A 132029-nucleotide genomic window follows, 5' to 3' on the forward strand; every position below is an offset into this window, starting at 1 on the left:
AGTCCGCAACTATTCAATTCGTGAATAACCTTACATATAACTTAAATCATTCTCTCTCCATAATTCAAATACTTTCAAAATATTCAAGTTTTTACTCGAAACCCAAATTTTGATTGGCATACATAACGGAGTTTTTTCTTATTTTCGTATAAAAAATGTGTACCCAGATATATGTACATATAAATATTCCGTCCGTTTAATGGCGCATGTTTGTAGTTTCATTTGGCTACAAAAGCAGGGTTTGCCCCAATTATGTAAGTACATAAGTTTTAATTAAGCCGACTGCGATTCGAGTTACAGTAAAGACTAATTACACACTTACATATGCACATTGTTAAAAGAAGTTGATCTGAGAGCGGCAAGAAGTGAAGCTTCTGTCGTCTGCATACAAAAATATGTGCATCAAATGTGAAATTTTTAATGAATTATAAAACACTAAAAATAACCACACCCATTGAAAATATTTAATTTTAATTTTTCGTTAAACTTCATTCTATGACAACTAACTCTAATTTGAGTAGGCTTCATAAATTCCCCATTGCTGCCTCAAATCGGAAGAGCTGCAAAATGTGGCACAAGCCACCTTATTGGCACTAATTTAAATACGAATGAAAACAATTAGTTTCGCAATTCACACAAAATTGTGTCTAAGCGTGACGAATGCATACCCATTATTGGACAAGCATCGGCCAGACATCTTATTCTTTATGGTGTAAGTCGATCCAGTGATATGAATTGCAACCCAGCATTGATTAATTCCTCCGTTTTCACCCTAAAATATTTATGTATCAAACTTTAGTAAACCTGACAATTTCCTCCTAGAAATTATAAATAAGTACGTAATGTAATAATGTACCCAAATATTTACACCGGCGTTTGACTGGTCTTCGTCCATCATCTTAACATTTCCACCAGTTTGACCCCAAGTCCAAAGTTGGGAACCAAGGGATTGATCCGTGAATGCAGCTACCATGTAAAAATTTCATATTCTCCAATTTTATCGAGCTTACGAACTTTCAGAGTTTGTACATAATTCGCACGTGTTTCTATAAAATTTATGGTGTTTCTAACTTACACCAGTCGACGGTCCACTTTTGGTTGTCGTTGTTCGCCCATTCCCAAATAGCAATGTCTTGGCCCTCGTTAATTAGAAACTCCTGTCCTCACGCCGAGGTACTAACAATAAGATAAGGATGTAAATTCATGCGTAAAATTGTATCAGTTCATAATTATTAATACGTGTATATTTTACAGTCTCACCTTCCCGGTAAATTCGCTCTTTAGAATTACTCCTTGTGTTCCTTGACAATACATATTGTTAATTTTCTTAATATCCGAATTACTCATGGTCTCCCTTTCTCCGATGATAGCGCCACTTTGCTTCGGAGTGATGATATCGAGACCGTTTTTACTGAAGTATGTGCTACCATAGTGCATAATACTTGAGTAGTCGTACTCCTCCCCGAACGGGGAGACGTACGAAGCGTCGTAACTTTGAAAATTGTGTTCCTTTCCTGAATTAGTCGGAAACTATAATTTTAATTAGGCAGAAATTAAATGTATGCATGGCTTACCCACCTGGCTGAATATTGCCCCAATTAATGGTGACATAATCGTCTCTGTCCGTCCTGCTCTGTTCGTGCCAGAAGCCGAGAGCGTGGATCATCTCGTGCACAATTGTCCCCAAATGGTCACACCGATTCGCTAAGGATAGCCCTTGACGTCCCCCCATCCGCCCGACCCCCGAACTGCATCCGCTGTCTTGATTCACTTCGATAAAGTCTACTTCGGCCTGTCTGGTTTTGAAGCGGATGCATGTTCGTCCAACGATATGGTTTATCGCGGATTGGAAAACGGAACGGTAACCGAATGCTAAATAGAATATAATTTAAAGTAAAATTAAATTAAAAGATTACGCTCAAATTTTGGAAATACGAAGCAAAAAAATTGAACGTTACGAAATGTTAAAGTAAACTGGTATGGAATTGTTGCAGATGGCCATCGTGCTATAGGATTTATGATACCGGCTCGACTAACGGTTGGGAGGGGGCCTTGAATATCACCTTCGAAAAGGGCACCCTCGTCAGGATATTGAACGGGTTCCCCTTAACGGAAAATCAAAATTTTAATTGATTTGATTTTATGAAAATAAATATGCAAGCATATTTACTAACTCATCGGTGTTGCTGTCACTCGTGTAGTGATGGCAATGAGAAAACACAATTTCAGAACTGTACTCATATTTCTTTTGAAGACTTTTTCAAATTCGGAAATGAATGGATAATATATGTATTGCTACGATACCTAGTAGGTATGTATAACCAATTGACTGAATTTAAGGTTGCATGGTTTGATTTTATACTTTTTTAGCGACAAGTATTCATGCGTCAGTTGCATTACTATTAGTTTACTTTTATCGTTATGATGTAAATATTTAATAACAAAAACATTTTATTAAGGATCCCGGAAGCCATGTATTTCAGAGAACGTTTTAAGTGAATTTCTTGCTTGGATCACTTTTGAAAAACAAATTAATTATGGATTTCATTCAGTTAATTAAAATTTTGATGAATTATCGAATATAGCGCATATGTAAATAAATGTTTGCAACCGAATTATGGGGCGTAAGTAATTTATTGACTTATTACATATTCACGTCTGATTTGGGGATTGATTTCCATCTGCATAAAAATATTTCCGGGGCATTTATGTAAAGTTTTACAACATACATATTACTGCGCATTTACATGTATATTTTCAGTTCCAATAATTGTCAGGTGGGTGTATGCACTTAAATACATATGTACATGCTTACAGTTATAATAAACTTTTACTATTAAATACTTTAAAGTTTATCTAAGTTAGTTTCTATATTTAAATATTTGTATATGGCCACGTAATTCACGGAGATAAAACCGTTTGATCTTTCTGAAATTTGCTAGTTTGCATACATACAAATACGCATCACAGATACTTGCACATATGTACCTAATTCGTTCATAACGTACGTACATATCATATCATACGTATGCACATGAACCCTGTCAAATCATGCTCAATTATTACAGTTAGGAGTTAAGAAATAGATATATAGCAAAACTGTATTAAGATCACATCAACATGGAAGTTTGGGATATGGTTCTAGTTTTTCTCGTTTCCTTTTTTCCGTCTTCTAGTTTTTATCGCCGTTTAAATAACAATAGAAAACTTTTCCGTGAATATGTTGATACAAATGTTGATATATATGTATGTATATACCTATGTGCATATGTATGAATGCATTTAATACTGGTCGCATGAACACATTATTTATTCCTCAGTACCTGTAAAAGGTGAATGGAAGTAAAATATAATATCCCTACCGTTACAACGCAAATAATCACATAGTGAAACTTTATAAACATTCATGAAAAAATGATATGTGTTATTGGACAAACTGACAAACAGACGGACGGGCATTGTGATCTTGTAACAGAGTTTCGCTCTCTTATAATGGGACTATTGGACCAATCGGATTGGTTCAGCTATCTATTTATTCCAATTTTTAATATGCAAAACCAAGGTATCTAATTCATTGATGAACAACAAAACATTTTTCAGAATGGCTAAACTTTGTATGAACAGTTTTCTGCATTAATAAAATACTAAAAGTGTCAATTATTTAAACATGTTACCTTAAGTTTGTCAAAACGCAAAACTTGTACGATAAATAAATAAATCGTCAGCATACATTTTGCATTGTTGCTTATTTGTTTGTGAATGAATTTTAAGTAGTTTGGGCGAAAACACACATTTGAACAATGGCAACGTCCAATGTCAAACGCATCATTTTTTACACAAATCTATTTTTGATCATGGCAAAGATTTGGTGTCTTCAAGAATTGGAAAATAAATCAAAACCTGTCCACGCAAATCTGCTCGACTTTCTCCAACTTCTCGATAAGTGTACAGTTCAAGTTTTTACGGTAAATTCATATTTTGACAAAGCTAATCCCGCAGAGGATCTCGTTGTTCACCAGTTCCAAAATCCAGTCCTGTTGGAAATCATGTCCCCCATAAATCGATACCGTATCGTGCACAAACTAGGAAAACGCGGGAAGCTTAATATCACCAAATTCCCAACAAATTGGCTAACCGAAAAATCGTACTCTTCAAAAACAAAATGTCACATCGTCGTCGTGGACATTGTCCAGTTGACGACGTCACACTACTCAAAGAAAACCGAAAAGAATGAAGTCCTCGTAGAAATCCTGGCAGGAATGAGCCGATTGCGAGAAGATCCAAACTATGTCGTCCTTCTCGACACAAATTTACAGTGGGAGGATAATTTGTCCCAGTTTAATGCAACACATTGGAACTTATTCTTCCATTACTACCCCGATTTGACGATAACGTCTGTCCTTCTTGTTTCTATGGGGCAGACCAAGAACTTATCGATTTTATGCTACTCCTGCACCAGGAATGTTTTCGTAAATCGTGCCGAAATGCTCTTCCCGATAGATTTCGTCGGCATGGACACCGTGTCGAAAATCTATCGAACTTTGGCTCAAAACTTAAACGGACTTTCCATCTTACACGATTCGTTACCATACGGTTCAAAATCGGTGGAACGTTTTCTTTCTCCGGGATGCAGTATGTTGAAAAATGGCGTTTTTACATATGAAGATCGCTGCGTCGCGGGTGTTCTCTCTGGCAAATTTAATTACACAGTAATCATCTCGACGAGACGTCACCACTTTGTGGGATCGGCATCCTCACACCTTCTTGCGAATCAGTATATCGTAAGCCAATACTTTTTCGGAGAAGCGACGACTTTCCGGATGGCTTGGGTGGGAGTTGGCACGGTGTATACGGACTTCAAATTTCAGGTTTTTGCCACCTACGCTAATACCGCGTGGGTCGCGTTGATTGCCCCGTTTAACGGGGTAACTTGGATAGTGATTGGTGCGACGGGATTCGTTACGGTGGGTGTGATCTGGTGGGCGGGTAGGTTTAAAAGAAAGGGCGATATCTTTATAGTTTTGTTTTGGACGATCGTTTCCCTATTGGAAGAATCTTCCGCAGTTATGAAGGCACTGAGGAGAATTGTTGTGAAGAAATATTTCCCAGGTTTTGCAATAATCACAGGAATTTGGCTACTTTTCGGAAACTTATTCGGCATTTTGTACAAAGGCGATATGTTTACCTCACTGGCGACAAAAGTGCTTCCAACTGTTCCGGAAACGTGGAACGATTTGTTACTCGGACGTGAAAGAGTACCAATTGTTACTTCGTCAACGATCGACTTTCACGAGCTGGATACCAACATACGAGACAAGCAGGCAAGCACAATGGAGCGTTTGGTCGTCTTCGAAATGCTTAAAATATTTCCGAGGGAATCTAAAATGTTTAAAATGGTGACTTCCTTAAAGAAAAGGTTACTTTTCTTTGCCCACTCACAACTTGAAATTGCGCTGAATTCTACAAATTCGCAATATCTGGAAAGAAAGGGAAATACTTCCTGGATCAAATTACCCCAGATTTTTGCTGTGATTGACGAACATGCTGATCTCTCCATTTTACGGAGGGGTTTCCACGTGCTGGGAAAATATAGCGGGATTCCAAATTTGGAAATGAGCTTGTACACTGGCAGAAAACCGTGGTTTGTGAAGAGGAACTTTTTTCTGAAAACGTTTTCCAGGGGGTTAACCGCTTTAGTGGAGTCGGGAATATATTACGGATGGATTGAGAGTTACAGACATTACGGGTTGTTACATCAGGTCAGGTGGTACGTTCAGAATAGGGAGTACCTGAGGGGCGAATTGAGAAATTTGCCATATTTATGAATCGTATCGCAAACTGGGAGGAAGACACGGACAGAGGAGTTTAATCCAGCTTCGTTAAATTTGATGGAGGCACCCTTTATAATTTTTGGCATGTTGGGTTTAGTATGCTGGATTGTTTTATTGATAGAGATTTGTGGAGGGTTTTTTACTCGGGTATATCGAAGTAGAAGAGTGGATATTGGCAAAAATTGTTATGTTATAAAGTCCCATTGAATTTGATTTCCGAGTAAATGGTGAGTTTAAATTTGTCTGAAAACAGTTTCCAGAGTTTGGAAAATTTGTGACATTGAATAAAACGCTTTAACTCATTATTAATATAAATAATATTTATTAATTGTCGTTATTTACACGTAAATTCAATACTGCAGAATTGAACAATTCCCGAGGGAGGTGATTAAATTGGTTTTCAATTGTTTAAAATTAACTTAATTGTGACACATTTTGAAAGAACGAGAGTTAACAAACCGAATTATTTCATAGATGTGCGATTTTTTTGTTGAAAATATAATTATTTATGTATCTTCATACGTACGATACTGATTTGGATTTTGTTGTTGCTGCCAATTGTCAACTTTTTTGAATAGCAGGCATACATAAAGTTTGAAAAGACAGAAAATTATACAATTCGAGAAAATTGAACAACACAATGTTTACCAAGTGGTACACTTTCTTACATATATAGAAACGTAGTCAATTAGGAACTTTCTACAGGGTGTTAATAAAGTCCGATCCCATTTTTCCTGTAAAAAAGTGAAGGCTAGTATAAAAAAAAACTACCCGTGATACTTACAAAAAATGTTCGACATATTTACCTTAGTATTTGGTCTTGTTACCATTTACTTTAACCATGCCCTCAACTCTTTGTTTAAGGCTCTGTGCTAATTTTTCCAATGTGCCTCTGGAAATCGAATTCCATACATCTTGAACTTTTTTTTACTAGCTCTTCCCTCGTCCGGGGTTGTGGCTCTTTGTATACATTTTCCTTAAGTATGGACCACTGGTTCTTCAGGGGATTCAAATCTGGGCCGTTAGCGGCCCACACCCCCTTGCTCCAGACCGTTGAAACTTGCGTCTTGATGAGACTCAAACTCGCTTTTGCTGTATGGGCTATAGCACCATCCTGCATGAAAACTATTTTTCTTTCATTCGGAAATATTTCCTTGTTCCCCATGCTATCGAAATAGATAGGTAATATTTTTTCCATATAATGCTTTGCATTGACTGATTTGCCTTTTGGTATGATATGTAGAGGGGTCACGCAACGTGCACAAAATCCACCCGCTACCATAACTTTAAGCCCGAATTTTGGGATCGCTCTTGATGGTACATCCGATTTGTTTTCTGTCCTGTAACGAACATTTTGTTGGTTCAATTTTGGATATAGTTCAATAATAGATTCGTCAGTCCAAAGGATGTGACTGCGCAATTCTTCACCAAGTCTTTTTTCACTCAAATGGGCACTTTTCTGAAGGAGTTCTTCAAATTTCAGACGGTCATCGATATATTTTTGTGACATGAGAGGTTTTTTTGGTTAGTTTGTAAGCTGTGTGACCCCACTTCGTAGTTTTCACAAATTTTTGCACGGTCACACAGTTAATTTGCTTCTTCTTCTCTTTATAGCGTTTTGAGTCATTTAACTCCCTTGCTCAATTACGTAATGAACTACCGGTTTTCTTGCAAAGTCTGTTTTTAATCATTCTTTTTGTGGTAGGTGACACCTTTCTGGGTCGCCCTGGTCGCTTTTTGTCGTGGACAAAATTTTTATTCTTCCATTTCCAAACAGTTCTGCGGCTGCAGCCCAATTTTTGCACAATTTCTGTAGGTTTAAGCCCCTGCTGATGCAATGTTTGTATCTCAACTCTAAGATGCTCATGACTTACACGTTTAGTTGTTCCTCCCATGGTAAAAATTTGAAATAAATAACTTCACTGGTTCAAAAGTTCCAGCTGAATTTGTAACAACCACGCTCCAAAAAATGCATGGGATCGGACTTTATTAACACCCTTTAGTATGTAAAATTAACGGACAATAATTTCAGGGTATTGATAGAAATTATGCAATTATATCGAAACATGTACTTACATACATACATCTGCACATATTGTCAGAGGCTCCTAAATACAGTCTACAAATTTTAGTCACGAATGTATCCTTATTCCAACCATGTTTTCTCCACGCGTATTCAAAATTATTGCGGAGTCCATAAAATATCTCGAAATTTTGAAATTGTTTCCATTTTCCTGGGACAGAAAATACTACGAATTGTCTTTCACAAGTTCTAGAATTACACTTTTCTACACAATTTTCTACAATCTCAACTTTCCTGCACAGCTTGTTTTCTGTGTGTATCAATTATGGCGAGCGTTTCACGACGTAACGGCAGATTTTCATGTAATGGATATTTTTTGGTTGCAATTTTTCGCTGCAACATACACCTTGGGTCTTCATCTGTATGTAAATTTGCATATGAAGAAGGTCGAGATGGTGACAGTTTTTAGAGACATGGTGGAATTGGATGAAATATTTCAGCGTAAGTATAAATTGATTTTTAGTAAAAATTTCCCCTATAGTATAGAGCCTATACTTTGTTGTATTTACGTAAAAAGATACAGATCTGTACATATTTACTTTGGCTAACTTTCTCACAGTTTTTTGAAAATTTTAGCATTCAAAAACTGCCAATTTTGAAAATCCCTACTTACTTACTTACTATACTAGTTATGGCTTGAGTTCTTACAAGGGGCACTAACGACCTGTCGTTTGAGTCCAGGGTACCCACCATGCTTTTTATTGCAGAATAACTGGCTGAATAGGATAAAAATTCTTCCGCTCTACTCGAGCTGCTGATCACGTGACAGAGCCGAGAAACCAGCGCCGTAATGAGCCGAATTCTCCTATTATTTTACACTTGTTTATTTTATTTTGGCGTGAAAATCATTCAACTATCCAAATTCTTGACACGAATTGAATAATTTGAACGCCAAAATAAAATAAACAAGTGTAAAATAATAGGAGAATTCGGCTCACTCGGCTAATATAACGGCGATGAGGCCCATGTCTGGCCGACGTTTAATAAATTTTATTTGTGATAACGTATGCTACGGCGCTGCTCTGAAAATCTCATACTCACCCGTAATAAAGTTGAAAGCGGTCAGATTTTAAATTTAAGTCTATCCTATCCAGCCAGTTACTTTACAATAGAATCTACTAGGACCCCAGATGAAGGATTCATTCATATTTCCGTGTAAAACTCATATTTGGCGCCGTGCCGTGGCGCCAAACTTAAAAATTTGCATTTTCGACCAATTTAAAACCCCGATAACTTTTGCAGATTATGTCGGATTTTCAAAATTTTATGCTTAAAATGATCACACAAGTCCAAATTTATGAGAAAAAAATAAAAATAAAAAATTTCGAATTTTTGAAATATTTTTAGCATTTTTCTGACGAACGAATTTTTTCCATTTCTAAGAAAATTACGAAATTTTGCGAAAATTTAAAAGCGAAAATTTTGGAAAAAATTTCATGGGATACGTAAGTTGAACTCTTTGTCATGATTTTTGCCAAAAATTTTGAAAATCCGTCCAGGATTTCAAAAGTTATGGCTGTTTCAAAAATAAAAACATTGAAATTTGGCGAATTTAGCGCCACGGCACGGCGCCAAATATGAGTTTTACACAGAAATATGAATGAATCCTTCATCTGGGGTCCTAGTAGATTCTAAAAAACATAGTGGGTACCCTGGACTCAAACGACAGGTCGTGAGTGTCCCTTGTTAGTCACAGATACACATATGTAAATGTCATTCTTATCGCAATATACAGGGCTGCAATTTCCAGGATCCGTAGGTTTTCACAAGTTTTCAGAAAAAATCTCAATATTAGTTCTACTCGGAAATATATCTATAATGCTCTCATTTCCCTGGATGGCTTCAATCCTTTACATCATCAAGCCTCGATCGCCACAATATATTTACAGTGTTTTTGGAGGGGATGGAAATGTAGTGTACGCGATTTTTCTTTTGTGGGAATCTTACTCGAAATGTATGAATATTTGGGTATTTTTCGTAATTCAAATTTGGTTTTTATTTTCCGTTGCGTATTTGACGATTGGGCTAACGGCGATAAGGTTAGTAAAATAAATAGATAAAAATATGTATTAAGGGAATTCACAGTAGAATTGTAAAATTGGTCAATTCATCTTTTACAATGTGTGCAAATATTATTAAGGACAACATCTATTTTGGTCCTTACAGATTTGTATGCACTTATATAAATATTCAGATCAAGAGGACATTTTCATGTTGTTGAGGTTTTGCAAAGTAAATTTTAAAAAACTTAATTACAATTGACTTCGTGAATGTCCTCATTATTTTCAATTCTTAAATTTCATTGTAACTTCTTGTATACAATCAAATTATTGATAAATACAAACTTGCAGGAAATCGCAATCGCCCCCACTTCGGAAAGTATTCCACTACAGATGTCTCTTCTTGATCAATCGACAACACAACGGATGTTACATGACAACCTTGATGCCGCTTATATTCGTATTTTTCGCGGGTTCAATAATCGGTAGTTCGTTCGCACTGGTTCGACTTCACGATGAAGTCACGGTGACGGAATCATGTCTCGTTTTCATATTGCTTACGTCAATGGTTGTTTCGCCATTTTTTTATTTGCACATTTCCGGGAAGGTTGGAAAGGATAGTGCGAAAAACCCGCGGGGTTGGGTTTTTCTAGAAAAACCCCGGGGTTTTCCGAACCCTGTTTTCTACACAATTTCGTTCAGTATTAACTTTCCCATACAACTTATTTTCTGTCTGTACCAATTATGGCGAGCGTTTCACGATGTGACGGCAGATTTTCATGTAATGGATATCTTTTGGTTGCAATTCTTCGTTGCAGCGTACATCACGTGTCCGCTTCTGTTAATAAATTTGCATATAAAGAAGGTCGAGATTGTGACAGTTTTTAGGATATGGTGGAATTGGATGAAATATTTCAGCGTAAGTGTACATGAAATTTTAGTAATAGTTTCTCCTACACTTTCTCACGATTTTTCGAAATTTGATACTTTCTGAAACTTGTCATTCAAAAACGGCTAATTTTAGATATGTGTATTTATTTGGTATTGTTACAGTTCTTTATAGTTTAACGAAATTTGTGATTTCTGAAAATTTTCATAGTCAAAAACGACATTTTTCGAAATTCCGATTTATCCACATATTTGTTATGGTATTAAATAGTTCGTTGTTAGATAAATACATAAATGCCATCTTTATTGCGTTAGGTCTGCAATTTTCTGGGTCCGAAGATTTCCAAAAATTTTCAGAAAAAGTCGCCACATTAGTTCTGCTCGGAAATATCTCTATAATGCTCTTCTTTCCTTGGGCGGCTGCAACCGTTTTCATCATAAAACCTCGATCGCCACAATATCTTTACAGTGCTGTCAGAGAAGATGGAAATGGAGTGTACGCGATTTTTCTTTTGTGGGAATCTTACTCGAAATGTATAAATATTTGGACATTCTTCATAGTCCAAATTTGGTTCTTATTTTCTGTTGCGTATTTAACGCTAGGAATAATGGCGATAAGGTGAGTAAAATATTGAAGAAATTCATACAAGCTTTGGTAACATGATAAAATCCGTAAATTCTGTAACCTTGCAAACTTTTGCAAAATTTTACAGAAATTTCTACGGTAAATAAGCTTAAAATTTTTGCAAACTTACTCATATCGAGGGTTTCATTTTATTTTGTAAAATTTTGCAAAAGTTTGCAAAATTTCTACGGTACATAAGACTAAGCATAAATTTTTTCCAAACTTACTCACATCGAGGGCGTCCTTCTATTTTGTAAAAGTTTGTAAAAATTATTGTACAACCGGATTTTACAAATTTACCAATGAATTTCCATTTTCTTAATTTATTCATATTCTAAATTTTATAAACTTCATTCATTGTAAGATACATTTCTTGTATACCATAGGAGTTAATCCGAAATTCGGTTTTTCGGAAATTATTGATAATCATGTGTGTATGACGTTTCAGGAAATCGAAATCGCCCCTTTATGGGAAAGTATTTCACTACCGATGTCTCTCTTTGCTCAATCGACAACACAACGGATGCTACTTGACAACCTCGATGCCGCTTATACTCGTATTTTTCGCGGGTTCAATTATCGGTAGTTCGTTCGTACTGGTTCGACTTTACAACAAAGTCACGGTAACTGAATCAAGTCTCGTTTTTACAATACTGATCGCAATGGTTGTTTCGCCATTTTTTTATTTTCACATTTCCGGGAAGGTTGGAAAGGATAGTGCGAAACTATGCGAAGCTATGGGGAAGGTGAGACTTCGCTCTGCTTGGACCACGATGGAGAAGAAGCTGGTCAGACGGCAAATAAAATCTTTGCAACCATTTGGAATACGGGTTGGATCGATACGAGCGATAAGTTATGCGGCGCTAAGTTCCTTTTTTACTAATATAACCAGTCTTTTGACCACTGTGTTGGTTACTTACCCAAATTAATAGAATATTCTCTTAATCAGGTTGAATATTACTTGAATATTCATGGATGTATTGTATTTTAAATCCAAACCATAGAATCGCTATCAAAAATAATGGAGAGATACATATGTATGTATGAACATATTTATTAATGTGAAGTCACTTTCGTCGCACAATTTTGAATTAGGTAATTTCTAATATATTGTGGGTAATATATTGAAGCGACTATGTATGTGGTAAAAGCCAACGTAATAAATTACGAAATTTGTTTGTGATTGTTTAGATTAATAAATTGGTATGGGAGATATACATACTAGATATACATACATACTTCAGGTATGAAAGATATAAATGATTGGGTTATCATATCATAAAATACGTATTTATGTTGCAAATAGAACACATGTAATTTTCCACTCAATTTAGGATTAGTGAAATTTGTCGAAATTTTATGAATGTTGGTTTTGCCGATGTGTAGATCAGAAGTATTAAATTTCCACCCAAATAGGAAATCAATTGGGCCGGGAATTTACCTCATACATATTTATTAAGCTACTTACCTTCTAAGTAGATCACAGAAATGAAGATAAATATAGAAGATATAAATGTAAATATTAATTCAAACCGGATCATAAATTAAGAGCACATACATACATAACACTTTAATTTATTAAGACCTTGTCTTAGTGCATCCGGTTAATATAGATGCATTTAAATATGTGTACACAAGTACTGTAACTACATTTATGTGAAATACTTGTGTAAAATTTACAGTTCGATTTATTTACACTGTAAATAACTCGAATTTCGAGCTTACTTGTCGCATAACAGGAAGACACATATTCAATAATTTAAGTCAAATTGTGTATAGTATTGAAAACCAAGGAAATTATTAAAACCGTCTCAAATTTATTTTGCACATAAGGCACAGAAGTAAAATAATCCCAGTCAGAGCTACGTATGCATAATTACTTTACTAGTTCGAAATGATACTTTACTCGACTTTGGCCTTGATAAAGTACCAATTTCGTTTCATATCTTTCTTCATTCATTGTCCTATTTCCTTAATCGAGCACAAAAATACCTCAACTTTTAAAGTATCGAAGCCACCAAGAAACTCAAATCATGTCTTGTTCAATATTCCCGCCCTCTTGACCTGTCTGACATATGCGGTTTTTCTATTTTGCAATGGATTCTACCAGCTAAAGCGAGAAAATCATCGACACACTTTGATCCAGAAGACAATTATCGCAATTGCTTCCATCACGATGCCGGTGCTGTTTGAAACAATGACGTTTTCCTGGTACGCCCAGCCCAAATTGTTTTCATAATTTTATTCATGGGAACATTATGCGGTAAGGTGAACCAGAAATCGAAAACGTTTCTTAGACAGGTAAAAGGTGCCAAGACGCTTGGAAAGAATACCTTGTTCCGTAAAACGGTGAAAAGTTGTGCCCCGTTCAAGGTGCAATTTCGGAGTAATTTTGTCGAAATTTTGACACCGTTTGTAATCATGAGCTTCTGTGTTAAGTGGGTCGTGAAGTTTTTATTGTTGTGAGGTTTACATTATTCTATGCGGATCGTTTGTGTATACCGAAATGGAAAAGTGGGTCTTGGCAAGAATAGTTATGTGCATACTTATTAGCTCGCCCTGCGTAGCACGAGAGCTATTGAATTCCTCTTGTCCGTCTGTCCGTCCGTCCGTGTGTTCACGAGTTTTTTGCATCAATTGATGCTAATTAATAATCCCCATGTCCATAATTGAATAACTTAGTCCCACCATTAGTATTGAAAAATCCGAACGTAAATGGTGCGAATCAATTGGGAAAGTTGATCGAGAAAGTACTCCAATATTGTAATAAGTAGCACCGTTAGTATCAAACAATCGGTTATCAAAAATGATGCGAAACAATTGGGAGAATCGATGCCACCAATAGTTCTGAATAACTGGATGAAAGGTGGTGTTAAAAATTTAACCCCACGAGTTCAAGGCTCCGGAGGAAAACCAAAATTATGTCAAAATTAGATATTTATTTTGGCTCCTTATTCTACACTTATTCTTCTATGCTTTTTTTCATAGAATAGAATTTATATTAACAGAAACATTTGGTGCTAAGTTATAACCAAGGCATCATTAGCTCACCCTAATAATGCCTTATTCGGCACCTTTGGTGCAAAGTAATATCCTAATTAATATTATGTATAGGGTGAGCTACTTCTAACGTTACTACGGTTTATTTACATTGAATTTGATTTCCGGGTGAGTTTTACAGTATTAGGAAATTAAATTTGTGGAAGAATGGATTGCTGAGTAAGACATTGAGTAAAACGATTCGACAGATTGAATATTTATAAAAATGTTGTATTTATTAAATGTTGTGTGCAGAAAACAACCCTTAAGGAGATACAACTTGTGAAAAAAAGCTCATGGCTCATTCATAGATTTCATGTTACATTGTACATAGGTAATTAATTGGCTTCATATTTCGAATGGTTATATGTATGTAAGTATTTACTTAGCAGCACATGTGTCCCTTCCAGTCGATTTAATTACATTTCTCAAAATTTTGTCTATGTTTGTAAATATGTTGTTTTTGCCAAGTTGTTATAAGTACCTACATGCAGATAAATATGTCCATGTAAGAAACCGTGTATATGTATAGGCCTCGCATGCATTTACTTATCACGCTGGAAACTTTCTACTTTGCTAGGTTATAAGTACTGTATAATAACGCAACGAAAACATGTAAATATTGTATATGCAAATATTATTTCAAACCGAATAATAAATTAGGTTGGCATAGCGTTTTTGTTTATTTAGACCTTATCCCAGTGTTCCCAGTTGATCTAAAAGTTAACAATGAATTTATGTGCAAATAGGTAACTATAGGTATTTCTTCAAAATTAAATCGTAGTGTAGTGCAACTTATATTTTGATTAGCTTAACTTCTTTAACAGGAAGCCGAATATTTATTAAATAAGTCAAATAATGTACATATATTGTTGAAAAGCAGCAACATATTATCAAAACCATCTGAAAAATCCATTTCCCCATAAATAGGGGTAAGCAAAAGCTGCATATATAAATATAGTTACATCAAAAATTCGAAATGATACTTTCCTCAACTGTGTCCATGATAAAGTACCAATTTCGTTTCATCTCGTTGTTCATTCATTGCCCCGTTTGCTTAATCGAGCACAAAAATACCTTCACCTTTAAAACTTCGAAGCCACCGAGAAAGTCAAACCATCTCCTGTTAAGGATTCCCGCTCTTCTGGCGTCCCTGGCATATGTCGGTTTCCTTTTTTGCAATGGCATCCATCAGCTAAAAGAAGCCAGCCAGCGATATACCTTGATCCAGAAGGCGATTATACACTCTAAGAAACCTGGTGATAACTACCACCACGCGGTGGTCATATGTGACTCTTCCGGAATGGTGACAGCTGCAACCACCGCAAGGTGACAACTGCACCACCGCACGGTGATTGATCATCACTGAGCTGGTGATGGGCATCCACCATCCGGTGGTCTTCTGCCACCTGCCGGTAGAGTCACATATGACCACCGCGCTGGTGGTAAAATTTCTTAGAGTGTAGTAATCTTCTCGATCGGGATGCCGGTGCTGTTTGGAACGATGACGTTTTCCTGGTACGCCCAGCCGGAAGATTTTTCAGCTCTGTTAAACCTGTTCTTGTCATATGAACGGAGACATCGATTCCAAGGATCAAAGAAGAAGGTCATGGTTTATGCGGTCTGGTTTTTGGGGATTATTGGATCTCTCTTCGTTCCATTGTCGGTCATTGTACTTTTTGTGGTGAAGCCGGAGACGCCTCCGCTTTTGGGGTCGATACTTCCTAAAATTGATGGTAAACTTGTAATAAATGATCCAAGAATTTGACCAAGTCAAATTGTTAGTCCTTCATAGCTGGGTTTCAATCCAGATTAGTCAATGTGTTTAAATGGTCAATCCCAATCCATAATCCCTCTATCTTTAACATTGGGTAATCCGGATTAAAACCCAACTCTGCAGTCCATCCCATATTAATTAATATAAAATATGCAAAAGACAATATCTCTCAGTGCCCAGGTCTTGCAGAGATTTTTGCATCCAAGGAGGAGAAAATGTACCGTAAAGTTGACAAATTTTACACTTTCCAAATTTACTGCGCATTTTCTTCTCTTCGGCTTCAAATATACATCTGTGCCAAACCTGGGCAGTGGGAGATCAAATTGTGCTTTTTGCAAATTTCATGTTAATTGGATTTTGGATTGCTAGTGTGGAATAAATTTTATGATATTAAATATCAGATATTTGATAAAATAATAATGTGCAGGCCTTCAATGATGATTGATTATTGTTGCACTGGTCTGCAGAAAATTTCACTAACATCTTACTCGTGGTACACATTATGGGCATGGTGTACCAGGCGTGGCAGTATTACGCGTTTGGCTCACCCTTCCTTTTTCTGACGGCGAATATATTTCTGACCTCAATCTACAGTTTGTGCGTCGCCCTGGGCAACATAATCAGGTCGGTAAATACTTATGTAAATACCTACGTTGAAACATTCTCGTTGATTGGGTATACTCACGTTAGTCTCTTACCAATTACTTGGAATAGCACTTGGCATTACAATAAATAGAGTTACTAAATTTGCCAAGCTCAACAAACTTTGTGTCACGAGGGGGATTTGTAAGATTTGATTTCACAAACCTATAAAAATATTTCTATCGTCCTATACTGATTTTAATTTTCATGGATTTTGTCTAATTTCTATCGATGTTGATGAGGAGAAGTGTGAGCAAATGCGAAAAATAATGAGGCAATTAAATAGTTTTCCACAGAAATATCTATTTGAAAACTTTGTAAAAATTTATAAGTTTCAAGGATTTACGGGTTTAAAATTTTGCCTAAAACTGGTGCCTAAATGTTCTGTTTTTGTAAAGTTTTTTTTTCTATTTATGCAGGTTGAACAAATGGAGTCAGTCCTGGCTGAGGGTTTCATCCATATACGACAAAACCTTGAAATGGTACGTACACCTGAAAATCTTGGAAGTCCAGGTGAATGTCGCTTTCGCAAAATTTCTTTTGCCGGGATCGCTCTTCATCTTCGTCTGGGTCAATGTGGGGTCGACCTTTTTCATCGTCTCGTCAGGAGCTGAAATTTTCAAGAATTATGAACACATCCTGTTCGTCATGGTTTTTGGGGAAAGTGTGATCATAATTTTATTTGTGGGAACATTATGCGGTAAAGTGAACCAGAAATCGAAAACATTTCTGAGACAGGTGAAAGGTGCCAAGACGGTTGGGAAGAATGCCCAGTTCCGTAAAACGGTGAGAAGTTGTGCCCCTTTAAAGATACGATTTCGGAGTAATTTTATCGAAATTTTCACACCGTTGGTGATCATGAGCTTTTGTATTAAGTTGGCGGTAAAGTTATTACTGTTGTGAGGATTTTTTTAATGGCAGGTTTTTTGGAAGATGCGTATGCACTCTTTCTTAAAAATCCAGTATTAAAATAATACCAAGCGGTATTCATTTATGAATGACTTTAGTAAAGTGGTATTCATAAGTACATAATATCATGTGTTTAGGAATAGCTCGGAATTAAAGGTTTTACCATATCGGTAGTAAATTTTTACGGATTCCGTGTATTTAATTTTAGTACCAAGGGGTAACAGCTTTAATTCCGACAAATCAATGCCTGTATGAATATTTTTAAGGGTGTAAATTACAAATCGTACACGTTTGTCAACTTGTACATATAGTTTGTGCATTGTTGGTGTGTCTATCATTACGGATTGGATACAAACCATTTCACGGCGAATTACTTAAATTGGTAAATTCTTAAATTACCAATTGTACAGTAGCAGTAAATATTTTGCATGACAAATTAGTTATTTTACGATTCGCTACATATTTATTAATTATCTGTAGATAAGTATATGTCTGTGTACATAAGTAATTGCATGCACTTAAATAGGCTGTATATAATTTTTGCAATATGAAATAGACCGTGTTTGTTCTGTAAATATTTTTCCTGTGCATGTATCGAATCGAGTAATTTGTTTATTTACCAGGCAGGCATACCTTCCCTTGCATGGACAAATGTGCAGAGAAAATAATGCATAAACACGTGACATCTTCATAACTTTATATACATAGCATTTTTAAATCGCTTCATACATACGCAATTCACGGCATCCTTTGTAATATTGTAAAAATCCGTAAATTCTGTAAACTTGCAAACTTTTACAAAAGTTTACAAGTATTTTTAAGGGAAATTGTCCTACAAATTTTTGTATAACTTACGTCTTTTTCTTAGATGAGGCCATAGTTACTATATGGAAAAAAATCATCTAACAATGCGATGGTGTGAAGTGTAACCCTCCGATTTGGCTTAAATTTTAAAATTAGGTGGTCCAAGCCAATACAACTAACGTTTCTTCAGGCAGTTTCTGCGATGGTGAGAGTTACTCAAAATATTTGAGGTCAAAGTTCAAAAAACGGCCGACTTTTTTCAGGCGGAGTGAGAAAACTCCACTTCCAGTCTCTTCCCCTCGCTTTGATTTTATTCAGGCGTCTCGCTCATGCATACGCCTTCATGCTCAAGCACAAGCTTTGATGCAAAATAATAAAAAATAAACATTATTAATTATAGCTTAAAGAGCAATTAATACGCATTATACATACTTAATTTAATTTATAATTAAATAAGTGAGATTTTTACTTATTTCTAGTACAAATTTACATAAAAGTTAATTTATAAATTCGCCAACGGCAAATAAACATGGAAAAACTTAACTTGCTTTCCATTTCGAACGCGTTGGTTATTCTAATATTCAATTAATTTATATTTTAAGTGCTCCTGTGTTTGTTCCAATGATTCGATATTGTTGGTACTCGAGCGGATTATGGGGTGATGACGAAAAGCCCGAGTTTAAAAATGTAAACGACGTTTGTTTTAGAGAAAAAAAATATTAGTTGCGACCTGAATTGTGGCAATCCCACATTCATCAAATTCAGCTGGTGCAGTTTATCGTATTGTTTTGTGGACTTTATGAAAATAATCATATGGTCACATGTACAATGAATAATTAATATTTTTCTACAAAAAAAAATTAAATTTAAAATTGTTGAAATGAATTATTTTTCGGAGTGAAAATCAAAGCGAGGGGAAGAGACTGGAAGTGGAGTTTTCTCACTCCGCCTGAAAAAAGTCGGCCGTTTTTTGAACTTTGACCTCAAATATTTTGAGTAACTCTCACCATCGCACAAACTGCCTGAAGAAACGTTAGTTGTATTGGCTTGGACCACCTAATTTTAAAATTTAAGCCAAATCTGAGGGTTTCACTTCACACCTTCGCATTGTAAGTAAGCATTCACTACAGGTTTGAAAAGCTTAATTTTTTCAGATCTCCGTCAATTTCCAACCGATTTTAATGAAATTTTGCCCAGAGTTAATTACGGCTACATCGAGTAGAGCCCTGATTTGGCCGCCTAAAGCATCCAACGGTTTATGAGATATTCAATAGAAACCCAACCAATAGTGTGTTTTTTGGAGATTTGAAAAAATTTAAGGCATGTATGAAAAAAGTACACGGATAAAAAGTTGATACATATTTTTTATAAAAATACAAAATTAAAATAGGCAAAATCGGTTTAAAAGTGAGAAAGTTTTGATGGTGTTGAAATGTAACCACTCCCACCACCGCCCAAAGTTGAGTTGCTAAGGTCGACCCAGCGACTTCTCAATTCAGAACCCTTTAGTATCTAGGTGATGCTTGGGTCTCTTAAAAAGTAGATCATTAGTAATATGGTTGGTGGTCACATAAATTACTGTTCAATACAAATAAAAACTAATAAATAAAAGAAACCCAAAAAAGGACAACTTAGATGAGACTAAGTGCGATAAAAAGTATTTAATAAATTTCTTCTCCAGTGAAGGGCACAGAATTTTAATATTTCCAGCATCAGCCCCCCATTTCATTCAGTACTATGTACCATGATATAATAGTAAAGTTCTGTGCCATCTACATACAAATATACAATAACTATCAAATTTGAAATATTAAAATCATTTGTGAATTTTTCTTGTCACTAAAAAATTATGAATGCTTACAAATGTACTGAAAGTTGATACATGATATACAGGTGTAGCCCAACATGGTCGACTTTTAATAATATGTACATATATGCATACATGTTGCTTATGTACAGACATTTGAGTAAATTATTAAATGAAACGGGGCGCTGATGCTGGAAATATTCAAATTCTGTGCCCTTCACTGGAGAAGAAATTTATTAAATACTTTTTATCGCACTTAGTCTCATCTAAGCTGTCCTTTTTTGGGTTTCTTTTATTTTATTTTGTAAAAGTTAAAATTATTTTGCAAAACTTGCGGATGTTACAAGTTACGAATGCCTGCGTGAATTGCTACAGTATGTACCTGATTCTAACAGAAAAATAACACAAATCAAGATTTTTTCAACTACAGAAAAATCTAAAAAAAATATATTAAATTTATGTATATGGTTTCCCCTAACTAACCCCGCACCTTTTTCCACGTGCGGGCATACGATTGTCTAAAGTCTTTTCGGAACAACCCATAAATCAGTGGATTAACAATTGACGCCGAAAGTTGAAGGAGAGACGTCGTCGTGGTAAACCATCCCGGTATGAAGCGTGCCGGTCCCTTCTCCCCGCCCAGCACTTTGGACACCTTGACACATCCGGAAGGAAAGGTGAGCACGAAGTAGGATGCGATCACGATGATCATGGCTTTCAAAATTTTAGAGTTCGCTTTAGCCTCTGTTTTAGTTTCCTTGTTGTGCTGAAGTTTCCCCGCGTGCCTCTTTTCCTTTGAGTTTTGGATGATCAACAAGTTTGCCACGAGGATTATGGAGGACGGCATAACGAAAAACCAGAGCGTGCAGAATACCCCGTATAGAAAAGCGGGAGGGTTGTCGGGTCCCATGGATATCCACGTGATGTCACAAACCCCGCCCCAAAAGTCGTAGTCAAACTTGAGGAAAAAAATTATGCAAATTTTGATTTAATGTACATACATAAGATGCACGTGGAATTTTATACACCTAATTTTTGAAAATTATCCTACCTGTGTCATTAGCCATACAATTACACAGGGGAAACAAGTACCCCATTGCCACAGGCATGCAAATTGTAACCTCCCATGGGTAACCCATTGTGGGTAATGCAGTGACCAACGGACAACCTAAAATTGTGCGTAATTTGTTTACTAACTTATTACAATCTAGATTCATTTAATATTGCAATTCACGCAGCTCTTGGCAAAATTGTAAAATTCGTAAATTATGCAAACTTGTAAAATTTTCCAAATATTTCAAACGGAAATTAGTTTACAAATTTTTCTAAACTTGCTCAGATGAAGGGCGTCTATTTATTTTGTAAACGCTTACGGATTTCATAAGTTACAAATGACTGCGTGAATTGCTTAAATGCGTTCATTGAACACATTCCTCAGTTTGAAGATTGTGTGTTTCATGTTAAGGTTCCCATGGATGACGCGTTGGCGCGTAATCTCACTCTACCCCTGTCCAATGTATTCAAATGTAATTTCTAAAATCGAATCAACTCCTTGAGTTTTGAGATAAATGCAAATTTTGATATTTTAATCTAAACCTAATTTTTGGTACTACAAACAAGTCGATTTGAAAAAAATTAAAAAATTCGTTTGCCAATTTTTCACAGTAAATTTCCTCGAAAATGAATTTTTTTCAAATCGACTTATTTGTAGTACCAAAAATTAGGTTTAGATTAAAATATCAAAAGTTGCATTTATCTCAAAACTCAAGGAGTTGATTCGATTTTAGAAATTGCATTTGAAGACAGGGGTAGAGTGAGATTACGCGCCAACGCGTCATCCATGGGAACCTTAACCTAACTTATCTCACTTACAATGAATCTATCCACACTGATGACGGCTAGGAGACCCATTGTCGTTATAAAGCCGAGGAGATTAGTTAAGGACCAGATTAAGCAAAATATTCTGCCGCCAGAGTATTCATCACAAAGTATGAAAACTGCTCCAGGGATGCAAACCATTCCGGTGGTCATTAAATCTGTGTAAGCCAAGTTCAGAATGGGAAGATTCGACAAGTTTGTCTTCACTTGCACTGCTGGATCAACTGATATGGTGTAGATTACCTGCAGAGAAAAAATTTGAAATTAGCGGGTTGCGGTGACATAACAACTTAATTATCTAAGTAATTGAGGCAATTCATGCAGTCCTTAGTCAGTTTATAAAATCCGTAAATTCTGTAAAATAATTTCACAAACTTGTATAAAATAAAAAGACGCCCTTGATTTGAGAATGTACTTATGTAAGTTTACAAAAATTTGTAATCTAATTTTGCTTAGAAATACTTGTAGAAGTTTGCAAAATTTACGACTTTTGCAATGTTACCAAGGAATGCGCATATTGTCTGAACAAAATGAGTTTGTAGAAGTTTTTACAGAATTTACGGCTTATGCAATTTAGGAATGCGTATATTGTCTGAATAAAATGTCAGTTTCATATTTACCAAACTGTTTCCGAAAATTCCAGAAATCGCCAATGCAGAGAATGCAAGACATCCAACTACTTTTGCTAAAGTACTTCGTTTGAAATGTTCTTGTTCTGGGTCGTGCTCGAATGGTCGCATTTCTTGATAGGGTAGCATAATTTCAGTAACTGGAAAAAATGTGATTTAGATATTTTATCTTCTGTTCACTTTTCAATTTCGCACTTTTGAAATTTTTGTATAGTCTGTCTCAAAATGAAGAGATAGTTTTGGAAAATTCTACTATTTCTTAACAGCTTGGTCCTGGGGCCCAAAGTTTTATTATATTATAGTTCAGGTATTGCTACAAGTTCATGCCAAGTTTGATTGAGATTTGACTTAAATCAAGAAATTTATATGCAATCTTACAAAATTAGTCAAAATCGACTGTCTCAAAAGTAAGAGATAGGGCATTTTTATGAAATTTAAACATTTTATAAGTTAATTTTAAGGGAGTCAGTGCCCTTGAAACTTATTCTAGTATTTGGTAAAACCTTTCTTAGCTAGAATTAACGCGAATATTCGTCGCTTCATTGAGTTATTGAAGTGCTGAAGGGTCTCCAGCAGGATATTTGCCCATCCGCCATGCATCATTTGCTCCAATCCCTTTTTGGTTCGAAATTGACGCCCACCCGACGCGAGAAGTTGGCCCAAAAATTCTTCATGGGATTTAGGTCAGGACTGCTACCCGGCTAAGCTAAGTTCCATTTTTTATTTTTCATTGCATTTTTCATGGCATTTTTCATGGCATTTTTCCTGGCAAAGAAGTCCATGATTAAACGGGAAGTATGAATTTGGGCGTTGTGATTCTGAATATCCCACCTTATCCGCAAAATTCTGGGTCCCTAGCTGACCAGATTTGACTGGCGTACTCCCTGATAACCTTGTAAATCTTTTCTGGGTGTACTCGTGCTATTTCGGTCATTCCACGATATCCAAAACCTCCCACAATATTACCATATTTTTCCTTAAAAATTACAAATTCAATTTAAATTTGTGGTTCATATTTTTGGACAAATATTTTTATGCCGAATATTTTTTTAGTCCCATGCATAACCTACATTCTTGTCTAAAAATACCCCATACCAAAATATGTGTTAATAAATGTGAACCATATTTAAATTAAATTTGTAATTTTTAAGGGGTAATTTTGTAATCTTATGGGAGGATCTGGATATCATGGAAAGACCGAAATAGCACCGATTACACACAGAATAGGTTCACGAGGTTATCTGAGAGTACGCCAGTCAAATCTAGTCAGTTAGGGACCCAGAATTTTGCGGATAAGGTGGGATATTCAGAATCACAACGCCCAAATTCATACTTCCCGTTTAATCATGGACTTCTTTGCCAGGAAAAATGCCGGGAACTTAGCTTAGCCGGCTAGCAGTCCTGACCTAAATCCCATGAAGAATTTTTGGGCCAACTTCTCGCGTCGGGTGGGCGTCAATTTCGAACCAAAAATGAATTGGAGCAAATGATGCATGGCGGATGGGCAAATATCCCGCTGGAGACCCTTCAGCACTTCAATGACTCCACGAAGCGATGAATATTCGCGTCAATTTTAGCTAGGAAAGGTTTTAATTTTTTAAGATTGTAGATAAATTTCTTGATTTAAGTCAAATGTCAATGATACTCGGCATGAACTTGTAGCAATACCTGAGCTATAATATAATAAAACTTTGGGCTCCAGGACCAAGCTATTAAGAAATAGTAGAATTTTATAAAACTATCTCTTCATTTTGAGACAGAGCGTATTTTAAAACTTCCATAATTCAGACATGACGAAACTAATGTTAAATTGTGTACTAAAAATCTAGGGTTTTAGAAAATCAAAAATACAAAAAATATGTTAGTTTAAAAACATAGAGATAGTCCTTAAAATTTTCCAATTTTTTTTGCCATGCAAACAAACTTGCGGGGATAACCGCTCTGATGTTTTTGTCTCTATTTTTTTGAACGAGTAGTATTCTGTAATTTTTTAAACGGTAAATTTGTAAAAACTTACCATTAGAATTTATCTCAGTTGTGACCGTATTTATTTCAGGGCTTATAAAAATTTTGAGCAAGCCCATCAATGTAATCAACGAGTTATGAATTTTCAACATTTCGACAGATCAATTAGGTAGTTATCAACCTTGGGGAAAGTCACAGTGAAAGTGGAGCAATTTCAAGCTTTTATACTATCAAGAGTGCATGATACTTCGAGTTTCTAAAATATTAAGGCATAAATTAAATTGTCGAGATACTCAGGATTAGATAATATGTATTTACATATACGTTTACGTATGTGCATATGTATGTATCTACATATGTGTATGTATGGTAATTGGTAGGTAAATATTAGTAGATATGTATTATGCTATTCGATTATGTCATCGTTTAAGTGAATTTGTCCATTTCTTCACTTTTCCTTCATATCAGAAGCGTGAATCGTGAGAGGGTCGACGCTGGATAAATTGTGCATCAGTCGGAATTCAAGTGCAAGGTTGTACACAAATAGAGGAATTTATCGTATGTCAACAAGGAAAAATGCATTCGATGCATTCTCGAGAGCAGTGGCCGCGGAAGCTATGGGGACATCTGGGACATTAACGTTTAGGAATGGTTTATGATGGTGGGCACCCAATAATCTAGGTAACATTTACTGGTATGAATAAACTCAGGCAAAAGCTCCGGGGAAAGGGGAAAAGGGATAGGCTATTGCTTGTGGCAAAGGGTCAAGGTAAAGGAAAATGCCCTGCGTGGTATGAATAACCTTTTGCCTTTGCCTTACCCTTTTCTCGATGAGAAAAGGCAGTTGCCCAAATGGGGAAAATTGCATTTGCCTTTATTTTATTCGTTCTGGTGCAGATTCCTAGTAATAATTCTTGTAAATTTAAAACTGAATGGACGGGAATTGTTATCTTTCCAAATTTCAAAGACTGTTAAAAAATTTTAAATTTCGCGAAAATTGGATTTTTAGCAAGTCATTCTGGCGATATGTTTCCGAATTTTTTAATTCGCGCTAAAATTAGAAAAGTTAGAGGATTTTGAAAACCCAGGGTTTCGGCTGGAAAACAATTTAAAATTCGCCCCTCAAACCAGCGCAGTATGAAAATTGCAAAAATACGGGTATGCTTATTTTTTTGTGGTTAACTTAAATTGGTCCCATGTAAATCTGAGTTTTACATGTGAAAGACCTGCCTTGTAAGTGGTGAACAAATTGTCATATTTGCTGATCTGATTAGCAAATTCTACACTTTTAAAAATCTGGTTGGGTCACATATATACCCCGTACTAGTATTGATTTGGTAATAACTTCCTACCGAATTGATAATAGTTTGTTTCTGACAATGGAGGCGCAAACCATGTTCAACCCAGATTATTTTTTGACCATGTTAGTTTGGAAGAGCAAGTCTCTAGAAACAACATTTGGTTCACCACTTGCGCAGATGCGCAAAATTCAGCAAGTTATAGGCGCCACAAGTTCGCAAAAAGTGGTCGAGAGTGAGCCGCGCTGGACCTTGCATCAAAAATCATGCGTTTTTGAGAAATTGTGGCGCCTATAACTTGCTGAATTTTGCGCATCTGCGCAAGTGGTGAACCAAATGTTGTTTCTAGAGACTTGCTCTTCCAAACTAACATGGTCAAAAAATAATCTGGGCTGAACATGGTTTGCGCCTCCATTGTGAATGGTAAATTTTTCATTACCACATTACTCGCAGTAGTGTCCGTTATTGCCAGTGCCCCCAGAGCATACACTTAAAATAAGGTAGTAATGAATCATTACCATGCGGAATGACTATGTGGCTCTACCACGTCGGTTACGATTTGTCGTAGAAATGGTAACGATAATTTCAGAGAAATTCAAAGTCATTACCAAATATTAAGGAACTGAATACCATTATGTATTAGATTTTTAGGGGAAGTTTGACCTACAAACACTAAGGTGACTCTGATGACAAGTAATATACATAATTACATAACATGTACACAGGAAGGATGGATGGGATTCCTGATATATGTATCTATGTATGTACATGCATACGATCAGTCTCATGCTTAAGCACGGTCCCAGATTGTATCGACTTGCCTAGACGTTGATACTGGCTGATTTCATAATCTTGTAAAGTTATGCGATGCTATTATCATTATTTATTATTTAAAAATTCATTTTTAAAATTTTTAAAAATTTAATATTTTCATGCCATTTCTTAATTTTTTATAAACCCAAAAAACGATAATTTTTTGAAAATTAAAAGTTTAAAGAAAATAATTTTTTTTATTTTCAGGGATGTAATTCTGAACACAAATTAGGTTTAATTTTTGAAATCGGGTTAAAACACGAAAGGTTACAACATTTTAAAAAAAAATCCTGATTTTGGCTGAATTTTGTTTTTAATTCCGCCAAGGGCGAAAACATGACCATTCCGGAAAACGAAAAAATACGGGTCCACGTATTGCTGCACTCTTAGAAATTCATACTTTATATGACGTAAAATATAACTCGATATAACTTCCAAAGTGCCACTACCCCACTTATAGCGAATCGCTCTCTCTCGACCACAAAGTAAGCCGTTTTACCCTGTAACAATATTCCTACAGGGTAACTGAGCGCCCAATAGGGTAACGACCGTAACCCCGAATCGAGTGGATTATGATTTTACTTTCTTGCTTTGATGACCCCAAAAAAAGTTACTCAAGCGTACTCGCAGTATTTAGTATTTTAATAATATATTTTTTCATCTACAACATCACATATAAAAATGAAAACACCTTTAGTATAAGTGATCAACTATGAAAACATTAATTTATAATTAATTTACTAACTAGTTACAGCACAACATTAAGTTACAACCGAAATTACTGAAATATTCAAATTATAATTAAGTCATTTAAATAAAGAATTATTAAATTCGTGGCATAATTTGTCCAATGAGTGCTTGAACAACAGGAGGAAGAGGGTTATCGGCCGGCTTTCCAGCAATTCCATGCTGCATGAACATCCAGTGATTATAAGATTCGATCGGTGGGGGTATATAAAGAACGGTTGTACTTTTTAGATAAGTATCCAGAGCCACCATGAAGCTTGGTCCGCGTGGCACCGCCGTCTTGTTGATAATTACGAAGAACTCTTCTATCTTGACGTCATAAATTGTTCCAAGACCCACAATATGAGGTGCCGGCTGCTTGCTTTCTGCTAAGATGCTTGCGACACTAGTGTTTTTCTAAAAATAACACCATCAGTAAATAAATAAATATGCAGAAATTTCATATATGGATAAGCAAAACCAGTACACTTACAGGCCGGAACAGAATAAGACTCTCCGAGCAATCCAACTGCGACGCCTTCATTGTTAGTGGTTTGTTTCGAGCCTTTTTTGTTCTCGCTATAGATTTCTTACGCTTCTTGGGCTGCGGATCATTATCACTCGAATCAGAATGGTCATCTTCCGTTCTTAATTTTCTTGAACAGAATGGAAGAATATAAGGCAGGAGACAGTAGGCAAGAATTAAAATTTCATCTGAAAAATTTACAATGTGAAATAACATTATTAACGTTGACTTAGGAGGACAACCCTTCACCGACAGAATCACCGATCTTGATGCCCTTTGGATATGTTGTAGTCCTAGGTGAGTCTAGCAAAAGTGAAGAAGGATTTCATTCCATGGCCCCATTTGCGCCCGCCACACCCACTCAAAGGTGCGAAAATACCCTGTTTTGGTTCATTAAAAAAATCACCAAAAATCCAATTTTGTTCGGATTTTCACAATTTAAGCGTTTTTTTGATCTTAGATAGTTGCTTTATCATATCCAATAGCAAACTCAATTTTTTTGAAATTTTGATTTTTTCGAGGGCATACCCCTGGTCAGGAAATTTCCGAAAATATTCAAAAAATTAAAAAAATTGAGTTTGCTATAGGATATGATAAAGCAACTATCTAAGATCATAGAAACGCTTAAATTATGAAAATCCGATCAAAATTTGATTTTTGGTGATTTTTTGAATGATCGAAAACAGGGTATTTTTCGTGTTTTTCGCGCCTTTGAGTGGGTGTGGCGGGCGCAAATGGGGCCATGGAATGAAATCCTGCTTCACTTTTGCTAGACTCACCTAGGACTACAAAATATCCAAATGGCATCAAGATCAGTGATTCTGTCGGTGAAGGGTTGTCCTCCTTAGTTGAATGTGACGTCACAGGTCTAAAAATCTGCACATTTTTACTCATTTCTTGGCTCTGGGAATGTATTTTTAAATTCGATCTGGTCATTTTGTAGACCAGATCAGTACCAATTTATTAAAAATATGCACTCTAGATTTTGAAAAGTTTTGAAGGCATTCACTCTTTTGGGGTCTCTTTCTACAAAACTTTTCACAATCTAGAGTGCATATTTTTCATAAATTGGTACTGATCTGGTCTACAAAATGACCAGATCGAATTTAAAAATACATTCCCAGAGCCAAGAAATGAGTAAAAATGTGCAGATTTTTAGACCTGTGACGTCACAGTCACCTAAGTCAACGTTAAGGCAATTCATGAATTCCTGATACGACAATATTATGTTTAATGAGGCGACATTCTTACCATCTGTTAAATCATATCGTGGTTTAGACACGCCAAGTATCTTTGCAAAATTTATATCACTTTCAACTGCATACTGGAACAATAACTTTGAGGCTTTGGGCCATCTTTCATACACGATCAATGCCAAATTGGGGTGACGAATATTGAAATCCTGCACTATCCATGAATTATTAAATAAATAAATAAATTATTACAAATTTTTGATCATAACAATGTAAATAAACAAATACACCTTTTATCATTACGATATAATATAAATAAAATAGGGCCTTTATATACTTACATTTCCTTCTGTGTCAAAAAGTCGTGGAATCAATCCAGGGATTTTATTAGATCCTTCCTTCCGTTCCAAAATATTTTCTACCCAAGACAAGCGACGGATAATTGTTCGCCGCTGGAACACGGTATTTTTCATGATTGACTTTGTATCCTCCCCAGAATTATGCTTAAGGTATTCGAGCACCTTTTCATCCGGTTCAGGATCGTCTAACATAACGCGAAACATTTCGTTTCATACACATACATTTCATATGTAATTGAAACCAAGTTAATGTAAATTCATCAAACGGGTTGCCATACCTTCATCATTATCAGAGTCCCAATTCACAACATATTGAGCAGATTCATCATCAAAGCTGTTGATAACTTTCTTCTTTGCTAGTCGCTTGCGTTGATTTTTAAGACGCTCTTCCAAGAAACCGGAAGCGGCGCTGGCATGGATTGAATGATTAAACCACATCCTCCATCCTTTTCCCCCTTTCATAGGATCCCCAAATGAAGGATAAGTATTGACAAGGTTTTTAGCAAGTTGTTCCATCGCTAGTTTACTTGGGCTGTAATTAACAAATTCATTGTTACGAACAATTTTGGCACGAAAACAATCTTTCCATACCATGTTCCTAAATTTTCGATGAGGGCTTCCACCAGCACGTTCGCGACTGCTTGACGGTCTGCTTTAAGAATCATCGCTCCGCATGAAATTTTCCTTTCAATAATCGAAGAAACAATATTGTCGGATTTTAGGACGGATTCCAAGTTCTGTAGCAAATACATATAATTTTAGCCAATGCACAGGCAGATAAATTATAATCTTATTCATAAAATTCGACTAACTTACAAATCCATAAATCGGTTTGGTTTGAGGGCGCGGCACAGAAACCTCTGGGGTGGTAGAGAGTTGCTCTTCGACCTAAATGTACAATATTAATACAGAATAATATTTTGTTTTTAATAAACACCAAATTTAAAAGTTGTAACTTGTTAATGTGAACTTGCAATAGATAGACGAATGAAGGTTCCGTCCGCCTGTTGAAGAGCGAGGGTTCGTCCTAATGTTTCAGAGGGTGGATCGATCATAACATAGTTCTCAGATTGAGTAGCAAGCGAAATATCTTCGCCCGTAGGGTTGTGATTTTTGGGAATGGTCTTAAAATTAATCAGAATTAAACAATTAATTAAATCAATTTAATTCGAAGCAAAAATAAAATACAATTTATTTCACCTCAAGTGTCGCTGGGCTACGCGGTGTTAGTTGCGATTCTGCAACTGGTGCTGGTGGACTGCCAATTTCTTTCAACAATGCTGAATTCCTTAGAGTACTAACTGGGTTGCGGCATGGTGTTACTTGTTTCTGATTTTTCAGCAGAGATGGATTAATATTTAGTCCACGATCTTTCATTTCACGCTCCGACAACATCGAAAAACTGAATTCGGAATCTGATCTTTCTTCTCTCTGCTTAATTATTTATAGAATATGGTACAATGAAACATAATTCTTGTAAATATAAAAATGATTACAAAATCCGGAAAATAGAAAATATGTTAGACAGATTTTAATGGGAATACAATATAATTATTTGGGTCGTTATTTGCAAACGATTTTGACGAATAAACTGGTTGATAATATTTTATATCGTTTAAATTTACAATTTGTCTTGTTTTTGTTTGGATTAATTTAAAACATGAGTAATGTTGAACAAACTCCGACTCAAAGATTTCAACTAAAAAATTACAGTCCTCGTTTTCCAATATTATAATTTCAACACAACCAAATACAGGGAATTGTGAACATTGCTCAATTAATAAAAAACAACCCTGCCTAAACTCTGCTCCATTAAATTTAACTTTTGTCGTCACATCAATTACTGCGTTTTGTATAATACCTAACTTTTCCCGTATAAATTCACAATGCTCCAGGTCCTCAACATTTGCACTTTCACTTTTAAGAAATTCGAACCGATTTGGACAATAATTATCGCTCTAAATTAAATTGAAACATCTTGCTAACTGAAACCTGTAAGCTAATGACTTCGGGATATTCTTAAAATTGCAAATTACATGAGCAGCTGTTTTAAAAAATTTGTGCCTTGCCTCGAAAGTCATGGCCCAAAAATTTCTCAAAGGCCCTATAGCTTGAATTGCGGAGGCATAATGTGTTAAATGATGGTGCTTGGGTTTTAATTTACGACCAAAAACTATTTGATATTGGGAAAGGAATTCGGAAATTAAAGAATTTAAATACTCTCTCCCACCTTCAGATATTTCATGCGACAATAATATATTTAAAATTTCGATGAATGAAAGATAAAATTCCCAAACCTTATCTAAATAAGGAATCAAATCTCCAATAATTAACGGTAAGAACAATAAAAGACACAAGCTCTGAGATGCATTCTGCCCAGTTAGTGTCTCCCTTTTCAAATAATTAACTTTGATTTCTGAGGGCCGGCTTTTCGAAAGTACCTACCATAATCAAATGATTCAATTCGGTAGTTTAATTTTTCTAATTTGATTATTTTTCGAGAGATTAAACTATTCAACGTGCATAATAATAAATCCGGACCTACTCCCTCCAAAATGTCGTGCATTATGTCAAATACAAAATTATTCGTTGCATGAAAATAGGGCAGCTCATTTAAAACTGTTGCAAAATTAATTCCTGTGAGACTGAAGTTATTCATGTTAACATCAATATTATAATTTTGAATATTCCGAATTCTGATGGAATCTTCTCCAGTTGCCACCTGACACTCAGTCCTATGCAGTTTACATTTACGACATGGAAAATTCGCCGTGAAACCCTCAGAAAACCCTAAAATAGAGTGCAACCCTAAATTGTCGCCACAAATTTGAGCCAGAGCTACTTTTAACTCAATTTCCTCGCCATTGTGGGTGATTTGAATGCCTTTTGTCCATAACTCTTTCAACTCATCCACAATTATTTGCATTACTGAATTAGATGTGCAAAGTTTCATATCCTCACTTTTTAAACATGCCAATAAAATGGTGTTTTCTAAAGAAGATAACATTTGCGTTGGCATGTCTAGAATTGTAAAATAAAAATTTGCCAGCTTATGTTTGCCTTTTTTGGAACCAAGAGGATTCGCAACTTCCGCGTCGTCAAAGTAAATTGAAATAAAGATCACATCCCGTAAATTTGAGCCTAAACCATCACAATACTGACCGTTTCTAAAATCTGAATACCTTTCGCCATTGTATCTCTTTCTGTTTTGCAAAGTTGAATAAAACCCTGGTTTGTCTAAAAGTTGAGTAACTGAACTCCTTATCGACACATATTGCATGGTAATCGGTCTATACCGTTGCCTCCGTGTCCCGTCTTTAGAACGAAAAAATTCTAAGTCAGTGTCCAGAACGATTTCCTTTGGACCAATCATCATTCCATTTTCTAAGAAATATTTATCTAACTTGTGTTTGCTATTTAGATTATCAAATACTTTCAAGTAGGAATCTAATTGATTAAGTTTCCTCAATTTGCAATCTTTTTCCATGCTGCTCTGAATGATTTTAGTTGCAAAACTCTTACAATTTAATACGACATTCGTAATAATTTCTTTAAAAGTTTTCATGATTTGATTGCTTGTACTCATGGGAACTTTTCCTGATTTTAGTAAACTAGCAAACAATTTTAAAATCTGTTCATCCACATTCACTACTTCTATTCTCTCCTCAAGATTTGGTGAAGTTGACAATCTTTCCCCTGCCGCATTGTCATTTTCAACAAAATTTGTTGCTACTATTTGTAATTGAGGAGATATTTCCAATAAATTTCTGTGAATTTTGTAAATATTACGAAAGTGATTCAAGTATGACTTTCTCTGTTACAAACCACTACAGTGAGGACATTTATAAACACTGGACCCTGTTAACTTATGATAATTTTTTAAATGTTCTGACAACTCTACTAAAGTCTTAAAATTAGTATTGCACTTAAAACAGGAACTACAGGAACAAGCGACGATAATTCTTCTTTGGAAATTATTAACAGAGTCTCGTCCGTAATATCGTTGTCTGTTTAAAATAAATCAAATAAAATTTAAGCTCAATTAGAAATTAAATTTGTGTATAAATTATTCAAATTCATCAAACAAATAATAATGTAAATTTCTTACCCTTAAAAGCATCCCAGTAGCATTCCAATCCACATTGTTGCAATAATCTCCTCGTTTCCTCCATTATTGGCTTAGAAGTTAACTTTGCAATTAATTAATTATCAATTTAACTAACCAGCACTGCCACTGCTGAACTGGGAGTTCTTGTGAGAGAGAGGGAAAAATCAATTTGAGCGCGGCTGACTTGGCCAGGAATACCCCAAATGGGATTTGCTCACTCTAAATGATGTAATAGCTTACTTTGTGGTTTAGAAAATAGTGGTTTTACTTCAAATTTGGTAACCTTTGTCATGACTTCAAATCAAGTTGGCAATTTTACTTAGAATCAAGTGACGTTTACTTTAAACCGCATAAAGTTTCTTTTTACTTCATGAAAAGATGTGGCAATTTTTATGAGTGTGGTCCTGAACAATTTAAAATTAGTGCGGTCTCGATCGGTGATAATCACCTTACACCATTCTATTGTTAGATACATGGGACAGCCATGGACATATGTATGACTTATAACTTAAAATTATGACGTATGACTTATTTTATAAGTTACAAGTCATAGAAACGCCATATGTCAACGTATATTTATAATTAGAAGTTAAGTTTTACGTCATAATTTTAAGTTACAAGTTTTGCGTCCATGGCTGCCCGATACATATGTTGTTTTACCATCACAGTAGTGAATTTAATTTTGATTATTAAAATAAATAAATAAGTACTCAATAGTTAATTAGTTAATTAATAAATAAGTATTTTTCATCCAAACAAAAATTGCAGTTTTTTATAAATTGCCTTTTTATTCCTTGAAAACAGCGCTTATGTATACATATGCATGTAAGATGAGGTTATTAGTAGGTTGTTCGTATTAATATGTACATACATAAATATATAATATGTACATATATACATGCATACGTTGCTCACTTGCCATCTATAAATAGATATAAGCAGCCATCATTCTCAAAATTATCTAAACGCATATACATAAGTATAGTTACAAACTTGACGTGAAATCCCTCCATGAAACACTTCACGTCAACCTTCGTAAGTCGGTAAAAACTTACGAAACCTGCGAAATTTTGATTAAACTTATACATACATATACGACTATACGAGCATCTCGAAGGTAATTCCTTAATTCCAAAACCTTACGAAGATAAAAGACATGTCTTGTTTCTTGATCTTCGCAAGTTTACGTAATTACGAAGGTTGACGTGAATTACCTCAGTAATCTCTGTTAAGCAGCATAATATTTACATACATTGGTGGACATTATAACAAATTATATGCACACGTTCCAGGAAGTATAATGACGTCGCGTTTTCCTTGAACTTTTTGAAAATTGTTGCCATACCTATTATTTTACTACGTTGCAAATAAATATTACCAGAAATCACAAATTAACTCAAGCAAACCTTCAAGACTAGTTTATTTATCTAGCTTGAAGCGCAGTATGTGCTCATACTCTCTTCTCTGGACACAAACTTCCAAACGAAAATCAAATCATGTACACCAAATTATTTTACAAATTAATTTTTGTTTCTGCCAAACTTTTCTCTTTATTTGGCCCGGTTGGGATGAGCTTCAATCTTAAGACGAGGAAATTCTTTGTGACCCGGAAACTAAGGAAATATCAACTATACGCTTGCTTATCCTCTACCGTACAAGCTGTCAATTTTTCTTGGCGTATGTGGCAAATGCATCGACACTTCACGGGTGGCAGCCATAACCTATCGTTGCAAATTTGTACGGCGTACACGTTCATCGCGGTTATGGCGCTATTTCCCATATGGAAAATCTACGTTGGGCAAGAAGATTTCAAAAATGTACTGAATCGAGTTCTAAACTATTCGGTGGAGTTCCAAGGTATGTTTTTATTGAGCATGTGTACGATTGGAAAATCGAGCATATCGGCATATGAAAGAAAATAATTTATAAATTGTGTTGCCAAAATATGAAACCATTTGCTCAAATTTGTCAAACTGGAAAATATGGATTTATTAGCAATTTGCTCAATATGACATTGTGGTATGAATACGCTAAATACTGTTTACTTATTTGGGGGTATTCATTAAACGTTCGCATGTCTGCATCGCAACATAAATAATTTAGAAAACAATTTTGAACTAAATACTATGTAACCATAGAGATGCACAAGTTCGCAAATTATTTTTTAAGACAAAATTTTTCGCAAACTTGGATACGCGTTTTTTTTGCTAACAATGCGAAATTGTGCATAGTGAGTACCTTAATTTGGTAGCCCCAGATTTTCCACGCTCATATATATGTAAGTCTTGACCGATTATTGACCACTTATAACTTTTTGTTAATTTTGAAGAAAAATGGATGCCCACCTACATTCCTGAGGTGTCCTATTACTAGGGTTGCCGCGGGTAACGGGTCGGGTACCCGTTACCCGCATACACGCACGGTTTTTGCGGGTACCCGTTATCTGCGGGTAGCTAGAACTACCCGCACGGGTACGGGTAGTTCAGTTTTTATTCAATTGTAAATATAAATTGGCTCACAAACGAAGGTAAAAGCTCATAAAGCCTTACATTTATAAAATTATAATTTTATTATTTATCCACATCAAAATATACCATTTTCCAAGCGTTTATGTATATCCAGTTTGTCTTTTCGGAAGCCAAAAAGTTTACGGCAGCCTCAAATACTTTTTATCTCCAGAAAATGCGGAGCACCTATTGTTTGTTAAGCATAATTTGCCTGCTCTAAAACATCAGTGCTAATTTGACTTGCATTTGGGTGTATTTAATGTAAGACTGACGATATTCTAATTTGTGCTGGTGACAAACCTGAAGCAGATTAAAGGCAAAAAATTTGTCGATTTGAAAAATTTTGTTAAATGAAAACTTCATTTAGATCAAAATTTCAAAAAATCAAACTGACAAATAACCAAGTAATATTTTTTCTTCAAGCTAGATACACCAAGATTGTATAGCAAGTCATCAAATCGTCAACCAAAAATTAGCGATTACGTGATACTTATCGTTCCGTTGACTGGTCATTTCAAAGAAAAATATTTATCGGCAAAGTTGAATTTTAAAGTAATTGTTCTCCATGTTTTTCCTCCACTGGAGTTTTCATTCCACTGGACAGAGCTTAAGTCCAATGTCGTCCACCATGGTGGACTTTGAACTCTGGCCCCCAATAGTTTTCTTAAAAGGGGTCATTCAAAGGAAAGATAGGTAATTCCTAATTGTTGGCTTGATTGTTTGATATAGCTCGCGAGAAAATCCTTGTGTAGCTACATAGAAAAGGTTCCATTATAAGTAGTTTAAGATGACGATAGGTGACTCATCGTCTCAAAAAATCTCACGGCACAAGACATGGAGTAAATTAGCCGAATGAGCCGAATTATTTTATTATTTGTTACCACTTATTCTTATTTTGGCGTTTACATTAGTCAATTTCGTATGATTTTACGCCAAAATATAAATAAGTGGTACCAAATAAGAAAATAATTCGGCTCATTCGGGTAATGTACTCCATGTAACGTGAAACGGAGTTTAGGTTACTTTCCACACCATGATTTCAAAATTGTTTTCTAGAGGAATGGAATGGAAAATAGAAAATCTATCTGATCCAGTTGTAGTCAGTAAGCTGATTAATAGGATTTGGAAAGCCAATTTTTTGGACACCCAATTTTTCTGAAGGCCTTTTAACTAGAGGTTTTATCTTGGGTCTCCTCCTTCAAAACTTGATAAACTCTGGAGTGCATATTTTTAATAAATTGGTACTGACCTGGTCTACAAATGGATCTGATAGAATTTAAAAATTAATTCCCAGAACGGAGAAATGCGTAAAAGTGTTCAGATTTTAGACCTGTGACGATGAGTCACCTAATCCTACGTTAAGAAGCACCTAATAACATCGATATAGAAAATTATGGCATGGGCTACTTACTTGCATAGCATTATATCACATATGTACGTCTACACCCAAATGATCAAATGTTGATTCAATCATATTTCTTCGGAAGGTTGATTAGTTTTTAGCTTAATTCTCATAACGGGTAGCGGGTAACGGGTACCCGCACGGGTACCCGTGCGGGTACGGGTAGTGGAGCTGCGGGTAGCGGGTCGGGTAACGGGCAGCATTTTTGCTACCCGCGGCAACCCTACCTATTACTCTAGGGCAATCGATGTTGTAGTCGGTGCTAGCATTTTGATTGCCTCTATAGGACCATGGACAAGCCTCATCTTCTTCATAATGTTTCCAGATACGCCGATTTTTGCACATACGTTATTACCCAAAACAATGACTGACGCTTTGGTAGGCTACTTGGTATACAACTTCTTCCTCTTGGTGGATCTTGCCATTTTTTTCTGGATTTCTTCCCTCGTTTGGTTCCTCTTACTATTGTTCGGAAGCATGTCGCCAACTTATGTTTGTAAGTGAGGTTTGCAATTTTAAGTTAAGGGTGTTCATTATCCTTTGGTATCCTTAATACCAAGTAAAATACTTACTTTACAAAGAAAAAATATAGGGTAAATCGTAAACGTTGTAAACCTGGTAACGAGATTTTTTGGTGGCAAGGCTTTACGACGCTTGTGAAATCTCGTTGGCGTCACAACTTTTTTATGATACAATGAATGCTAAGTATACAAATATGAAGGAATAATTAACCCCCTAATTGTCTTTTTAACTTTGTGTAAATATGTATTTAGTTCCAATTTTCTTAATTATTGGCTCCAATCTACAATTCGTTCAAGATCAAACTATCGACAAATTATTGTCTGACATTTCAAACGTCCACCACGAGTATAATTGTGTCCAATTAGTCAACAAGGAAATGATGGGCGTAGTGGGATATATATTGTTCTACTTGCATGGCATTTATGGACAATTTTGTCTTTACTGCAATTTCACCATCATTAAGGAATGGGACCAGCTAGGCCGATATACGAGGGTAAATACGTATCCATAGATTCAAATAAAATGCGAGGAGTTAGATTAATAATGCACTCTTAAAAATAATGCTACTCCTTTGAAAAGTACCTAAACGCACGCTGAATTTTGTATTAAGGAATTATACTAAATCTAGCCGAAGTAAAAGAGGTCCACTAACGTCGCGGACTGATGTAATAAAGTGCTCAGAACTTTATACACAGGTAATGCAATTTCAAAAAAATTGCATGTTTACTGCCAAAGTGTTTGGATTGCCATACAGTTAAAATTTTAATGATTCGATTCCGCTGTCTGCTGCAGATTGCATTTTCTTCTTCCGATTTCGCGTCAAATTCTGCCCATAGACTGCACCTACTTTCAAGCTGATTTTCTTCTATCTGTTCTTAAATTTTCGTAAGGTGTCTGGCGTTTCTGAAAGCTTAGAATATTTGGACTTAGTCAGCGCCCAGAATTTCTCAATTGGTCGCAGTTGAGGAAAATTTGGTGGGTTTCCATTTTTTGGCACAAATTCAATTTTTTTCAGATGTCGGTACTCCGTGACCTTTTTGGCGTCATGGGAAGTTGCGAGGTCAGGCCAAAGCAAAACTTTATTTTTTTATGATCCTTGGTAATAAACGATTCCAATCCCCCTTTAATGCATGATTTAAGATAAACCTCCTGGTTTACAGTACCCTCCAAAATGACGGGATCGGAAACATGACCAATGCTAGACATGCGTTGCCAAATTCTTCATTTTTTTAGGAATTGGTATTTCTTTTGGACTTTGTCTTCATATTTTACTTCATAGGGGTTGGAACTATGGAAAAAATGCGTTCCTGGAAGATTTGAAGTGTCGGCTGTGACGTGGGGCTCATTGTCCATGATGACCACGTTTCCCCGAATCTTCTTCAATACTTGATGACTCTCTCGTGATGTCATGATGTACAAAAGTCTGTCCAAAATTTGATTACTTTTGTTTTAGCTGGAATGACCAGCAGTCGTCGTAACAGTCACATGGGCATAAATGAAACATTTCACTAATTGATTCGGTAAAAGCAAGTGGAGCATTCACCTTAATATTGTCTACCCAATACTATCTCACTGGAGGAGTATAATTGCTAATTGGTGCAATTTAAAGGGTTGACTATTCTCCAATGATTCATACTGCACAGAGCAATACAAAATGCGCTTCTGATTATGAGCACTTCAATTGACTTGACAGTCAACTCCTAGGCAGTGAGATTTCTCTCAATAAATTAATTTGCATGCCTAGAAATTTTTGAAAATGTCAAAAGTATAATTTTATTAGTTATTTTATAGATATTTGTGAGCAAAACGAATTTGTAACAAACGTAAAAATGTAGCGTAAGATTTCAGGGGCAATATAAGACTAGAAAATCTCTTTACTATCCGTGCATATTATTTTCAGTTCCCATGCAGTTTTACACGTTTGTCGTTTGTCGAGTGGCCACCACAGCTTGTGATGAGTTCATAAGCTAAATATATACAAGACTTATGTATATTAGGGTAGCAGATCCATGTCGCAACAACTGATTATTGAGACAATTTGGTGCTGGTTTTTTTGCCCTTGCTGTAATCCCTAGTTTATGGACTTCGATTTTGCTCAGATAGCTTTTTGAAATCTTGACCTTACTTTCCGCTGCAGCCATTGTCGTTGATGGATAATTTTTGAAGATTTTATTTGTGCAATTTTTGACTTTTGTCGTCGCTAGCTTTGCAGATCGACCAGTGGGGACTTTGAATTTGAGTTCATTGGATTCCTCGTACTTTTTTATGTAAGAGTTGACATTTGAATGAGGAATACCTTCTTGCTTGAAAAAGTGCCAAGTGATTTTAGAATCATAGTTTGTTCGATTTTTGTGAAACTCAATCACTCTTTTTTTCAACTCTTGCCTTTCAACCCAAGTTTTTCTAGTCTTAGCCATGACTCAATAATTGGTGACATATATCAATGGAAAGCTTATAACTTGGTCTATTCAAAAATAATTTTTTCGCAATTTAATTTCGATGTGTTCCCGCCCAGCGCGCCTTTGACGGGGCAGTCCGCGACATTAGTGGACCTCTTTTAACCCGGATGAAGAATTTAAGGGATTTTATGCATAAATTTGGCTGGGTTTTATTCAGAGAATTGGCTGGAGTTTATGCATTAAAATCTACGCCGAAACAATTTATGCACAAAATATGCAGAATTATGTATAACTAGAGTAGAGGCCCGTTCAAGAACGGGTTCTAGGCCCCCAGGGGGGTGTGCCCATAGCGCAAAATCCCTAAACTTTAAATAATTTCCAGTAGAGACTTTGTCCCTTGTCATAGCGCATACATGCATCAAAGTGCCCAAGTCATGCTGTATTTTAATTTCCCTGGTTACGGAACAATCTGATTTCCCCCTGTGGGAGTGGCTGGATAGCTAACCACTTAAATTCTCACGTTCCACGCTCCCATTAACTTCCACAAACCCCGTTAGCTTCCACAATCCCCTTTAACTTCTACAATTAACGCCAAGCTATTGACGGCGTTGGATTCAGCGTCAAAAATACATTCGAATTGATATGCGACATCACGAATAAGCAATATTTGAACCCCACGGTCACGGGAAGGTCACGGGGGCCTCGCAGGTCAAAACCATTGACGGCGTTGAATTCAGCGTCAAAAATACATTCGAATTGATATGCGACATCACGAATAAGCAATATTTGAACCCCACGGTCACGGGAAGGTCACGGGGGCCTCGCAGGTCAAAACCATTGACGGCGTTGAATTCAGCGTCAAAAATACATTCGAATTGATATGCGACATCACGAATAAGCAATATTTGAACCCCACGGTCACGGGAAGGTCACGGGGGCCTCGCAGGTCAAAACCATTGACGGCGTTGAATTCAGCGTCAAAAATACATTCGAATTGATATGCGACATCACGAATAAGCAATATTTGAACCCCACGGTCACGGGAAGGTCACGGGGGCCTCGCAGGTCAAAACCATGGACGACGTTGGATTCAGCGTCAAAAATACATTCGAATTGATATGCCACTCGCTGTGGGTGGAGTTTCTCAAACTAAAATAATTAATTAATAGTGTTTATCAAGATTACTTATCATGATAACCACTATTGATGAGTGACGTATGTATGTATGTATACTGCTCTCTCACTCAATTTACTTGCACACTGTGTTTATATACAAAGGCATTTAATTTGAGTTTGATGGCAAGTGTACGTACGTGAAAGTCACGTGCAGGCGAAGTTCAGACTCATGCAGTAGGGAGCAGCATTTTCATGCATGCAATTCACTCCGCGTCCTTCTTTGTCTTCTCTACGGGGCAACTTGCATCGCATCACTCCTCGGTCAGTCAGGCAGGCAGCGACTTAACACTAACGCTTTATGGAAGTAGATTGTGCTAAACCTTTCTGCAGAATATACATACCTGTCAGAAGTTTTATGCAGAATCGTTCATGATTTTTCTGTAAAAACCATGGTTCGGGCCACCTGTGTAGAATTATGTCAAATTCGGCATACGATTTTCACTCGGGAAGCTTTACTCCTTATGAAGTTAATGTTAGGGTGGATTCAGCATAGTTAACTTAATTCTGATCTGAGAGTGCATTTTCTTGTGACAAGGGTAACATTATTTTTAAGAGTGTATACAATTTATGTCCTATTTATTTTAAGTTGCTCCTATCCGTTTGGACGATAACCGTGCAAATTATGTGGGGAATCGCTGTAGAAATTTTAGGCCGGATTGACTCCAGGTTGAGGAAAATACCGAAATCCTGGAAACACATTAAAGCCGAGGATAAAAGGTTAATTTCGAGAATTCGTAAATCATGTCGTCCATTCAACTTTGGAGTCGAAGGTGTGTTTTCGTTTAAAAGGAACACGCTATTAAAGTTCTTTCAGGGTATAGTTAAAGGCACTTTTAAAGCATTGTTAACAATTGGGAAATAATTTGTGGGCATTACGGTAATTTAGAGTAGAAATTGGTAGTAAATCCGAGCTGTGTATTTAGCATAGTCCCATCATATGTATGAACTTGACCCGAATATCTTAAAAAAATAAACTGACTTGAAACCTAAAAAACTATCGTTTTGATTATTACTTATTACGCGCTATTTAAGATTTAGCATTATTTATGTACCTACTGATCACTTATCGTCACTGTTTGAAGTAACGGTGGTAAATATTTCCTAACTAAAGATCGGACTGGACAACAACAATTAAAAATGTAAACACATATTTGTAAATATGCCTGACTTTAGAACTCTTTTTTTCTATTTACTTAACTATACTTCACAAGGGCAAATCGTAGATAGAGAAAGTTTAAACAGGAATTTCCCATAGTGCAATTACTTATCTGCCTTACATAAGACCGAACTCATGCATGATATTTAGATATTCGAAGTGATAAGTGTTTAGGTGCCTGGATAACTATGTATGGATCATCATACTGAATATTCGTACAGATATAATGGATAAGCAGTTTATCTGATAAATAAGAACAGATGTACCTACAGTCATAGAGTACATTCGTATAAGCCAAAGCTTTATCAATTTTACGACATGAATTATGGGATGGGAAATCTGAAGGATTATGCATGAAAACTAGAAATTACATACATAGGTACATATGTATGTATGGATGTATAGGTATACGAAGTTACATGCATATGTACATTTGGAAATAAAGTTTCGAAATTGTACCCCCCCCCCATTTTCAGAGAGTGTTCCAACAGTTTAAATACGAATATTATTTAGTTTCAGTAACCAACAATCTAACTGTACATATGTAAATTTTCAAGGGCAGTTTCATGCAAAAATTCTAACATGGCTAATTTTGAGACATCCCTCTTACCAATTAGCATTATTTATTATACAATCACTCATTGTGAACCAGCCAAAATAGATTATTTTTGTGAAAAGAAATTAAATAAACGTTTGACGCGACATATGTGCAAATAAGTTACATAATGCAAATCACACGTTCATAAATTCTCAATTGGAAATAAAATTCCCCTCCTGCTTATCTATATAAAACAGGTAAGTCGATCCAAATCCGTCTCTGTCCAGTCCAACCTTTCTGTCCCAGATCTTTACGGAAATCCCGAGTTATGAAACGGATCCAGTTTTCCCCACCGAGATAAAATGTTTAAAAATCATCCCCACATTTACATAACCTTAATAAAATTCGGTATAAAAAGAGCTCCAATCACCCAGTTTAGCATCATTCAACTAAACCCACCCCACTGAAAGCAACCTCCTCCTTCAGGAATCATGAAGCCCCAACTCTTCGTACTTTCCGCGCTTGTCGCCCTCGCCTCCGCCGGCGTGGTCGATCTCAACCTCAAACGGTCCGTCGAATTCTCCCGCGTGACCGAAGCCATTATCGAGTTCCCCCAAGTCATGGACCAGATCAAGGGAAACGTGGCTCTCCAATCACTCTCCGGTGACGCCAAGGTTTCCGCCCTCGTCGCCTCGTTACGCGGCCTCACCTCCGCCGCCCAAGCGCCCCTCGTCGCCGTGGCAAAATCTCTCGGTCTCACCGTTGAGCAGTACTGGGTCTCCAACGTCATTTTGGTGAAGGGTCTCACGCTCGAAAAACTGTCTCAGCTTACCTCCACCCCGGGAGACTTTCTCATCCGAGCGCAGGGCACGGATTACATAACTGATCCGATAACCGGGGAGGAAGTCGTCACCTTGCAAAACCCGCAATGGGGCGTGGCCAAAATTAGGGCAAACCTCGTGTGGAGCATCACCCAGGGAGAGGGCGTGGTCGTAGGTATCTTTGATTCGGGGGTCAATTTGGGTCATGAAGCCCTTTCGGCGGGATACGCAGGGGCCTGGTTGGATCCCCACCATAACGAGGCGGCACCCACGGACGTGCTGGGACATGGTTCGCACGTGGCGGGAACGGTGAGTTGAGATATTAGGGGCAAAGTGAGACTTGTTAAATTAACACTGTTAATACATATATCCAACTATTCTACTTAGGTCCTTGGGCGAGCAAATGGCATCGGCGTCGCGCCCGGCGCCCAATGGACGGCCTGTCGTGGATTTAACCATACCGGAAACACCACAGAAGCTCTACTTCTCCAATGCGGTGAATTCTTCTTGACGTCCACGCCTCGACCAAATGTCGTCTGCAACTCGTGGGGTGGTCCACAAGCAAATCCATTTTTCAGGCCCGCCGTCGAAGCGTGGAGACAGGCGGGGATCATTCCCGTCTTTGCGATGGGCAACAGTGGACGTTTCTGCCGAACGGTGTCAGCCTCTGCTAACATGCCTGAGGTGATTGCTGTCGGGGCTACGAATGATGTTGACGGTATGGGCATTTACTCCTCGAGGGGACCGACGTCTACGGGGTTAAATAAACCGGAAGTGTCTGCCCCAGGGACAAATGTCATCTCGTGCGGGACGGGTGCGAGTAATTACGTTACAAATACGGGAACTTCAATGGTAAGGGTTTCCGTAATTTTTTTATAAAACTATCAGAGTTTTGGGTGCAAGGAGCCACTCGCAAAAAGTGGTGTCTTGCAGCTAAATATTTGGACCTGCAAAAAATGCAAGGTGCAAGAAACTACTTCACGCCGCTGTAGTTCATACGACTCATTGCTAAATGACGCATATTTCTTGCACTTTCTTACATTTCTTGCTTTCCAGTTCAAGAAATGTAGTAAATCCGCAACACTGAATATTATTTTCATAAACTAATTGTCATTTTCTAACCGAAAGGCTACCCCTCATGTCGCGGGTTCGGTAGCTCTTCTTCTATCTGCCAATCCGACCTGGGGATCTGCAAAGCTCGGTGCCGAGTGCTCGAACTCGAACGAGTTCGAGCACTCGGCACCGAGCTTTGCAGAGTACTCGAACTCGGCTCGAACTCGAAATGGAGGACTCGTTGCATCACTAGTCTGTACACTCTTAAAAACAATATTAACCTTAATGTTCAAATTGAAATGCACTCTTAATTCTTTATTAAGAAAACTATACTAAATCTAGACCAAACTTTACTCTTTATCAAGTTAACGTTACTCTTGATTTTGCATAGCTTACATAATATAAAATTGAGACTGCATTTATATTTCAAAAGGGCAACATTATTTTTAAAAGTGAAAATAGAATACTGTTTACATTTCTTGCAGTTATTCTCTTTTGGGCTCATCCGGCTGTGGGAAGACGACTTTATTGTCCTGCATTGTGGGAATTCGGAAACTAAATTCTGGAGAAATTACCGTCTTTGGTGGAGAACCAGGTTCTCGGGAAAGTGGAATTCCAGGCAAGCGTGTGGGATTCATGCCGCAAGAAAATTCACTGTACAATGACTTCAATTAATGAATCAATGCAATACTTCGCTGCTCTGTATGACATGAGTGGTCCCGAGTTGAGAGAAAGTCGTGACTTTCTCATCAAGTTCTTAGACTTGCCGGACGCTGAGAGACGCATAGGAACGTTGAGGTTTGTGTATTTCCATGATACGAATATAAAATTTGGATCCATGAATTGAAGTATGATTCTATTTCGCATTTTAGTGGCGGTCAAAAAAGAAGAGTTTCTCTGGCACTTTCTGTAAGTACAAATATTCCAGAACTAACTTTTATTAGAATTTTATTATGATTTTATATTATCATCTTATATTATAACAATTTATTTTATTGCGTAGTTAATTCATTCTCCTGAACTGCTCATCTTAGAGTAAGTTTAGTTGTAATTTTAATTTTTAGGTTTAAGTAAAATTTTCAAGTTAAATTTAATTTATGTGTTTACATTTACGTCAATGAAGTGAACCTACAGTCGGCGTGGATCCGTTACTAAGGGAAAAGTGAGACCAATTTTATTTTCATTCGAAACGCATGGTTTTATTATATCACACAACTTCACTTCATTATCATATTTAGCATATGGAACCATCTCTTAAGTCTCGTAGCGACAAAGAATACCACTGTTATAATTACCACCCATTACACGGAAGAAGCACGCCCATCAAATAAGGTCCGTACACATGGCAATGCTTAAGTTAGAAAATTAGTTAATAGAGAATTTTTTTTCTCCGCACAGATCGGATTAATGCGAGGTGGACGCCTCATCACAGAGTCCAGTCCGCAAGAACTGCTTGCCAAACATGAAACCAACTCGTTGGAGGATATTGTTTTAAAATTGTGTAAAAACGACGATATGAACATTGACACTCCAAATGTTCAGAATAGGCGAATCTGTACGTCATTAAATAATATTCTTTCGTATTTAATATTGTTATTTAACTTGTGTCCATTGGTTTATAGCCATTGCAGCGATTAAATCGGTCGGAAAAATGATGACTTATCGGAAATTTTCCTCAGCCGGCTCAATACAATACAAACCGTATGAATCGACTACGTCTTTCCAAAGGATTAAGGCTTTAGTGGCCAAGAACTACGTGGTCATGACGAGAAATTTAATCCTCCTCGTGTTCATGATGATCGTCCCTGCGACACAAGTGCTCGTAATTTGTCTGGCTATAGGAAACGATCCAAAGTAAATATTTCATATTACGACACTCTTAGAAATCGAGTATTAAAATAATACCAAACGGTATTCATATTAAGTGGCATTGATAAGTATGTAATACCGTGTAGTAGTAACTAGGCATTAAAGTTTTACTGTATGTATGGGTAGCAAATTTTTACAGATTGGTATAATTTTAATACCAAGCGGTAGAGTAAGTAATTATAATACCGAGAAATCAATTTCTAACAGTGTGGGCTCGCTACGACTTGATTAATTTAATTTAAACACATCAAATTCAACTAAAGTTTAAATTACATATTTCTAAATTTCAGGCCAATGTGGATGGGAGTGGTTAATCACGAATTGAATTACACCTCCTGTCCTACACTGGATCGTGCAAGTAAAACAGACGAAGGATGCGACGTGGAGAACTTGAGTTGCAAATTTCTCGCGGAAATACCTTCCGATACGATTTATTTGGTGGGACGATAAATACACAACAATGAAAATTTGGTATTATGAACTCGTAATTCAATTTGTTACACCCCCTTCTTTTTCAGAGAGACTACGCAACCGATGAGTTAGCCAGAGACGCCGTGAAAGCTGGACATGTGTGGGGATTTTTCTCCTTTCCAGAAAATTGGTCGGATAGCTTGTACGAACGTGCCAGCGCGGCCGGACCGATTGAGAATGAAACCTTGCGAGGATCTTATGTCAAAATGGAGATGGACTACTCAAGTAGATCGGAATTTTTAATTACTTATTATGTCCAATTAAAAAAAATATATGATTCCCACGTTTAGATAAACAAATTGCTCACTCCATCAAAATCGAGATATATGACGCGTTTGAAATATTTCTGAAAGACGTGTTAGTAAAGTGTGGATTTTACGAGGACTTGGCAGTATCGCCGATTCATGTAAGCTAGTCATCAATTTTATCAGTTTGAAGGTTACAAAGGGGGCATTCATTTCGAGCTGGTAATTTAAAGTAAATCCTAGTCTTGCAGATGCTCAAATTTGGCAAATTAGTTTTCAAGCAAATTTTTAGCGAATTTAGGAAGCTTGTGTTTTTATAATGTGAACTCGTAATGAATACCCAAAATGTTTACTCACTCTAGTATGTGGACCCCGCTTATGGTACGGATGACACCGATTTTAAGGAATTTATCTCACCCGGTGTACTTGTAGCGTGAGTATTTACTTAGATAACTGAATTTTGATCCCCGAAAAAAAAATTCATATACCAAATTTCATTTAATACTTTTAGCATAATGTTATTTTTTCCACTCTGCTCCACTGCGGTTTCATACATCTGGGATAAGAAGCAGGGAACGTATGTAAATAAAATTGTTGAATTCCTTACCACATTTTAGTATAAAATTTACTATTTGTATTTCAGCCTGGAGAGAAGTATGGTTGCCGGGGTGTAAGCAAAATTATGAAAAAAATTTCAAATGTTTGAAGTTTTTAGTAAATATTTATTAATTTCAGGCAAAGTTGGGAAATCATGACATCACTTTTACTAACGGAAGGAATCGTTGTCGTGATCCAGTGCATTTTCTCATTTTCCATAATTCTCTACTTGTTCAATATTGAGATCTTAGGCAGTATTAGTTTAGCTGTAGGAATCACTTTGATGATGGGATTGGGCGGAATATCAATGGGTCAGTCTTTTTGTTTTAATTACCCAGAATAAAAATAATGAGGGTATTCATGGTTCCTTCGTATCCTTGCTTTGGAACTAATATAATATTGTAATATTGTGCTGTTGTACATTTACTGTGTTGCTAAGCTTATGAAGCTTGACGCTGTGAGGGACGTCACGTCAAGTTTGTAATGACGTAACTTTGTTAGCTTTGTTTGTTTGGGTTTGTAAGTTTACTCTATGTTTATTTACGAACTTGTGCTTAAGAAATAGAATTATGCATTTTTAATAAATAGTTCGTAAGTTTCGTAAAAGTTCGTAAGTCATATTTCCTTACGAAGGATTCCTTAGGATTAGTAATGTGTATAAAAGTTCGTAAAATTGTGAAAGCTTACAAATCTTTCGCAGTAACCAAGTTATAAATCTTGACGTGAATTCCCTCTTTATTTTCTCTTCGTAAACTATTTTATTATGCTAGGGATACAAAGGTATAATGAATACCCTCAATGAACTTTTTAATTAAAAAGTTAAATATGTCAGGACTGCTGATTGCATCATTTTGCGATGAAGAAATTTCGGCAGTTATGTTAGCGATTGCAACATTTTTCCCCAATATGATTTTGTCAGGTTTGAGAAATGTGTAATTAATGGAACAGATTATGGAATATTTATGAAAACTGAAATTTTTACTCTAAATTTTAGGAATTATTTGGCCCATTGAAGGAATGCCAATTATAATGCAATACTTTACATACCTACTCCCCTGCAAATTAGCGGCTGAATCGATGCGTTCCATCGTATCTCGAGGATGGGGATTCTCGCATGCTGGAGTTTGGCCTGGATTTGCTACAAATGCGGCGTGGATTGCTCTTTACTTGTTGCTGACTTTGTTGATTCATAAGTTTAGGTTTTCGCAGTTATAGATTATAGCGTTTTTTAAGCCCGATCAAAATATCGGTCTATTTATTAGTATATATGGTAAATAAATTAATAAAAAAGGATATGCTGCCCCATTTATGCAAGAGGTTTTGCAAATAAGTTTCATGCTAGTAACAACAAAAACTGGACTAAAATCGAAAAAAATGGCAATAGCAAAATCGCGATTTTCTAAACTCTAAAAGCGGGGACCAATTTGGTATGTAACTCCTATGCAACTTGCAAGCAAAATTCCTCACGATTTGGACATTTTCCACATAACTATGCAAATGTATTCATGCATTTTTATGCTGCTAAATATACATATACATATATACTTACGTAAACTTGTCCTGAAAGACAATTCGCTTAATCATACACCTCAAAGGTTTTGTACTCTTAATTAATTCAATTGAGTGATTAACTACGACAAAGAGTGAACAATCTCAGATGTTAAAACCACTTAAAAAACGGCACGATAAAAACTTGCGTTGCACCTGGTTGGTGCAGCCCGCTCCAGTCGTTTTCTTAAACAATTCTGAATCCATCGTTGGTTACTCGAAAATTAAATTCCCTATGAGACATATGATAAGGAAGAACTGGGAAAATAAATATCTAACTTTTTTTGTCAGCCTAATTTTGTCGGTTTTTTAAATTACTCAAAAAACGCATTTTCGAAAGACGACTAAATCTACCCGATCTAGACTCTGACTCGTAGTTTCAGAAAACTTGTCTCAAGGAAAAGTCAGATTCACTCCCAGAACTTTTATTGACTACGCAAAATCAATCAGTATCACAAAAGTCTGATATTTTTGACGAGAGCTCACAATTTTTACAATTATCAAAAACGGTATCGAGTTATTTCTAGTCTATCATTTTTACATGTAACGCCATAGAAATGTCTGCCAATTATTTTACAATTTAAATTATCTATGTGTACATACGCCATAATTCAACACGTATAACTGAACAATGATAGCAAACTTGCTTTCTTATCTTGTTCGAATTTGATTGCCAAATTTCCAGCCTTAAACAACATGACCTACAGACAAACATACAGACACGACGATCGACAATAGTATAAGTCCTTCCTCCCGTTATTTGCAAGTACAAATGTATGTATCTAACCTTCACATTCATTATCCAAAAAACTGGTTTCTACACGCTTAAAAATTATTATCCTAAAAGGAGTAAAATATAACTACATATAAACGTAAAAGTGACTTTACCCGATTTGGGGTATACAGCCACCACGCAGCAACAAAGTAACGGTAGTTACCCTTTGCAAATAGCCATTTACCCTATTCTCGTCTTGGTGCTAACCCTGGTTGGGGTTACTGTTCTAACCCCATATTAAGTAAAATGAATAATGGTCGCGGTATTTAGTGTCTCAATAAAATGAATGCGGTATTTGTAAATATCCTCATTAGCATATTTTTATTTCAATTAAATCCACTTGCACTCTTTAAATCAAAATTATAAAACAACCAAAAATAATATGAAATAATCGCCTTTGATAACCTATGTACATATTTAAAGTGACCGGAGAGTAATGGTAATTTAGTGAAGGAATTTTTGCATTGAAAACATACGTAAATAGTGCCATTTTGCTACTTCTGAATTCCTTCAAAAGTTTCGTATTGGTACAATTGTTGCCAAATTTTATTCCGCGTCGCGTCGTCCGTTGCATTTTCTATTTTACAGAATAAAATAAAATGAAATGAGCAAAGTGTAAGTTATGGACAATTGTAGATAAACTTACCCTTAATAATCCAGCCCACATTGCGATAGTAGTCGAGTATTTTCTTCCATATCTAGTACAGTTGGTGTGGAATATTTCACGAGCTTCAACTAATTAATTATTAGGCAAATTAATTAATGTATACTTTAGTTTTAATTCGCAATCGGGCACTCACTCTTGTTACAACGGCGAGGGAAAAGTTGAGCGTGGACTAAGCTTTTTTTTGGCGGGACAAAGTACCCGGAATGTAGTAAATGCTAGTACAGTCTGACCCTGATTGGTGTAACGTCTAACTTATTTTAAAGTAATATACCGACTTAACTAAAATTATGGCTAAATGATGCATAACTAAAATTGAAGTTATCCATTTAACGCTAAATTTAGTCAATGTTACTTTATATATAATTGTCTACCAGTTTACTTCTTGCAAAGTCGGGAACATTTTTAAGCGTGTAAAATTCAACATATTTGCATAATTACATAAATACATATACATATCTATGTTTGCAAGTCTATGTAATAGATACATATACCATTTCTTTAAAACATGTAAATGTATCTGTGGTAAATGTTATAAATATAATATGCAAATACCAAGGTGCTAATAATAATGGCCATATTACATAATTGGAATAATTAAGCCAATCTAAAATCACATACATAGATAAATCAAACATTTAGATACTGGAGACCAACAATTAAACTCGTATCTCCATTCACACCTTAACCTCTAAAGAAAACACAATCTGTCAAAAATGAAGCTCTTAGGACATTTCTTATTTTTCCTATATGTTTTAATCCTCGCATCTGCACAACGATGCATCCCTCGTCCCCTGGGGACGGAAGGGTAGCCAATTTAAACCTTATAAATAAATACCATCGTCCTTATGTGATTAATCAATTTTCAATTTCTTTCAGCCGACAAGCCCCGCCACCTTGCGCACTTCCCGTATCCTCCATCGTTTCCGGCATCTACCGCCCCTTAACTCAGCCTTCAACCATCTTCCCCCTTGGTACAACGCCACGTTGTTCCAAATCGGGCAAAAATTCGCACAAAAAAATCTTTTCTCCACTTTTCTCGCACCCATCGCGGCCCTCCCCATGTTCGCGAATCACCCCTTAATCCGTCCCCTGCTCATCGCCAGCGGGAAATCGGACACCCCATTCAAATCTAATCGACGCTACTTGGCCACCATGTTGCACATGAAGCTATACTACGAGCAGGAGGGAAGTTCAAACCTTGAAAATGTCATGGAATCTATAACGCGCACGCAAGGTGTACACTTTTGCCTGCTCAGAAATTATACTTGGTCCGGGTTATCGGAACCACCGAAAAATAACATCCGAGATGAAGATTTCAGCTACGATGGGGCAATGTGGGATGCCATCCAGGCTGACTTGGAAGCTTCCTCAATTCCCAAAAAGTTTAGGGAGTGGACGTTCAAAGACATTTTACCGCCGAGAGATGGCGTCGTTCCACTCCTTAATCAGCTCTCGTTCAGCAATGCGCAATTTTTCTTGGGTGGGTTGCACCCCATAATTCCGGAAAGGTTAGGAATTCATGACGCCACGGATGACCAATTGGACGGGTTTAACCACCTCTGGGCCGTTCTGGGGTATTCATTCGGGATCGAGGATCACTACAATGTCGCGCTTCAGCCGAGTTTGGAGACGACGAGGGAGTATTATCGCGAATACTATGATCAGTTCTTACTTCCATGGGGATGGGAAGCTATTGACAGAGGCGTTTTATAGAGTAAATAAAATTACAAGTTTGTAAGAATTTGTCGAAAAATTCAAATTCGAAAGTTTCTATAAATGTAAATCGTAGAAAATCTTATATTTCCTTATATGTAACTGTAAATCCTTACCAGATAATGAGCATACCTCAATGCATACGTATCTCACAAACTGAACATAGCAACCTAACTTGCTAAGTTTTGTGAAACTTGCGAGATTTCGCAAAACTTTTGACCGGAAACCAAAATATTTTTTTGGAAAATTTTCCCAGCAAATTGGGCATGTATTTATTTAAAAATTGAAAATAATCTGGAACCCAAGTTAAAATAGATAACAAAAGGTTTGTACTCACTTATGAAATTTGCGAAATCATGTATTGCAAATCCGAACGATGCGAAATACATAATACGTTTTCGTGAGTACGCGCATAAATTCGTACCTGCTATTTACAAGCGCTAATAATTTGTCCGAACTAATTATACATATAAGTAATACCGGAATATTTGTTTTATTTCCCAGCGATTTATTCGAGCCCTGCTTGGAAAATCGGGGGACCAGTTGTTCCGCGTAGAGCAACTTTTGCTGCTCTCGTTAGAAAATGTGTTTGGAATTGAAAGCGAAGATGTCCTTTTCTAACAATTTGTTGAGGTCAGGATTGGCCGAGGTGACAAATATGCTGGTAGTGAGTCCTATTCGGAGAGGGTTTAATAAAGTTGTCGACCTTATATTTCAAACAAGGGGGCAAATCTATTTTAAAGCTGGACACTGATAATGCTGAAGCCGTGGCGCAGAACTCGTTTGTTTAATGAGACATGCGTTATGGAAAATTTGTGTGTACCCAAGTTTACACACGGTAGATTTTTGCAACGCCATTAATTTTGCAAGTAAACAATAACAATTAAATGTATTGGGAATTAAATACATAATTGCACACACAGTCATATCAATCTCACACTAAAAGATTAAAGCTTTTATTGTTTTAAATCTTGCCGCAATATACAATTAATATTCTACATCAAATTTTACATTTGAAATTGGCAAAATAAGCAGTAGGTAATGTCATTTTAACGGTCACTCCACCCAACAAAACTGTACACTTACCAAAGCAGAGAAATGGTATGTATGTAACACGCTGACCATACATAAATTACTTCAATATTTCTTTTTATATTCAGCCTGTAGCAAAGTCAAAATATGCATTGCAAGTTGTTGGAAGCTTATCCTATTTGACGGATGTCTCTCCCAGCATTTCTTCATCAGTTGGTATCTAAAAAATATACATAAAAATTATATCAATATATTGATACTTGAACCTAAGTAATTTCTTTAAACTCGCTCACATCTCTTGATTTCCATACGGAGGAATTTCAAGACGAGACCCACTTTCCAAATATCTCACGAACTCAGGTCCACAAATCATTCCCGCTGTGTAAGGAATTTCCGCCAGACTGAAAACCTCCCACATGAAAACTCCGAAAGCCCAAATGTCAGACTCGGTGGAGAATTTTCGATACTTTAAAATTTCTATCGCACACCATCTCCAAGGCATCGCAGTATCCTAAAGTATCAAATATTTTTTCATACCCTGTTTAAACTAGGTTGTAAAATACATAAATTCTTGTTTTTTGTTGATACCTTTGCAACAACGTATTTTTTGTACGTGTCATACATCTGCCTGGAAAGACCAAAATCCGATATCTTAGCGTTTAAATTAGCGTCCAACAGCACATTCCTTGCAGCAAGATCACCATGGATTATCTAGATAAGAAATAATACACAAATAATTTAATACCATAAAGTTCGTTTAATCAGAGTAGTTTACCCTTTTTGATGCAAGAAATTCCATGGCGCAACCAACTTGATGAGAAGACCTTAGCAATTGATATAATTCAAAAGGTTTTTCGATGGATCTTAACCCAATGTAACCGGGAATATTATAAATTTTTCCAGGGTATGAACGGACCATTGCCAATCTACGGCGTTTTGCGCGAAGTACGCCCTCCAGCGATCCACGGGAACAGAATTCCACCGCAACATATAAAATGCCTGAATTTTTTAGATCATGTTTGCAAATTAAAGAAATGAACTATTGTACATAAAGACAAAAATCTACCTTTCTTCAAATCTGTGAACTGTACCCCCAGTAGTTGGACAATGTTTGGATGTCGTCCAACAAAATTCATTGTTTTAACTTCCGATAACAAAGCAGCTAATTTAGACTCCTGTCCATCCTTGGGAACAGTTTTCACAGCGATGGTAATTGTATTGTCAAGCCTTCCTTGGAAAACAATGCCAAAAGCGCCGCTTCCTAAGACCGCAGACTCCATTATTTCCAACCGATGCGGCAAAATTTCAAGTTCTGTTGGAAATGGAAGACTTATGGCGTCCTGATACGGGTAATATTCCGAACGATTCAAATACGGAACGTCATCAGGCTTAAAGGAACTGATTATATCGCTACTTTGGCCTAATTCTGTTGATTCTTTTGAAATTGCTGATATAGCTTCCGGATCCTCTAGGAATTACAATCGTTAAATAAAATAATTTTAACGCGAATTATAAATATTTCAAACCTTTCCTCGTCTTTTGTAAATCAAATGCATTGCAGTAATTGCCAAAAGTCCTAACAAACTTAATGTGAGACTCCCCCCGATAATCAATGCTTGCTTTAAACTAGGCTCAGGACCCAACGGATCAGATGTTGAAGTACTCAGTGTCTGGCTTGAAGTTTCCTGGGTTGTTTCAGAACTCCCCGTAGTAGTTGTTAGACTTGGCGTCGAAGAATCAGATCTTTCCGTAGTCGTTGTAAACCTGGAAGTAGGAGAATCAGAGTTTCCCGTTGTAGCTGGTGTACTTGAGGTCGCAGTATCAGAACTTTCTGCTGTAGTTGGTGGGCTAGAAGTAGGAGAGTCCGTTGTAGGCTCTAACGTAGACTCACTTGGATTTGAGGTACCCTCAGTATTACTGCTATCTGTGGTTGTCGATGTCAACGGAGTGACAATCAATTGAAATGGATAAGTCTGAGACACTGTATCAGGCCAATCACCCTTTTCAGCGTGACAAGTGTAAGTTCCATTATGACCTAATTGAACTTCGCTAAATCGTGATTCGCGATATCTATAACATCCTCAGGTGAGCGAGTCGTAGTAGTTATAAGATCATCATCACCCTATCAGAAAAAAAATAATCAAATGTAGTTAGGTATATCTCCACTAATACAGCACGATTTCGTTCCCATTCGTCCTTAAATAAAGATCATCCACTAACGAGTTGGACTGTCGCAATAAAATGCTCAGAACTTTTTACGCAGTTAATGCAATTTCAAAACAGTTGCATACAGTAGTTGTATGTTTACTACCAAAGGGTTTGGATCGCCATACAGTTCAAATTTTAATGATTCAATTCCGCTGTCTGCTACAGATTGCAGTTTCTTCTTCCGATTTCGCGTCAAATTCCGCCCATAGACTGCACCTACTTTCAAGCTGATTTTCTTCCATCTGTCCTTAAATTTTCGTAAGGTGTCTGGCGTTTCTGAAAGCTTAGAATATTTGGATTGAGTCAGCGCTCAGAATTTCTCAATTTGTTGCAGTTGAGGAAAATTTGGTGGGCTTCCATTTTTTGGCACAAATTCAATTTTTTCGGATGTCGGTACTGAGTGACCTTTTTGGCGTCATGGGACCTTGGGAGGTCAGGCCAAAAGAAAACTTGATTTTTCTATAATCTCTGGTAATAAAAGATTCCAATCCCCCTTTAATGCGTGATTTAAGATAAACCCCCTGGTTTGCAGTGTCCTCCAAAATAACGGGATCGGAAACATGACCAATTCTAGACACGCGTTGCCAAATTCTTCATTTTTTTATGAATTAGTCTTTCTTTTGGACTCTGTCTTCATAATTTACTTCACAGGGGTTGGGGCTATGGAAAAAATGCCTTCCTGGAAGATTTGAAGGATTAGCTGTGACGTGGGGCTCATCGTCCGTGATGACCACTTTTTCCCAAATTTTCTCTCACAATTTCTTGCAGCACGCATGAATCCTTTCCTTTTGTGTTGGTTTGTAATTTGATGCTGGTTTTTTTGCACTTGCTGTAATCCCTAGTTTATGGACTTTGATTTTGCTCAGATAGCTTTTTGAAATCTTGACCTTCCTTGTCGTGCCAGCCGTTGCCGTTGATGAATCATTTAAAAAATTTTTTTTAATCCGATTTTTGACTTTTGTCGTCGCTAGCTTTGCAGGTCGACCAGTAGGGACTTTGAATTTGACTTTATTGGATTCCTCGTACTTTTTTATGTAAGAATTGACATTTGAATGAGGAATACCTTCTTGCTTGAAAAAGTGCCAAGTGATTTTGGAATCATAGTTTGTTCGATTTTTGTGAAACTCAATCACTCTTTTTTTTAACTCTTGCCTTTCAACCCAAGTTTTTCTAGTCTTAGCCATGACTCAATAATTGGTGACATATATCAATGGAAAGCTTATAACTTGGTCTATTCAAAAATAATTTTTTCGAAATTTAATTTCGCTGGTTTCCCGCCTAGCGCGCGTCTTAAGGGGCGGTCCAATACCTTTGTCATGATGTTTTATATACAATGCAATAGTGTTTTTTTTCGCGCTTTAACGATTTTTGAGTTTGATGACTGAAAACTTGCGTAATTTTTGTACATCAAGAATTAGTAATAAAATTGGGGGGAGGGGTACGCCAGCAGTTTTCGAGATTTGAGCCAAAATGTCCGATTTTTATGCTAATTTTGAATTTTGTCTCAAAATCGTTCCAATTTGGTTTAATATAAAGAATTCATAAATTTATTTTGGACCAGAATTTGGCCCCTGCCTTGATTTCTGACCCCAATTTTCCAATATGTTTAACTTTGCAAAATAATTGCATTTTCCGTATTATTCAGATAGATACTTATATGTATACAATGAAATTGTTTTTTTTTTGCGCTCTAAGGATTTTTGAGTTTGATGGCTAAAAATTTTCGTAATACTTTGTGCATCAAGAATTAGTAATAAAATTGGTGGGGGGGGGGGGGGGTACGCCAGCAGTTTTCGAGATCTGGGCCGAAATGTGCGATTTTTTGCAAATTTTGAGTTTTGTCTCAAAATCGATCCAATTTGGTTTAATATGATTGAAAAGAATTTTTAAAAAATATTTGGAACTAGAATTTGGCACCTGCCTTAATATCTCACCCCAGTCTTCCAAATTGTTAAATATCGCAAAATAATTGAATTTTCCGTGTTAGTTAAGATAGATTTATACAAGGAGATCGTGTTTTCTCGGCTTCCTAGGATTATAGAGTTTAATGGCTTACAATTTGCGTAATATTATTGGGTAGATCAATAATCGCACTTACGCCCAATCAGAAGATCATAGAAGCAGAATGGTGTGTCCAGTTAACGTTTTTGAAATTTTTGTGAATAGTCTGGACTTGTGGGCTTTGAATTTTTTTTGTCTACCAAAATGGTTCTGAAAAACTACAACATCGTCGCCGTAGATCCATAAGATACCAGGACGAAAACCAATTGGGACCATAAAATACCAGGACGAAAACTAGTTGGGACCATAAAATACCAGGTTAAAAACCAGTTGGGACCATAACGTACCAAGTTTGTTTTTTTGATTTTTCAGGACAGCGTGAAAACTCGAACCACATGATTGCTGGTTGAAGGAATATATCCACGTATTCAAGTATTGCTTTTTACACTATTTAATGTTCCGTGAAAATTTAAATTGCATCCAAAAAATTTGAAATTTGGCATGAACATGTATGAATATATTCTTAATTATAATATGACATCAATTCCCATTCCGATCGCTATGAATTTTTCAGGAAAAATCAAAAACCACATTTTTTAAAGTCTTTGATTTTTCCTGAAAAATTCATAGTGATCGGAACGGGAATTGATGACATATTATGATTAAGAATATATTCATACATGTTTTTCATACAAGATTTTTTTTATCCGATTTTTGACTTTTGTCGTCGCTAGCTTTGCAGGTCGACCAGTGGGGACTTTGAATTTGAGTTCATTGGATTCCTCGTACTTTTTTATGTAAGAATTGACATTTGAATGAGGAATACCTTCTTGCTTGAAAAAGTGCCAAGTGATTTTGGAATCATAGTTTGTTCGATTTTTGTGAAACTCAATCACTCTTTTTTTTAACTCTTGCCTTTCAACCCAAGTTTTTCTAGTCTTAGCCATGACTCAATAATTGTTGACATATATCAATGGAAAGCTTATAACTTGGTCTATTCAAAAATAATTTTTCCTAAATTTAATTTCGCTGTGTTCCCGCCTAGCGCGCCTTTGACGGGACAGTCCAACTCGTTAGTGGATGATCTTTAGTTCAACCTTTTTATAACCGGAGATATATATTTAATGCCTGGAATTGCACATATGTCATTTTTTAATTTGTTTAAAATTTTGAAATTACCATGAGATTTTTTAAATTATTATTTTTTTTACGAATTTGTGAAGTTTTTGAAATAATGATTGTTCAAATTGGCAAATCATTTTGAAATTGTGAAAATTCGAAATTTTGAACAAAATTCCTGGAAACTTTCTCCAATAATTTTCTAAGCAGTTAAGTTAGTAGTAGTCTAAGCAGTTAAGTTAGTAGTAGTCTAGGCAGTTAAGTTAGTAGTAGTCTAAGCAGTTAAGTTAGTTTCTAAGCAGATAAAAACCAGGCCAAATGTTCCACAAAATCATTTCCCATATTTCCCAGGAGAAGGTGAGACAGAGTGAGAAAAGTGGATGGCGGTGGGTATCCACCACCATCGTGCGTTAGGGTCGTATGTGCGATCCATTTTCTCACTCTGTTTCTCTCTCTCTGCACTCATTAGTGGCCAGAGTTTGTTACGGCTCTTGCTGTATAAGCCACTCCCTCAGAAACTTTGACCCCATAAATCTCATGGTCCTAGGCATTTTCAGTCGGGCAACAAAAGCTGAAAATATAGCTCTTCTAACAAAATTCAGAGAAAATTCTGGCATCAGGTTGTCAGACTCAAAATGCCTAGGACCATGACTTTTTTAAGGATTTATGCATAGGTCAAAAAACCGCCAATTTTCGAATTTTGAAACTTTTGATGCATCAAAATGTCCGTCTTCGTGGGGAAGTTAGAATTGCAAATGCAACTTGAGGTCTAATTCTAGTTGTACCGAGTGTACGTTGGCTTCCTCATTTTTTCCAGTGTCTTTTCTTAATTTTCAAAGGGGGGGTGGTTGCATAAAATTCAAAAATAGCTATGCTACATTGAGGGTTGCATCAAGAATTCTACTTGCAAATTTTTATATTTAATTAGAAGAAATCGATGCGACATAGAATGGAACATTTCACCTAATATGTACCAGCCGGGTTTGGAAACACGGTTATCGTGGTCTGGATACTGATTTTTCCACATTTCATAGCTCGCATTATTTTGGATATGATGTCTGTGAATGAAGCCTAAACTTACCTAAAATCAATGAAGCTGCACATGCAAATATTAGTTTAAGTCAAAAAAGCCAGAATTATTTCATCCCTCCTTATAGGTCACACCTTGCCCGCAGTGACTACTAAACCTTAGGGGAGGGATTTACGCGACAGATGAGGTGAAAGCAGCATTTTTGACATTTTTACTACACCCTTTATAAACCCGGAACAAAGTATTTGAGATACAACCGGACCTAGTGTGTTGACCTCGCAGGGGAGCATATCGAAAAGTCATAAGGGGACATTCTTATACTTTGTGACGCCAAGATGGGTGGGTGTGTTGTCAGGATCCAATGATATGGTTCTATCTGGTACATGTTAAAAGGGGGTAGGATTTCCAATTAATGGCAGGTCAACAGGTTTAACGCATCTCGGACTATAAATTTAATGTCGCTTGGAGAACTATGGAAGTCTAATGAAGCAAACTTCTAGTCGAAAACATATTCACCTAAACCGTAAGTAACGCACGACTAAGGTAAATTGAATTGAGCTAAATCAAGATGGCATACAATTTGCGGCAAACTCTAAATGCGTTTATACATACGCGCATAGAGAATGCAATAAGGGACGGCCCATAAATTATATCACGCGAGCGGGGGGAGGGGGGGGGGTCTCCAGCTCCAATGATGTAGTGCTAATGGAAACCAAATTTTCTGACGAAGAGTGTGACCGCACTATAATATAGTGCGGTCACTATAGACTTGATTATAGACTTGAATATTATTCAAGTCTTTGGGTGTTAAAATAAAGAATGAATCATGTGCTGTAAATTTTAATAGAATAAAAAAATTACAGTTCGTCCCCATTCCCATCGAAGCCTTGGCGAAGGATAGCTAACCACGGAACAAATAATTATGACATTTGTGTCCCCCTCTGTCAGATAAAATACTGTCTGGGTTGATCTTAAAGTTAGTTCCTCTAATTAAGTGGAACCGCAGTCATCAGAATAATTCGAATTTGAGATTTATTTTTTTAGGCAACAAACCTCTGCAATCACTGGTGTAGTTCATGGTATCGGTATTCATGCAATGCTCCTGGTATGCTGGAGACCATGGCAAAAACGAATTTCCGTTAGCTTGAAAAATGAGACTGGCACATTTTGCCGTCGCTGTGACATCTCCAGTTTGCAACTCTTAATAAACAATAATAATCATTTCCAAACTATGTCAAAGCCTCGAATTTTCAAGCACCTACCAGAACAAGCTACACTGCATTGATTGGCTGTATTATATTCATCTTCACACCAGTGGTTTGAGATCTGTTAATTGCGACTGTGATCATTGGTTCTGTTTAGTTATTTTATTTTATTTTAAAATGGTCCTAACCTTTAAAATCCCATATGTTCTTAAGGGAAGCGAATCCTGATTTTCGTACGATGTGTTAAATCCAGTAAAATAGCGTACGATGCAGAGCCCTGTAACCAATGAAATTTCACAATACGTACATTCAACGATTCTTGAATATGATTATATAAATAAGATAAAAATAACCAAATCATACATTTGGTCATTTCATTCTCCCATTGGTTGGGCACTATTCCATTGTCTCTAAGTTGATACCCAAACTCACATCTATTCAATATTATCCCCTTAATTATCACACAGCGTAACAACAAAATTACAATTAGTCCGCACCAGGACGAAGTTATGTTCATTGCAAACAAAATGTGCAAGCAACTGATGCTCAAAAAATAATGTCACTTGTTGACTTGTGGGTTGTAAATGGACCAATCTAGTTAAATTTTCTTCATATTTATTGTCATCCTAAGTTAATATGTCAGTTTTGTGCGTTATTCCCAACTTGATTGAGATACGGAATGAGTTTTCGTTGAATTAGGTCCTAAATTCAGCAAATTTAGAATTTATCTTTAGACATTTGACATTAATGGTGATAACAGTATGATTGACGCATATTTAATGAAGTCCACCTCATTCGAGTCTTCTTAACTAGAAGCTTATTATCATTTTGATGTTATCTCTTCCACAAATCGGACGAAAGCAACTTAAACATTGCTGTCAGGCAGAACCAGGCACATGTATGTAATTGTTCAATTTAAATAGGTTATTTGACTATATACTTAACTATGTAGGTAGTCATGCGCGAGGTATTTAGTTCTGCATTATATCGGCTATCGCTCTGTGTTAAAATTATACCGGTCCGTAAAAATTTTCGACTTACATACTGAGGGTAGTCCACATCCGTGAAAACGATTTTGACCTTTAATATCTTTGGCGCTATTAGAAATTTTGAATTGAAAAAATTTTACAATTTGTTTACCTTATAGTCAGCATTATGGGTGCAAAATTTCAATTCGCTAGTCTAAATGGCGCCAGAGATATATGCATACGAAAAAAATAGTTCTGTTCTAAAACTTTCCAAAACTGCATAAATTTTAAGTTCCAGAATATTTTTAAAACCTCCTAGAATTGTGAATTGTTTATGGAATTTTATGTGAGTGGTATGAAAATTTTTGGCATCTATGTGGCTTTCATAAATAACTCAAAATTTCCCAAATTTGTTTTAATTCATTCCATACCAGGTGGATTTGTACAAAAAAAGCGTGAATACAGTTTTTTTTGTGTTAAATGGAATTTTATAAATCACAATAGTTGAAATGTTTGCATGTTTATTATTTTATCAGTTAGAGGAGACATCACTGATGGTAAGGCAAACAGATTTTGTACTAAAAATGTTCAATTTCGTGCAATGGAGGTATTTGGGAAAAATTAGCGAAATTTTGACCAATTGGGGGCTGTTATAACTTTTACTCTAAAACTCTACCCAGCTGTTTTTTTTATCAAAATTTAAACTGCATTGTGTACTGCAGACATGGGCTCACACAATTTGCTATTTCCTGACATTTATAGCCTATCAGCAACTGCTCCATGTCTTTTAACCGGGTAATTTATGCCTGAAACAAAAAAAAACATCATTGTTTTACTGCGGGGTTAGTTGAAGGTCTGCTTTTTACACTAGAGAATTGAAATTTTGCGCCTACAATACCAACGCTAGTGCCTATTAATTCACAAAATTTCAAGTTGAAAATACTACCAGTGCCGAACATATTAAAGGTCAAAATCGTTTTCACGGATGTGGACTACCCTCAGTAGATATACATATACAGTATCTAACAAATTTAATGCTACGATGACATAATTTTTATATCTACATGATCGCGTAAATTTTAAAATTTCAAACTCCGCACAAAAATCTCAAAAGTATATACGGATAATTTCCTCGTCGCCGATTTTTAATATCGCACAAAGGTCAAATGTCACCATTATTTTTGTGAACAAATTTGAGGCGTCGAAAAAAAAAACTTCGTGGATAATTTTTTTTGAACTTTCTAATATTTTTTATCGGATACGACATGCGTTTTGAAGAAAAATGAGCTTTGGTCGGACCGTGTACGATTTTTTTGACGCCCACAGGAATTTTTCGCCAAGGACAGGTTGAAGGCCTAAAATCGCCACCGCGGCGAAAATTCGAAAACTGAAATATACGTTTGCATATTGAAAGTCCCGACATGCAAACGTGTATTTCAGTTTTCGCATTTTCGCCGCGGTGGCGATTTTAGGCCTTCGACCTGTCCTTGGCGAAAAATTCCTGTGGGCGTCAAAAAAATCGTACACGGTCCGACCAAAGCTCATTTTTCTTCAAAACGCATGTCGTATCCGATAAAAAATATTAGAAAGTTCAAAAAAAATTATCCACGAAGTTTTTTTTTCGACGCCTCAAATTTGTTCACAAAATTAATGGTGACCTTTGACCTTTGTGCGATATTAAAAATCGACGACGAGGAAATTGTCCGTATATACTGTGATATATGTATGTATGTATGTCCAGTTAATGGTGAGAGAAAGTCTGTCGAGGAGTATTTTTATACTTTGAAGGAAAGTAGGCTGAGAATTATTATATTAAGTTTATGACCCCGGTGCGGGCATTTAATTTAACTTTTGAAAGGTTTTAATGCATAAGTAGCGAGTAAATATTAGTAGCCAGTAGTAGAAAAAATATCATATAGCTAATTAGCAGGATAGCTAGTAATTTTATGTGCCAAGTTGTAATTAGTTAGGCTCGGGGTGTTTCACCAGAGTAGTCAGGAGTTGGAAATTCGCTGCGAGAGTAGTGCGTTGCGTCCAGCTCGAGGTTGCCAAGGTGAAGCAGCGGTCAGCAGCAGCAGCAGAAGGAGTCATCCAGTAGTAACGTAAGTCGTAGCAGTACAAGATTTGGCTGTCCGATCTTGGTTGCGTGTTGTTGGTTGGTTGTCCACCCTCAATACAGATAGGTAGTATATTAGAGTGGGGGGGTTTTTTCTCGTCCTTTTGGAAATTATATCAGAAAAGGGCAGGTTTGTTTACTTTTCTCAGCTGAGGCAAGATTTCTAGTAGTAGTTCTGGTCAAACTTATCAAGTCATTATTCTCAGTAGTCAAAGCAGGGCTCATCAGATCTTGTCTCCTCCAAAGCACTTCGTCACGTTAATTGGGGGTTTGAGTGGGAATAAATAAGGAGTTTAGTAATTGTAAAAGTGTGTCGTTGCGTCGAACTCATTTTAAGATATCTCGGGAGTTGTCAAATGCTTTGTTGAGTTATTTCACCATCATAATAATTAATACTAAAAGCAGTAAGAACCCGGAAGTGCGTTGGATACGCAGAAAAGTGTCGTAATTAGGGTCGGGAAGGCATAATTCGTCACAATACTTTTGAGATTTTTGTGCGGAGTTTGAAATTTTAAAATTTACGCGTTCATGTCGATATAAAAATTTTGTCATCGTAGCATTAAATTTGTTACATACTGTACATACATATAGGGTAAAACTTTAATATCCAGCTGTTACTACATACATACATATGTACCAGAGGTTAGCGCTGATGGTTCACGCGGCGGCGGCGGCGTAAACATGCATATTGGTCTGCGGCGGCGGCGCGCCGCGGCGTAGTGATCAAATATCTTCGGCAGCACCTAAATAAATTACTAAACGTATCTAAACTAACTAGGTATACAGATACTATTGATGTGAGTGGAGGGTTCAGCTATACGGTATAGCCTATACCACTATATGCATGAAATGCACACTATATCGGTTTGGAACAATATGAAAAATTTTCCGTGTTAACATCATCTTTGAAAAAGTTGTGACGATTTTAGTGAAGTTAGTATAGGTTTTTTTTCAATACTTTAGCAAGCGGCTAAATTTTTTGCTTTTCACCTTTGTGGATTCACTTTCTACCTCTGTTGGAGACATTGTTTCGTTATGGTTTAAATCACTGTCCAATATGTCCAAAATCCTCAAAAGTATCCAAAATAGAAAATAGGGCAAAATGTTAACAATTTATTTATTACCATTTGTTGCAAATCTATGCATTATTTGGAATTTTTTGTTTTCTTATAATATGTAAATTAAGAAATTTTCCAAGCAATGCTGTATTACACATCAAAATTCCTAAAAATTAATCGAAGATTGAATCACTGGGCCAAGTTTGTAAAAAGCCCATTTTCTCCATTTTCCTCATTTTCAATTTTAGACACTTTTGTGCATTTTGGCCATTATGGACGGCTGTCTTGCACATTGACCAGAAACATACCAAAATAATGTCTCTGCAAGAGGTGGAATCTGTTGAAGTTAATAAACGCAAAAAAGTTCACCGTTTGTTAAATAATTGGGATTCCTAGACTTGCGTCACTAAAATCGTCACAACTTTTTCAAAAGTAATTATAACGGAATTTTTTTCATATTGTTTCATACCGATATAGTGTACAAATGCGTTAAACATCACGACGTTTTTCATTTCACGCAGTTACTTTTGAAATTTCTTGCAAAATTTTATGATGCGTCCTTATTTTATGTGTTTAAACCTGGTAATAAGTTATTACCAAGTAAAAAAATAATTATGCGGGGTATGGTAATAACTCTTTGCCCTTATTTATTGCGTATTATTGTTTATTTGAACGGCAAGCCGTGAACTTGCTTAGACAATTACATTTTTTGGCATAACTCATACGTGATCTAGTAAATTTCAATATAATTTTTTTTTAATATCAATTTTCAAAATAAAAGAAAATAACATTTTTTTAAATTAAGTTTGAAAATTTTAAAAAAAAATTGAAAAATCAATATTAAAAAATTCCTGGCATAAATATAAATCGGCGGCCGAATTTTGTCGCCGGCGCGCCTCCTAAATTTTCGCGGCGGCGACGGCGGCGCGTCAAAACCCTAGGGCTTCCGGCGGCGCGGCGGGGTGTAATCGGCGGCGTTGACCTCTGATATGTACATGGTATTGGTATTACTTATAAATAACACTTTTCTAGATGATATATGCATACATACCGCTTGGTATTATTTTAATACTGGATTTTTACGAGTGCTGTACATATGTATCTACGTACGATAAGAATAAAATGTAAACTAAAACGACAAATCTGCTGCAAAACTAAAGTACGTACATAAATTGAAATAAGTAAATACATATATAGACAATGAATCAACCATTCCTGGTGGTAAATTGACGCACGCTTTGCCCTGCATTCGGGATTACAACTTAATCCAAACATCGATAAGGCGAGTGATAAATTACGTTTAAATTAGGGGTTAAGGGTCGACACCTATACCAAAATGACCACAATACATGACTTATTAAACAAACTGAAGGAATTTCCGTGTAAAATTCACTTTTCGTCAATTTGTGACGAAATTTTTGACGAGCGCTTGACCATTAGAGGTGAAATGAATTACCAAAACGAAAAATCCATCCAATCCAAAATCCATTTGGATTTATCCAATCCATCCAATCCAAAATCCATTTGGATTTATCCAATCCATCCAATCCATTCGAATTTCCATTTTGTAAAAAAAATATCCAATCCAATCCATAACTTTCAAACCATTAAAAATCCAATCCAATTCAAACCAAAAACAAAAAATCTACATTATCCAGCACTAGTTTTAAATTAAACCAATATAATCCAGTGGAAAAAACATGGATATAATATTTACAAACTCAGCAAAACTATATTTCAAAAAATACTACCATGATATACACACCTATAGTTATATTTCTGTATATTTTTAATATAACAGAACTAGTTTATGCAACCGCCAATCAACAGGCAAAAACCAAATGCTAACATTAGTGAATTTGGTCCTCCTTTCACATGTCAATATGTTACAGACCAAACCAGCAATACACTCGCCTGCTTTAAATTAAAATATAAGTAGATAAATACATAGATTTTAGAATATTAGGAATGACATAACGTCCTGGCTATGATTTCTAAACAGAAAGTCACAGTGAAAATTCGTAATTTTTCCATAACCGAAAATCCATCCAATCCAATCCATAATTTTTCCACAACCAAGAATCCATCCAATCCAATCCAGATCTCCGACTATCCAATCCAATCCATATCCATGGATTGGATTGGATAATTTGGATATCCATTTCACCTCTATTGACCATCGGGTTGCCAGCGGGGGAGAGGTCCGCCACTGAACGATCAGGTCGAACACAGACAAGCGTCGTCGTCTTCAGAGATTTCAAATTCTTACACATTTTGAGAAAATTTGCAGGTAATTTTGAAATTTTAAGAAAATTTTGGAATTTTGAGAAAATTTTGAAATTTTGACAAAATTTCGCAATTTTGAAGAAATTGTGAAATTTTCTCCAAATTTCAAAATGTTTTCAAAATTTCAAATATTTTCAAAATTTGAAAAAATTTGAAATCTCTGAAGAAGACGTGAAGAAGACGACGACGCTTCTCTGTATTGGACCTCATCGTTCAGCGGCCGACCTCTCCCGACGGCAACCCGATGGTCAAGCGCTCGTCAAAAATATCGTCACAACTTGACGAAAAGTGAATTTTACACGGAAATTCCTTCAGTTTGTTTAATAAGTCATGTATTGTGATCATTTTGGTATAGGTGTCGACCCTTAACTCGTTGGACACCTCGGTATGTTTCCTTGTGAGTGTGAAAATTCAAACTAAGAAGTACTTACATAGGTCCGAGATTATCAACGGAAGACTTTGATTTCCTTTGGATATGTTGTTGTGGTGCTATATGAGTGTAGAGAAAGTGTAGAAGGATTCGATTCCATGGTTTCATTTCGTAAGTGTTTGATAAGAACGAACAATTACTCTCCTCAGTAACGTCTAACATTCATATTCATTCTCGCATTCCTAAATATAAAGTTTGATACACATTTTAATAAACGTGCCCATTAATAAATAGTCCCATATTGTCTGTATGTATGTACATAAGTCAAGCAATTTAAACCAAGATTTGCCATATAACTTTAATATGTACATATGTAGGTATGTATATACTTGACCACATTCAATTATGTAAATGGGTAAACAGACAACAAACCATACATGGCCTGGTTTTATGCACAAACTCTCGGAGTTGCATTCAAGAATCAAAGCTAATCTCAATGTTGATAAAAGTGATGAATGAATGCATATTTAATTATCACTATGAAATTGTAATACAATATAAATGAACCATCCCATCAGTCTGTCAGTTCAACGTGCACATATACTTAAGTAGTTGGTTTCTTATCATTACGCATGGATTAGACAAACTGGTAAAAACTAAATGAATTTCTTTTCCGTCAGCCTAATGTTTCTACGTCGCACTAAGGATTCTAACAATGCGAGCGAAAAATATGTTCAGCAAAGATTATTTTTGATCAACTTAAAACTTCACCAGTTGTCACCCTCAGAATTCGTTGCCCTTTGGATATGTTGAAGTGTTACAAGAAACCCCAAGTGGTTTGATTCTATTGTCACATTTGCCTCCGCCACACCTATTTCCAATTAAGACGGTCAAAAAAAATCTTGTCCGAACATGGTTTGTGCACCCATTTTTTAACTATCACATAGATAATTAAAATCATTTGTTTCGTATACTTCTTTAAATGTGGGCAAATCAGTTTTTTTACATTTATTAAGTAGTGCCCAGATTATATTTCAAACAAGGCACTCTGTTTTAAAACTGGGTCCCAATGACTTAGGACACCTTTGCTTAATCTGTCATGCATTATGCAAAATATGTACGTACCCAGGACTATGAACGATGGATTTTTTAACACAATATTTTGGTAATATGTATTTTGTAAATAAGTAAGCGACAATCAAAAAATTATGAAAAGTTTCACGTTAGTAGATTTGATATTTTAGGAAAAAAGAGTCAATGAAACTACGGACACTATTGCTGCCGAGGTCAAATAAAGAAATGTGTATGCAAATCTCATTAACTATTTGTACGTAATGCAAATAAATTACGCCTGATAGTGAAATAATTTTTACGCAATTTTAAGGAATAGAACACATGCTAAAAATTTCACATGAAATTGAAATACACGCTTGATCCACGAATTGTGTTCTGAGTTTCAACAAAATTTTGCCCAAGCCTCTCTCAGATAATGAATGTTGCCTCTGATTATGCTTATTTGGAAAAAGTTTAATAAATGAAATGTATTATTTTAATTTAAAAAGATTTGTAAATTAAAGCAGTCAAATATTGACCGGGCAGTAAGATAGATATATCGGATCGGCAGTATAATCAACTTTGATGGATAAATAAAGAGGATATTTTTCACTTATTGATATAAATTGTAATGAATTTTTATAGTTGGGACGCATATACTAGTATTTAAATATATGCATTTACATATATCTATGTAAAGCTGACAAGAAATCAATTCTTTTAATATTGTTTTTTATATTCAGCCTCCAGCAAAGTCAAAATTTGAATTGATAGTTGTTGGAAACTTATCCTCTTTGACGGTTGTCCCTCCCAGCATTTCTTCATCAGTTGGTATCTACAAAATGTAAATAAAAATAATACTTTGTTACTTGCATCTAATTTAAGTAAACTCTCTCACATCTCTTGATTTGCATAGGGTGGAATTTCGAGTCTAAACCCTCTTTCCAAGTATCTAACGAATTCAGGTCCCCAAGTTATCCCTGCAGTGTAAGGAATTTCTGCAAGACTGAAAACCTCCCACACAAAAATCCCGTAGGCCCAGATGTCAGATTCAATCGAGAATTTTTGATGTTTTAAAATTTCTATGGCACACCATCTCCAAGGCATCGCAGTTTCCTAAAGATATATTTTTTATCAAAAGTCATATAAGATATATGAACATAAATTCATACTTATATCAACAAACATACCTTCGTTGCAACAACGTATTTTTTGTATGTGTCATACATTTGCCTGGATAAGCCGAAGTCCGATATCTTAGCATTGAAGTTGGAATCCAGTAGCACATTCCGTGCAGCCAGATCACCGTGAATTATCTAAGTGAATCGATATATAGGTAAATAAATAACAATCTTAATGCTTTTTTAAGTGCCAGTATGTATTTTACCCTTTTTGACGCAAGGAACTCCATAGCGCAACAAACTTGATGAGAAAACTTTAGCAACTGATATAGTTGAAAAGGTCTTTCGACCAGTCGTAAACCAATATACCCGGGAATATTATATATTTTTCCAAGGTATGATTGTGCCATTCCTAATTGACGACGGTTTGCCTGGAGCACGCCCTCGAGGGATCCACGGGAAGAAAACTCCACGGCAACGTATACAATGCCTGCGAATTTTAAAGTGTGGTAACGTTTCTGTAATAAATTGATTATTGTACCTAAATTAAGTAAGTACAAACAATTTACCTTTCTTCAAATCTACGAACTGTACTCCCAGTAGTTGGACAATGTTAGGATGTCGTCCAACAAAACTCATTATTTTTACTTCTGATAACAAGGCAGCCAATTTAGACTCATCAGCATCTTTAGGAACAGTTTTCACAGCGATTGTAATTCTGCTGTCAAGTCTTCCTTGGAAAACAATACCAAATGCTCCACTTCCTAAAACTGCAGACTCTATAATTTCCAAACGGTCGGGTAAAATTTCCAGTGCTTTCGGAAAAGGAAGATTAATTGCGCCTTGATAGATGACATATTCCGAACGAGACAAATACGAGGAAGCATCTGGATTGAATGTACTAATTAGGTCGGTACTTTGGGCAGGGTCGGTTGATTCTTGTCCGTATTTAAATTGTTGATATATCTCGCGAAGAAGTCGGTTCCTCTACAAATTATAATTGTTAGAGAAAATAAATTTTGATGCATAGTTTATTTTTTCAGACCTTGGCTCGCATTCTGTAAATTAAGTACATTGCAGGAATCGCTAAAAGTCCTAATAATCCAAGTGCGAAACTCCCCCCAATAATCAATGCTTGCTCCCAACCGGGTTCAGAACTAACTACAGTTACACTGTATCTCAGGGTTTTTGAACTCGCCGAGTTCTTGGCTACGCAAATATATTCTCGATCATCATGTATACTTCCGTAAAAATTATGGTCGACTGCATTGTCCAATTGCCGTCAAAAATTTTCTGTACACTTGTCGAAACTTCCAATCTTCCCTCAGCGTTAATTAAGTGTTGACCGGTAGCATCGTCCCAAGACAATTCTGGTGGAGGGTATCCCACAGCTGAACATGTAATATTTTCATTCACGTCGAACTCTTTATAAAGCTTATTAGTTTGATCGGCACCATCAGAGGTGAAGAACGGTGGTACTGCAAATGAAACAAATTTAATGCCTTTCATTTTGCAGGTGGAAGCATTTAAATAGATCATCGTACCACTACAGTTTTGTAAATAATTTGTGTCAAGATTTTCGCATAGTTCTGCAAATTCTGGCCATTCCGTGAAATTTTTTTGAGCAAAAATATATTTCGAGCAGCTTGCACTTTCTTCCAGGTCAAAGTCATTGTGAAAGAGATCTAAAATCGAACAAATGTATAGCTTCAACCTTTCATGTGCTAATTATTTAGCTACGAACTTTTATTTTGATACCTACTATTGCAATTAATACTGCATGGGTTAGCGATGTTGTGACCATCCATGCACCATTCGTTGCTTATCTGTTAATACATTTGTCTGAGGAAATTCTTGATACTAATGTATGAGATATGCAAGTTTATAAAATAACTACCTTAAAAATTCCATAGTAAAAGCGTCCGCTGTTGTCTGGATCTGCTGATAAATACGACCCATTAAATCGTGTGGTTACATCCGATAAGCATAACCCTGCGTTGGTAATAATGAATTTGAAGTTTGTGTTTCCGAATAAATTTTGGCTTTAACCACACACATGTATTCGCACTCACAGTCTTCAATGTGTTCTCCCCAGTTTATATTGTCCTCGTGTAAATACGTCAGTTCCTGTGCTACCTCGCAAGCCGAATAAATTCTCTCCTCCTCCGAAGGTGTCGTTGGGTCGGCAGGATTCAACGTTGTTTGTGTTGTTCTATCCGATGTTGTTGAAGAAGCCCAAAGCGTTGTTTCAACCGTTGAGCTTGAAGTTGGATCAAAAGTAGAATCAGTACTATTACTACTACTACTAGGATTTGTTGAACTCGAGGGGTCAGCTGAAGAACTTGTTGTCGGGCTTGAAGACTTTTGTGTCGTTTCAGTGCTTTCCGCTGTAGTTGGCATAGTCGAAATAGGGGAATTGGTTGTTGGTTCTGATGTTGGATCTGATGAATCTGTAGAATCCGTAGGATCTGTAGGATCTGTAGAATCCGTAGGATTTGTAGGATCTGATGTTGGATTTGAGGTGCTGCCGGTAGTAGTGCCATCTGTGGATGGTGATGTTACTTGGTTGACAATCACTTGAAAATCATAAGTCTCCAACGCTCTACCCCTCAAGTCATCCTTTTCAGCGTGACAAGTGTAAGTTCCATTATGACTTAATTTGATTTCACTGAAGCTTAAAGTGGCTACAAATTCGATATCCATAACATCCTCGGGTGGATGAGTCGTATTAGTTATAAAATCATTGTCATCCTAGTAGTAAATATATTTATTTAGTCAAATTTATTTGTAATAATACAATAGCAGGATCGGCCCTTATTTAAACAGTCCAATTTTGGAAGTCTAAAAAGTTACGCTAAGACGTCAACTTCGATACTTACAAAATTTTAATTGCAAAATACCAATTTAACTGGACGTCGCGAATAATGAATTCATTGTCGCTAGGACGAGCTATAAAAGTCTACTAAAAGACACTTCCAAGTGGAAAACACAATTAAAATGTAACCCGCAATGGGTTGCAAGTTATGAAACGGTTTCAATACCTATGCGAAAGAAATCAAATTTTTCTACCCAAAGTACATGTGGAGACTTTACAAGCAAATTTTAGAATATTTAAATAAAGATGAATCAAGTGCTGTAAGGGGTCGTCCATAAATTACATAACGTAAAAATCGCAATTATCTACACCATTCCCCCCTTTTAACATAGACACGATATGATTAGAGCCTTAGACTCGTTGTTACGTAATTTATGGACGGCCCCTAACTTTTAAAGGATAAAATTACAGTTCCACTCCAGGACCATCGAAGCCTTGGAGAAGGAAAGCTAACCACGGAACAATTAATTATGACATTTGTGTCCCCCTCTGTCAGATAAAATACTGTCTGGGATGATCTTAAGGTTAGGTCCTCTATATAAGTGGAACTTTAGTCACACAAATAATTCGAACTTGGGAGTTGTTTTATTTATATAATGAACAAACCTGCACAATCGCTCGTGTAGAACGTTGTATCGTTGTTCATGCAATCTTCTTGAAATGCTGGAGACCATGGTGTAAATGAGTTTCCGCTAACTAGAAATATGTGACTGGCGCATCTTGCAGTCTCTGTGACGTCTTCAGTTTGCAAATCTTGATAACAATACTGATAATTAATTACAATGTATGATGTGACTAAGGATGGAGCTTGTCCGCGTCAATCGAATATATGTCATATTTGTCATATATGTCATATATGTCATATTTGTCAATTTGACCGTCCAATTTGTCATGATTTCAATATGTCGGACATTTATGACAAATATGACGGACAAATTAGACAAATATGACGGACAAATTGGACAAATATGACATTTTGTCTCAATATTCCCCATTTATGTTAGAATTTGTAATTTAGTCTTTTGGAATGCCTCATTGTCAAGAAACTAAGTGTTCGTACATAAATTGATTTAATTTGATTAATTAAGCTAGGAAATTAATAAAAAAAATCCATCCGTGGAGTTCGTAGAGTAAGATGTTTTAAGGCAAGAGTTGTCTAAATCTTCAAATAAGGATACAGCAACAAAAGTAATCGAGACAAGTGTACTTAATTAATTGATTCAATTAATTTACCTATGCTATTACTTATCAATTTTTTCTAACTTTACCAATTACCATATTATCAATGGTATGGATGCTGAATATAACTAACTGTTTACATCAGCAAACAAATGTTTGCATTAATATTTCCCATGTGGACTATTTGATAGCCCTAATCGAATGTAGGATGGCCACTCCCCTTCATGAAAGCTGTAGAAGTTACCAACTTCAAAAATCTACCAAAAAAAACCAATTTTGCTCCGATGTTGATAAAATTTACATGTGTGTTGTTTGTTATCCCAGAGACATGTGTGATCATATCTTTGTAGATATCTTCTTTTTTGAAATTTTGAATGTTTTCAAATAATTCATCGACTGTGGAATGCCCCAAAATTTCGAAAATTTCAAAAAGTTGAGATATCTACTGGATATGATCACACAAGTATTTGGGATCACAAAAATGTAAATTTTATCAAGATCCAAGCAAAATTGGATTGTTGGTGATTTCCATCACTTTGAGGGGGAATTTTGTGTAAATCGAGTCCTACTAAATGCTCCTGCCAGTATTAGAATCTCACAATGCTGGAGTCGAGACAGGAAATGAAATTTTTATATTTTGCTTAAAGTAAATGTCGATTGCGCTGACATCTTCATTTGAGAAAATCAATTTGTCATAAATGTCCAATTTGTCAAAGATTTAAATGCCGGACAAATTAGACATTTATGATATTTTGAATTTGTCATATTTGTCATATTTGTCACAAATTTTAAATGTCTGACAAATTGGACATTTATGACATGTCAATATGTCAATTTGTCAATGACATGTCATGACGTCACATCCCTAGATGTGACTACGTTGAATTTCCAAGGTCAGACCTGAGCAAGCTATCATACATGGATTATTTGAGTCATGTTGATCTAGGCACCATCTGTTTGTGATCTGTTAATTACAACTGTATTGATTTATATGTAGATATTTGGCTTCGTCTAGTTATTTCGAAAAAGTGTCAACCTTTAAAATTCCATATGTTTTCAGCGGAAACGCATCTTGGTTTTCGTACGCTGTGTTGAATCCAGTGGAATGGTGTGCAATACAGAGCCCTATAAATCGCAAAATTTCAAAATATTCACATTTAATAATTTTAGGATAAAACTAGACACATAGGATCAAAATTGCCTATATATACAGGGTGTTAATAAAGTCCGATCCCATTTTTCCTGTAAAAAAGTGAAGGCTAGTATAAAAAAAAACTACCCGTGATACTTACAAAAAATGTTCGACATATTTACCTTAGTATTTGGTCTTGTTACCATTTACTTTAACCATGCCCTCAACTCTTTGTTTAAGGCTCTGTGCTAATTTTTCCAATGTGCCTCTGGAAATCGAATTCCATACATCTTGAACTTTTTTTTACTAGCTCTTCCCTCGTCCGGGGTTGTGGCTCTTTGTATACATTTTCCTTAAGTATGGACCACTGGTTCTTCAGGGGATTCAAATCTGGGCCGTTAGCGGCCCACACCCCCTTGCTCCAGACCGTTGAAACTTGCGTCTTGATGAGACTCAAACTCGCTTTTGCTGTATGGGCTATAGCACCATCCTGCATGAAAACTATTTTTCTTTCATTCGGAAATATTTCCTTGTTCCCCATGCTATCGAAATAGATAGGTAATATTTTTTCCATATAATGCTTTGCATTGACTGATTTGCCTTTTGGTATGATATGTAGAGGGGTCACGCAACGTGCACAAAATCCACCCGCTACCATAACTTTAAGCCCGAATTTTGGGATCGCTCTTGATGGTACATCCGATTTGTTTTCTGTCCTGTAACGAACATTTTGTTGGTTCAATTTTGGATATAGTTCAATAATAGATTCGTCAGTCCAAAGGATGTGACTGCGCAATTCTTCACCAAGTCTTTTTTCACTCAAATGGGCACTTTTCTGAAGGAGTTCTTCAAATTTCAGACGGTCATCGATATATTTTTGTGACATGAGAGGTTTTTTTGGTTAGTTTGTAAGCTGTGTGACCCCACTTCGTAGTTTTCACAAATTTTTGCACGGTCACACAGTTAATTTGCTTCTTCTTCTCTTTATAGCGTTTTGAGTCATTTAACTCCCTTGCTCAATTACGTAATGAACTACCGGTTTTCTTGCAAAGTCTGTTTTTAATCATTCTTTTTGTGGTAGGTGACACCTTTCTGGGTCGCCCTGGTCGCTTTTTGTCGTGGACAAAATTTTTATTCTTCCATTTCCAAACAGTTCTGCGGCTGCAGCCCAATTTTTGCACAATTTCTGTAGGTTTAAGCCCCTGCTGATGCAATGTTTGTATCTCAACTCTAAGATGCTCATGACTTACACGTTTAGTTGTTCCTCCCATGGTAAAAATTTGAAATAAATAACTTCACTGGTTCAAAAGTTCCAGCTGAATTTGTAACAACCACGCTCCAAAAAATGCATGGGATCGGACTTTATTAACACCCTTTACATACGTACATTTGGTCATTTCATTGTTCCACTGGTTTGGCAGTATTTTGTCTCTAAGGTGATACCCAAACTCGCACCTATTAAATATTATCCCCCTAATTATCTTACTGCCTAGCAACAAAATAGCAATTATAATTAGTCCATTGCGGGGTGAAGTAGTAATCATTGCAAAAAAAGTATGCAAATAAATAATGTCAACAAAATAACGGCACTGGCTGACGAGTAGGCTGTAAATGAGTCAGTGCATCTTAAACTTCTTCATATTTATCGATACGATCGAAGTTCATTCGTTGTGTATACGTTATTCCCAAAATAATTGAGATACGTAGCAAGTTTTCATTGAATTCGGCACTAAATTCAGCGAATTGAGGATTTATCTTTCGACTTTGGACATTTCTAAGTTTGATTGACACATAATTAATTAAGTTCGACCCAGTCCTGTCTTCTTAACTGCCTATCTGGTATCATTTCGGTGTTATCTCTTCCACAAATTTGGTTAACATGACAGCAACTTATTTCTGGCAGTCCGAACCGGGCGAAATTATTGAATCTTGCTTATGCAATTTATTTACTTTACTATGTGCACAATCCCGACTCAAAAGGCATTCCTACATACATCATGAGAGTGGTACATGATATCTATGTATACAAGTTGATACATAGATATATACAAAATATTCAAGATATTAATTACACTTCAGTTATCTTTACACCGTTTTTTGTATATAACTTAACACATCTATGCGCATATACTGACGTATCTGACAATGAGTTTTAAAACGCATGAACGCAAATAACTAAATACGTGTATGGGACCGGACTTTCAAGTGCTTATCTACCGATGAGGATGTGTCAAAGTTAAACAAAAATTGAATATGTGTTGGACAAAATTTTCATATTTAGTCATCCACACAAACTCCAAGATTATGTACATATGTACGGCATTGTTTTTATTTCGAAGTTTGGATGTGAGAATGCTAACAAGTTTTAGACGACAAAATATTTATTACACTGAAAATAATTAGCCCAGATTATTGGTTGTAAATTTGTCACCGATGGGTTATTAATTTGTTATCAGTGGTGACAGAATTATAACCAGGGCGGTAGAGTATCTTTACTTTCCGGTGATTATGGTAACCAAGTTAATTTAAGGGCACAGTTAGCTACCCATCTCTAAGATAAATATAATGCTCATATATAATCAATCTCACCACTAATCAAGTAATTGTCAAGCACGATAATAAATTGAAACAACAAACTAAAGAATGTGATTATGTACATATTAAATACTTAAAGAGACAATAAATCATTCATTGTCGGGTGATAGACACGATTTGCAGTGCAACTTGATCCAAAAATCGATAACAAGAGTAATTAATGGCAAAGCAATTAAATTTACTGCAAAATTGTGCATTGCAAATCGTAATGCGATTTGTTTCTGATTTTATTAACGGTTTGCTGGTTTAACTTATCTCGAATCGTTATCTGGTTGGACATATTTAAATCGATATTGACAAATTGTCAATTTGACGATGTGATTTAATTATCGGTCGTCGTGACAATAATAATTTTTTGCTGTATCTTAATTTTCGGTTCAATCCCTTCTTAGGAGCACAGTACGTACATAGTCACCACTCTTGTCACTTGTTAACAAAAAATGAATATGTAGGAGTTTGAATAGCTTATCTTCTCATCAGGATGTGACATTACAAAAAATTTATGCTTGTTCACCAGGTCCAAGTTTAACACAGAAAATAAGTCAAGAAATTTCTGCCGTATAACCTTACAAAAATGAGAAAATAGACAGTAAACGAGTAAAATGAGATTGGCCGAGCCGTCCTGTCGATGCGGAGAACAGGCTTGGTGAGGTTCAGGTGTGCGATAAAAGGTAGAAGGTGGGTTGGAACTAGATTGTGGTCGGTGGGTCGGATCGTTGTAAGTGAGACGGCTAATTGTTTGAACAGCATGGGCGATGAGCCCTGAAGCGAGGAGAGTAATATTGTGGTCCAGTTGGTCCAAAAGGTATATGGATTGAGAATAACATCGGGGGCGAGTAAAGTGTTGAGTCAACCGGTGAGGTGAGGTATAGTGAGATTGGACAAAGTGTTGTAGCGATTGAGTATATAGAGGTAGAGTAGAAGATACCGTTATACTAAACGTATTGCTGAGTCGCGTACGTGGTTCGTGAACAGACGGGGAGGTACGTAGTAGCGAATTAAGAAAGAAAACTAATGTAATTGAGCGGACAATTCGCTACTGGTTGAATGACACATCGAAGGTTGCCTAATACTGGAAAAATGTGCAGACGAAGGTGACCAGGAGGAGTTTACTAGTGTTAAATCTTAAGGTAGGGGAGTGAGGGTACTCATTAGGGGAGATGCCCATGGAAGTCTATATGCAACGTAAATGCACAGGAGAAGGAACTCTCCTGTGGATTTATGATTATCGCGTCGTTAGTTCTCTTATATATTTAATGCGGCGAATGGTTGTGGGGACCATAGAGCGACCGCTGTATAATATGGTAGACTATCCGGTTTTCGCTTCTAAGTAATAGTTATGTGGTACAAAAGAATGTGGGATGTCTACGTAATCCTAGATATCGAAAATCACCTATGGTAAAGTGCAAAAAAATACACAGGAGAAAGAATTCTCTTGTGGATTTTTGTTTTTGTAAATCCTATGGGTGGGTTTTATAATGCGTATATATATATATCTGGGTAAGTATTACTATTTATTACTATTGTATTAATGGGTATAGTCAAGGGGACCATCCTAGGTTCGCCGTGATACGTATATACGTGTATACGTATATACGTGATACGTATATAATTAATACAGCTATCTGGGTGACCGGTAAGTATTACTATTTATTACTATTGTATTACGGGGATAGTCAAGGGGACCATCCTGGGTTCGCCGTGATACGTATATAAGTAATACAGCTAGTGTAATATGGTGATCTAATTGAGAACGTTGCCGAGGGGCAGAGGTTGGTCAAACTCTGCCTGGTTTAAAAGTATGTGGGATAGAGAAATTCGTGTGTCGTGAGGCGACGCAATCGGGGCATGAAGGAAAAGGAATGTTGCCACCGGCGGTGTGGGGGGCGAGGCGTTGGCTGGGTGAAGAAGGTAGAGGGTTAGAATTGGAAAGTGGTCGGGAGAGGTTGGTAGGTTGATTAGGTCGAGTTAATAGATCTGGTCGCCAGGTATTTGGGATATGTGAGGAGGAGCGATTTGGAGTGTAGTTAGTGTGTATAGGCAATAAGTTAGAACGTGATTGGCGGGGGTGTGCGTTAGGGGGAGAATACAACGAGTGATTATCACTACGAGGTCGGTTAGTATTGGGTTTGTAGCGTCGTCGAGAATGGACTCTCCCACCTCCACCAAAATTACGGCCGTCACCATCCTGTATGTGATGTGTGCCTCGGAATTCTGTATTCCTGGATTGCCAGTGATTCGAAGGTGCTGTGATGTGGAATTGGCTATGTACATTCTGGCGGGTAGAGAAACCGCCACCACGGTTGATGGAATACGAAGATCTACCCCTCTGGTTACGGTTACCCTGGGAGGTTCGCTGTTGGTAGTTATTGTGTCTAAAACCACCCGTCGGTGGGGAATCTGGGAAGGTTATGTGCTGACCCGAGGAGCGAGGGCGAGGTGCATCTAACATATGAATAGAATCTGAACCTGCAGAGACTACATGAGGCCTCATGTCGGATGTACCAATCCCTTGTTGTAATTGGGAAGGAAGTTGTTGGGCTAAGAGAGAGACGAAGTGCGGGTCGTTGGTCGATCGGGGATTGACGAATGGGGGGTGTGCATTACAGTCTTGAATGGAAGTAAACCTTAAGGTTTGAATGAGGTGGGCGAAAAATGCATCGTAGGAAGAAGATGTAGCGGGTGTGGGCCACCCCGTCAAATTGTCGATGTTAGAGATGTGTGGTGGGCCGGCGCAGAAGTCGCCATCAATGGTCGAGATATGCGAGGGAGGGAAAGGTGGTCGATAGAATGCGTTGGTATGGTGTGGAGGTACAGGTTGGAAGGAAGGTAGAATGTGAGGTGGCACAAAAATGTTAGCAGGGAGAGGTGCCGCGGGGGTTGGTAAAGGTTCCAACTCCGTATTAGGACAGACTTGTGGGAAAGAAAGAGGAGAGTTAGTGTCTGTCGGGGGTGAACATCCTGGAGAGATGGTGATGTCGTTGATAGTTGTCCCCATTTGGAAAAGAGTGGGTGATGCAATAATGAAAGGAAAAAATGGTGGTGGTTGAGGAGCGGAAGGTTGTTTTGGGCAGGGGCTCAACCACTGCTGGGAGGTGGAGTAAAAGATGTTGTGGTACAAATAAGTATTGAGGGGTTGATGGGCACGGAGTCGTTGTGCAGGAGGTTTCGTAGACTACGATGTTTGAGATGCGGTTTGGAGTGGAGTGTGGTGGTTGATGGAAGACGTTGGGGGCTGGCGTTTGGTTGAGGATAGAAAGTAGCGGGAGGCAAGATACTAGTTTTGAGATAAAAAGTCGCAGGGATGGATGCTGCAGGTAGTTGATTTGCACTCGAAACTGGATTTTAGCTATCGGGGTCAGAAGAGAGAGGTGATGAAGGAGAAGCAGTTTCTGGTTGGGGTGAACGTCTTGGACTCAAAATGATATCGTGGTGAGGAGCAACAACCTCGTTTTTAGGTGGAGATGTTGAAATTAAAAAGGGGGTGGCAGGTTGGAGAGATTTGCCAAGTGACGTGGCACCAAAAGTATGCGGAACAACCTCGATTTGGGGTCGAGATGTTGAAATTGGAAAGTTCCTCGCTGATGGGAGAGATTGGCCAATCGACGTGGCACCAAAATTATGAGGACCAAGAGTGTGAGATGATGCTGGGGTTAATTCAGATGTAAGGCCGACTCGTCCGCCGAAAAATATTGGTCTAGTGGGCGTGCCGGATGAAAATGTGGATCGTATGTGGTTATAGGTAACCGGTAAGTAGGAGGAGAACGAGGATTCGGGGAGGCCGATGTGGGGTTAGTGGTTTGGGATGTGTAATATCGATGTCGAGAAATGAAATTATCCTCAATGCGGTCGAGTTGAACGAGCTGCCGCTCTCTCTTATTACAAAGTGCTGTGTGTCAGGTATGGGAAAAAAGAGCTATAACTACCAACACGCTAAATGAAACGGAGGATGCCCTAACGGCTGGAGAGAACAACGGGGTGCGTACGACTTACTGTCACAGGGTAAATGATTTTCAAAATATATCGGCGCCCCTCGGAGCGTGAACCGATAATTAGAAAAATACGCTTAATGGCGAGAAAAAATGGCTACTGTGGCCTACTAGGTGCAAAAAGGACTGAAAAACGACCTCGTCCTTGCTGTCTCCGCAGTCAAGGGAAATAAATTCATACAGTCTTCTATGTGTACTTGAAATGTAGGGGCCCCTATGGGCAAGAAGTGTTCCCCAAACTTCTCCCCGTCCTTTTTAGTTCTGACAGGTACGTGATTCTAGGGAATTGTGGACGTATGGTCGGTGGTGGGAACTCAAAATATTTTTTTTCTGTAAAATATTGACGGAGTACCGACCAATGGTGGATCGTGTAAAATGGTGAAGGGGGGAGAGTGTGGGGGGGGGGTGGTTAGAAAGTCATGGAAATTTTTTTTTTACCTTGGTGGCAGTCTGTCACACCGACGTCGTGAAGATGGGGGTAGAGACGGAATGGGGCGTTTTTGTCGTTGTGACACTTCGTCACACTGCAGTCGTGAAGATGGGGCCAGTTGAGTGAGGGGGTGCGGCGTCCTTCTCTCCTTCTGACAAGGAGAGGCCGCCGTGGGTACCAATGTGAAGTTCCGTTTATGGGGGTTGACTGCAGTGATGGTGGTGATGAGGAAGATGAGACGATCGTCGTCGTCGTTGTGGTGTGTGCGTAATAATTGGGAGGCGAGATGAGACTTGGTTGCACTTTTCTTAGAGAGGTTTTATTTATTACTTGTACAAACAGGCAGAACTCTGCCTCTCCCAATAATATTGGGAGAGGTAACCTGCAGTAGCACAAAATACTTCCTCTACCGTCCTCCACCGTTCCCCCGCCTGGTGGCTGCGCTTTCGCTTATATATCCTAGCAATACCTAATTGATACCTATGTGGTTGACCGATTATGAACCGGTTGGCCACGCTGAATAGAGATATCTCAGATGAGGTTGTGACGAAGCTGGTTTGCAACATTGTCTCTTGTTTGTAAGAGATGATGGAGGTGAGTGGCATACTAATTAAGGGGTTTGGCATTAATGAAGTTGACCAAACCTGCTCTTTCACACTTGCATTGCCTTTTGTACAAACACTCAGAAATGCATTCAAGAATCATAGTTAATCACGAATTTGATAAAAGTGATGAATGATACATGTAGGTACACGCTAAATAAAGTTATATAAACTTTATGCAACATTGTGCAAAAATTTACCCAATTGTAATGTCCTCCTCTATTTATTTAACTCAACCTTAACTAAATTTTACACAACTTTAGTTAGAGTGTATTAAATTGAACATTGCAATTGCTAATTTACAAGTGACCCATCCCATTAGTCTGTCAACTCTAAATACTCAACGTGCACATGTACCTGCTTTCTTATCGTGGATCATTATTATCTCACCGGATTTGTTTAAAAGGTGTTTGACAACGTGATTGATTATGTTGTTGGTGTTGTCATGGTAACTATAAAATAAACCGTATCTTTTTGCACCGTCTCAAATTTTAACACAACACTTGTCCAGAAGCATATTTACTCGTATATGTACATCCATAAATTTGCTCATACATAATAAAAAATGAAATTATCCTCCTTCGTATTCGGTGCGATCCCATTAATAATTCAGTACTATGCTAAAAAGTATATGGAAGATGATAAGACCATAGCGTTACAAGATTTAGAAAACGACTATGGAATCCCACGAATTAAAAGTTACGACTTTATCATTGGTAAGTACAAAAAATAACATTTTAAAATTCAGAAATATTAACTAAACCTTTAAAAAAGTATGTAAAATCTCAAAATCCAGTTGGAGGTGGAACCGCGGGTTGTGTCGTTGCCGGCCGGCTCTCTGAACGTTTCAACGTTCTTCTTTTGGAAGCCGGGGGGACACCTATTCCCCCCGCGCACGTGTCGTACTTCACCCGGGATGTCGCGGTTGCTCCCGATATCAATTATTTCTATGAGTCAGTCACCCAAAGGAATATGTCCCTTAGAAATGGCGGCGTATGTAGAGACGATTATAAAAAAATTTAATAGACAATTCATTCAGACATTGAAAACTCTGTAAGCTGACAAACTTTTATAAAATTTTACAAATATTTCTGAGGAAAATTAGCGTAGAAATTTTTGTAAACTTCCTTATTTAGATCCAGAGCATCTTTTTATTTTGTAAAAGTTCGTAAAATTATTTGACAAAACTTACAGATTTTACAAGTTACCTATGACTATTTGAATTGCCCCAATATTTCAAAAATAAAGCAAATTTCGGAAATTTATTTTTTAAAGATTTCCGCCTTTGAAACTGGAAAAATGCTGGGAGGATCGGGATCGCATAATGAGATGATACATCAAAGGGGATCACCTCTCGACTGGGATGGCTACGCCGCCATGACGGGAGACGCCACGTGGAGGTATGAAAATGTGCTAGAATTCTGGAAGAAAAGTGAAGATTTTGTGGGACAGCTCATCAATCCGGAGCAAGGAGGCAAGTTGAGACGCTTGAGATCTTTTTGAACCAATTGCACTAATTTGTTTGGATATATGCAGATTATTACGGAGTGGGTGGTCCCTTGACCTTGAACTCGGACATACCACCCATTTGGTCCAAGTGGGCCGAGGCAGCGGCTGAGCTAGGGTTTACAGTTGCAGACCCCAATGCACAACAAATACCAAGTTTGGGCTGAATAACAAATATGTGATAAGGGATTGATAAGCGATACATGTGTACATACGTGTGTTATATTTTATACACAGGTTTTGCTCCGGTTCAAATGCTTATCGGTTCAGGTGCTCGTGTCAGCACTTATACCGGATATATTAAACCTTACGAAGAAATCAGGGCGAATCTTACGGTTATTCGATATGCAAATGTGGAACAGGTAAAACTTTGGAGTGAAAGGCGAGAAATTCCGACTTGATTTTCTTGATTTGCGGACCAGACATGGCAATCGCTACATGGCAATCATTGCATTGCAATTTTTACATTGCAATCCTTACAACACGTTATCATTACATAGCATTATCACTACATGGCTTTATTATTACATCGCACATCATTACATAGCATTATCATTACATAGCTTTATCTTTGCATAGCATATTCCTTTAAAATTAGTCAGCAAAATTGTGCACGTATATAGCCAAGTCAAAATCCAATCAAAAATAAAAATAACAGTAAAATTAACTTTTTAGGTCATTGTCAATTAAGATTCTTAAAGACAGTACGCTATTTTTCGTAAGTACTCCATATGTGAAAAGTCATCTAATCCATACTTTTCAACCGTTTCTTGTAATTTTAGAGCTAGCAATTTATATTTATTCCCCGGAGTGGCCTCGGTTCCGGCTAAAAATTGATTCATTTTAAGTTCGGTCAATGTTTGTTGATCCTTGAGCCCTTGTATAAGTTTGAAAATAGTTGGATGGGATGCACCTAAAAGGGTAGCGAAGCCATGATGAAATCCCTCGCACGCATTTGTTGTCTTAGGAAGACCTTGTAAAACTGCGTGAAAGCAGTTCCACAATTTTATAGAGAATATAGGCTCCAACCAAACATTCCTGCCACGGTTCCATTGCCCGATCCAAGTGCGCTCAAAGTAGTTAATGAACTCGGCCAACATGATTTCATTCGTTGTGAAGAATTCATCTTCCATGAGAAGGTCAAACGACATAACCACATCGTCAGGGGGAACAAATGCTAAGCTCCTTAAGTGTTTCATCATAAATGAGAAGTTCGAGTCATTGCTGTACAAATTGTGTATATCCGGGTGTTTTTGGATATTACGAAATATGCACTGCGAATAATGGAAAAAGCAACCATTTTTCTCTGCTTGTGGAAAGATGTCCTCCATTGCCCTTATTGAGGCTTTCTCATAGTCACTCAGTATTGTTGTTGGGTCCAAATTAGGTTGAAGTTTCTTGATTTCCGAAAGAAGAAGAATATATGTGCCGGATGTTCGATTGGGAGTCAAGCAATAGATAAGAGGAAATGTGCTTCTTTACGCATCCCGTGTAGTATGAAAAGTTGGTCAAAAAGAACGGGCGAAGACTGTAAAACGAGAATTCCAATTAAATGTTTGTCAATATAACGTAACAAAAAATGACCCTCACTTTAAAAGTTCCGTCGACAAGCCAAACATTGCACTGAGATAAAAATTCATGGTTACGGGCAGTCGAGAAGATCATTATTCGATCCGCATGTGACCCACTATCAAATGCCAGGAAATTCTCGTTGTTTGAAGTTATTTTAAAGGAGTCAGGCAACTTGATATCCTCCCTTTTGGAAGGAACGATAAGTGACCCAGTGGTCACGCCTCTGACCTTTCGTATACCTCGTTTTATATTATGTGCCGGGGGCATGTGACCTTGACTTGCAGCTGGCATTTGTCTAATTTCGTTGGCAATTAGTTGTGCTGGAGCAATGGAGGAACTGCTGGCTGCTTGTCGAATCTTGGTCATGACTTTTTTCACATCACAAGCAATAGGTTTTGGCTCATGATTATGTGACCCGACTTGCCGTAAAAGCTCTGGGTTACGTAAATTATCACTTGTGTGTAATCTGCACCGGCACTTGCACTTTTGAAACTGATCGCATCTCCAAGTCTTTTTTTCTAAACCATCTCTTTCAAACTGGAAAATGTTTCCATTAAACGTAAGCAATGGCCTTCCTCTTCTCGATGCTAATACTTCGATGTTAGTTGCCATTATTGAGATAGTTTTTAAAAACTTTAATACTTTTTTTTGGCACGGATAATATATATAGTTTGACTCATGGATTGGTTTTGTCACAATACAATTCTTGTGGACCAGTGAAAACATGTGTAAGGAAGATGCTATGTAGCTGTCATGCTATGTAATGATAAAGCTATGCAAGGATATGTTTTGTAGTGATCATGCTATGTAGTGATAAAGCTATGTACTGATAAACCATGTAAGTCGCCGCCATGTATAAATTGCAATGTAAAGATTGCCATGTAAAGATTGCCATGTCTGGTCCGCGTACCGATTTTCTTAAATAATTTCAAACTTCTTAGATTCTTCTCGACCAAAACAATCGCGCCTATGGGGTAGCATATACCCGCCACGGAATCCCGCAAATAGCCCACGCATCTAATGAAGTCATCTTATCGGCGGGGCTATGAATTCTCCCCTCCTGTTAATGCTATCCGGAGTCGGGCCTCGCGAAGTTCTTGAGCAAGCCGAAGTAAATACATGCATTGTTGCATCTTAAATAATTCTTGAATTTCCCGCTAAGTAATTTATATGTATCACTTCGCCCCTCTAGATCCCGGTCAAAGTAAACATACCCGCCGTCGGACAAAATCTCAACGATCACATTTGGTTCATGATCCAATCTTTTAAATTCAACGCTTCCGCGTCTCCATATATCCCGCGGATCTTGGAAGAAGATCTAGAAGCTGCGTTCACAACGTATCTCGAAACTGGGGAAGGCGTCCTAGGTCAAGTCGAGGCCGGTCCGCAGGCCTTTCACGCATCGTCACGCGCCATCGTGGAGGGCGAGCCGGCTTGGTCGGATGTCCGGATCACGCTGACGACCATGTGCCCTCTCAGCTTTTCTGATGACGTAGACAGCTGGACGGCCTGTTATCATATGGAATTGGACAGGATGAAGTCGAGGGGAAGTGTGTCTCTTAATACGACGGCTTATCTGGACGGTGTTAGAGATGTTACAAAGCTGGTGTTGATCGATTTTAAGGCGTTTGACGTTGCGAGTGATTTGGACGTTGCGTTAGATGGTTAGTGCGCACAAAAAATTGTCATACATATGCAGTGTTTCGTTTCTTAGCTACATTTCTTACACTGTAAAGCGAGAAATGCAGGGTACAAGAAACTGCAAAAAAGTGCAAGAAATATGCGCCATTTTTTCATAATCAAAACAGCTGGAAAAAATAACTTTCGTGTACATGATTATATCTTGCATGTGGTTACTTGCACCCAAAATATGTACTGTCAATCTCTCAATTTTTATGACTCATGTCTATCAAAAAATTTACCCTGTTAAGGAATTGACCTCGTATTTCGTATAATGGAAGAAACCTCTGCCTTCCAGTCGCTTGGAACGACATTTGCGGGAACGGCGATTAATGGATGCACTCACCTCCCCTTCCGATCCAGGGAGTATTGGGCGTGCCACGTGCAACAGGTCGCGACCACTGCGATCCATTCCGTCGGAACATGTTCCATGGGTGCAGTGACAGATTCAAAGTTAAGGTAAATATATAAGTAATTAATTTGTTGAAAAACTTGATAAGATTAGTGAACTTTACTAAAAATGAGATGTTTTTTTCAGAGTAATGGGCGTCCCCGGCCTTCGCGTCGTGGATGCGTCGGTCCTGCCATACACGCCAAACGCTAACATCAACGGTCCAGTTATTCTCGTAGCGGAGAAAGCAGCGGACGAAATTTCACAACAATGGGGTGGTTTAAGTCAACCTTAAAATTTTGTAATTGTCTAATAAATCATTGTCAATTGAGGTCAAATAAATTGAGTCACCTTGTTTTTGAATCATCCCAAAGATTTAATTACTTGTGCAGACAGGTATGCACCGCTTGATAGATTATGTAGTCTGGCATATTTGACAGACGCTTTATGTATACAATGAATGTATTCCAGCCTGGAATATCCAGGCACACACTCTTAGAAATCTTTTATACTATTTCGGTATTAAAGTTGCTATCGTCCCGTAGAAAATTGCTACCGGTGACCGGTGTGGTAAATCATCAATGCGGAACTATTGCTACATGGTGTCAATACCGCTTTGGTGAAGTCGTAAATGAATACCACTTGGTATTATGGTACCCCTGAATTTCTAAGAGTGCGCAAATGGATTGGACAGCCTGGGCTAATACATACATAGCTGTGGTCAGGTCAGACCCGTTATCATAATCATGATCAGGCACAGATAACTGCAACTTTTTGTACTCCCGTGCTTATTAGCTCATCAAAGCAAACTTTTTTTACAAGTACGACATCCAAACTAAACTCTCGAAACAACCAGAGTGCATTTATCCTGTATAAATAAATTATACATAAAATATTCATTGCTTATTTTAAGGTCTCGTATTTTTTTCAATAACTCGTGTCTCCTTACCATTAATTTTAAATTAAGGATATGGCTGTACCCAAGAAAAATAAAAACTGGGATTGGGATGGTCCACTAAAAAATAGAATGGGTAAACTTCTCGAGACAGGTTTATGGAGCGACTTGGTCGTCATTTTTGGCAATAAAGAAGAGGTTAGAAATTTACTCATTAGCATATGTAATACATATTTAATTCTGTCCTTTATTTGGGAATATTCGTATTTTCTATCGTTAAGTTACGTCTCCGCACATTAGTCCTTCGGGCTGGATCTCCGATGTTTGATAAGAAAATTACCGCCGCCGTGGAGACGACCGGCCGATTACAGATTGATGACGAGGACCCAAACATATTCAAGATGATGATCAATGTAACATAAGAAATTATCATAGAAAATTAATGGCTGTTTAATTATGTGTTGCGCGACATCTTCGTAACTTTGCGGTGAAATCGGTGTACAGATAGTGTAATGTTTAATGTTGATTCTGCTGAGAGAGGTGGAATCCATCACTGATTTACATGATCCGACCCGCATAAGGTGTTCTAAATTATTTAATACAAGTTTATTTATTTTGGCGTAAACAATCATTCCATTTTGTGTCTGGAATTTAGAAAATTGATTGATTTTCACGTCAAATAAAATAAACTGGTATTAAAAATAATTATGCGGTTCGGCTAATTCGTCTAATAGAAATCGGCTATGGATTCCAATTCACTCAGCAGTCAGCAGAACCAACAGTAATGAAGGATTTATTTTAGTAGTACGTAAACTGAAAATGAGAAATAAAAATTCACCAGACAACGATTTTACGAATAGTGACTGACGACGATAATATTTAGATGCCTTTTTGTGTCGCACATTTTGTAAAAAAATTAAAGGATTCTGATTGATCGTCGTATCGCAACGCTTTGAAAATATCTTAACATTTCAGAAACATACTGCGAATTACGAAGCGACATTTACCGCTCTTACGAAGTTGACGTGAATACCTCCAATAAGTATTGAATTTGGTAAATAATTAACTCGCACACAACGTCAATATATTGTTTTATTTCTTAAGTACCTGTACACTGGAAAATCTGATGTTAACATGAATGATGCCCTCCCCTTGTTGAAGACAGCGTCTGAGTATGCCATCCCGGGACTCGTGGTCCAATGCGAATCCGCGTTAAAGGGTAAAATAACCGATGAAAATGCTCTCTCTCTATTTCACGGAGCGATGGATTACGCACATAAGAATTTGATCAAGACATCCCTTGACTACATATGCGAGTAAGTCCACAATTATTTAAGTTAATGTAAGAAATTAGGTAACCCTCATAAAACGTCTAACTCTCATAGTTAAATAAATGGAGTGATTTTATAAACGAGGCTCAACTGGTTTCAAATTTAATTTCAGAAATGCTGCAAGTATCTTAATACGGGATGAATTTGCACATTTGCGACTGGAATGTTTGGTAGAAATAATTCAGCAAGATCGCCTTCGTGTCTAGGACGAGATGGAAGTTTTTGACGCGGTGTATCGGTAGGGTTTATGCACATTTACATATTTATAAAATTCTGCCTTTGTATTTCCAAGTTTGTACCGTAATAAGTTGAAATTTAAGTACAGTTGGGGATCGGAGGAATGTACTCGACAAAAACTGGACCCTACGGATACTAAAGAACTGAGAAAAATCCTTAAAAAGCCACTGCAACATGTCAGATTTCCATTAATGGATTCTGCCAAGTTTGCACTTCATGTCGCGACGAAGAACATTTTGGACATGGAGGAGTCCATGGCTCTACTTATTTGCTTTCTTGTTCCTCCAGAACAAAGGTATTAGATATATATATATACACCGTGTTACGAACGAATCCAGAGCCGGATTTGATCGATCGGATCACTGTTACATTTATAAGTATGTCCATACTTAGGACTTTAGTTATCATTGTAGTCACAAGATGGCAAATTCATCGTTTGACCCCTAATTGCATAATCTGTCCGTTTAAATATTTCTTAACATGCTAAACCTGACATGATCCTCAACAGGCGACAAAAGTTAGATTATCACCAGTATATTTTCCAATAGGGGTGCAATCCCACAGGGTAGGTTTTCGTCGACTCCAAGGGCACAACTTTTGTCAAAGCTAGTTACAGATAATGAGGACCCGAACTCCTCAGATTGAACACCTGAGGAACCAATAAATTTTGGGTAATTGCTTATTTATTATTATGTAGGTATGTATAAATATGTATATACATATGTCAAATTAAAGTAACATTGCTACAACAGAAGCAGCAACTTTGTGGCTCAGCAACAAACAGAAATTCATCCATTGGGAACCTATTCTCCAATGTTGAAAACGCAGAAACACCTCCCAACACAACTGACAAAACAATGGGTTACATCAAATTTTAGGAACACTTCAAATAAAAATAACTAAAATTTACTGAAAATTACTAAAATTAAAATAATGTTAATTTTTTTAAACGTTACGTTAAAAATGTCATCCTTGAACTCCATGAAAGAACTTAATGTAAGAAATCCTTAAAAAATAAATTGTCATTGTACATATGTACAGCATATACACACATTGTATGTTTCTTATCTCAACTAGAGGTATCCTTAAAATCTGTAGTATTTCTACAGATTTTTACAGATTTTTCGGAAAAGAGAGTCAAGGATAACGCAAGTCATGCATACACTGTTAGAAATCCGGTATAGTCACGCAGGTATTGATTTCTCGGGATTAAAGTTGCTACCGCTTGGTATTAAAATTATACCGGTGAGTAAAAATTTGATACCGATATTGTAAAACTTTAATACCGGGTTATTACCACACGGTATTATTTATCAATACCACGTTGGTAGAGTCATATATGAATACCGCCTGGTATTATTTTAATACTGGATTTCTAAGAGTGTACCTGTTCTAAAGAAATTTCATTAAAAGTTAATCATTCTGATGTAAATGAACATATTTTCAGTCGTATTCTTTCATATTCACTTCATTTCTAATTTCATGGTGCATCAGATTAAAAACGAAAGGATGAGAATTTCTTTCATTCAAGTTTATTAATTTTCACTCACATCAAAGGAGATTAATAGCCGCCGCTCACTATGGTATGGTAACCGGAACCTATTTACGAAAAATATTTTACAAAAAATCTTTGAAATATTTACGAAATAAATATGTGCGAAAGAGTACTTTCATAAAATTTATATTTTTACATGTAATACTCTAGATTTTTTGTGGTCAAATTTATCCGAGTAAAAATATTTCGTCTCACACCATTGGAATTTTTAAAGAAGAAAATCTTACGTATTTACGTTAATTTTATTGATAAGCTTTTACTACCTTTTACATACCGGGATAGTTGAGTTTTCGTTAATAACGGGTATTAAGCATTTAAATAATGCGGAAATGTTTACATATGTAGGTTCTTATGTAAGTACCTACATATGTGTAGTAACAAATAATTACATATCAAATAAGGATTTCTTACACCATATCTTTATATTTAATTCCCTCCCGACTAACATCCAAATTAATGCACTTTTATCCTCCAACGGATACATGGACGACATTACGCAAATTTATTTGTCCAACATTTCAATTGTAAACTGTAACCTTCATCGGTGAATTAGATCAGGAAAAATTAAAACTGCATGGAAATTAATCTTAATTCAACAACTTACAGATGGTTAGCCACACAAAAAATGTCATTTTCGAATATTTATTTATTCCATCTTTATACATCAATTAATAATTCCAAAAGAAATTACTACAATACGAAATCACGTATTACAATTGCATCATTGTAAATTTAATCGTTCACCGTCATCCTTTTGATGTGATGCAGCGCTGCCGCAATGCTGCCCCTCCTCGCGCCAGAATGTTCTGGCGCATGCGTGGGGACTGGGTCATATTCATACGCCTTTTCACCCATCTGCATACTATCAATCCCTGCGCCGGCCGTGTGCGAATTAACGCGAAGTTTCAACCCCGGAATTTTATTCATCACGAACAAAATCGCAAAAGTGACAAAGACGGACCACACGGTCGCAGCACCACAACCAGCTAACTGGTAAACGATTTGAATCCAGCGGGCTTCAATCCCATCCAACCACCCGCCTGGAATAGCACTCATCCCGTCCAAACCGGTGATATCGTTTTGTGCAAATATTCCGCACAGAATGGTCCCCAGACCGCCGCCCACGCCGTGAATTGCAAGAACATCGAGGGCATCGTCAACAGAGACGAGTTTCTTTAACTGAACGGCGGCACGACATCCGACAGCGCCAAGAAATCCGAATGCGAGTGAAGCAGCGGGTAGGATAAAACCGGAGGCTGGAGTTACTGTCACCTGCAAGATAAATAATTTGATGTTTGAAAAATTTGTTTTCGGAAATGTACATATGATTGGAAAATTCTAATACAACATTTACGTATGAGAAGCTTAAAAATTTGCAAAGTAATCAGATAATTAAATTGCTAAATTTTCATTTTTAAACAAATTTCCAAAATTTTGGGCAATTAATTCTGAGTACCAGAGAAATTACTGTTCTTCAAAAAATAGAGACAAAAAGGTACTTGTGTAAGTTTTTCTGAATTTAAATTTTTGTCGTGTGCCATGTAAGAAAATTCTGCCAGATAACCTATCATATTTTTTCTTAAGTTGTTGAACCAACAGTAAAATAAATTTTCACTTTATCGACTAGATACCAGTTTCAAAATTTCTTTAAAATATGGCATACAAAATTTGTAAAATTCATTAACTTCGAATTATGAAACTCAATTAAAGCTTGTAAGTTTTCAAAAACTTACAAGTCCACTGATCGCCCCGAAACAGAAGCTCAAAGAAGAAAACTTCTTATCCCTCGCGTAATCCATCAGCGCCCACGTGACTGCACCCACACAAGCGGAAATATTTGTGTTGCAGACAACAATCGCGGCCCGAGTATTTGCCCCCATCGCTGAGCCGCCGTTAAATCCAAAGTATCCAAACCAGATAAGCGACGTTCCCAAGATGACTTGGACGATGTTGTGTGGCTTGGCGTCCTTAATATGATCTTCTCGCTCCTCCAAAAGCCACGCGTACACCGCCGCACTCACGCCCGATGCGAGGTGAACGGGAAGGCCGCCGGCGAAGTCGAGGCCTAAAATGCAATGGATAATTTACTCAAAAATTTACCACGTGAGTTCAGAGTTGCAATGCGAAACAAAGACGTTGACGTGAATACGCCTAATATCTCGGTTAAAACTAAAATTGGAAATTTCGCTAACATGTTAATACAAGTTGTTTATGTATATATATGCATTGAAAGAATAAGTAACTGCAAATTTTTGAAAATCACTAATTTCGCTAGAATTTTGATAACATTTTCAAAATTGCAAAAACAAATTTGAGTACGAAAAATACATTAAACAGCAAATATGAAAAGTTGAGCATATTTAAGTATTCTAATTGATTTCGATAATGCAAATGATTATGTAACTCACCTCCTAGAACGAAGTACCACCCATTCGGACCCCACACCCAGTAGCAGATGAAGTCATAAACTAACGTTGTCCACAGAAACATGAAGAGAATTGTTGGTAGAAATCGACCCCTTTCCGCCGTCGAGCCAATAACGAGGGCTGGCGTAATTGCTGCAAACATTCCTTGGTAAATGCAAAACAAGATTTCTGGAATTCTAGGGTTTGCTTCAGACGGAGCATCAGCCACGCCCATGAGGAAGGCTTTGTCGAAATGACCAATTATCTCGTTCCCCTTGTTACTGAAGGAGAGAGAATAGCCGAACAGGAACCACTGCAGAAATAATGTTACCAAATTTTTAAAATGATAAGGCTACATGCATAAATATTTAAATGATTTGCATACGTAAAAGTTGCAATTAAACCAGAATTTTTACAAATTTATCACCCTTTTGAACGTGACAATAACAAATTAACCATTTATTTCGAAAATCAGGTTTAAGAACCCTTCAGAAATTTAGGTAACGGCTAAATGCTAAATTCGGTTTAGGAGTTCATGAAGCAGGTGCTGTTAAATAAATATGTATGTATATGCAGCAGATTGATTTTATAATTTCGCCTATGTATTTCACAAAATCACACAGTTTTTATGCATACTGCTTGGCAAACAAATAAATAATTTCTTTGCCTTCCTAAGTTTTCTGAGCTCCCCTGGTTTCGAAAAAAACATAAATATGTAAATACATATGTCAGCTCGCATAAAATTTGCATGAAATAATGCATCAGCTTCAAGCTGGAGTAAACTGTTGGCAATTTTATCGCCATTAACTTTCCTACATACATTAAGCAATCCTCACCAACTTCTTATTTAAGTACGTCGCCACATTTTGTAAACTTTCTTATACATTTTCTGTTCATTCAACTTCTAATTCATTCCTTTTTCAAAATCATCACTTATTTTTCTCAAATCTTCACTACCTCCCACACACAAATTTGAACATAATTCCCCCAACTCACCTGCACCGAAACAATCGCCGTCGACCAAAGACACAGCGACAGTAAGGAAAGGGCACTCTTACTCCTGGCCATTCCGCAGTAGAGGAACCCCACCCCCGGCACCATCAGCCACACCATCGCCGTCGACACCAAGGTCCACGCCGCATCGCCGGGTGCATACGTGTAAGCGACCACTTCGTCATCTTCCTTCAATCGTATCGTCACATTTTCAATCCAATCCGTGTCGTTTTCAAGTCGGAAAATTTCTTCCATTTTCGAAATTTCGAAAATTTAGTACACCAAAAAACTCTCTCTCACGCGTGGAAAGGGTGACCTTAACGGAATGACGAGCTGGCCGGACCCACCCGCAAAGTTTTAATTTCAATGCCAATTATCATCAGTTAGTGGTAATTAGGACAATTTAAAAGTTTAATGTGCCAATTTTTAAGGATGGGACGAGCGTAATAGCATAATAATCATATCGTGGTTTTTTACCGTCTAATGAGCCTTTGCCCGTGCATGGCTCGTGCTAATTTTGACGAGACACGAACTGGAGTGCTTTCAATTTACAGTGTTACACAAATGGGTCAAATTTATGCTGGAAATTGAAACTAATAAGTATCTATATGCATATATACATATGTATAAATATCGTCGTGTATTAGCAATATAAATTAGTGCTCGTATGCTGGGTTTTTGTGTGCCAAATATTTTGCATTTGGCCAAATTTGGAAATTTTGGAAATTAATTTTTGAATTTTGCATTGTAAGGTTATCAAATTAAAGAAAATAGAGCTCCTCAATTCTATCCCGAACCTTAACGCGTAAATAAATTCATAAATATTGTTATGAAGAAATTATACGTACATATGTACATATATAAATATTTTGGGGGTATTCACGCCAGCAATGGAAACATATTTTTTTTGTAAAAAGTGTATTTAGGTATATAAACTAGCGGAAAGGCAGCTTTTCAGCTGAAAAACTGAATTTGAGCTAAAAAATTTTCATTTTTTTCAATTTCTAAAAAATTAATTGAACGAAATTGTAATAAGTATGATTGACGATTAACAAAATTTATGTACACATCGTATGTACATACTAAGAAATATTGCACGAAATGCTTCATCAAGTGCGTGAAAATAAATATTTACAATTTCATATAAAATTTTAAATTGTAAATTTTAAATTGTAAACCCTCTTTCTTTGAATAGTCGTGCCTATCTTGTTGGTAGGTTCCTGCCACAAATTTATACCATGTGCTAACCAAGCCCTCTTGTAAACAAGTCGCAGTTATTTCCAGTCAAAATATTTAAATTTCAGTGATTAATTTAATTATTATCTTCGTACCCATTTTCTTAACTACGTAGACATAGCACGAGAATTTATTGCTATTGTCTCATCCGTCATTGTTATTACTTTTGGCCAAATATCGCTTATTGAATAACGCCTGATTCGTATTCCACGACTTATGCAAAATTTTACTGAACAAACGTCATAAAATTTCAATTTGACTTCATACGCACCTCATAACAATTTTTATTACTTTTGCTTTCCTTGAGAAGTTTTTAAACATGTTGTTGCTTAAATCGTCCCTTTTCCTTTCAAAGTGTTAATTTCTTTTATTACGGTGCTAATCAACCTATTAAAGAAACATAAATGCAAATCTTGTTTAGTGATGATTATGATACTTGTCTTTTTTAACTTAAAAAATAAGGTGTGGATCATGGAACCATGTATGTATTTAACTGCTCATATTTTACGTACATATGTATAATGTACATTTATTCATATTTTAAGTTGTATCATACAACTGGTATGTATGTATATATGAAGGAAACTTGATAAGTACAATTACATAAGTATTAGTTCTCTTCATCAACGTATTGTACTGAAAAAAACGAAAAATTGGATTACTTTATAAATTTATTGACGATCTACAAATTATTGATTTTGATCAGATGATGACAATTTCATTTAATTAAAATAATGATTGAGATGTTTATTTTCATATGCAACAACGTGAATCAAGAGAATTGAGCAAACATCCGCTAACTACATATGTATATCCCCGCATTTCAATGTGTAGGTAAGTGATATAGACTCAAACTACGTATTTATTTCTGCACGGATAACTCAGAAAAGCACACATGGATAAGTATGTATCTAAGGACCAACATGTACATTTGTGCATAAACGAATCCAATGAGTTTTCATATAAGTAGTTTACATACATATAAATAAATAACTTTGCTGGGCTGATGACTGATCAATTCATATACTTTATTCAAACCTACTGTTAATTAAAAATTTCACACATTGAGTATTATGTACTATGGTCTCTTGCGTCCATATGGAGCTGGGTAACATGGCCTATTGCATCAACTTACATAGTATGGTTTTCTTTTGGCTCATTCCATCTGAACCCACACGATCGTCGTCGCACCCATATTTGATATCTTGTCCACAATCATATCATAGTTGCATAATGTAAAATAAAACATGTCATAAAAATCAAAATTTGAAAATTAATTTTTTTCGTAAAGATATAGCATTTAAAAGAAAATTTGCAAATGCATTGAAAATGCTTTCGTCGGGTAAGTGTTGGTTCAAAGGGGTAGGTTACATTTACAGATTTCATTCATTGATCATTCTTTGCTATGAAAAATTTTAAAAAATTTAAAAATTCAAAAAAATCTGAAATTTGAAATGTATTTAAAAACTCGATTATCGAGAAGACGGACAAGAATCGCTCATTGAGAGATAAGCCAATCGATGCCTTTGGGCCTGAGGAAGCAAAAAAGTTTAAAACCCCACGCGATTTTTGTCCGTCTTGGAGTTTTGTCAATTTTTCGAAAAGGTAAAATTAATATGGGCTGTTTGTGTAGACAGTAGTAAATAATTCTGTGTTCCTACGTGGCCGGGAATATTGACAAAGTGTGAGTTGTGTAGTGTTCTCTTGCAAAAGAGAGAAAAATACATGGCCAGGCAACCACCACCAGGGAGCAGGGTTTAGCACCTCTATTTTCTGGTACTCGATCAAACGTGTTGCTTACAAATGGAATGAGCCTTTTATCACATATACAAATACATATTTAAATTAATATGTACCTGGGTACGTAGGTGTTGCCGAATAATATTTATTTATACATTGTGATGATCATTATCACCACAGTGCAAAATTCCACGACGTTAATTTAAATTAATGTCGCATAGTTTAAACAATGCGAAATAATAAGAATTGATTAGATATTTATTACGAGTACGAATGTTCGCATTACAGCATTTTTGAAGATAATTTACGAACTAAATATTTATTAAGTAGCCTTGGAGATCTTCAAGTTCGCAAATGAATTTTCAAATACATAGGATTTTTGGTTGCTTTGTTCTTTTAGCGATACGAACTCGTCGTGAATACTTTCAATAACTGGTAAAACGACTAATTCAGTTTTATTTAATAATGATCATTTCAGCATATCACAGAGTTTGCACAGTCACAAATTGTGCATGTTATTTACAAACTAATTAAAGCGTTTAACTCACAGGGAGGAACTACCCACATGAATGATTTAAAATTGTATTTCAAGCACTAGAGCTATAGTAAGTAGCTCATATTCTGTATAAAATCCTACTTTAATGTTGATTTTATCGGCCTGAATTGTAATTATTTTCATAGTTATTTTGCTTTGTCGGCAAATTAAAGATAGTAGAACATGTACAGAAGATCTAAAAAAACTTGACTGATATATACTAAAACAATGCATACATATGTATTTACCTATGTGTACATACGTACATACATTTATCTGTATTTAAAACAGTATATGCACTTAAAAGTTCGTAAGACTGCATATACAAAATGTGTACAATTACATTTGTCACAAGTCGCAAATAAAATGTGCCTCTGATGCTGGAAACATTTACAACAATTCCATATCATTCACTGGGCGAGACAAAAAAATCTTGAAAACTTTTGATAAAAGCAACCCCATCAGGAATTTTGGTGGAAAATATATAGGAAAAATGGTAGCCTTTTACCACGAACCACGGTTACTAAAACATGGTTAATTACACGTATAAATCTCGGTTTAATTTCCACCGTTGTCAACCCCTCAATAAAGTCTACATAAATATAACTGTGGGAATTTGGTTGAGTTTTGGCACAAATCCTAGCATGAAATAATAGTAGAAGTAGCGTAGATTCACACCGTTGTTTTCCACCAAAAAAGTCAACAGAAAATTCTCGTAAAATTCCACATTGAGTTTTGCTCTCTCTTGGGAGCGCGTGCATTTTCTTACTTCATTTTTATTCAACGTGTTCAAAATGTCTGACTCATTAAAGTTTTCAATTTTACAAATTGACGTCAAGGGGACGAAATTAGTTGAAATTGTACCACTGTCATGGATTGACGAGACAGAGAAGGTGGTATGTTGGCCCCCAGCAGCAAAATTAAAGAGTTTGTCTAAAAAAGGCTCCTCCCTCCCACTCCCATCATGGCGACAACAAAATTTTGAAAAAATCTTAGGAAAATACGGTAATTGTATTCACTTATTTACTTGGCCATTAAATTATTTTTAATTTCTATTTCCTAAACAAATTTTTATTTTAGCCTCTTGGGAAATTGCATGTGAAAAGCTGAAGGTGGCAGAGGAAACTTCCAACATTGAGAGTGACTCCGAGGAGGAACCCCCACATCGTCGAAGAAATAACGTCCCCCAAGCATTAATTGAGGGGAATCCACCCAAAATTTCATCTGACAGTAGTGGGGAGGAGGAGGAAGGTGATATCGCCGTGGTCCCTCCAAGCGTAACTTTGGATTCTGAAGGTACAATTTATTTTTCTAAATATATGTACATATTTTTACCTGATAATTGGGTTATTTACAAATATTTGTTTTTCAAGCCACTCCTCCAAATCATCCTCCCGACTCGGAAGTACAACTCGTGAATGAGGAAGGTGGCGCAATTTTGCTGACTTCCTTCCAAGAAATACAAGATTTGAAGAAATTAATTCTAGGTAAATATTTTACATTAATTAGTAATTCCAACATTTATATTATTATGAGCAATCATTGTTTATTCTACATATTATGCAGGCTTTCAAAAACAGTGTTTTGAAATTTTGGAAAGACAAAATATTGACATAAAAGATATTAAATCTGTTCTTCACAATCTGAAGGCGACAAACGGCGATGGACCTACAGCTGATTTTTCCGTCATCCCCACTCATCCACTGAACAATAAAGAGGAACTGGATATCTTAGAAAACTGGATACGTGATGCAAAGGCCAACCGTGATACTCTGGTAAGATAATTAAAATCAAAATACATGAACGCTTTTGATGAACAATTATAAATTGTTATGCAAGTCGTTCGTTAACGACATATATAAATTCTCGATTATTTTTATAGATTGATTATTTGGCTTTGACTGGCGGTAAAACTCCTCAAAAAAATGTAAGGAAATTGTACAAGAAGTTTTTCGTTTTTTCGTTTGCTCGTCAAATAAATTGGACTGGAAAGGGGGGGAAAATTTCACTAAAACCACTAGAGTTCTTGGGGGTTGTGAAAGGTAAATAAACTATTTTATTGGTTGTGTTCGTACACTAACGTACATTTCTATGCGCGCAACTTGTTATAATAATAATTCTGTTGTATTTTACAGAAGCTGTTCGTAGAAAGCACAATACAGCTACTGACGACGATATTGAAAGTGTGTCGAAGGATTACTTTCGCTTCCTAAAGGAGTAATTGCACAATGAGTCTCATAGAAAGAACGGGATCATCTCCAAGAAATATTCGTCGAATCGTTTCAAGAAGAGTGCAAGAAAATATACAAAATGCTTCATCAAGTCATGCTGCAAATATATTAGAAAATAATAATCGTGTTGTAAATAATTTAATAGTCAACGGTGAATGTACCAATGACAGTTCTGATAGCCAGAGTGATAATGTTAGCGATAGTGTAAATAGTAGTTCGTCAGAAAGTTTGAATCATTCAGAAGACGATTTAATTAGTTTAAGAGATGAACTTAGAGATTGGGCAATTAATCAAAATATAACAGGGATCGCAATTCAAGAACTTTTACGAATACTAAAAAAACGTAAAATATTTAATTTTTTACCAAGCGATCATAAAACTTTACTCAGGGCAAACAAAAGCAGATTTCTTAAGCATATTTATGAGGACGGTTCACAGTTTTGTTATTTTGGCCTTGAGAATTCGTTAAGAAAGCAGCTTCTTCATGAGTTAATTGAACCTTCTGAAGCAGTATTAGATATTTCAATCAGTGTAGATGGTCTTCCAATATCAAAAAGTAATTCTAATCAATTTTGGCCGATTCAGGCAATTTGTTCACAAAGTAAGTTTGGCGTTTTCTTGATAGGGATTTATTATGGCAAAACTAAACCACAAGATGTTTCTGAGTATTTTAAAGATTTAATTGAAGAATTAGCCTTGCTTAGTACTAGCGGATTTTATATAAACTCAAAGAAATATCTCGTTAAATTATCTAAGATTATAGCTGACGCCCCGGCAAGAAGTTTTGTAAAGCAATGCAAAAATCATAATTCTTATCATGGGTGCGAAAAATGTATAGATAAAGGCACCTGGAAAGGAAGAGTTATTTTTGAATCGTTTGACGCCCCACTAAGAACATTTGAATCTTTCAAAAGTCAGTCATAATTTCGCTAATCAACTAATGCTATTATTTGTGAAAAAAGTTAAAGAACTTTATTCTCAAGAATTTTTAGTGTAAAATGTACATAATTTAATTCACATTTCTGCCGATGCATTGAAGTTTGGTCCCCTAGATTCTTTCAGTGCATTTCCTTGAAAAGAAAATGAAAATAATTATGAAAATAATATGCAATACATCAAAAAGACTTTGAGATCATCGTACAAGCCATTTGAACAATGTGTCAATCGAATGCATGAAAGGGAGCAGAATTTTCTAACAAATAATTCTAACAGGATTAGTACGCAACCTTTAAAGCTCAATAACGCTAATAATTGTTTTAGGTTAAAGTCTGGTGATTTCGTAGTAATATGCAAAAAAATGAAGGAAATATTATTTATAGAAAATTTAAAAAGTGCGATGAGTATTATACAAACCCTTGTGTAAGTTCTACTGTAAATGTATATAAAGTAAGGAAATTGTCAAAGAAATGTACAACTAGTTTTAGCTCAATTGAAACTAAATGTTGGTTAATGCCTGTTAATAATAATGAGTTCGTTGTCCGCCCATTATGTAATTGGGCATTAAATTCTGTGTAGTTTGATTATATGTAATACTTAAAAAATAAACTTTATATTTAAAAATTAACTTTGAAATATATCGTTGATTCCAGATATTGTCAACCGTGGTAAATAACCTAAAAATCACCTATTCCCACCGTTGTATTAATGTATAAAACAACCGTGGTGTTATTGTAGAAAACTACGTGAAAACAACCATGCATGCGTTGTTGAATAAAACGTAAATTTCTACGTGAAAAGCACCGTGGTAATATGGTAGTGTTATTTGTTGAGTTCCGCATAAAAAAAGCGGCCATCAGTCACTACTTTTCCACATTGTTATTTTTGCGTGGTTTCCACGATTTTTCCTGATGGGGAAATCTAATCCTAGGTTACTTTTCCTTGGACTCCTTTTTATCTGCAGAAGGGCCATCACATCAGGGACAAACACACACAAAATGTCACCCGAATTTTTGCTGTTCTGTTACACACTAACGTGTCGATAGGTCACAAGCAACCAGTTGCCACGGAAGCCGTGGGGATATCGGGGACATTAATATTTTCGGACAGAGAAAGGAAGGAATTATAAAAGATGGGCAATAAAATATTATGCAGACATAAAATAACAGTAGGACATGGTCCGCCTGTCCCCATGCTTCCGGGTCACTGGATTGCAACTCGAGCAAATTTTCCATGCTGGAAAATTTCTTCTTCTCGTGCACAGCTTCACACTTATAAAATATTGGTTATATTTTATAGCAAATTTCACACATTTTATCTATATTCTAAATAAAAATAAATAAAATTTACTCAAAAAAAGAAGATGTAAAGAAGATGGCACAACCAAAAAGGTAAAACTTATCCAATATTGTGCAAAATTTATCCACCCGTTTGACAAATTTGATACACCTTTGCGTAAATTTTGCACAAAGTTGTATAAGTTTTACCTTTTTGGTTGTGCCATCCTCTTTTTTTACTCGGCCTTGAGAAAAAAAATACTAAACCTTGAGTAAAATAAGTAAATTTTAATTATATTTATTTACAGTGTACTGCTTAGAATGGAGGTCGACGTCCCCGATAAGTCTTATTTCGTATCCTAAGCCTTAGAATATTCGGCGTTGATTTCCGGCTTGTAATATTCCATTTCTTCAGAATTTATTAAAATTGCGGTTGATGACCTCATATTTCCTTCCCGGTATCCAGTACCCGGTGATTCCCCGGATAATTTCCAATTTCTGATGCAGCACCGAATTAAATATCCCAAGACAAGACCCACCGTGAGCATGACGAAAACACTCTGTTTTTCGAAATTATGCCCGATCAAGACATCATTTGAGTAGAATATCTCATCAAAACTTCTACTGCAAATGATCCCATCTTCTCCACTGGTTGGTTTCACGGAGTGAAAAGTCACCACAAAATTTGGGTTGGTATCCGAATAATGAAACTTGACAAGATCCCCGTCCTCCTGATAGGAAAAATAGTTGCTCGAAGTATTATGCTCCCCAAAATTTCCGAACGGACCCAGCCCCGAAATTGTCATCCAGGTCAAATTCGACGCCACGTTGGAAACAATTTTCCAGTCGGGATCCACCAGCTTGGAATTTCTCCCAATAATCCCGTCCTCCACGGTCGCATCGATGGACAGGAATTTGGGCAAATCCACCTTTGGGTTCATCATTAACGTAAATTCGTCCCCGGAGGGGATGACCAGTGACCAAATCGTCCTCTCGAAGGTGAAATCATGTCCCGCGTGACAGTTAAAAAAAGATAATTCCACGCCGTCGTCATCGTCGGCGGGTGACTCATCATATTTTCTTGCGGCCTCCTTAATTTCGAGGTCAACAAGGAGCAGCGTGTCATTGGCCACGTGGTCGTGGACCTGACCCGCACTAAATTCTACCCTATCAACCCCCTCCGTTAACCTCTCCTTGATCCGGTCCCCTACTGGGGAAATTTTATACAGAAAGTTTGACTCGTCCAAAAACCCGGCAGGTTTCGTGTAAACGCGTTCCTCCGTTAAGTTTGTGTGCCACGTGGCCGCTTCGACCCTCGTCTTGTTCACGCACTCGCTCAAGTCGCGACCGAATTTGTCAAAGTAGTCGACGTAAATATAGCTGTTGGGGGGATTAATTAGGCGATTCTTGTCGAAATTGAAGCACGTCACGGGCAGCAAGTGGTACGTGTCGGGGTCTTTGTCGGATTTCTCTAAACGGATAAAGCGACCCCATCGTGGCGCTGTACTGTTAAAAGTCTCGTCTTGCGTTTGCAAGTAGTACGTGTTGTTGGAAACGGGGACGAATTGCCACCAGTGGGAGAGGTAGAGCAGTTCGGGCCCTTGGGGAGAAGTGTGGAGGAGGGGGTGTTTTGTGGCGGTGTTGACGATTGAGTATGCTTCGTCGATCCGGAGGGGAAGCGTGTTGGAGATTAAGTCTGGAAAAAAATATATTTTTGAATTATTGAATTGGAATAAGTTGAAATTATTCATAAAAAATTATCATGAAATTTCAAGGGTATTCATGACTCCTTCGTAACCTTAGTGTTTTTCGTATTATAAAATTAGTTATGACGATTAAGAGATTTTGTAAAAGTCGTAAGATTTCGTCAGAAAAATCGTATTTTAAGGTTAAAATTTTTACGAAGCTTGACCCTTCTTTTGCTTCGTAAACTATTTTACGATAATAAGGATACGAAGAAATAATGAATACCCTTATTTTAAAATTATCTTATTTTTTTATTGAAAATCATTAATTTTTATACCTATGATATATTTTTCTTGTGGCAGGGATATTACAGACGTTAAGAGCAGTGTGCTCATAAAGATAACATGATTTTCCAGGTAAGTCGACATAACCGAGTGGAGTTTATTCCTTGAGTAAGTTTGAATCTGTAATGGAATAAAAAATATGTATGATATTAGAAAATATATGATTAAAATTTATACCCTGGCCAGAATTTAACGAAGGTTACAAAGCTTCATAAATTTAGGCAAGATTGACGCGTCTTTTTTGAAAAAAATATTTTGTAAGAATTAAAATTTACGGGATTTCGAGCACTATTTTTACCTAAGCTATTGGGTAAAGACAAATGGAGAATTTTTTTTCGAAAAAAACGTTACGAAAGTGTAATTTATTTATGAAAGTTCTTTCACGTCAATACTTTGTAACTTGACAAATTTTTTTCACGAATCCACAATTGTGAAAGTCGTGAAAACCCCCAATATATTTTTGACTAAATTTCTCTTTAATAAAGGTAAAATTGTTTAGAATTAGTACCAGAAGGGAAAGTACTTATGAAAGATTCACAATTCTTCCCAGCCGTTTCTTTCACAGAAATCGATAAATATCGATTTTGATTCTCTACACGAGCTGGATTACGACTGTAACGTTTTTATGCACATAATACATTTTTCATCAAGTAATATGTACGTAAATACATGAGATGCATCCCGTTGGTTTTTAGTGGTTGAGTAAAAAACGTTCAAAATTGAAGGAACAACTAAGATGTAAATTGCTCATCTTTAAAAATACGGAAGTGGAAAGCCATGAAATTCGCAACTTTGGGATCATCTTATGCATATATACATACACATGTACTCGTATACAGTATCCTCTTACTTAGGTGTGTCACCTTCCTTTGCATAAATCTCACTATGCCTATTTTGGGCGATATGGGCTTTCCATGTGTTGACTAAACTCTGTATATCTCGAATGTGCCAAAATATGCAAATGAAGTGACCAGCTATAAAAATTCGACAGTCAATATGCACAAATTCTGAGGTACGATTATTCGCGAAATTTACCAAAAATTACGGAAATATGTATTTAATTTTTACAAAATGTTTGCGAAATATTTATAAACAAAAAACAAAAATATGAATTGATTGTATTTTTGAATTTAAGGCTCCGGGTTTTTTTGGTACAATTTTTTATGAAAAAAATCGTCTCGTATCGTTGAAATATTTACAAAATGTACTCAACATACTTTACATACTTCTTTTATATATCAAAAAAAATATATAAAAAATATTTTTTTTGGGAATTTTTGGACCTCTAAAAGTTAGAGAATGTACACACAAAGTTTCGGTCGTCAACAAAATAAAAAGTTAGAAAAAATACATATCCGCGCTCTGCGTATACATATGCAGTGCCTACTAAAATGAGGGAACATTCAAGATGCTATAATAACTACGCAGAAAATATGAAAGTACGTATAAAGCCTATCAATTTGTACTAAATACCACACAAATATGTAACCCAAACAAATCTTACAAAATTTAAATTTAACCAGGATTGAATAATGTCTCTACTCCACCTATCTTAATAATAACTTACTTACTTGCAATATTTAGTAACTTAATCGACAAATACAAACCCAGAAATCCACCACTGCTAAAATTAACCGTTTTATTTTTAACACGAAAATAACTTTTTCACCAACGAATGAACAAGACGGCAATGACTGTTCATAAGTTGCGTAAAAACGGGTAAACATTTCTGGCTGCTGCCAAGTCATATACATTCATTTCATGGTATTATGACTCACTCATCCTCTATGAATCCAGATTCGACTCGGGCTGGTTCTTCATACATAAAGCAGCAAATGTGTAGCTGATAAAATTCTCATGAAGCCGAACGAGCACGAAAGTATGTATGTGCAGATGTTATACGACGCTACCCAAATGCAAATGTTTTCATAACGTGGGGTACAATCCTCGCGGACCAGTTTGCAGTTAGAGACAGTACACCATTCGTGCTGATTAAAGAAAGACATGCATTTTATGTACAGCCTTATGCACATTGAGGAAAAATGTTCGATTTATTATAGTGGTTAAGGTGCTTACGTATTTAGCTGAGAGCAAATTATTCGGTATTCGTCATTCATGACAAGCTTATCCTTAAGTTTTATGTACATATGTACATATGTAAATATGTCCCCACAGACAGATCGAGTCATGTGCTTATGAGACACAAGTAGAATTTGTATATTGTGATCTGCAGTCAAATCCCATGAGTGAATAATGTTGCCGGTATAAGGCTATCATAGCTTGTTAGGTCTCTTAGACGAAGCAAAGACGTCATACATATGAGGTACCATAAAAATTTTAGTTGCATACCAAATACTCACATCTCGTATTAAGGATGGGTCAACAACTCGACCGATCTTATCCATCGTCGAACTTAACTCCTCATAAATATGTAGTACGTTATGAGTCAAATTTCATATTGTATAGGCAAATTTTGTCTATTGTACTCAATTCGTTGGACCATAAATGTATCAATGGAGTTGGAGATTGATAAAAGTTTATGTGGGTGAGCGCTAATACATGATCTATGATTCTACTGTAATATTATAATTCAAAATTTTGTGAGATCCTTAAGAATTTCGATATATGTTGCAATTTTTAATTATGTCAAGACATACTTATTAATTCCAGATTACGAATTTGGGATTGAGGTTAGGATTTGGGATCAATTATTCCTTAATCTTAATCTTCAATCCCAAGTTTTAGAATTGTAATACTTAATCCCTGATATAACTTTCACGCTATCAATTTTCAAGTAAAATTTGAATGGGATTAAGTTTACGTTGAGTGAAGTATTGAAATGCTAGTTTATCTGAAATACCTCCCAATTCGAAGATTAATTCCATTTTGCTTCCTTATTTTTGACCAGAGATTTGGGTAATATCTTGAATTATTTATCTGCATTGGGGGTAACTTAACAATTTACAATCATATAATTAGTACATGATTTGTACACATGTAACCACAAGCTTTCATTGATTTAAAACCAGCTATCTAAAGCTGCAGATTATTATGTAGGTAGCGGAAAGAACGCAATCTACTTTTTGCGATCGGTTTGTTCACCTGTCTGTCTGTCAGCATATACATAACTTTCGAACGAATTAATGTTCTTAGTTCTGATTTTAAATATAGATATATATTTCTAAAAGTATTAGGGATTTCGTTAAATGACTTTGTATATAGGTCAAAATTTCACAACGACAATGAAATCAAAGGTATAAAACGTGTATTTTTTTTTTGTTATTGTGGTGATTTGGGGTGGGGTGGGGATTTCAGAAATCACCATCGCCTCATGGCATCATGACGACCTCGTGACCAGGTGAACGAGGTAAAAAAAACGTTGAATTTTCGCATTTTAAAGCATTTGATGCATATCGAAAATAATTTTCTGCATTTCGTTCAAGCTAGTTCTATATATCTGTTGCTGGAATTTACTAAATCCGTGGCTTCATGCTCTGGTCTTCCCGTCATAAAATTAGCAAACTATTTACATATATCTTATATTACAAATGCAGAAATTCACATAATCATAACCGCGAAAAAATAAAATTTCCTTAATTTACGGGAACTCCGGGTCAGCAGGCATAATCTATCTTATCGGTTCACCTAAATCCTCATTGATTAGGATTTCCAGGCTAAATCTGTCGCATAAATTCCCCATTATATTTACATTATATGATTAAATTCATATCAACTACGTGATCAAACCCATATAAAAAGAGATCTCATCCCCACCCTAAATATCAGTTCATCTTCCACTACTGACCTATTCAATTATGAAGATTCAAGTCCTCCTTGCCCCCCTGCTGACATTGGTCGCAGTCGCATTGGCCGGAAAAATCGACCCATCCCTACAGAATGCTGTCACATTGGGACTAACATCCACCGCAATTCTCGAATTGCCCCAAGTCATCGACCAAGTAAAATCCAACCCGTCCCACCGCTCGCTCTCGGGCGATGCTAAAGTCGCCTCTCTCGTGGCATCCCTTCGCGGGCTGACTTCCGCCGCGCAAGCGCCCCATGTCGCCGTCGCTGCTTCCCTCGGCCTAGAAACTAAACAATACTGGATCTCGAACGTCATCGTGATTAGGGGAGTCACACTTTCCACTTTGTCTCAACTTGCCTCCACCCCTGGCGAATTTACCCTCCGAGAACAAGGAACTGCCCAGCTTGTCGGGGACACCGAGCCGATCGAGGTCAACGTTCAGCTGCAGAATCCACAATGGGGTGTGGCCAAAATCCGGGCGCCCGCCGTGCACAATATCACTCAAGGAGAAGGCATAGTCGTGGGGATTATTGATACAGGGGTCAACTTGGGTCACGTCGCGCTTGCGGCAGGATACGCGGGTGCGTGGTTGGATCCTTATGACAATACCCCAGGACCAACGGACTACAGGGGTCATGGGTCGCACGTGGCGGGAACGGTTAGCTGCAAATATATTAAGCGGGGGAAATTGAGATTCGGATATATCTCTTAGAGCTCCGCTAGTCTGATTCTGAATCCGAAGCCATGGCTTCGTCAACTCCGAATCTGAATTCGGGGTTTTCGGATTCGAATCCGAAAATCCGATTCGGAATCACCGGATTTCCAACTCCTGATTCATGCAGGTCACTAATATTGACATATCTATATTTTTATATTTAGGTGCTCGGACGTGCGAATGGCGTCGGCGTCGCCCCCGCCGCCCAGTGGACGGCATGTCGAGGCTTTGGGGCAGGCAGTGGCGTCGAGGAGTATCTCCTCGACTGCGGTCAATTCATGGTGACCTCGACCCCACGACCGCATATCGTCTGCAACTCGTGGGCGGGAGGTCAAGGTAACCCGTTCTTTCGCCCAGCGGTCGACGCCTGGCGGGAGGCTGGACTCATCCCAGTCTTCGCGATGGGGAATTATGGCCCCAGTTGCGGATCTGTCATGGCACCGGCAAGTTTTCCAAATGTGATCGGCGTCGGTGGGACGAACGATGTGGATGGAATGTACACATCTTCAAATAGAGGACCAACTACGACCGGACTGCTCAAACCGGACGTTTCCGCGCCGGCGGTTAACGTCTTGTCATGCGGGATGACGGCGAACGATTACGTCACGATGACTGGAACGTCAATGGTAAATAAATAAATAAATCAAATGTATTTAGCCGCCGATAAATTTGCTTATCGGCGGATCCCCGCTGCCGAAAATTGGTCGACCTCTGAGAAAAATATGACATAATCGTAGCAATATTTTGTAAAAACCGCTTTAATTTTTAGGCATGCCCACACGTCAGCGGGGCAATCGCTCTACTTCTATCGGCTAATCCGACTTTCACCTATGACGACGTTTACGCTGCCCTGACAACCTCCGCGGTACACCCACCGGTTACCAATGCGGATAAAAATTGTGGTCTTCCGGGTCCTGGAGACTTTCCAAATCAAGCTTACGGTAAGTATGTATGTAAATGCTGATGAGGACTCTTAAAAATTTTTGCAAGTTGAGAAATTCTATAATTTGTAAAAGTTTTTACGGAAATTTTGAAACATAAAATCATTTATTAAAGACTTACAAAACTTTTATATATAAATATTTAAACTACATTTTAATAAGTTTCTCATTTTTTTGCAGGTCACGGAAGGATTGACATCGCTGCTGCGTTTGGACTTTAATGTCGAAATTTATGTATCAATTTATTAGAATTTGGTACAATTTTCATAGCATTTAAACGTTACATGTAATCAAATAAATTTAAGTTTTGAACAATTTATTCCAAACAACTGTGTGTATATATTTGTATCTTCGACATATTTGTACAGGGTGGCCCTTCGTAACTCCACACTTATATGAGGCTTAGAACATACCTTTGCCCCGAACTTTGACCAGCTTTCGTAATTCTGGCATTCAAATACATAAAGTACGATGGATATTCCGAATTGGAGATAAAGTTCGGAATTTAGTTTTTTGGTCGCGCTTGCACCATTTTTTGAAATAAAAGCTGGTGCCGAGTCCTGCTGGAAGGTCCAGTCGACTCCATTGAATACGATCTCATTTAGGGGATGTACCACGGACTCAAAAACATATTTTAAGAAATTTGATTCCATCACCTTCCCCCCATTTTCTCCGAAATGTAGAGGAATTAGCCCAATTAGCTCCCACCTACCAAAACCATCATAAAACCAGGATAATATGCCTTTTTGACCTGTTGTCTATATTGGGAGATATCTTTGACCGATTTTGCGTAGATTAGGTCAGCTCGTTTGTTAAAAGATTTTTCCGATGTCAAAATCTCGTCATCTGTTAAAAAAATCATCTCTACTTTTTTGGTGCGTACCGCTTGAGGAGAGCTCTTCATTTCTTTAATCTGGCTTTCCTGTGGGGGATCGTCAGGAGTTGCCAAGTACTTCGTTGCAAAGCCCTAAGTCTAAGGTTCATTTCTAGCACTCGTTAGACAATTTGCATCAACAATGTCAGCTGTTAGGATATTTTCCGTTGAAACTTCGTGAATATCTTCGGATTCTAACCTTCAGCGGCTCCACGATGGGTGTGGTCGTTGGAGGTTTTGAAAAAATTCTTCTTCGACTGTACTTTTTTATGAAAAGAAAACACTTTCAACCGATGTTGGATGTTTTTAATCACCAGTTGTGACCGGTTTCTCAATTTTTTAATGCTTCATCAGACCTTTCACAATCAAAAATTTGGTCCCCATGAACGATTTGGTCCCCATGAACGTTTTTCTAGCTCGTTTGACTAAATTAAAGTGCACGTTCAATTCATGTCACACTTTTCAAATTCGCTATTTCTCTTCCGATTTTTTTGATGAAAAATTATCGCCGCCCGCGTTCCTTTAATATTTTCCCTGTTGATACGCTTTGCAATAATAAAAAAATCGATTATCGGCACTTATGCAAAATCGCACGAGGAATCCAATGCACTTATCAGATTTTCATTATCTCCAGCGGTTTCGGGGTAAAGAGCTACTACCAGTAAAAAAAATTCATTCTCCCCATTATAGGGGAGACTCGTGCTTAAATATCATTCATATTAATTATTTTTGCCAATCAAATTATTTAATTACTAAGACTAGGAATGATATAAAAAAATAAACCTTCTTGCACCTCGTCACCTCCCCTTCAATTTGTTGCTACTCTTTAGCATCAAAAACGACTAAAAATTTAGTTTTTCGAGTTTGAAAACTTTGGAATTGGAAACTGCCTCTTATGGGGTTCTACCCAGGCTCCTCTATCCCACGTTACTTGTTCACCCCCGATCGGGCCAACTTTTTCCACAACTAATGGAATTACCCGTATAACTCCCCCAATTACTCGGTAATGACGTCCCCACTACCCGCACACCACATCAAAAAAGCCTCTGAGGTCGCCCTGCGCCACATAAATATGGAAACGAGTTAGACCCCTCTATTTATGTATGGCTGCGACCTCAGCTGGCCAACAGGCCAGGCAAGTTGTATATAGTTATATAGTACCGTATATTATTTTGTGGAACTAAAATTCTAACGGGTTCCTCTTAAACTTCCATGAGGATGATATGCCAAATATGTAACATCCCCATCACTGGAAGATTTTACTACCTACAATGTCAACTTTGCTACAACCACTTTCACTGGAAAAAATGTGCCGTTATCCCCCATGGTGGAATCTATTCACAATTAAAACGTGAAGGATGGACTTGTCATCTCTGTAGCACATCTTCTCAACAATGTCTAACAACGACCGCACAACTTAATTCTACACTTCACATTTTACCATTTTCGACATCCGACCCCAATTCCTCCTCGACATTCGACCACTCACCGCCTCGTCGACCAAGTCAACTCAACGACAACTCTACACAACTATACAGCACACTCAAGTCGACGAAAGGACTAAAAATATGCCATCAAAATATTAATAGTCTGCGTAATAAGTTTGATGACATTCTAAACTTGCTCTCTGACTGTAAACCTGACATAATATCCTTCACGGAGTCAAAACTTAATTCAGACAGAGACAAGGATGGTATGTATATTGTTAATGGTTATAATATATTGAGAACAGACCGTAATTATAATTCAGGTGGGGGAATAATAAGTTATATCAAAACTGAAATTAATTTTGAACAAATAGAATGTCTTGTTCCGCTTGATGCAAAATCTGAATGTCAAATATTCAAAATTATTCTAAAAAACTGTAAACCAATTTTAGTAACTGTACTTTATAGCCATCCAGCTGTACCCGGAGCCAGATTAATCAGTTTTTTCCGAGAACTCAACACTTTTCTTTTATCTTTTGACTACGAATATTACATTTTAGGTGATTTCAACTTAGATCTTTTAAAAACTGACTCTAATTCATTTTCACTGTTTACTGCCTGCAGAGAATTCAAATTATGGCAGCACATAACTGGTCCAACTTTTCGGGGCTCCTCCCAGCTAGACCACATATACTCAAATATAAAAAGCAATGTAATAACGTCAGGTCACTTTCCTTATTCTAGTTCAGACCATGACCTAACCTATGTAATAAGAAAAGTTAAGTACATGAAATATTTACCCACTTTATTAACTTGCTAGATGCTACAAACTTTGTAATTTTGAGGACCTCGAAAAAGATCTTGCCACCTACAACTTTGATGTAAATTCTAGCCCACATTTAGAATTTTGTAGATACAACAGTCATGTTATGCAACTGTTGGATAAATATGCTCCCATCAAGAAGAGACTAGTGAAGCCTAAACTTAACCCTTGGTACACCAGCAAACTTGCAGACTTACGCAAATGCAGAGATAGGTTACGAACTATATCAGATACTTCTAAATCTTCTTCCGATAAAAAACTATACACAAAAGCTCGAAACCACTATAATACTAGTTTAACCAATGCAAAAAAATCCTACTTTAACAAAGAATTTGTAAATTCATGCAAAAATACTGTAAACCTTTGGCAAAATGTTAATGTACTCACTGGTTACCGTAAATCTAATTACACACCAATTAATAAATTAGTAGATCCTGATAATACTGTAATTTATGATACCCCTAATACTATCAATGATGCACTTGCGTCACATTTTGTTGTAACCTCAGATAATTTAATTCCTGAACATACTGTATTAGAAGAGATTACACGTTATGAGAATATTTACAATAACTCTGAATCACCTGACAAATTTGAATTAGTCACTGTTGAGGAAGTGAATAAGGCTATTTCAGACACAAAGAAAGATAGTAAATCAGACTTTTTTGTACCTTTATCAATTCTCAAACGCTGCTGCAATGTAGTTTCCTTTCAAATAGCTATTCTATTTAATATAATATTCACTAATTGTAAACTGCCCCACGATTTTAAAACAACATATGTAACTCCTATATATAAAGGGAAAGGTCCGCGTTTGAGCCCATACAGCTATAGACCAATAAGCTGTTTAATCACATATTGTAAACTATTCGAGAGAATACTTTTCCATAGAATACAAATTAGATTAGAATCGAAACTTTGTAATCAACAACACCGTTTTAGGAAAAATCGGTCATGTCATACAGCCGTAACTGAATTCTCAAATTTCATTTATAAATCGTTAGATAATCCGAATACTAAATGTGTAGCTATTTATTTCGATGCGAAATCTGCATTCAATAGTATTGACAGATCTCTATTAATTAAAAAGCTAATGTTTAAGTACAAGTTACACCCCATATATATTAAAACAATACATAATTATGTTAGCGATACATTATTTAGATTTAAAAATAGTGATAAATACTATATTAATTCTATAGGTATAATTCAAGGTGGTACGATCGGACCTGTTGTTTACGGAGCTTATCAGGACGATATCGCTGAAATAATTACATTGCCGTTCTTATTATATGCCGATGATCTCGTTGTGTATATTGCAGGAACAGATTTGGACTTATTATTACAAACACTGAAAGACCAAGTAATTCGTATTCAACAATGGTACACTGACAATAACATGACATTAAATTACGAAAAAACTAAATACCAAATTTTTCATAAAAGTAGAGACCCCATCCCGGACAAGTATGTAAACTCGCCATTGGTGCTAGATAGTGGTCATATTATCGAGCAAGTTTCTTGTTTTAAATATCTTGGGGTGGAACTTGACTCGACACTGAGTTTTAAACAACACTTTGAGTCAGTAAGTAAGCGTATTTCCGGTAATCTAGGTTACTTATATGGGTTGAAGCGATATTTAAGTGAAAATGTAATGACGGTTATGATGAATAGTCACATACATTCTATTGCAGATTATTGTATTGACATATGGGCGACATTAACTATTCCACAACTTGACACTATACAACGAAAAGTTGACAATTACCTAATAAATTTTTATTTGCCCATTATTGCGAAAAAAGCTCGTATCCGCAAATCTCGACACTACAAAGACCTCAGACATAAGTTAAGTATAGTAGATTTACGATCAAAGTGTAATATGTTAACAATAACGGAGAGAAGAGACCTTTTTCTACTTAAGTATGCGTTTAAGAACCTGGCACATCTTAAATCTGTATCCTCAATTAGACGTACATTTCCTCTGTTAGCTGTTCCCAGTACTAAAACGACTTTCTAACAGAAAAGCATAAATTATAGAGCTATTAAGCTATGGAACTCGCTGCCGCGTGACTGGGAAGATAACATAACTTATCCTAAATTTGTTCAGTTGAGTCGAGAATGGATAATTTCTAGACGCAAGGAAGAATATATTTACTATTAATTTTAGTTGATAATTAGATACATGCTTATATATAGAGAATTAGCTTATAGTGTCACGGATTGTAAACCAGTTTGTATTTAACTGATATTTAATGACACATGAATAAAGGATATCAAATCAAATCAAAATCAGTTACCTTGGGCATGCTATGTACTCATAAAAGATTTTTGAGCATTGTCACCCTATGATTAAGATCACATAGCTACTTGCATAAATTTTTATGGGTTTTTTCTCTGTAACCAGTTTTATTGTACAAAATTATTCTGAAAATCCTAAATAATAATCTCTCCTCCAACCCCATCCCCCATTTTTCGTTACCCGTTTCCACGTACAGGACCGAAATATACAGAAATACGTATAATAAGCAACCACCTTTAACCAGTAAAGGACACAAAACTTGATTAGCATGATGTAAAACTTCACAAATTTAAAAATGTTCGGAATTTTGGGAACTGGAACTGGAACGATGGCAATAGATCTTGTCGTCGTTGTGGTAATTAGAGGTGGGATCGTTGTTTTCGTAGTCGTCGTGGTAGTGGTTACGCATGGTTGAGGTGGGCAGTAACACGTGCAAAGTTTTCCCCACGTGTCCGTCGTGGGGGTGATGGGACCGCGGTAGGATTCCCCACAAACGCGACCAGTACCTCCCACACAGAGCGCGGCACAATCTGCGAGGCATCTCGGTATCGCGGTGGGGTCATCGTCCGGTGGGTCTGTCGTGTAGGGGGGACATTGATCACCAAATTGGTTTGTGGGAGGCTGGAAAAAGTTTTAGTGGACAAAAATTAAACAGAGGAATTGCATGCAAATTATCTATCCAATTTTCATTTCGAGAAATCCATCCAAACTAAAAGCCCAAAATTTGTAAGCTACATATTCTTCCTTAGAAATAGAAATCTAAATCTATTTGTAAAATTTTAGAAAAGATTGTAATTTTAAAAAATTTACAGATTTTATTATGTTACGAGGCCATGAATTCCATCATTATTTATTAATCAAGTTTCGGAATAATTTTCTCTTCGTTAGGATTAAATTTCCTCGAAAACATTTGACGTGAATAGCCGAATTTTATTAGGCTAAATTTGCAGAAAATTTTAAAAAAATCTTGTAAAAAACACTGACTCTCAACCCATGGCATGAATGAATACCCTAAAAACATGTCACCGTCATTCGTCATCCTGAACTTACCGCAGTGTCACAGGGATAATTGCACTGACAGAGTCCTGCCGCGGTACACACGCCCTGACCCGGACTGGGCAGAACGAACAAATCGTAGCCACAGGAATGGTAGCAAAAATCGTGCGGCTGTGCCCCCGTCAGATTAATGATGTGTGCCAGAATTAGGGGCTGGTTACAGTCTCGGATGAAAGTTTGCGAATTTCCCTGTGTCAAAAAATTAAGGTAATATTGGAGTAGTCGAAATCCAGTATTAAAATAATACCAATAATCCCATATATATATATTGCTACCAAATAGGTAGGTAATAGCTCTTTAGTGCAATTTTAACATATCTAAAGCAAATTTGTACAGACTGGTATAATTTTAATACCAAGTGGTAGCAACTGTAATATCGTGAGATAAATATCAGCCTGGCTTTGTCAGATTTGTAGCAGTGTGTGTTGCGTTAGTGGCGCCGATTATACATACATACATACATATGTCATGATAGGTATTTAATTATTTCTTTATTCATTACTTTGTAAACTCACCTCACTACACAGTTGCAGGATAATTAAGCAAATTGATGTTTTCTTAATTTTTAACATCATATTTTAACATTTTCGGACCTTGTTTCGGGAACAGTTAACGTTATTGTTTAAACTAATGTGCAAAATTATTGCATAGTTTTACTTTGGAAATTAAAAATCTTGTTAAAATAGTAAGTTCCATCCACTAAAATTACTCACTTCAATTCTTCCTTGTTAGATTTCTCACGGCAAAAAAACAACTAAAAAGCCAACCCCAGTTTAACAAAGATAACACATTTCATTCTCTAATGATCATTACGTTCAATTTAAAAAATGTACCCGAAGCCCTGAATTTCACATTGTTGTCGCACTGAATAGGTACCCAGAATGAAAACGAATTTGTTAAGATCAATATTTTTATCGTGATGATGGATGCACATTCTTAATGACATTTCTCCCACAATGCACCTCATCTCTCTTAAATCTCATTATACATATGTATTTAGCAGTACTTTAACAAAAGCGTGGTCTCACCATGAAAATATTTTTTTCTGTCATTTTGGGCCCCTACCGTGCCGCTAGTAAGTAACTTGAGATGTTGGATAAGTAATGACTGGAGATTAAGGCCACTGTAACATATTCATGAGCAAGGTCTATAATCTCTTGACTTAAATTATCGAACTAAAATTTCAATAGGAAATGGACTAAGCAAATAAAATTTGGTGTTTGTGTAACGCGTGGAAAGAAAAACTTTATATAAAAGAACTGATCTCAGTGAAGAGAGTGACGAAGGATTTTTATTGTGCGATACTGTTAAAATTGGCATACATAGTACATTCGTACACCAATTTCACTCTCAGTCTCGGATGAACGATTTTTAACAGGGTTACTGTCAGCTATAGTTCTCTTAACATGTTGCCTATCTAAGGTTTTAATTGTATGCATTTTTATAACGTGCTAATTTTGCGAGTGAAAGTATATATACTTATAACTTAGATCTACATATACGTATTTAAGAACTATAAAAAATCCACACATGTTACCAATAATATGATACATATTACATTACAAGTTGAAATTTGAGGAACAACGCTGATAAATGTACCCTGGTTGTAACCCATTGGATTTATATGTATTTAGTAAAGAATTGAATACACTCGTGAAAATTCAGGCACACTTTATTAAGAGTGAAGTGTGTAGATTTTTTTATGGATTAAACATGAAAATAAACGCAGCAAAAGGTGCAGATGCAAATCGCGTAGGGAGTTGGATCCTACATTAAGATTATGCTAACACATACATACATTAATTGAAGCTCTGAATAATTCGTTTAAATAAACATTGCTAACAATTGGTTTTTGCTGTGATACGTAAATTTCTGGAATTTGGGAATTTTTTTAGACACAAATCGGTTAATTATTGTACGTTCGACTTCGTTATAGATTTCACCCATATCGTGCTCTCTTGGAACTAGTAAAAGTTTTGTATTAACTTTTAAACTTATAAAAAGGTAGAAAAAATTCTCGTGACCAGGACCACGAAAATTCAAAGTTTTTAGGTAGTAAAAATTGCGAAACTTCTAAATAATGCGAAGGAGTATCCAATAGAAAAATGCCACCTTTATTAAATCGTCGATTGTTCAAACTTCCAAGTAACACGTGTCCTATTAAATACTTTTTTGAGCAAACAAATTACATATTTTCGCAAATACATAAATACGTGTATATGTATATGTACATACATAAGTAAATAATAATGGCAGGAAATCTGTAATTGTTTTAATGACATAATTTATGATCAGTCTCGGCTCTTTTATTTACAACGAATTATAGTTTCATAATTATACTTGTAGATGCCACATGGATCTCAAGTTTCCACAAAAACATGTAATTATAAAGTGTGTATGCATGTACATATTTATGTATATGTTTCCTATGTTTGAATATGCGTCTATGTACATAAACTTGAGCATATGTACATATGTATATAGGGAAATAAATAGCTATTGTCTTTGGAATTATTTAGTTATACTCAAACTATATACCATACATAACCTGATCTAACCGAACCAGTATTGATATTCATTTATGCAAATGCAACAATGCAGATGATCAATATATTTCTACTTCTGGGAATATTCCAGATCCGAAGTGCTAATTCAATTCGCACAGGAAGGTCGAATATGAGCATAAAGGGTTCCAACCAAATTCCAGCCTTGCTCAACATAGAAATCGGAAACATATTGATACCATTTTCCTACTGTACCACAACTGTCATCAAGAGAGAAAGTGTCTCAATTGCAAATATAAATTTCACCGCACATCCCATCCTAATATTTACAGTTCTCAAGGAAAAAAAGCCATGGGGTACCGTGATACAGAATAAATTTACTCTACTCCCCAGACGCAATCTCGCACCTCATTGTTGGGCAAGTTTAGTAATTCTACCCAATAAAAACCATAGGAAAGATTTTAAGCCCAAGTATGACTCTATTCGTCACCTCTTGATCGGAAAGTCTTGGCAGGAACAATACTTAATTTGGTCTACTGCGGCAATCCTTCAAACCAGAAAGGAAGTATTAACGACTTGGTCCAAATTAAAAACTTACTTCGCACTCAGGGAAATAATATTGGTCGATCTGGCGACTATCTTGGATAGTGAGGAAAGCATTCACAAGGACACGATAATAATGCAATATCCTAACCCATTCTATTTGAATTGGAAAGAAATCACGCCAGAAATGGACGTATCACTAGGCGTGGCAAGCTTTAATATTTCCTGCTTAATGAACCACGCGTTTCATTGTTATCAACAATTGGCCAAAATCAGCATCATCGTAGCAGATCTCAACAAATACTTCTGGAAGACGGAGTTTAAACCTGGAACAGAAAAATTGACGGGAAATAAAAACGTTTCAAAAATGTGCTCCTCCCCTCATGCTAACTTTTTTGACCCAATCGTTTGTGCCGCTTCGTTACACGAGATTTTAGTGTCCTGGATATTCCACGAGATTCCCAAGACGACCAATATTCCGCCACGCTTCATTTTCAAGTCCTTTCAGCACATGTCCCATTTACCATATCAAGGAATGTCTTTCGTTCTTCATAGAATTGAAGGTTACAATTTCATCTCGTGCTACAAAGTTTGGCAGGATTCTTCCGCTCTTAACGCGTTAACATCTCCGTTCGATATGAAATCATGGATGTGCATGGCGGGAAGCGCTCTGATTGTAACGTTGCTACTTAATGCTTCGCTAGGAAAACAGTTTTATTCAACTAGTTTTCTCCTCACGGTCGGAATATTATTAGAAAGTTCAGTCCTTGAATTTCTAAAATCGCCCAGAAAATTCAAAACGTCTTTAATAATCGGGATTTGGACTGTATTTTCCGGAACAGTTTTGACCAGCTGGTATAAAACGGCCTTCACGATGGAAATGTTTGCCCCCGTGACGCACACTGCTCCATGGGAAGGGCTCCTCAGTATCGACGGGATAAAAGTTCTCATGCCAATGAACCTGTTTCCCTCTAGATTGAAGGGAGTTAATCTTCCCGCTCATATTCAGAGGGCGGTTTTCTTCATGGAAATACACGACAGGGCAGTCACCATTTTGAATTACTCCAGTAGGACGGAACGTTTCAGAAATTACCGGAAAATGGCTAGATTACTGATTAACTTAATATTTCCAAAATCACTTGGAAATATTTATAATTATATATATAATATATATAATATAATTCTTGTCGGAAATTTAAGCACGTGTCGAAAAGTGGCACTTATCGACAGACGGGACCGTATCGACGCGATTTTACCATTTTTAAACGATAACCGGGAAGGGATAACTTATCTTGTGGGGGAGGATGACTTTTTTACCACAATTCTTGGCTGGCCGGTTCCCTCAGTTCGTCGGAATTTTGCCATGCGTCGTCTCACCGTTATGATTTCTTCGGGAATATATTACCACTGGAAATCTTTGTTTAAAATGATAAAACCGAGAAAGTTATTTCATCACTATTCAAATTGGACGTACCCAAAAGTAGAGAGGGTGACGAAATTGGATTTTAATTCAAAGATCATGACAGCGTTTTATATTTGCGGAATGTTTCTGGTATTCTGTGGGGTAACTTTGATATTGGAAATCACGCTGTATGCATATGTACGTGTGCGGCAAGCATTTGATTTATTTCTGAACGTTTTGAGAAATAAGGACTGCCCATTAATTACGTTTCGATGGCTAATATTGATTCTGGCCTACTAACAACTAAGCTAAAAAATAGTGTATCATGAGATTTCAAGCTTTCGAATACTTCTGTGGTGGAACACGATTCTCGAGCGTTTCACGAATATTTTGCGCGGGACCTACCTATTTCCGTGCACTTCAAAATAAATTAACTCGATTGTATTTATATGGTTTCCTGAAACGGGTACTTTTCATGGTACATTTTAAGCATAGTAAATCATGAATTTGTGACAGCTATTGCCTCCACAACATTGAAAATCCGATCACACGGCGATAATAGCATCCTGAAATCTGTCATTTTTTCGGCAGATGTTAAAACTTTAAAATTTCGCGTAGCCTATGTTGTTAACCCAGAAAGTTGATCCACAAACCACATCGTAAATGGTTTATGGTTTGTTATCCTGGAAATTTATTGGTTCAAATCCATTTCCTTCTTACTTTTTCGAAGTTATGATTAACCTACCCGAGCTGCCAAATCCTAGTACCGAAAAACTAACGAAATTGAACACCATAATGTAACGATTCGGCGCCGAAATTTATCAATGGTACCGATCAGGCACCGATCTGGTTGGGTATCAACGTTCACTAACGAGCACCGATTATACACCTACAGGTGGAGAGGAACAAAGAAATCGGATTTAGAGATTTTTCGAGGCTCTAGGAACGGTAGGGAAAATTGCAAAAATATCATCTTTAGGGATGATACGATTTGCATTGCCGACAAATATTCAATTGACGAAATAGAGTGTGCTCTGAAAGCAACGTAACTTCGATAAAATTCGCATACAAACTTAAGTAATCAATTTGTTTAAACGAAATTTTTGTCAGAGAGAGGTAAAGGTTGAAACTAATAATTTTTTGGCTTCCAAGGTCAACGGACCTCCGTCCACATAGTATTGAGAAACATTTGTCGGGCGCTCCGGGTTAGTGCTTCGCCACTGTTTTAGCTACCTTTTTTGCGATTCTTGGCTATATTTGGTGAAATAAGTTCAAATTTTTGACAGTGAAAGTTTTTCGACTATGGTGTTCTTTCGTGCATAAAAACAAAAATTGTTGAGCACGTCTTGTGTGGGAAAATTTTCGAACGTTGTTCAACTCTCCCATGTTGGACGTTAATAAACTTCATAACGCAAAAAGGGGTGGGTGAGTACTAAAGATTTGATGTACAACTTCTAAGCTTTAAAAAAATGTACGCTGTTAGGTGATAACTTCAAGCACTTGAGCGAATTTCTCTCCGACATTACACATTTCTACTTGTACAAGTACAAATATTATCACTTTGGGGGCTGCCACATGAATGGTCTGACCAGATATTTTTTTTGCAATTAACAGTTTTTTGCAGCTTATACCTCAGTAGTGTATGGTAAATTGTCGATTTTGAAATTTGTTCTCTTTTAAAATGACCAGAGCTCAATTGCTTAGAGCGTGTAACCACTTTTTGGTGGTAGTGGCAGACGCTACTTACTAGTTGATCGCTGGTATTTGACCGCATTGTGGAACCGTAAGAGATATCGTCTTCTAGTTTTCGGATTCGACTTGCTATGTAGATGTATGTAATGTGATAATCTCGCCATTTCGAATTTGGGGTATGTTGATACCACTCGAATATATGCATTTTACCATAGTTACGTTGCGTTCAGAAGACCCTCTATGTATGTATATACACACTTGTAAACAGATAACCTGGGTGCACAGAAAATTAAAAAAATATTACTGAGGGTTAGGCCAGATTATAGAACGTGTCGAAAACTATTAATTTTTGGGCGAAATATTCGTTGTTGGATATTTTGAATGATTTCATCGTATCCCTCATCCTTTTTTCATGAGGAATGAAGTTATCATTTCCAACAATCCCAACTTTTAAAGCCGGCAGAAGATTTTCTTTGAACCACTGTTCATCTAAAAGTTTGCAAAATGCATAACAAAAATTTTACGTCCATTTGAAAAAAGTGTCGATCTGAAGTTTCAAATCAGAATTATAGCACTGAAGGCGCATAACCGGACGTAACTAGTTTATCTTTATGCAAAATAATTTAAATTCCGAATATTAAAAACAGAATGGCTGCGTACTGGGCGGTAATCCGAGCGCTGTCAGAGATAAAGTTTCGTGTACACCTCATGTCTTCCGAGTCTCGCTGAAGTTGTGCATATCTTGATGATTAATTCAGTTCAGTGTACTTCCAGGGACCTGACTGACACTTCGTGGCTAGTTGATTTTGGATTGATAAAAAAATTCTTGCCTTGTCCGCATCAATTTTTCTCACGTGCATCGGGTTTCTTACAGTCCGGGGAGCATGCGTTCGACGAGTGTGGCACCATCAAATTTCTTGCCTAGTTCCTTTTTTCAACTGAATCCTTTATTCTAGACATTGGGCCATTAGAAATGACAATTTTTTCATTCTGGAGTTGGTTTAGTATTGTTTTGTACGTCATTATTGGTTGGCAAACTATTTTAACGGCATGGAGCTCTTTGGGGTAAATTTTTGAACCCATCTTTAAAATTTCACAATTGAGCTCTTTGGTAACGGTGCAGCTTGAACGGAGCTTCCAGAAAAGTTTCGAATATTTGGAATTGGCGCCATTGTTTAACGTATATGGGAAAACTAGTCTCTTAAGCCCGCAATGCGGGCTCTAAGCAAAACGATTTTAGTTAGTCAGCGATACAAATGTCTGCTGAATAATTGTTACACATTTACATTCACAGAGAGCAAATGAGCCTGGACTTGATTGGCACGTTTAATAATAGAGTTCGTCACGTTACGATTCTAACTTGTGTGACAACGAAAAACGTTCAGTCACGATTCTAAGGGGTGTGACCACGGAAAACGTTCCGTCACGACTCTAAAGGGTGTGACCACGAAAAACGTTCAGTCGCGACTCTCAAGGGTGTGCCCACGGAAAACGTTCAGTCACGACTCTAAAGGGTGCGACCACGAAAAACGTTCAGTCGCGACTCTAAAGGGTGTGACCACGAAAAACGTTCAGTCACGACTCTCAAGGGTGTGACCACAAAAAACGTTCAGTCACGACTCTAAAGGGTGTGACCACGAAAAACGTTCAGTCGCGACTCTAAATGGTATGACAAACGTTCTGTCGCGACTCTAAAGGGTGTTACAACGAAAAACGTTCGGTCGCGACTCTAAAGGGTGTGACCACGAAAAACGTTCAGTCGCGACTCTCAAGTGTGTGACCACGAAAAACGTTCAGTCACGACTCTAAAGGGTATGACCACGAAAAACGTTCGGTTACGATTCTAAAGGGTGTCACAAACGTTATGTCGCGACACTAAAGGGTGTGGCAACGAAAAACGTTCTGCGCGACACTAAGGGGTGTGACCACGGAAAACGTTCAGTCGCGACTCTATAGGGTGTGACCACGAAAAACGTTCAGTCGCGACTCTAAAGGGTGCATGTGACCATAAAACGTTCGGTCACGACTCTAAATGGTATGACAAACGTTCTGTGAACGTTTAGGCACTAAAAGCAAAAGCCCGCCCTCTAGCGCTGACAAACAGTCAACATCCGATAAGTGGCGCTGGTAGGTAATTAAAATTAGTAAGGCACAGGTTAAGGGTCAACTACACCTTGGGGCACAGAGGTCACATGTCAAGTATAGTGGGTGTGCTCAGATCACAGGTCAAGTGTCAAGTATAGTGGGTGTGCCCAGGTCACAGGTCAAATATCAAGTCTAGTGGGTGTGCCCAGGTCACAGGTCAAACGTCAAGTCTAGTGGGTGTGCCCAGGTCACAGGTCAAATGTCAAGTCTAGTGGGTGTGCCGAGGTCAGAGGTCAAGTGTCAAGTGTAGTGGGTGTGCCCAGGCACAGGTCAAATGTCAAGTCTATTGGGTGTGCCCAGGTCACAGGTCAAATATCAAGTCTAGTGGGTGTGCCCAGGTCACAGATCAAGTGTCAACTTTAGGGCGTGTGCGCATGTCACTTGTCAACTCTTGGAGGTGAGCACGTTGATTTGATCAACTCTCGACAAATCGGTGAGTTTCGTTGTTCTAGTGTTCGTCAACGTTTTGACACTTTAGCGAAAAACGCCCTCTAGAAACGAAAAATGCAACATAGTGCCCAAACTGCCGCTAGGTGACATTAGCTTGTACAATGTGAGACACGTGTGTAATCAAGCGCCAAGTTCAACTGGTAACACACACACACACCACTGCACAATTCTTGATTCTGATTGATACACGTTCTATAATCTAGACTAACCCTCAGTACATAAATATGTACTTATGGCTCGTATTTTTTTCACAGATGTAAATTTGTAGATGTCCTTGCCACATAGTTTTGCATTCCACATAAATAGAAATTCATAAATTTACATATCAACTGCTCAAAAAGATCTTTATAATACCCTAATATTGTTGATTCAAACCCCTATCCCAGATAGTCGTCGAAAATGTCAAAAATTCACAAAAGTGTTTAAAACAGAAAATGGGTCAAAATGTTACAATTCCTTTAATTACCTTTTTTGTAGACCTTAACAATATGCTACCTCTCATTAAGTTTGAGGATTTGGGTGTGTATGTAAAACATCATTGTTTGAAAAATTCCTAAATTTCTCATAATTACAATGTTTAAACAAATATTCCAAATAATGCCATATTTACATACACACCAAAATGCTCAAAACTAATAATTGATGAAATAGATTTGCAAAAAATGATAATAAATAAATTGCAACATTTTGCCCCATCTTATAAATGCATATGGAGTTAACCGCAACTGACACTGGAACCTTTTTTCACGCTACATACACCGGGATTGTGTGACGAGTTACATCAAAAACTGAGGTCAGAAATCAGTTTTCACGTGACGACTTTCCGCCGAACGAGGCCTTCGGAGGGACATAATGGGGGAAAAATTCGCGGGCATACCTTGTTTATCGCCCCGTGGAGGAAAAGCGAGAGCAAATTGACTAAAAAATTAAACTTTCGCCCGAATTTTTTTCTTCAAATGGGCAATTCAAGATAAGCGTAACGCGATTCCTAACCTTTGAATTGATATTTAATTTGACTCGTCACACAACCCCAGTGTAGCTTGAAAAAAGGTTTCATTGTGAGTATGCATTTTTTCTAATAGGATGATGACCATCTAATAACTAATACGACTCATCCTCGTGATGAGGATGTTATGGAGATCAAGTTTGTGGCAACCTTAACCTTCAGCGAAGTCAAATTATCTCATAACAGCACCTACACCTGTTACGCTAAAAAGGATGACCCGACGGGGATTACACCGATCCCGTATAATTTTTACGTGATTGTCACACAGGCACCAGCAACCACAGATGTGAGTAATACTGGCAGTACCTCAAACATAAGCGAGCCTATGACAGAACCTACAACTGATTCTCCTATTTCAAATCAGCCAACCACGACGGACAGCTCGAACTCTCCGACTTCCAGTGTACCACTACAACGGAAAGCTCTAGTTCCCCGACTTCGACTTTGCCACCGACAACGGGGAGCTCTAGTTCCCCGACTTCGACTTTGCCACCGACAACGGGGAGCTCTACTTTTCCAATTTCTACTATACCAACTACGGGAAGCCCTACTTCTCCAACTTCGAGTCTGTCACCGACAACGGAGAGTTCTAGTTCTCCAACTTCTAGTATACCAACCCCGGAGAGCTCTAGTTCCCCGACTTCTAGTACACAACCTACAACCGAGGGCTCTAGTTCCGCGACTTCTACTATTCCAATCACAACAGAGAGACCTAGTTCACCGACTTCGACTATAGTAACCACAACTGAAAGCTCTACTTCTCCGAGTTCGACTTTACCGACAACGGAGAGCTCTGATTCACCGACTTCTACTATACCAGCCACAACCGAGAGCTCTGGTTCACCAACTTCTAGTATACAAACAACCCAGAGCTCTGGGTCTGCGACTTCTAGTATGCAAACAACGGAGAGCCCTAGTTCCACGACTTCTACAACACCAGCCACAACCGAGAGCTCTGGTTCCCCGACTTCTAGTATACAAACAACGGAGAGCTCTGGTTCCCCGACTTCTAGTATACAAACAACCCAGAGCTCTGGGTCTCCGACTTCTAGTCTGCAAACAACGGAGAGCGCTGGTTCCACGACTTCTACAACACCAGCCACAACCGAGAGCTCTGGTTCACCGACTTCTAGTATACAAACAACCGAGAGCTCTGGGTCTCCGACTTCTAGTATGCAAACAACGGAGAGCCCTAGTTCCACGACTTCTACAACACCAGCCACAACCGAGAGCTCTGGTTCCCCGAATTCTAGTATACAAACAACCGAGAGCTCTGGTTCACCGACTTCTAGTATACAAACAACAGAGAGCTCTGGTTCACCGACTTCTAGTATACAAACAACCGAGAGCTCTGGTTTCCCGACTTCTAGTATACAAACAACGGAGAGCCCTAGTTCCACGACTTCTACAACACCAGCCACAACCGAGAGCTCTGGTTCCCCGAATTCTAGTATACAAACAACCGAGAGCTCTGGTTTCCCGATTTCTAGTATACAAACAACGGAGAGCCCTGGTTCTCCGGCATCGACTATAGTAACCACAACGGAAAGCTCTACTTGTCCGAGTTCGACTTTACCGACAACGGAGAGCTCTAGTTCCCCTACGTCTAGCATACAAACAACGAAGGGCTCTAGTTCCGCCACTTCTATTATACCAGTCACAACGGAGAGCTCTAGTTCCCCGACTTCAACTATACCAACCACAACGGAAAGCTCTATTTCCCCGACTTCTACTACACCAGCGGCAACCGAGAGCTCAGGTTCTCCGGTTTCTAGTATACCAACCACAACGGAAGTCCCAACTTCTCCGACTTCAAGTCTGCAACCGACAATGGAGAGCAGTAATCCTGTTTCGAGTGTGCCACCGACAACGGAAGTTTCCGTTTCTCCGACTATTAGTATACCAACCGAAAGCTCTAATTTACCAAATTCGAGTCTGTTACCGACAATAAAAAGCTCTGATTTGTCTACTCCTAGTTTACCAACAACTATATCTTCGTCTAGTCTGCCCACGGCAACGGACTTCTCAGATCTAACCCAAGACACTATAAGCCCGACGTTAGGTACGACAACTGAACCCCCATGTTCACTAGTAAATTCAAATAGTGTTCTTACTAAAATATTCTATTTCAGGTTCAACGATTGAAACACCGATTGACCCTACTTCAGGAACGTCTGATAAAACCACGACGATAAATCCGATCGACCCAACTACGCCGTTAGACGGCGAGAAAATTTACTCAGCATGTGAGGTAGCACAGCAATTGACGTATTTGCATGAGGACAATATCAATTGGGGAGAACACATTGAAGATTGTGAGTGCACACATATCCCGTTAATTTTAGCTGGCATTGGCTCCGGCAAATTGAAACATTTCAATTTCGTTATTACTTTTACACAGGGTTATGCTTATCGTATGTAACTACACGGTTTAACGGGTCGTATTTAGCAGCAGATCCAGATCACAGGGGGCGCTTTTACTATGGAATTTTTAAGGTGGGTATATTTATAACCTTGGCACATGGGATGCATTATCGTCAATAAGGAACTCAGGGGCTATGCATGAATTCCGTTATTCAAAAATCGCGATTTTCTTCACCGTCCCTCCTTCCAGATTGTTGTTTTCTTATACCCAAAATCAAACGCAACTTTTTTGATGATTATTTCGCAGACATAATTTACGTTGTTGATTACTACAACAATGCTCATTCAGAATTTTAAATTTTGACATTAAACGTTTTGCACACAACGTTGATCTATAATCAAAACGATAATTAGAATTTTAAAAAAAACATTGAATATAGTACTCAAACGGAAATAATTAAAATCATAATAAATAACAAAATAATAATAATTAGTTCTTTTCCATATGGTATCATGAAGTTGTTAAAATATTTGGACCATGCCTACCGCTGGTAAGGGTGTCGTCGCGGACAAAGTGGGCTACTTGGCAAAACATATATTCCCATGACAAGGGCCAACACGTTTATTGTAGTAACTAGGTCCCGCCACGAAAAAATATTTTCCATTTGGAGATTAGAGCCTTCGAGACTTGAATATACATATCTACATAGATATGTTTGTCAAAATTGATTGCCCATAATTTCTCACTACATGAATCAACAGATAAGTAACGAATGGTGCATGGATGATCACAACAGCGATAACCCATGCAATGGTATTACTTGCAATGGTACGCATTAAATTAATTTCAGCTTAATAATTAGCAGCAGAAGAGGAAAGCTGATACCTTCCTATTGTATGCATTTAGATCTCTTTCACAATGAGTTTGACCTAGTGAATAGTGTAAGCTGTTCCAAATATATTTTTGCTCAAAAAAGCTTCACGGAATGGCCAGAGTTTGTAGAACTATGCGAACATTTGGACAAGAATTATTTAGAGTTCTGTAGTGGTAAGATGATCGTTTAAACTAGATTCACATTCAAAATTCAAAATTCTAACATTATTTAAATTGCAGAACCACCGTTCTTTATCTCTGATGGTAAAGATGAGACTAATAAGTTTTACAAGGAATTCGACCAGAACAAAAATATTACATGCTCTGCCGTGGGATATCCTCCGCCAGAATTGTCTTGGGACAATGCCACATTTATGCATATTAGTAACGCTATGGGAAGATTAGAAGTATCAACAACCGCGCAACAAATTTCAGACGGCAATTGGACAATGCAATCGACCATAATTTTTAATGAAATATATATCAACGATGATGGAGAATACTTTTGCGTGGCAGAAAACTCTGTCGGTTCAAAAACCCTGAGATACAGCGTCACCGTGATCAGTTCTGAGCCTAGTTTAAAACAAGCTTTGATACTGGGGGCTAGTTTCACGCTAGGATTATTAGGACTTTTAGCGGTTCCAACAACGTACTTGATTTACACAATGAGAGCAAAGGTTTGGAACATTCACTCAATTATAATGTGTACATACAAATTTAGTTTTTTATCATTTGTAGAGGAACCTTATGCTTCGCGAGTTATATCAGCAGTTTAAATACGGACAAGCATCAACAGAAGCAACCAACAGCACCGACTTGATCAGTACC

At 37.0% G+C, this 132029-nt stretch overlaps 13 protein-coding genes across 26 annotated transcripts; 6 read left to right on the plus strand and 7 right to left on the minus strand.

Annotated features, from left to right (window-relative positions):
* Positions 1–20883: 20883 nt before the first annotated feature.
* Positions 20884–23041, minus strand: LOC110849937. The gene is made up of 3 exons (XM_022097418.1): positions 22904–23041; positions 22278–22526; positions 20884–21363 (listed from the first exon to the last, which is right to left on the minus strand). Exons 1-3 carry the CDS (start codon positions 23039–23041, stop codon positions 20884–20886), a joined length of 867 nt encoding a protein of 288 aa, XP_021953110.1.
* Positions 23042–27744: 4703 nt separating this feature from the next.
* On the minus strand, positions 27745–28365 carry LOC118435861. Its single transcript, XM_035852336.1, has 2 exons — positions 28208–28365; positions 27745–28131 (listed from the first exon to the last, which is right to left on the minus strand). Exons 1-2 carry the CDS (start codon positions 28256–28258, stop codon positions 27814–27816), a joined length of 369 nt encoding a protein of 122 aa, XP_035708229.1. The 5' UTR covers positions 28259–28365; the 3' UTR covers positions 27745–27813.
* A 1030-nt stretch (positions 28366–29395) lies between these two features.
* LOC118435594 lies at positions 29396–30457 on the minus strand. The gene is made up of 5 exons (XM_035851887.1): positions 30384–30457; positions 30071–30324; positions 29775–29977; positions 29492–29494; positions 29396–29419 (listed from the first exon to the last, which is right to left on the minus strand). Exons 1-5 carry the CDS (start codon positions 30455–30457, stop codon positions 29396–29398), a joined length of 558 nt encoding a protein of 185 aa, XP_035707780.1.
* Positions 30458–44091: 13634 nt separating this feature from the next.
* LOC110849940 (bacillopeptidase F) lies at positions 44092–46149 on the plus strand. The gene is made up of 5 exons (XM_022097424.1): positions 44092–44730; positions 44809–45273; positions 45550–45730; positions 45817–45844; positions 45960–46149. The coding sequence occupies exons 1-5, from the start codon at positions 44092–44094 to the stop codon at positions 46147–46149; spliced, it is 1503 nt and encodes a 500-aa protein (XP_021953116.1).
* A 34-nt stretch (positions 46150–46183) lies between these two features.
* LOC118435595 (ABC transporter G family member 20-like) lies at positions 46184–48999 on the plus strand. The gene is made up of 14 exons (XM_035851888.1): positions 46184–46272; positions 46347–46383; positions 46478–46509; positions 46598–46636; positions 46713–46806; positions 46873–47029; positions 47097–47328; positions 47634–47781; positions 47862–48039; positions 48105–48220; positions 48422–48492; positions 48571–48636; positions 48703–48729; positions 48795–48999. The coding sequence occupies exons 1-14, from the start codon at positions 46184–46186 to the stop codon at positions 48997–48999; spliced, it is 1491 nt and encodes a 496-aa protein (XP_035707781.1).
* A 5337-nt stretch (positions 49000–54336) lies between these two features.
* On the minus strand, positions 54337–62517 carry LOC118435670 (tyrosine-protein kinase receptor Tie-1-like). The gene is made up of 9 exons (XM_035852043.1): positions 62318–62517; positions 62143–62231; positions 62012–62075; positions 61803–61949; positions 55458–56513; positions 55167–55390; positions 54980–55102; positions 54685–54902; positions 54337–54611 (listed from the first exon to the last, which is right to left on the minus strand). The coding sequence occupies exons 5-9, from the start codon at positions 55669–55671 to the stop codon at positions 54497–54499; spliced, it is 894 nt and encodes a 297-aa protein (XP_035707936.1). The 5' UTR covers positions 55672–56513; positions 61803–61949; positions 62012–62075; positions 62143–62231; positions 62318–62517; the 3' UTR covers positions 54337–54496.
* Positions 62518–70383: 7866 nt separating this feature from the next.
* On the minus strand, positions 70384–72202 carry LOC118435652 (fibroblast growth factor receptor 4-like). Its single transcript, XM_035852013.1, has 6 exons — positions 71972–72202; positions 71496–71913; positions 71193–71416; positions 70996–71121; positions 70704–70921; positions 70384–70640 (listed from the first exon to the last, which is right to left on the minus strand). The coding sequence occupies exons 1-6, from the start codon at positions 71999–72001 to the stop codon at positions 70526–70528; spliced, it is 1131 nt and encodes a 376-aa protein (XP_035707906.1). The 5' UTR covers positions 72002–72202; the 3' UTR covers positions 70384–70525.
* Positions 72203–84116: 11914 nt separating this feature from the next.
* On the plus strand, positions 84117–85847 carry LOC110849942 (glucose dehydrogenase [FAD, quinone]). Its single transcript, XM_035852314.1, has 5 exons — positions 84117–84444; positions 84525–84721; positions 85004–85202; positions 85265–85390; positions 85472–85847. Exons 1-5 carry the CDS (start codon positions 84294–84296, stop codon positions 85633–85635), a joined length of 837 nt encoding a protein of 278 aa, XP_035708207.1. The 5' UTR covers positions 84117–84293; the 3' UTR covers positions 85636–85847.
* A 1962-nt stretch (positions 85848–87809) lies between these two features.
* Positions 87810–89250, plus strand: LOC110849797 (choline dehydrogenase, mitochondrial). The gene is made up of 4 exons (XM_022097249.2): positions 87810–87917; positions 87999–88470; positions 88738–88945; positions 89025–89250. Exons 1-4 carry the CDS (start codon positions 87852–87854, stop codon positions 89170–89172), a joined length of 894 nt encoding a protein of 297 aa, XP_021952941.2. The 5' UTR covers positions 87810–87851; the 3' UTR covers positions 89173–89250.
* Positions 89251–89718: 468 nt separating this feature from the next.
* Positions 89719–92354, plus strand: LOC110849943 (TD and POZ domain-containing protein 4-like). Of its 4 annotated transcripts, none has more exons than XR_004834834.1 (7): positions 89719–89970; positions 90054–90185; positions 90748–90814; positions 90877–91088; positions 91216–91341; positions 91429–92011; positions 92093–92354. XR_004834834.1 is itself a non-coding variant. In XM_022097427.2 (6 exons), exons 1-4 carry the CDS (start codon positions 89848–89850, stop codon positions 91307–91309), a joined length of 561 nt encoding a protein of 186 aa, XP_021953119.2. In that variant the 5' UTR covers positions 89719–89847; the 3' UTR covers positions 91310–91341; positions 91429–92011; positions 92093–92354. The 4 variants fall into 4 exon arrangements, 1 of the variants encoding a protein (XP_021953119.2); XR_004834835.1 differs by lacking the exon at positions 90748–90814 and having other exon boundaries at positions 91429–91635; positions 91889–92011; XR_004834833.1 differs by having other exon boundaries at positions 90748–91088.
* Positions 92355–93521: 1167 nt separating this feature from the next.
* On the minus strand, positions 93522–96629 carry LOC110849750 (ammonium transporter 1). Its single transcript, XM_022097191.2, has 4 exons — positions 96297–96629; positions 95304–95613; positions 94629–94960; positions 93522–94167 (listed from the first exon to the last, which is right to left on the minus strand). The coding sequence occupies exons 1-4, from the start codon at positions 96546–96548 to the stop codon at positions 93628–93630; spliced, it is 1434 nt and encodes a 477-aa protein (XP_021952883.1). The 5' UTR covers positions 96549–96629; the 3' UTR covers positions 93522–93627.
* A 1735-nt stretch (positions 96630–98364) lies between these two features.
* On the minus strand, positions 98365–108003 carry LOC110849596. 11 transcript variants are annotated; one of them, XR_004834854.1, is made up of 5 exons: positions 107850–108003; positions 106272–106398; positions 104555–105944; positions 101160–101253; positions 98539–101094 (listed from the first exon to the last, which is right to left on the minus strand). XR_004834854.1 is itself a non-coding variant. In XM_022097027.2 (3 exons), exons 2-3 carry the CDS (start codon positions 106360–106362, stop codon positions 104608–104610), a joined length of 1428 nt encoding a protein of 475 aa, XP_021952719.1. In that variant the 5' UTR covers positions 106363–106398; positions 107850–108003; the 3' UTR covers positions 102982–104607. The 11 variants fall into 11 exon arrangements, 5 of the variants coding, with proteins under 5 accessions (XP_021952719.1, XP_035707651.1, XP_035707654.1 ...); XR_004834855.1 differs by having other exon boundaries at positions 98541–98647; positions 99386–101253; XR_004834857.1 differs by lacking the exon at positions 101160–101253 and having other exon boundaries at positions 98365–98647.
* A 2068-nt stretch (positions 108004–110071) lies between these two features.
* LOC110850192 (bacillopeptidase F) lies at positions 110072–112045 on the plus strand. Its single transcript, XM_022097660.2, has 4 exons — positions 110072–110741; positions 110963–111424; positions 111568–111739; positions 111920–112045. Exons 1-4 carry the CDS (start codon positions 110094–110096, stop codon positions 111958–111960), a joined length of 1323 nt encoding a protein of 440 aa, XP_021953352.1. The 5' UTR covers positions 110072–110093; the 3' UTR covers positions 111961–112045.
* The last annotated feature ends 19984 nt before the right edge of the window (positions 112046–132029 follow it).

This window comes from Folsomia candida, unplaced genomic scaffold, assembly GCF_002217175.1.
Source record: "Folsomia candida strain VU population unplaced genomic scaffold, ASM221717v1 Fcan01_Sc005, whole genome shotgun sequence".
Classification (NCBI taxonomy): Eukaryota; Metazoa; Arthropoda; class Collembola; order Entomobryomorpha; family Isotomidae; genus Folsomia; species Folsomia candida.

What these genes read in the sequence shown, in the direction of transcription:
- LOC110849937 (XM_022097418.1), bottom strand. Translation starts at nt 23,041, where the DNA reads ATGCTACCCTATCAAGAAATGCGACCATTCGAGCACGACCCAGAACAA. An exon ending in GAATTTTCGGAAACAGTTTG is followed by an intron (nt 22,527 to 22,903) that starts GTAAATATGAAA and finishes TTTTCTCTGCAG; the next exon opens with GTAATCTACACCATATCAGT. An exon ending in TCAGTGTGGATAGATTCATT is followed by an intron (nt 21,364 to 22,277) that starts GTAAGTGAGATA and finishes TTTTTCCTCAAG; the next exon opens with TTTGACTACGACTTTTGGGG.
- LOC118435861 (XM_035852336.1), bottom strand. Translation starts at nt 28,258, where the DNA reads ATGAAGGCGTCGCAGTTGGATTGCTCGGAGAGTCTTATTCTGTTCCGG. An exon ending in GTCTTATTCTGTTCCGGCCT is followed by an intron (nt 28,132 to 28,207) that starts GTAAGTGTACTG and finishes TGTTATTTTTAG; the next exon opens with AAAAACACTAGTGTCGCAAG.
- LOC118435594 (XM_035851887.1), bottom strand. Translation starts at nt 30,457, where the DNA reads ATGATTCTTAAAGCAGACCGTCAAGCAGTCGCGAACGTGCTGGTGGAA. An exon ending in ATCGAAAATTTAGGAACATG is followed by an intron (nt 30,325 to 30,383) that starts GTATGGAAAGAT and finishes TGTTAATTACAG; the next exon opens with CCCAAGTAAACTAGCGATGG. An exon ending in GGACTCTGATAATGATGAAG is followed by an intron (nt 29,978 to 30,070) that starts GTATGGCAACCC and finishes GCGTTATGTTAG; the next exon opens with ACGATCCTGAACCGGATGAA.
- LOC110849940 (XM_022097424.1), top strand. Translation starts at nt 44,092, where the DNA reads ATGAAGCCCCAACTCTTCGTACTTTCCGCGCTTGTCGCCCTCGCCTCC. An exon ending in GTTCGCACGTGGCGGGAACG is followed by an intron (nt 44,731 to 44,808) that starts GTGAGTTGAGAT and finishes TATTCTACTTAG; the next exon opens with GTCCTTGGGCGAGCAAATGG. An exon ending in CAAATACGGGAACTTCAATG is followed by an intron (nt 45,274 to 45,549) that starts GTAAGGGTTTCC and finishes TCTAACCGAAAG; the next exon opens with GCTACCCCTCATGTCGCGGG.
- LOC118435595 (XM_035851888.1), top strand. Translation starts at nt 46,184, where the DNA reads ATGAGTGGTCCCGAGTTGAGAGAAAGTCGTGACTTTCTCATCAAGTTC. An exon ending in AGACGCATAGGAACGTTGAG is followed by an intron (nt 46,273 to 46,346) that starts GTTTGTGTATTT and finishes TTCGCATTTTAG; the next exon opens with TGGCGGTCAAAAAAGAAGAG. An exon ending in AGAAGTATGGTTGCCGGGGT is followed by an intron (nt 48,730 to 48,794) that starts GTAAGCAAAATT and finishes TATTAATTTCAG; the next exon opens with GCAAAGTTGGGAAATCATGA.
- LOC118435670 (XM_035852043.1), bottom strand. Translation starts at nt 55,671, where the DNA reads ATGGAGTCTGCGGTCTTAGGAAGCGGCGCTTTTGGCATTGTTTTCCAA. An exon ending in GTTCACAGATTTGAAGAAAG is followed by an intron (nt 55,391 to 55,457) that starts GTAGATTTTTGT and finishes TAAAAAATTCAG; the next exon opens with GCATTTTATATGTTGCGGTG. An exon ending in AAAAATACGTTGTTGCAAAG is followed by an intron (nt 54,903 to 54,979) that starts GTATCAACAAAA and finishes TTGATACTTTAG; the next exon opens with GATACTGCGATGCCTTGGAG.
- LOC118435652 (XM_035852013.1), bottom strand. Translation starts at nt 72,001, where the DNA reads ATGTACTTAATTTACAGAATGCGAGCCAAG. An exon ending in AATACGTTGTTGCAACGAAG is followed by an intron (nt 70,922 to 70,995) that starts GTATGTTTGTTG and finishes ATATATCTTTAG; the next exon opens with GAAACTGCGATGCCTTGGAG. An exon ending in CCCTATGCAAATCAAGAGAT is followed by an intron (nt 70,641 to 70,703) that starts GTGAGAGAGTTT and finishes TACATTTTGTAG; the next exon opens with ATACCAACTGATGAAGAAAT.
- LOC110849942 (XM_035852314.1), top strand. Translation starts at nt 84,294, where the DNA reads ATGAAATTATCCTCCTTCGTATTCGGTGCGATCCCATTAATAATTCAG. An exon ending in AAGTTACGACTTTATCATTG is followed by an intron (nt 84,445 to 84,524) that starts GTAAGTACAAAA and finishes CTCAAAATCCAG; the next exon opens with TTGGAGGTGGAACCGCGGGT. An exon ending in CAATGCACAACAAATACCAA is followed by an intron (nt 85,391 to 85,471) that starts GTTTGGGCTGAA and finishes TTTTATACACAG; the next exon opens with GTTTTGCTCCGGTTCAAATG.
- LOC110849797 (XM_022097249.2), top strand. Translation starts at nt 87,852, where the DNA reads ATGAATTCTCCCCTCCTGTTAATGCTATCCGGAGTCGGGCCTCGCGAA. An exon ending in TTTGGACGTTGCGTTAGATG is followed by an intron (nt 88,471 to 88,737) that starts GTTAGTGCGCAC and finishes TACCCTGTTAAG; the next exon opens with GAATTGACCTCGTATTTCGT. An exon ending in GTGACAGATTCAAAGTTAAG is followed by an intron (nt 88,946 to 89,024) that starts GTAAATATATAA and finishes TGTTTTTTTCAG; the next exon opens with AGTAATGGGCGTCCCCGGCC.
- LOC110849943 (XM_022097427.2), top strand. Translation starts at nt 89,848, where the DNA reads ATGGCTGTACCCAAGAAAAATAAAAACTGGGATTGGGATGGTCCACTA. An exon ending in TTTTTGGCAATAAAGAAGAG is followed by an intron (nt 89,971 to 90,053) that starts GTTAGAAATTTA and finishes TCTATCGTTAAG; the next exon opens with TTACGTCTCCGCACATTAGT. An exon ending in TATTCAAGATGATGATCAAT is followed by an intron (nt 90,186 to 90,876) that starts GTAACATAAGAA and finishes TTATTTCTTAAG; the next exon opens with TACCTGTACACTGGAAAATC.
- LOC110849750 (XM_022097191.2), bottom strand. Translation starts at nt 96,548, where the DNA reads ATGGAAGAAATTTTCCGACTTGAAAACGACACGGATTGGATTGAAAAT. An exon ending in CGGCGATTGTTTCGGTGCAG is followed by an intron (nt 95,614 to 96,296) that starts GTGAGTTGGGGG and finishes TTATTTCTGCAG; the next exon opens with TGGTTCCTGTTCGGCTATTC. An exon ending in GTGGTACTTCGTTCTAGGAG is followed by an intron (nt 94,961 to 95,303) that starts GTGAGTTACATA and finishes ATTGCATTTTAG; the next exon opens with GCCTCGACTTCGCCGGCGGC.
- LOC110849596 (XM_022097027.2), bottom strand. Translation starts at nt 106,362, where the DNA reads ATGTCGACTTACCTGGAAAATCATGTTATCTTTATGAGCACACTGCTC. An exon ending in ACAAGAAAAATATATCATAG is followed by an intron (nt 105,945 to 106,271) that starts GTATAAAAATTA and finishes ATTTTTTTCCAG; the next exon opens with ACTTAATCTCCAACACGCTT.
- LOC110850192 (XM_022097660.2), top strand. Translation starts at nt 110,094, where the DNA reads ATGAAGATTCAAGTCCTCCTTGCCCCCCTGCTGACATTGGTCGCAGTC. An exon ending in GGTCGCACGTGGCGGGAACG is followed by an intron (nt 110,742 to 110,962) that starts GTTAGCTGCAAA and finishes TTTTATATTTAG; the next exon opens with GTGCTCGGACGTGCGAATGG. An exon ending in CGATGACTGGAACGTCAATG is followed by an intron (nt 111,425 to 111,567) that starts GTAAATAAATAA and finishes TTTAATTTTTAG; the next exon opens with GCATGCCCACACGTCAGCGG.